Below are 144,179 nucleotides of genomic sequence, written 5' to 3'. Positions count from 1 at the left end.
CTACAACCACACAGCTGCTGCACGTGCCAAACTTCCTTCTCTGCTCCACCAGCTTTGCTTTCAGCACATGTGTTTTCAAGGTTGACCACTAATCCTCCATTTATGTGCATTATTCAGTCTCTAGAATTTACTGGAGTGACAGCTCTGGAAACTCTCACTTATGTCATTGTGTCTTCGCTGGTGTTATCCCCTCATGTCAGTTTAATTTTCAGGCTCTTTGTCTGTTTGTTTTTGTTTGTTTGTTTCGCCTTAACTGTGGAAAGCCACATTTTGGGAGTACCATTGAAGCGAGAGCTTCTGCCATCTCCCTCGGCCAAACCATAACCAGTAAGGCATAATTGTCGTTGGGGTTTCCACTTGTAAAACAATGGCTTTGGCCTGTGATAGAGGCAGTTTTTCATACCAGCCAGCTGCAGAGAAGAGTGTTTTCTGTTTAGCACTGAATTAAAACTCCGAATTGGGACTGTCATTAGAGAATTCCACAGGGACTGCTAACGATGCAAAATGCATACTTAAACCAAAGCGAGAGGAACCTCGGGGCCAAATAAATATTCTAGATACAGCCTCGTATCTGAGCAACAAACAAACAAACAAATTAAAAATATCACCGTCTGATTAAAAAGAAAGGGAAAGGATATTGATTAGCACTTGGCTTGCAGACTTTTTTTTTTAATTGTGTCTAACACGTATGGAGGGACAACTTGAAAATAAGCTCATATTTTTTGTCCTCATCCAGCAAACAGTTTTTATGTGATCTTATTGACTTCTGCAGATGCAGGCAATCTCAGTTTACTTTTTTGTTGCCAGGACTGATTTGGAGGAAAAAAAATCACCAGATGTCCCTTTAATGCTCTAAGCCACATTAATTTCCACTGGGAAATCCTTCTTTGTCCTTTTACATCAAGTGAAATGGGGATTTATTTGTACTTTTCTATCCCCTAAATGAAACTAGCCCGAAAGAATATTATCAACTGTGTATGTAGCTCTAAATTAAGCATATTGTGCTTTGTCTTATGTTGTAGTAATGTGAGAGTAGTTTACATTGCAGTGTTTCTACTAGAAGGAATAGATACCTGATAACAGTGTGAAGATTGGATGCTAGCATTTTAAACATTTTTGACATCTGCACTTAAACACAGCAAAAATATATCCTCATATATCCTAAGGACATGAGATAATCAGCTTTTGTATTCATGTTGCACAGACACTTTAAAGAAATGAACTTTTTCATATAATCCAAACATATTCATTGCAGTGGCAATGGTAAGACTGTTTATGTAACTGTGTAACGGAGAAATACTCCAATTACAACAATAGTGTACTTATTGTCACATGTAAAATGTGGAAACAATGACAATCCTCACTCGATCTGTGCCCGGCATTTTTTATCAGATGCGGATGTATGTTTTGAATAAACTACGGTTCACTGAAAAAAGCCGCTTGCTCGCATAACTGATATTCACTGTACCATTACCGAGATGCAAGCAAGGCCACGCTTTTATTTTATGATGCAGATGTTTATCAGAAATGAGTCACAGCTCCTTGGCACTAAAAAGCTGCACTGTGATGTACCGCCGTTATTGTCTGACTGCCAGATGCGGCGGTCTCAATTTAATGATTTCATGACAACTGTTAAATCTTGGTGAAGCCGCAGTGTTAGCATATCCCCGAGGTCAGACGTGGACCATCGCTCCAGAGTTTTCCGTAAAGAGTCGCATTCAAGATGTTGCAGTTTACTCTTGAAACGAGATATCTACTATTTGAATGAAATAATGCCTAACTGTGATTTACTTGCCCACAGCCCTGACAGCAGGATGTTTAGGATGGACTGTTTTGGAAAAGGACTGGTTGTGGAGAAAGTAACAGACAGTATGGTATGAATGCCATTCTTTGGATTAAAATATAAAATCAACTTCAGGTTAGACTAAGTGCCACAGCAGTATTGGCTTTTTTAAAACAATTTAATTATCTTGCCCTTACTTGTAAGAAAACCCAGTTGAGAACATATGCTCCTCACTGACTTACAGCTGATCACTTAAAGGCTTCAAAGAATAGTTCTTCAACAGTTTTGAAAAATAACTAAAAAGCAGCATGGTCACTTTTCCGGGCCATTATTGGCAAGCCGTGCTGAGCCTGCTAAATCAAATGATGTACTATAAATCTGCAGGGTGCATATATTCTAGAGCACGTATCAATTCAAATACCACAAACCTGGCTGACAGATAGTATTTAGAAAATTAATGCTGCTTGTAAAACATGGAGATGAAAAATGAGCATATGGTATGTTTTTTGTGGCGTCTTAATTAAACATTCTTGACCCAAACCCGAAGAGAGAAAAAAAGATTTAAATCTCTTGTTGCTTTAATTTAAAGACATGTAATGCAGTAATTTTAACCGTGGATTTTACATTCCCAATAAGCAGAGATATTTTGAGAGAGACTTTATTGCCCTTTTTTATGAAAATAATGTTCACATACATTGCAATATCTGGAACCACAAGCAGGCCTTCAAATACTGGATGGGTGTCAGCCCAACAAAATTCCAAACTAGTATTCTTACAGTGCTGTTTTCCATCAAAAACTCATGCAGATGTTCAGAGTGAAAAGCAACTTTTTCAAGAACTGAGGATAAGTAAGCAAAACCAGTGCTGCTGAGAATGTTAGCAGACATGAATTGTATGTGTTGTCAAATGACATACTGCTTGTGTTCCTAAGAGATGTGGCTTGTCAGCTAAGCTGTGAAAGGGTGGGAAGGGATGTACCAATAGGAACCAGAAGGTTTAGGGGTCATTTGTAAAGTAGTGACAACATGCCACTCACCAAATCAGCTTTAGTCTCTCTAATGTAAAAATTAACCATTCTCTTTATGCCGACCACAGCGGATTTGAGAGTTGCTGGGCTACACGGCTGTGCGCTGCTTCCTTCATAATTCAATAAGGATCAGTTTCACTACAGAGAGCACTGGCGTCAAGGAAGGGAAATCTTTAGAGCAAATACAAAGCAGAATGAAGTGCAAATGCTGAAGCTCGCCGAAAGGTTTCGATTTTGGTTGTCATGCGCTCCGTGTTAGGCTGGGGTTGAGAGCATTTGGTCCGTCGCCTAATGTGTTCGTGTTGGCACTCTTCTTCTCACCCGAATGAGTGCCAGATGTCTTTTTTTCTGATCTGAAGGGCTTGAATCACAGTGGCTCGGCAGGCCCTTACGCTGCTCCAGCAACCACCAGCAATGTACACGCTAACTGGCACCATTTAATGAGTCACAATTGCTTCAAAGTGAAATTACATCCATTTAAACCTGTCTTACACATCACACAAAGAAAAAAGTGTCTACCTTCAATTTATAGCCGAATGAAAACCACAAAGACAAAAGTGGGACATGTGCAAGTTATTATAGATCCATTCTATTCTCAATGATGAGAGCAGCATGTACAAAATGGGAGAGGGAGGGGTGGCATAATCTCTGCCCGACATATTTGTATGATACCAGACTTTGAAATGGAAAAATCAAAGCAAAGCTTTTTGGAACAAAAAGTGAACTCTCTTGCTGTCTCTTCACGACCAGGCATGGACTATAATCATCATTTTAGCTATTGGTTCAGGCCATCAAAGGCTGTGTGCTCCATTACTATATCATAGGTGATCACAGGAAAGTCAGAAGACATGTTCGGTGAATAAAAGCAGGCTAGGAAAAAGTACAGTCTGAGCTGCTGACAGAGTACAAAGAGGGCAGATTGTTTTGGCATGTAAAACCTAGGCTCACATATAAGTGAATATAGGGCTATAAAGACTTAATACAACACTGGGGAGTTATGGAAAAAGTCGGTGCACGGCCTATACTTTGAGGCGCAGGGCTACCATGTCCCAACAGCTGTCCACAGCTGTGTGGGTGGCTGAAACAGTGGCAATGGCACTCACACTGACATTGGATTTATCCAGCGTGCTTGTCGGAGCCAGAACACAGAAATATACAGCTATGGTACTGTCAATAGCCAACATGCTTGGGTGTGTGTGCGGTGGCAGGCCATTGAGCCAGTGTCAAAGACATTTCCCAGAGGCAGACAACAACACGCTATGAGAATTTCTATTAATAACAACACCACAGCAAACATGTGAGGAGACCAGCTGGTTCAGGGAGAACCAATGAAATAATTCATTAAACACCAAAATGCATCGTAAAAATGAAACAAAAAGACTCAACAGTGTCTATCTTTAGCCATCTAATTTTGGTGCCCCCACCAACAATGTAGGGCTTTGACACAAATAACATTTCGTGCTCTCAACAAAGCTATCTCAGTTCAGTTTGACCATGTGGCTCCTCTCTGACAAAGGAAACAGGCTAATAAATGTGCTGCTATGCCTTTGATACGACTTATGGTTTCTTAAGTCTTGCCGCACTCTCATGTCAAGCAGTTTGGCAAATGAGCTGACTCGAAGTCTGTAGCTGAACCTTAATGTCTTCCACCCCTCTAGTGTGCAGTGCGGCCTCAAACACCCTGGAAAAGAAGAGAAAGAGCAGGGGGAAGTAACACCTGGTTCCCTGGAGCCCCATTGAGGAAGTTGGATGGGAATAGTCTGTGCGGTGCCACCCTGAATGGCCCGTGTGCCGCTCGGCTGCGGCATGAGGGATGTTGAAGTGTGTTACCAGAACAACCAGCTGAGCAGATGATCTGAGGCAAGAAGCACTTAGCAATGACATTTAAACATCTAGGTGAGAGGTGGGGTAACATGGGGGAATGGGTTTGTGTGTGTCTGAAAGAATGTGTTTTGATTGTGTGTCAGGACTAGCAGGGTGAAATCAGGTAACCTGTCACTAATAAATCGTTGCGTCCCAAGCATATGCTTTACAGACAGCCCATCTTTCTCTGGCAGTTGTTGTAAAACTATCAGCCACAAGAAGAAAAGTCCAGCCAACACGTTTTCTGAAACACACGCATATGACATGCAAGTTGAAATATTTGATCATGAAGGTGGTACCATTACACACACATGGAAGCACACGCTGGACTTGGCGCATCAACTTCACAAGACGTGCTCCTCTCCCACTGCGTTAAAAGTGGAACCACACAGAGCTGCGGCCCCTATCTGCACATCTGGAGGCGCTGCTGCAGGAGGCCGCAGTCTCCTCCTCCTGCACAGTCCTCATAATCCTCAACCCTTATTATGAATCCCATCTCACTGTGTCCGTAATTATTCCACACATGCTTATGCAACAAAGCAGTAGCCAAGCCAAATGACAAACAGACCAAAGCTATAAATTAAGACCTATTTCTTATTTTAATGGCTTGCACTCTCATAATGTTTGCCACTAATTCTGTGCTGCAAAAAGTGGCAACAGTGCACTTTTCTCTGTGCATCACTCATTAACACGAAGTATCTAAGCAACACAGCAAATATAGCGTGCGGTGAGAATGGAAGAAAAAAAAAAAACATTAGTTGCCCCTTTGTAAATCAATTTCTCCAGTGCGTTTAAATAATCTGGCGGATTTAAAGTCACAGCAATATTGTTTTAATTAGTGTCGTGAATCTTCATGCACAGAATCAGTCATCTCGCTTAAGACCAGAATTTAGAATATGAGCCAAAAGAAAAACATTTCTTTGGGTAAGTGGCACTATAAATCCCTATCAAGTGTCAAGCACTTTTTCAATTATGTTCAATCACAGAACACCACATAAATCCTCCAAATCTCTCTATTATACCAGCTCAGTTCATGGTATCATGCATAGATTCTGCTGTAAAAAGGAGAATTTACCCTGTCAGGTAAGAATGTTGTGAGTCTAAACCTATCTTTCTTTTTTTTAAAAAAAAAAAAAGAAGAAGAAAGAAATCACTTGAAAATCTGTACCAGTTTATCTCTTTATAACAAAAACGTGAGAAAAGTTCTTTCCCAGCCCAAGGCTTGCCATTGAGCCATACCTTGCACTCACTTAATCAAGCAGGCATGTGGCATGATGTGGCAACTGCCTGGGTGCATAAGTACATGTCTTGTGGTTTACTCTGGTTTAAGACAGGATGGATGTGGCACTAGTGGCAGCCTGTCTCAACTTGTTCCTGGTTTGTTTGTTTTGACAGTCAGCTAAGACCCCATGGGCAGGCCCTCTCATTGCCTGGGTTGATCCAAAAACATAAAACATTGATTTTATTATTTTAGAGAAAGAAATAGAAGCCACATTATCCTCATATGGAATCCTTAATATGGAAAGATGCTGCCCAGAGAAATGTATTTCAAAAAATCTCATTTAATTTGTTTTAATTTTTTTTTTTTTATCCCCATCCTTCTGGCTTTTTAGAAAAGAACCGAGACACTTCACGGCACACCATATGTATGAGCATTAATCAAATGTTCATGGGCCTTGCCTTTAGTACCCATTTCACAATATAACAAATGTTCCTCCGAGCAGCACATCTGTAGAGGATGTCAATAAAGGACTTTGAAATGTACACCAACGCCAACACTCAGTAGACAAGAAAAGGGGGCTTTGAAACAGCTCCTACTTGAGGTGCTCACTGAAAGGAAGACCAGCGGGGTATTGAAAAGGCGTCCGTTTCCCCAACTTTTTTCTATATGTAAATCCACATTCCCCTCGGGTTCCGTTTCTCAGCGAGGTATCTATATATGGAGCCACTTTATTATGGACAAATCCTCTTTAATGTTCTTGTCGGTGGAAGAACAGCTGGAGCAGAGATAAAAATGAGGAAGCAATCTGCACCAGCTGTTGAAGTATTAATACAAAAATTAACTACTGTGTGTTGGTTAATTGCTTTCTGCTTAATGTGCTTTCAAAAGCCTTGATTCCTCTTTTCTGTTACACAATTGCAACTGCGGCGGGATATCAAGAGGCCTGTGAAATTAAAGATTCCATTTAAAGGAGCAGCCCTCCTTACCCCCATTCTTCTCACGGCTCAGCGGTCATAATGGACTCATGTGTTGAATAACCAAAATGGTCACATTAGACACCTGCTACTGTGGTCTTGGTAGATACAGATAGGGAACTCTTTCAGACTGCAGCAAACACAAGTGCCGCTCATCCGTCAAGAGCTCATGCAAACATTTCCATAAGTGAGACTGTAAGTTTATCATGCTCCACTCTGTCCCATTCCAGCAATCACACGCCCACACAGCCGGCTGAGTGACGACGAGTGATTTCAAACAGCACAGCTGGTATATTCGCTTTAACTGCCATGCGTTTTATTTGCATTATTATCTGTTGCCACCTCACTCCTCAGATCCACACTGACTGAGGCCACATGGAAGCAATTTAGAACGACGTGTCCCTTTACAGAAAACAAAGAGAATTTTTTTTTTCTCGGTTTAAGGAGTCACAGCTCTCCTCCTCTGGGGCCCATACATGCACGGGTCGTCTCTCCAGCACATTTAATTCCATGCTGTAAAAACATTAATCAGAGCCAGATGAAGTGGGGAGAAATCTAAAGTGTTACGGTTTTATGGATAATTTGAGGTTATTTATGCAGGATAAATAAGAAAATAATGAGCCCCAGTCAGATGTGCAGAGGACAGTGTTTGTTGTTTGGACATTCATTTGCTACAATTACTCCACTAATTAATTAGTCTTATAATAGATAGATAGATAGATAGATAGATAGATAGATAGATAGATAGATAGATAGATAGATAGATAGATAGATAGATAGATAGATAGATAGATAGATAGATAGATAGATAGATAGATAGATAGATAGATAGATAGAGATTTTGACAAATAGAAAAACTATCTTAACTCAATTTCTTTTCCCGTTGTTGTCCATTAGATGGCTTACTTGTACCACAAACTCCCAGCATATCTGAGGGGCTCATAGTTCATGATTAGGCTGACGTGGTCCACGTCTTCCAGGAAAACAATGTTGGATTAGAGAGCAGTGTGACATATGAGAGGTCAGAAAGAGGGCTGCCACTGCAGAGCAAGAAGCCAACAGACAATGAAGTGGCAAGCCAATTTAATACACATTATTTCACTTCCAAACCCCGATATCTAAAAAAAAATCAGAAAGCACAATTAATGAACGGCTCTTTTGCTTTGAAACATTTGTTAATACATGCGAGGATGTGCAGCAATCAATAAAAAAGTACTGTTTTTACCATTTTCACTTGGAATAAAAATTTGCAAAGAAGAAAATACAAATAAGAATTTTTAAAAGTGCATTAAGCAATATTAAAGAATGCGAGTTCAGGTATGGGACAATCCATGAGTAGTCCTGTTGGAAGGATACAGGAACATAGAAGAGGAAGGCAGGGGTAGATGGGTGCCAAATAAATAAACTGAATAAAAATCAATTTTGTATATTCATCCCAATAGGATGATTATAGAGATGATAAGAGAGCACAGAAGCATAACCTCATCATCCAGCCAAAGTTATATATGGAAAATTCCCCTCCTCCTCTCTGCTTTGATATTGCATGTGTTGTGAACATGGAGTCTGTTTCTCTGTTCAAGCAGCACCACCTCGAACTGTCATTAAAGCGCATGTCCTCAGGTGGAAAATGACTTCTGTGGGGGAGCTTCTCCAATGATAACATGGATTTGCTCTAAAATACGTTGCTTTTCTCAGAGCATCATGAATAAGTAAACGTTTACGAAAAACCTTTTGCATTTTCACCATCGTTCCTAATGCTTTTGCTTTCAAGATGCATATTGGGGCATGCATAAAACATCCTTTCCCCCCACCTCTTTGCTGCCACAATGAATGATGGAAGAAACTTGTGCACACCAAAACCTCTTCATCGCAAAAAGAAAACAGATGAACAAACACAACAAGTAAGTCTAAAAGTGTCCTAGGCGTAACGCCTAGGCCAAAAATTACATGTCTCTACCTTTCCATTTAGCCATGCATGCATGGCTACAGGGCTTCAGTAGAGTTTACTTTGGTTAAATGAACTTCATGTGATCTTTCAATTCATCCGGTTGTCACTGTTGCGTTGGAAAACAGGCTTTAATTTTGGCTCTGGCATTGATAAGTTTTTCACTTAGCATTGAGAGGATTAAATCAATTATGTTGATTCTGTATTTACTGCTTGCATGCCCACAGTCGTTTGTAATTAGCTTATTGCTTTTGATCTGATGTAATGTGATGAAATGCCTGGAAGCAGCTCTGGGAGCCTGCTTGGCTGGAGCGACTGGGGTGGGCGCCACTTCCAGGTCCCCACTGAAGCACATCCGATTGTCAAGGCAAGCAGGGAGGTGGGGACTGGGGGACCTGGGCGACTCGCGTGAGCAGCCGCAGACAGAGAGGCAGGGGGATCGGTGTCTGAGAGGAGGGAGGGACCACCCGCTGAGAAGGCAGCATCCTCCAACCCTCATTACCCTCAGAGGCCTTTCCTTCACATGCATGTGTAATTACACCCCACCCTGCCCCACCCCACTCCCACGAAACCTCTCACAACACCTGATACCCACAGGTAGAGCACCACAGGGGGGCCTTTGCAATGATAGGCCTCCAAGGCCTGAGGGCCCGCTTAGAGTGACTACCATTCAAGTCTGGCCACCCACATCAATCAAAGACCCATAACACAGAGACTGATCATCTGTTTTGGAAAGAAAGAGCTGTTTATTCATGGAAAGCTAATTGTTGTTTCTAGCCACTGTTGTGCATCCAAGACTGTGCTACAAAGCACAAAGGATGCAGGATTGGATTTTAAAAAGTCCAATATATTTGGAGTTGCCTGAAGGATTGGTTGTTGCCTGACAGTTTAGTAACAGGCAATCCTTTTTAAGATAATTCTGTCAACCTTCTGGTGAGCAGACGGATGAAGTCTTTGGCTTAAATAATACAAGAATAGGCTGGACCGCAGTTAAATGCAGTTTCAAGTGCTGCCCATCTTTCCTCAAAAGGGAACAGCTCCAACATGACTTCCATTCAAAGTACCCCGATAGAACCCCTCCTAAAGCTCCCCTTCACTTCCCCCTTTTCTTTTCTTTTTTTCAGAAACTGGTAAAATAGACCAATGGTGCTCTGCAGACTGTTCTGTTTATGAAAGAGGTCAGGGTGCCACATATGGCCAGCGTGTTAAAATACACATGGCTCCTGCCGCGGCTGCTAAAAATGTATTGCGGCTGTCTGTACATGCAGGAATAAAATAAACTCTGAATGTTTCAGCAAGCAGTGCTGAGAATTTAATGATTGAGTATTTGAAACTATGGTCAGATTTGTACATGAAAAAGCAGGAAAAAAAACACACGTCTTTAAAAGTCCAAAGATATTGGGTTAGACGTCAGCAATATACAGAGTTGTTTGACTTGGCAGGAAGGGACGCACAGATTTGCCTGGGATAAGTGTGTGTCACACGCCATCTGAGAGGATAGCAGGGCCGCAGTAAGCCGTAGGAAACTAGCGGTGAAACTAAACACATGCAATGACAGCCACAGGCAGTTAATGTGAGCCAAGGAGTCTTAACTCCCAAAAGACTGGCCTGAGGCGAGAGAGAGCAGGGCTACTGATAAGTGGAATAAAGAGCAGAAAATATGAATACCATCTCCTTCAAAGCAAACCATTATACACCACTAAATTCTGATTATTTTCAGGAGGATTCTGGTGCTTATTTCTCTTGGCTGCATGAAGCTCTTCTTTGGCTCTGCAACAGATTTGTGGCTCTATATTTCACCTCACCAGCAAATATACTCTGTGCTAAATAAGACAGAGGTTAGCGAATGCACTGCAGATTGTGTGAGCATTAAAAGCAATGCTTCTTGTGGGTTTTGGGATCATCACACCATCAATAAACCCTCCTCAGGCACCAAAGGCAAACTGTCTAAAACAGAAGTGTACAACTTCTGCATGCGCCAGCAAATGTGGAGAGAAGGTCATCAAGAGATCATGGCATGTTGCGGGGTGTTGTTCTTGTTTTTATGGCAACAACTCCTTGAGAGTGGGTGCAACATTTGAAATTTGTTAGATAGCTAGTTTGATTCCAGCAACAGGCAATTTATTTGTCACTGAAGACATGCAGTGAGCACCTACCTGCTCCAGCTGGCAGCCACTTCCAGAACACCAAATTCATATTCCTAATTAGATTATGCGATTAAAGAGTTCATTATTTTATAAAAATATTAAACCAGTAAAACTGCGCAGACAGAAAAAAACAAAGGCTCTGACAGTATTTGAGGCGCCACTAAGTGTGAGCAGAAGTTCAAGGGGGCATCGCTGGGTGCAGTGCTGGGTGTTGCTCCCTGACGCCCTGTCTTTACGAGATCAAGTCTGGTTTTGTGTAATCTGCTGTGACCTGTGGCAGGATGACTGTGTCCATCTCTCAGCGCTGTGATCCTTCCTTACACCTAGCAGTTGTGGGCAATAACCAACTATAATTCCATCTCCTGCTGGGCAATGAAAAACCTCCCCCACTGCTCTTTGTTTTTTTCCAGTTGCAAGGTCATGTGCTAAGCAAAGCATTGTGGGAAGAGAGGGGTGACCGAGGTGGTGGAGGAGGCGGAGGAGGAGGAAAAGTTTAGGGGTGTGGGGGCTTGCTCATAAAAAAAAAGAATAAAAACATGTGTAATGAGAAAACATGTGGTGTGTAACTATTGGAAGTCATCAACAACAGAAAATACTAATTAAAGTGCAGGATGGGGAAAAAAACTGAAGCTGTCTTTTCGTGGCTGGGAGACCACTGTCATCATGTCTCAGGAATTAGGCAAACATATGCTGGTCTGCTGCTGTTGAAACCGAGGCGCCTCGCTCAGGCTGCGGTTTGGGAACATGAAAGGCTTTGTGGGATGAGCAGGAGGACTGGCCCTAATTCAGGGCCTCATTGCCAGGGAAGCTGGCAGCAAACTCCGATTGTGGGACAGGGAAAAGAATTTGGTTACATATTCCAGCAAGGACCGCAGCTCCAAACAAACCGAAGCAACAGGCTGCTGAGCAAACCATTCTGTCCACATTCGAACCCCCTTTCTTGCTGCTGCTCTAGGGAGGGGGGACTCTCTCCCACCTGACTGAACCTCAGAGGAAGCTGAGGAGGTCGAACATGGAGAACAGGAATGTATTAGGTCAGGCCCAAAGCTGAACTTGAAGCTCTGCTGTCCTGCTGAGATCCAGTCCCATGCAGGGCTCAGGATGCTGGCAGCAGACTCTCTTATTTGGATTGAGTGTTTGGAAAACAAAGCTGCCTTTGTGTTGTTTTATTGCAACCAATTAACTCCTAAACTCGATAGCTATCTCTCAGAGGATGCACAGAGGTCAGCCTGACATGTGCACGGGAAGCAGTGAAGGGGCAACAGTTAACAGGTCCTAATAATCCAGCTTTCACTGGCTTGAACGCAGCATGCCTTCAGTGTAACCTGATCATTTTAGCAAATTGGATAAAACTCTTTTGCTTCTATCTTTTCACAGCCGTTGCAGTGTGTATCCACAGGGCAAGCCCATCTTGATTGCTTTCCAATAAGGAGACATTTTCTGGCATTTTCAGACAGGCAGGGATTAGATTAATCATGTCTCCGTTCAGGGTACATATGATTATGGTTGACTGTTTACAAGTTTTCTCAGATGTGCTCTCTGTGCCAGGACATGGTGGTAGAGCCTGAAACTCATTCACGCATGTGGTGGTCTTGTTTTAGACCGAGCAGCAGTGAAAAATCATTCACTTTTTGACAGTGGAAAATACAGATGTGAGGCAACATTGGATTTGCACCTCCTTGTTAGAATTTATTTAACTTCTTGGAGTTCCAGCTGGTATGTTAAAGTGATTTATTACCAAGCAGTGATTTGAAATTTTATTGGTTAAGTCCAAGCAGGTTAACGCAAATGCAAAAATAGATTGCTTTCATCGACGTCTATGTTCTTTTGCTTGCCAAGAGAGCACGCTTTAGTGACAATATCATGCCCAACCAGTGGGAGGCAGCACAGACTGGAGGATAATGCACACGCATGTGTGCACGCGCGCACGCACGCACGCACGGGCATACACACATGGGCACACATGCACCGACTTGCATGCATGTGTACAGAGAGAGTGAGTCACTGTCACTGGAGCTTTTGAAGGTGACCATATCACACATCTGGGCTGCAGCCCCAAATGGCCGGTGGCGGAGGAGAGGACCAGGATCGTGGCCAGAGCCAGAGGAGCAGTGACATGTGGCATGCAGAGGGGAGAGCAGACCGCATTCAATTTCTGCCTGTAATCTTCCGCCTGGGAGAAATGTTTGGTTATGGTTAAAGGCACTGTTGTTCCACATTTTCATCCACTTCTAATTACAACATAGCTGAGGCTCAGTGGCAGCCAGCGTAACTGTTATTGTTGTTGTTCCTGTTTGTTGACATTACATACTCCTCCTCCACAACGCGCTTGTCACACACACACATTCAGTCACATGCGATTGTGACCAAGTCATTTACACCCATGTGTAACACCACTGCATGTGCACGCACACACACGTGTGCACACACAGGAGCACCCGTGCTGTATTTACAGACTCTAAAACTCAGACACAAACACACATGCTACACATGCAGATTTCACAAACACACAGACACACACACAAAGAAACACACATCCGTCCACAAAGTTATCAACATAGCTGAGTGGTAACCATTGCTGAGCCCAATATAGAGACACAAATCTGTTTGGTGCCACTGGGAGATTAGTAGAAACCACACCAAAAACCAAAAAACACTATGTAGACATTTTGGTGGACAGGGTATCACAACTTGTACATGTGTGAGAGAAGTTCAGTGTGGTCAAAGGATGTGTGAGTCAGTTATATGCCACATACTAACTGTACAATACAAATGAGTTACCGCTAACTAATATGCGACAGATACAAAGGAAGCTGAGTGGTTTAGTGTGATAATTTAACAATATTACACACATAAAATCTTCAGTATGAAGATTTCTTAAAAACTGCTTGAACCACTTTAAAAACATTTGGTTTAACAGTAACAGAAAAAGAGTAAAAAAAAAAAATAATGTGAATATGGCCAAAAAAATTGGAAAGTGTTGCCTAAGTGTATCCATTATACACATTATACGCAACAACAAATCGATGTCTTGATGACGCTGACATGACAAAAGCTGTGAGCCTATCTAAATACACACTGCACAGTACACACCACAATTTCTCGGTCTGTAATTTAATGTTTGCAATTAAAAACTCCTGTGCTGTCTCTCATAATGCATTGCCTTTAAATCAAGAGTTTCCTTCTGCGACAGACTTGTGTCTCCCAGAGGAATTTGCCATTCCAAACCACAGTCTGCAATCCCCACGTTGTTTTCACTCCCAATCACACGCTTTATCTCCAATTGCTGACTAATTACCAAGAGCTGAGGGTTATGGGAAAGGCCCCAAGAATGACAGCCTGATGCTTTTGTGGTTCAGCATTTTGTATCGCTCTTCTTTTTCTTTTTACTGTCTGTCAATTTATCGTGTGTGAAACTAGGGTCAGACATCAGATAGGTCAAGTTGGGGTCAATTTAGTTTCATTTTAATCATAAGTAATCGTAAATGTGCAAAAAAACCCTGAAATATTAACAAAATGTACAAATGCAAAAATCTGTACAGCCTGAAAAAAAATAATTTAATGCTGCATATTAGTAGCTGGGTTTTATATGATATTATTAACTCCAAAATTTGGTCTCACTGTGTCAAGGACACGTAAGCACAGCATTAATCATTCCCATCAGTAGAGGCAATCTTAAATCAAATCATTCACAGTGGTGAAAGTTAACTCACAAAAAATTCATTGTTAATTTAAAACACTTGTAAATTTGTCTAAATGTGGGCACTGGTGGTCAGATTGTGCTTTTAGCTTGACTCATAGTGCTTTATTTTGTAAGATAGCCAATGCAATAATGTAGCAATGAGTCAAAATGTGGCATACATATGTACAGTTAAGCAGTTTTCCACAAGAACTGCATTCTTGTCAGGGTGGAGATCGCTTCCGTTTTAACTCAGAAACAAGGAATCTCGAAAATTCTCCACTGAAGTCTTAAAAATGAAACAGATGAAGTGAAGCGTCATTGATTGGCATTATAAATCATTCTTTTTTTCTCTGCAATGGCGTGGATAAAGTAATCTGATGACATGCCATGCTGACGTTGATGTGCGTGCGAAACACCTGAGGTGACTGACTCATATAGAGACACTGTGCAGTGTGACATGTACGATTCTCCGGAGAGGAAGGAGAAGAAAAAAAGAGGGGGCGCTTAATGCCTCTGTTCACTATGAAGCAGTGAATTATGGAGACAGGGTGTGTCATCTCATTCTCTGCTCCTTTCATCATAATCACCCCCACTATGTTCAGAGAAAAGCTCACTGGAGGCCATCAGCCCTGAACCGCAGCTCAGAACATCACACAAAGATCTACCTACAGTATGTGCTATTTTAGCGATTCACTATAAAGTCAGCTTAGCTAACATCTTAAAGTTGGAGGAATGTACAGTGACTAAAATGTACGGTAGAAGTGGCTGCATTAACGTACACGTGTGAGTTTCTGACCACTGAAGTAGAGACGTGCCTCCTCTGCCGTGCAGCTGTTATCTTCTGCACTAACTGACGACTGACAGGCAGTGCACAAAAACACACACTAAAATGCTAAAAACACGCATCAAAGAAAAGTGTGAGAACTACCTTACATTTTTGGAAATATATAATAATTAAAAGCATTAACGTAGATGTAAGTTAAATGTAAAAATGCTTGGTGTAAAGAATTTTTTAAAAATCTGATCAAAAGTGAAATGAAAATTAAAGTACTGCTCTTAAAGTACTGTTTTTTAAAGCATTGTGTTAAGAGGAAGTGTGCAGCTTTACATTTGAAAATAATACCATTCAAAATACAACAATAACAGAAGATTACGTTTTTAGGTTGTGTCACTATTTTTTTGAAAATATATCCAAAATACATGGATAGGTACAGTGTTTATGCATTAAAAGATATTGATAATTAGAAGCAAAAATATGGTACTCAAAATGCAGTAGAATGACTTGGGTCAAGTGGACAGTATTAAATACAACAGCGTTATTACTGGAAAAAGTGTGAATTTATTTTTCAAGTTTGCAAGGTGGAGCTAATTTCTAAATGCTATAAATGTTGTTAATTTTATAACAGAATCCAAGTGTTTGTTGTAAGACGCGCATCTTAAATGTAACTAGTAAGTTCAGACTGCAGATAAATGCAGGGTACGTATAGTCATGGATTGATGTATATAAGTAGCAGAAGGGACAAAGTAAATATTGTAAAGAGAACTGTACTGCTCCGATCCAGCCATCAAGTAAAGACTGTTTTTCCAATTTTCTGTGTGTGGCACTACCCTTATCAGCAAGTTCTGCCCAAAACTTGGCTACCGTCCCTTACAAAATTGTTGCCTGCTTTTAACATAATTATATTTCTGTTGCTTTGATTCTAGTCCGACGTAATAAAACACTTCTAACTCAAACCCCAAAATCTATCCTCAACTACAATTAAAGTTAAAAGTGCAGTTGTTTTATGATAAGAGCTGCAGGGTCTGTAGCCACCAAGCCTTATACCACCTGCTTCTGATTGGCTAGTGGCATGTTATTTTCCCCTCACACATAACCCAGCATGCACAGGGGTTTATTTATTAGGAATAAAAAAAAAGAAGTCACTAATCTGTGCTCGGTTCAGACAGCGGCCTTCCCCTACACACCAACGCACACACATCTGTGCACCAGCTGAGCAGGGAGCAGTCCCACTGTTAGGCTTTCACATATCAAAGAGCCTGGAGTACTTTGGCACTGCCGGGATAGTTGTTCTTTTTTACAAAAGACAAACAAGCAAAGAGCTTGGGATGCGGTCCAGAGCCGCCTTTGACACAGTGTTGAAATGGGGATTTGGCTCAGTGACACGTGTGATCTAAACGTGTAAAAAAGCTGCGGCCTTCTTTTTTTTAGCATTACCATTTGCTTGTCCGCAGCCTATAGCAAGGCACCGTACGTTCTTTATTAATCTGCTTTAACCATACACCACAAAACAACATAATTTGCAGAATTCTTCAATGACTTTAAACTTCAGCCTGAGGCTGATTTGTGTTAGAGGTGCATGGAAAGTATTACCTCAACTTGTTGAGCAGAGCGCGTGTGTTTCTTCTGTAATGCGTGCTAAACAGATTTTCAGAAGTCAGGACATCACCCCTAACACTGTGACATCATCAAAGCATCTGTAACTATACATGGAGTGCAAGATGATTATTTGACAGGCACTCTAAATTATTCCAGATTCATTAGAAGCGCCCCGAGATACTAATGTTCCAAAAAATACTTTTTTCTTAAAGTATTTCATCAGTGAAAACATGGTGGCAGTAATGAAAATTAGAATATAAACAGCGATGATGAAGCTGAAGGCAATCCTTTTTCCTGTTAAAATGATCTTGAAAGACATCATGTGTAACACTTAGAAACAAATCACAGACATACAATCCGTGTACCGCAGCACAAATACAGAACACTACTTTCAGCAAATGGAAATGAGGTCCATTTGGGATCAAAGCCTCTAATGGGTTTTGGATAACCAGAAGCTGCTGTCAGTTTCTGGCCAAACCAAACAGACATGCAAACACATGTGGCACTGCATCCAAAAGACTTTCAATACTGCTCAGCGTATTATAGCTACATTAGTCTAATCTGCATCTTTCCCCTCCACAAACTTACAAACCTACTGATGAACATCTCTGTCAGAACAGTTGACTTCATGGAAAAAGGACGGCTTTCAGTCTTTTAAATTGCTTTACTGAGTGTAAGCAGTATTTTAATTGGTGAATGAAAACAGTTTGTGTATTTTGTGGACATGCTAGCTTTTTTAGGACATACATACAGCTCAGTGTGTTTCTCCATGATATATAAAAATACAAGACAAAAACTAAAGGAGAAGCAATCTGCAAAAGGCAAAACATAAAATATACCAAATTCTCCATTTAACCCTTGAAGGCAGTCTCGGGAAAGAAATATAAACTGCATGTGTTCTACCATAAACCACCTTGTCATTCAATTTGATGTACAGTAATTAAACATGAAGGCGACTTAAGAAGCTCTGTATAAATAAAGTTGGGTGTGATTTAAACTTTTCAACAGTGTTAAATGTACCTGTCAGCATCAGCACGCTCCATAATTTAGAAACCAGGAGAAATGTGCGTGGATAAATAAACACGTTTCACTGTTCATATCAGTGGTCAGGCTGGCGGGGTTGGGTACCCTTTGGGCTGTCAGATGAATACTTGATTACTTGCCAAACTTGAATCAGTCTCACATTCATCAGTGTCACATTTATTAGTAACAAATGGTTGGAATAATTCAATGAAAACAGAGTACAATACAATAGATCTTTATTAACCCACAAGGAATTTTGATTTACACATGAAAAGACCCTTAGCTGCAATATGTGTGTTGAGTGTGTTTTAACGAACGCTGTCGTATGTGCACCGTATGTGCGTCCTCTACTGAATCCAGAGACCAGTCACAGAACGAGACCTAAACCTGGTAACACTGACTCAAGGGGAAAACATGCACATTAAAGACCAGAAAAGCCCTAATAAAAAGCCTCTAATATAAAACAGTCCCCATCAAAGAAAGCTCTCTCAATATTTGTTGAACTCTTACATATCATATTAATGCCATTTCAGCCATTGTTCACCCTGGCTGCGTTTGATCTGCAGGGCTGCTATAACTCTGGGCTAAGTGGAGTGCTAATGAGAGGAGTTGGCACTTTATAAACACTGTCAAGAGCAGGTGGAGCAAAGGGGTCATGCTGGGCCATTGCGTCCACCTCAGCTGGTCCTATTCAGAGCGACTTATTTTTGTAGGTCTTGGAGCATTTCGACAAATCAGCATATTTCAGGCAGATGTCTTTGTTAAAAGTTAAGTCCAGTGTGGGTCATTGTATCATCATGAACAAATGTGGGATTAATCTACAGAATGGTACTGAGCTATAGGCCAGAGGCTTCTCCAGGGGACAGGTTATGTCTCCAGCTACAAAAGAGATTCCCTCCTGGTGATACGTGAGGCAAGGACACACACAGAGGATGTATGCTTCCGTATAGGGTTTTTATAACATCTTTCAGCTTGACAATGTGCGTGAGATTTAAACAGGGGCTCTTTTGTATGTCAAAACCTCATTTTTAATGGGGCTCTTATAAAAGTGCTCAGTGATCATGGTATTCAAATCACAGCAATAGGAAAGCGCTTCCTCATTTTGGGGTCTGGAAGAGATCCCAGGCAAGGAGGTGTACCACATCTTAAACTAGAGCTGCACGCTCTTTGTGTTTGCTAACCAAAGGGCTCTTTCCTGTGGTGCTGCATGATCATTTATTGAGGCTTAATCAACATGTATTGAATGGTGTATGTACTTTTTGAACCATTTTAAAATCCCCTCTGTGCACTTTAAGCCTCGGCCACAGGGTTGCGAGGGTTTTAACGATTCCTGTCGGTCAAGAAAAGTTCCTGCACTGCTTTTCATACTGGCAACATTGCTCTATTTTCTTTGGAAAGTTAGCTATAGCATATTAACCAAACAGCAGGTGGTACTTAAGTAATTCTGTACCTTTAAGTTTTGCTTTAAACTTCACATATTTTACATCAATGGCTTGCTTCAGGCATTACAATACTTTTTAGCATTTTACTTTAATAAGTAAAGAACATAAAATCATGAAATCAAAAGTGAAAAAAATAACAAGTACAAGTAAAATAATTATATTTCAACAAATTAAAAAAAATAAGCACAGTGCAGCTTAAAATAATATTTACAATACTAACCTTATTTTTTAATCGTTTCAGACAATATGATCTTTCTACAATCAGTGGCCACCACATTACTTACATGGTGCTAGTGCAAACTTAAACTCCTTTTTGAACCCCCTACAAACCATAAGGTGCTTGGAACATTCCTCCCAGATTTTGGTCCATGCTGGCATGATAGCATCATGCAGTTGCTCCAGATTTGTCAATTATTACACCACACTCCAAAGGTACTCTATTATATTGAGATTTTGGTGGTTTCATGTTGTTTACACCAAATTCTGACAGGCAACATTTTCCAATCTTCTTTTGTCCACTTTTGCTGAGCCTGTATAAATTGTAGCCTGAGTTTCTTGTTCCTAGCTGACAGGAGTGGCCTTCTACTGCTATAGTTTCCTTTAAGGTTTTATGTGCTGTACATGCTGAGATGTCCTTATGCACAGCTTTTTTGAAGGGAATGGTTATTTGAGATACTATTGCCCTCCTATCATCTCAAAGCAGTCTAGCCATTCTTCTCTGACCTCTGATATCAACAAGGCTTTTTCTCCCAGAGAACTACCACTCACTGGATATTTTTTTAAATTTTTTTTGGACCCTTCTCTGTAAACCCTAGAGATGGTTGTCTTGAAAACATCCAGTAAATCAGCAGCTCATGAAACACTCAGACAAGCTTGTGTGGCACTAACAAATATGTTACATTTAAAGTCACTTAAATCACCTTTCTTGCCCATTCCATTGCTCAGTTTGAGCAGGTCATCTTGACCATGTCTACATGCCTAAATGCATTTACTTGCGGGCAAGTGACTGGCTAATTAGATATTTGCATTAATGAGCAGTTGACTAGATAAACCAGCTGGTGTACGTGCAAAATCCCAGTGACTTGAATGCTCTGGCTTCAGACTGCTCTAAACACTAGATTTCTGAGTGGCTTTTTTTCTTCTCTTACATCTTCAAAATGTCAAAGAAAGGGAATATCCTTAATCGGATCGCCCCTTCGCACATTTGTTGTTGAAACATTCTCTTTGCAAAGGGGTAGTCAATCAGAAAAAAGCTGTCTTAAAGAAAAGGAAGTATAAAGAGATGGGAGACTGTGCCACAGTATGTGGTTTATTTCAAATGCTGAATAATTCAAAGTCCAGGAACAAACATATACAGCTGACCCCTATTTACATACTAATCTGGCAACTATCTTAAAACTTGACAATGCCAATTGCCAACGTGGCCCTTTTTACAGTGTGAACATTTAAAGTTTTTTTTTTTTTTAATACAAGACAAATAACAGGACCATTAGTATAAGAATGAATGGTGGCTCCGGTGGAAATGTAACCACTACACATTACAGACTTTGGAAAATCTACACAGAATTTTTCCCTTGCTATTTAGAGACACGTTTTATGTCCTGTAACTAATAGGCCACCGGGTGTTAGCCACACAGGTACCCTGGTGCTACAAAGAGACTGTACAGGAGTGATGTGGGGGTGGTTCAAAGAAACCAGTCAAAAGCGGTGGAGTGTCTGGAATGGAAAAAGTCAGCAAAAAAAAGAAGAAAAAAACTTTGTTCTCCCTACTCAGAACAAGGATATAATCATTTGTAGGAATCCAGCACATAACCTAAATAATACATTTCAGGTTTTGATATAACTATTACTGCCTGTGAAAAGCTCTTTGATGTAAATTGAAACCACTGGGCAGCAATCTGCTTTACAGCACTGACAAATAACAGTTTCCTAAGGCTAAGGTTAGCAAGCAGAGAAGGCACATACTTGCTCCATATGTTCATTCGATATAAATAAAAATCAAAAATGAGCTTGTCTTCGTGGAGGCAGAACAATGCTGAGGACAGTCCCTAGTTGAAGTTGTGGTGAGTGAAAAATGTTGTTTACAATTTTTAAAAGTACCTTCAGCAGAGGTCCTGTGTGGTGCAGGACAATGCTTGACTGTGTTGTTTTCATTTTTTCCAGTAGTTTGCTTCCTCTCTTTCACACAGAAACCACAACTTGATAACGCAATAATAAAATCTAGGTGGACCATAGAATCTCCTGCAACGGAAAAATATTATTACTCAGAAAGAGGCATGTCCATTGTATTTCTGATTTTTTTTCAGGGCATACAATAGTTTGAAGTCAGGGGAAGAGATGATTGCAGGGCTGTGGGCTCTGGTTTTAATACAGGCCCACCACAATAGTCTCTGTCTTTAGTACATTCTGGCATTGCATTGTCCTCATCGTTTATTCATCCTCAGCTTTTTTAGATGTTAGTTTTATCACAAAAAGGAAAGCTTGTTGAAGGGTCATCCGGAGCTGATGCAATGCATAATAACAGAAAACATACCCCCATTGTGAGTGCAAACACATTGGCCAGATCAGTAAAGAGGGGTATATGATGATAGAAGAAGTTCAAAGTGTTTTTCCCCCCTTCATTCCACATGATACCACATCAAAGAGTGTACAGTGGTGATCTTGCCTTATGTTGAACCCCACAGGTCAGATATAAGTGGAGGGGTGTCTGCTTTAGAGCCTGAGTCTTTGTAGAACAAATGACAGGCATTGTTGAGGAAGGTAATTGGCTTGTCTTTTTGTTAAGAGTCTGTACATTATGATTGCTCACAGATCCTAAAACCTGACCACCAAACTAAAAAAGCCAGAGAAATTTCCACTCTGTCTAAATCACGATGACTGATATTGAGAACATGTGCATGATTGTAAAGACATGTCCTGGTCCAGAACAACTGAAGGTACGTCCAAATAGTGTGAATGCCCTGAGGTGGACACCAAAAAGTGATCTTCATTCAATAAAAAAATATTCATCACTTATGTTTTGAAAGTGAACAGTGCCAGTAAGAGACATTTTTTAAGTGTACGAAAATATGACATTATGTAATGTTTGCATGTCCTTTCTAGCCGTGATCTGCTATTAAACTACATGCTCAGAAATGAAAACCTCAACTATTTAGATGAGTTGAGTATTTATTGAGTTACACCTGCACATGCTCTTGTTTACAAAGGTCATATGGCACTTGTTAAACTTGCCGACCATGAGATAGCGGTTAGTCAGGAAATCAGCTAAAATTGAAACTGTAAGGCTAACTTTGGGCAGAATCCTTATAAACAGATTTGCTGCTGATAAGGTTACTGTTGTTTCCATGTTCTGCCTTGGCCTCTGTAGCTATACAGGTTATTGTGCAGCCAGTATTTGACTTTAACCCCTTCAGCCATTTTCAAATATTCTTGTAGTGATAATTGGTCACTGGTAGAGTACAGTCGCTGTTTGAGCCATCTAACAGTCAGTAATCAAAGAATTATATTATTATTTGTGTTGGGGTGACAATAAGAACCTATGAGTCTGAGGCCTGGTTCTTGGCTGGAAAGGTTTGGATTGCCAACTCCATGCTGGGGAGAGGTCACTGCCCCAAGTGGAGGCTTTCAGATATGTCAGAAAACTGTGTTTGAGTTATGGGAGAGTTGAGTGAGAGATTGGCAGCTGGATTGATGCTGAATTTGCAGATGCTATTCCACTCTATCATCGTGAGGAGAGTGATGATCAATCTACATTTTTACCCTCACCTATAGCCATAAACTGTGGGTAATGACAAAAAAATAAGATCACATAGTCAAGTGGCTTCCTGTGAATAATGTCTGGGTGATAAGTTTAGTCACTCTTCCACATGGAAAGGAGCCAGTTGAGGTTGTTTGGGCATCTGACAAGAAAGCCTCTTGGACGTCTCCTAGGCAAGTTGTTTTGTGTATATTCAATGTAGGGCAAACGTAGAACACACTGGAGAGATTATGTAACTTGGCTGGCTTGGAAATGCCTCAGTAGCCCCCTGGAAGAGCTGGATGCAGTGGCTAGGAAGAGGGAGGTCTGGGCATCTCTCCTTGGATTGCTGCCTTCACTATCCAGATCCAGATGGATGGAAAAAAACAAACAAATGTGCCTTTTATGTTCACTTGTGCAGGAGTCACCTGAAATCAGTGTGTCCAGAAGTATGTACGTTTTGAGTAGTGGAAAAATGCATACTACTTTGAATGTGTTGCAAGTTGAGTAAGTATGGTATCAAGTATTGCTAAGCATTTGCAAAGGCATGTTACTATAAAGCTAGTAGTAAAAGCCCAAAAATGCTTAATGGGACTACATGTTGCCCCCACTTAAATGGACAAAGTTTGATATTTAATGTTACAGAAACCCAGAGATGAATCGGTTCCTTGTATCTTACATAGCAAAGTTTAGATTACTTTTTTCTTTGGGCTGGTTTTTGTTAACTTTGGTGCTATCTTTGTGATATTACTTAAGTAGCAAAACAAAGATCTTCTGTATATCCTCATTAAGAACTCTGAGAAGTGTGGTAAGGACTTAAATTGCAAGTCACAAATGCATAACAACAGTAGTACAGATTGCAACTTTCAGAGTGTTACTAATGTTTACATGCACTGATGCCATCTTGGATTGTTAAGTCAGGGTTGGTGGGGAGAGTCTACCTTTCCAAGACACGATGAGCCATTCCAGGAAGTAGGAAATTCTGATTTTTGATGTCAATTTGAACAATTCCACAGGTTTGAGACTAAAAGTCATATCTGTCTTTTATATACAGTCTTTGGGCCCCCCCTCAACTACAAAACTGCAGCCTATTGTGTTCAGAAATTGGTAGAAACAAGACATAAGGTGTTTATTTGTGATTTTCACACTCACTGACAGGCAGAACTTTAAGAGCAAGCTACTCCTGACCCTAGGTGTCAACACAGTGGATCTCACCATATGATATACCTTTAATAAACAACTTGATAGGGTGCACCATACACATGGAGTATAATTCTTAAGTCACAATGAATTTGACACCAATCCACCAATAAGCCAACAGTAACAAAAAAGCTTCTCTGGGAATTATTGGGCAAGGCATGGGGGTCTGTCTGCCATTAATGGCCCTATACATTATGTTCATTCAAAGAGCCAAAAGAGCTGAAAAGTAAGCCAAAAATGTCAAGCAGAAAAACTTTACTTTTTTAAAATGTAAACCATAAAGATGACTGACAGTGGGAATTAGTGAATGATAGTTTGACACATAAAAGGGACATAGTTTAATGATGGAATGGGGTGATGGAGGTTGGATGTAGGCAGGTTTTGACATTGTAAGATCTAAAAGAAATTATTTACAGTGCCGTAAGATTTTTTTTCCATGCAAGTAGCTATAAAAAAAGACTCTAGTCTGACATATGTTTAAAAAATCGTATACATGCATGCACATGGATCTAGTTTTCGCAAAATGGTTCCAAGGATATTTTTCAGACATTTTCCCCATTACAGGACCAGGCCATAGAAGAGGAAATGTAGGTTATAAATAGGAATCAAAAGAACTCCCCCACCGATTATTAGTAAGGGATGCCAGAGAGTGTGGCATCTTTGAAAGTGGGAGAGCTTTTGAGTATTTTACAAGACAGGTGAAAGAAACATGTGTGTTAAATCATCGTACCCGGTTCACTTGGGTCAGCTCTACCATAAAAGAAAAGAGATTACAAAGGAAACTAATGAAGACACTGATCAAAGTCTGTAATGGTAATATGTAGCAGGTGTTTCAGACCTTTGCAATCCGCCCCTGCACTGCCCTCCCGCCGCCAAAGCCACTTCATCCGTGAAACTTTCTCATGTATTTCACGTGTGCTTTGATAGGAACAATGGACAGAACATATTTCAGCACTATTCAAACTATGTTACGAGCAATCTGGTTCAACTCTTGAAAGGCAACTGTGGGTGATATACAAAGGCAGCCACACAGACGCTGTGCGTTTACGGTGCACTTTCATGATTGCTGGCGAGTTGAAAAGGGCTGACGTGGTAAAGGCCCACACCGGCAGGAAAGAAAGCACCTGGATTTGAGACGCATGCAAGAGTTGAAAGAAAGTTGGCTAGACTTGAAGTGGAGCCCGTTCAAAGCATGATTGCTATTTTTACACGTATCGAAGATGAAAGTGGCACTGTGCTTGATTTCAAAAATGAGGAAAGTACATGCAATAGCCTTAATAAAGACCTTAAGATTCTGTTGAGACTTTTAAATAATGATATCAATAATAGAAAAAACTCGGTAAGCAATAAATTAATTAAAAACGACATTTCGACGCTAGTGCAAGCAATACTACTACTAAAAATAACCGAATAGGTCTGTGACTATTGCTTTCGCTTTAAATTATGTCTCTCACATTTTTCCTCTAAATGCCACAGCCATTTTAGGGGCTTAAAACACCGATTTAAAAGCCATTCTGACCGGCCTATGTGCAATATATAGATCTGTACCTGCGCCACACCTGCGTAGTGCAAAGTCTTGAGCGTGCCGAAGCTGCTTCCGCCGCGAGCTCACGCTCGAGCTGGGAATTGTAGTTCTAAATGTTACGCTTTTAAAATCTCCCCAAACAATTTCTCCACAGAAACTCATTTTAAACTGGAAAAATTGAAGCCTGGCGTCTCGTAGAAATGAAATACACGGCTTCACTTGCAGACGCGCTTCCTGACACGAAAATAGCGGGATATGCAGTTTATTCGTGCACTACAACGACCGACGTCGCCCCTAATGAAAGCGAGGCAGTGTAAACACAACTCCAGGAACATGAAAAGATCGGGTGACAGTGAGGGGGAGAAGAGAAGAAAGGTATTGATAGCGTTTTTCTCCGTTAGGTCTGGCATATTTCTAAGCCCTGTCGCTCTTTGAATATCTAATGCTCCGTATGTGATGCTGCTGGCTGCATTTTGAAGGCTACAAAGCCGGGAATGTCAGCGCATACTTCACCTTGCCTGTTTCCTTTATTGTGTTTTCCATTTTTTTCCCCCACCAGTCTACCACAATGAAGAATTACAGTTACGTTAAAATGGTGTTTTGCCACGTAGAGACACTGCCGATGAGAAAATAGAGGTTGCAGAGTAACGCCTCGACATCATCCTACATCAAGTTGAAATACGATATGAATTACAGCAGGCTACACAATTATGAAAAAATAGTGGACATTGCAACTAGTTTAATGCATAGATATCTTTTTTTTTTATTAAAACAAACAAAAGACAGAGTTGAGGCTCAATTTGGGATATTATTCTGGTGTGAAGAATAAACAATGAATCACTTGTATGGCAGCAGCAGCTGTGCAGCTCAGTGCAACAGTAAAAACAAAAGGTAAAGTTAGTGTGAAGTGTAGCCGGGATTTGGCATGCTGCCAGGCCAGCAGTCTCCAGCTGCTTCAGGCTTTACTACAGATGCAGTGGATAATGGTTTGTGCTCTGACATACAGTAGAAATGATAACCTATTGGCTAATGTTGCCACTGCTGTTGTTAAAGAACAACCTGTGCTAATGTGCCAGCTGTAGAACCTGATACTGAAAAAAACAGGATTTAAATAAGGGTCACATGATGTGAGCAGAGATGGGTACCTATGTGTTGTGTGTGCTGATGTGTTGAGCTTTGCAAAAGCTGGAACTTTGCAGTTTGTGGACATTCTAATGGAAGAGAGGAAACTGCTGTGCACTAGGCATCCAGGGCTGCTTCATCACAGTCATTTCTCTTAGCATCTGCCTATCTGCCTGTCTGTTTCTTCTCATATCTCCAGACTTGGACGCCGTCTGCTGTGGCGCATGTGTTTGGATCATGTTAGACAGCAGTGAAACTATGTAGGACGTGGTTCCTCCTGTTTATGAAAGCAGCCATGGCAGCCAGATGAGCGGCTCAGAGAGAAAACTCATTCTAGTTGGCCCTCAGGCAGTCAGGCAGTACTGCACAGACCTAATGGCTTAGCTGTCTTTCTCCTTAGATAAATAAAAGGATGAGCGAGAGAATTTGTAACTGCAAAATTTCTTTAAAACTGTACAGCAGCCAAAGCGAAAGCTGCGTGCGTTTTGAACGGTTTTCACAATATCACTGGTTGTATAAAGACACAGTTATTATGTTAACTAATACCTTGGATATGATGGTTGTCTTATCTAGTAAATGAGTGTGTCTGCAATGGTGCCCAAAGTGAGAGATGCACTGTGATGGGTGCACTGTTATTCCGAGTTGTGGAATGCAAGCCCCAACAGATTAGTGCCAAATGAATACACAGTCTCCTCAGAAAATCCCATCACAACAAGTCAGTATATCATAGACAGGTGGGGTGCCAGGGCTTCTTTCTATATATCTTTTTTTAAATGAAAGAAAACATTTGTCTGAGTCCCCGAGGGGAATTAACCCCACCTAGTCACACCAATTCACATTTATGTCATTTATTTACGTTTTTCATCATTCAGGCTAGTGAACAGACTCACTCATCAGATTTAATTTTGTTTGTATCAGAAAAAAAAAGTTTTTATAGATTTGTACTTTGTCTTAGGTTGTCAAGTAGCTACATTTTCATGAATTTTCTCGTCATACTAATGTTTAACCTCTAATACGCTAATGAATTTAAAACTTTTAAGTATGTTTTATCAGTGTTGTCATCACAGGATAAATTTCCACTCATGCCCTGGCAAGTGTGAAAACAGCACCGACCCTGTCCCTTAACCCGATGTTCTAATGTTGTCTTTGATGCAAGCTTGCCATTTGGACAGCGATGACAAGTATTAAGTGCTGTGGTGAAACAGGAAGTGTGTCTGTGTGCGTGAGCAGCAGGCTAAGTAATGTTCACACAGGGTCACCAGATGTTGTGAGGTCCTGGGCTCAAACCAGCCCATTGCTTAGATCAGCCTCATTGGTTTGTTCTGGTTGTGGCACCTAGTGCAAGCTGTTTAGGGTATTTAATTTCTAAACACCCATTAAAATGGTTTGTGTTTCCCTTGGCGATTCTGTTAAATTAACATCTACTGAAGTAAAAGCTGATTATGTGGCCACACATCCAGACATGGTTAATCAATTTTCCCCCACAAAATGTTAGCTGGTGAATTAGTGTAAAGGAAACGATTTATGGCAACTAATGCCGACGTCCTGTCATGTCAAGCCTGGTGTTTTAGCAAGAGGGGGGTGTCAGATTCAGCGCATTCAGCAGCTTTGCGCTCTGCCGGCCATCTTTTTCTCCCTCTAAACCCAAGCTACATGCTGCTTGCTCTATTAATGAGCCAATAATGGAGAAATAGTGTTAGGTACTGACATAAAACATGGGTATGGATACCTAAGGCAGGGTAGCACATAAGCTCCAGCAGAGCTAGATTTACACCTAGGTCCTGTGTAGAATGGTAGAAAGGGGAACACTCAGTATGGGGGCTCTCACTGCTTCATCAGACCCCCGCTGGTCGAGCTGTGGAAAAGCCAAGGCCCAGAAAAATACGGCTGTGGCAGATAATGATACCATTACACTAATGGAGCTGGCAAATGAAGGAGAACCCAGATGCCTGCTTTATTACCGGAGGGGGTCATTTCCTCGCTGCATTCCTAATGGCCTGAGCACACAGTATTGATCAGGCTATCATGCTGCTAATCCCCTACAGAATTACTTATCGCTGGCTAGGTGTCGATCTACCACATGCCCTGTGCTGGCCTTGCCGTTGGGCGGCTGCTGCATGTCCAGCAGGGACCCACTGGACCGTTCACCCAATCATGATTTAGGGGCAAGTAGGGATGGCGTCTGGGAGGTCTTCAACGATGGACTGGTTAATTCAATGTGTGTAAAAAAGAGGCAAATGAACCTAACAGCTTTCGTTTAATTAAGGAGCAGGCAGTGATGTGGCTCCACCCTTTTTATGGCCCCACTGGACACTGTGGAGCTGGTAAAGCTGTAAGGTTGGGTGTTGTTCTCAGTAATTTGGTTGTGCAGTAAATAAGAACAGGGCTGCAGCAGCAGCAGGATGTGTTTGCCTGGTTTGATTATAAAGATGTCTTTATAATCAAACTTCTTAAAACTTTGTTTTAAGAAGTCTGTGTGCAAATTTGTTTCATTAGGCCAAAGACTTTCCCACTTCTGATTCTGATTAGTGTGAAAAAAAAAAAGTCAATTATTAATGACATTCATTGGTCGAACATGACTGTGAATGGTGAAGCCAGGGTCCATAAACATCAGAAATAAATAGGATGGTCAGGGCTCTTTGCCCAAAGCTTGACCTGTCATATACACGGTCTCTTTATCAGGGCCCTGTGTGTGTTAACATCCTCAGGCCATTGTAAGTGTGGCATCCTAGCATTAGCAGACCCCTCTTGTCACCTCTGGCCTTGGCTAATCAAAGTGTTTACCTTAAGGGTGCGCATTTAGCATTGCTCGTTAGGACTACTCCAGTAGCCATAAAGAGGTATTTATATATTTCCATCTAGAATAACCTGTCGTAGCTAGGGAAACTAGCTATTGATCTAGGTATTTAGTCATTTCTTTCTGCGTGCCCCATCAATATTGTGCAAACATTCGTCCAGGCGTCCATTTGAGAGTTGACCTAAGCCCTGGCCTCCATATTTTGCTCCCATTGGAGTTCAGTGATATACTATTATGAAAAGTAAAATCAATGAATGAATATGAAGTTTGGTGTGTAATATAGCGCAGGCTGGCGGCCCCAGGTCTTTCATTGATCGACTGCGTGAGTGTTGGAGGGGTCTGATTAGACTGCTGCTGAGCTTTTCTTCTACATGTCTTTACACTGTTTTGCCTATTTGATCTTTGCTCATATATTTGTTTGGAGATGTTACAGATCATCATTTTTTTTGTTAAATCAGCCCACACAGAACTGTTCCAAGGATTTATGTCATTATGTGTACTAAAGTTAACCTAAGATAACACGCAAATTAAAAATATTGCTGTTGTGTTACTGATTTAGTTTAAATATTATTTCACTTTAGTCAATTTAAAAAATAATTTTTGAGTGTATTTGCTACTTTCTAATTGTTATTGATAAAGATTATGACCACAGTAATGTGTATGTGGTAGAATGTTAGATTTCACAGATTGTGCATGAATGCTTACAAGTGCAGAAATTCTAAGAATGGCTTACCAAGTTTCTGTTTATTACAAATGAAAAAGTTGGTTAGCATATCATGATCATCGTGAAAAACCCTGGTTAATTTTCCTTCATTTCACCTTTCATCCATTCTATAATAGTAGTCTTTGTTGAATAAACAGCATTTTAAGGGTGCATGATGTCTACATTTGGCTTGCATGTGGAAGGATATCAACTTTTATGGTCCACCGGCACTGTGCCAAGGTATGTGTTTAAATGACTTGATGGGGATTCCTATATATGGTAGAAATTACAGTTTGGTGTTGCTTGAAAATGCAATCCTGCAGTCATACTGAAAGAAGCATCTGCAGAGGTTTCCTCTAACCACTAGCTGCAACCTGCTCATCCAGATTAGTTAGTTGCTACTTGCTGCTAGGTGGTCATAATGTCATTGTCCTTATATATATTTTTTTAATACTGGAGAACAAAATGACTTTCAGTGTGTAAAATTATTCTCCACTGGAAGCAATGAGAGTCATATAGAGAGTGAACCTTTATGAACTGTATACTTCTTTTACATATGGTTCTAATCAAAATTAATAGAACAGTTAATAGTCCACAACTAAGTTTTCTTAGATGTATAAAAAAATCGCTCTCAAACAGCATGCTGCAGAGTGTTAGCTTGTCTTATAGCACAAGCGTCTTTAATAGCAAAAACAGACTAGACAAATGTTGAAAAGAGGCTGGCATTATAATGACTTATAGTGACCGACCAAAAGAAGAACTTTATCTGGAATTTGGAAGGTTTTTGGTTTAAAAAAATGTGACTTTCTTGCTGTCATTTCTGGGTGTGCTGCTTCTTTGCTTTTGTCTTCTCACCCTTTATGAGAAGAGTATGATAGGAATGATGTCAGGCTTAGGGGTTCTGTTTTCTGTCTTGTTAAATTAACAAAGATTTTTACACTGGCAAATACCGGGCTCAGATTTATCATTCCAGCAACTGGGAACCAAGCAGAGGGTTGATGATTGAGGATTATGCAAGGCTAATAGGTGTTTTTCCAACGACAGAATATTTTGTGCCCCAAAGTTTGGAACAATAAGTCAAAATTGAGCTTTTTTTTAAAAAGCCCAACTTCGCAGCTCTGCTGCGGGAACATTAATGGGAGTGAGCCATATGTTGACTATATTTAAATGGCCTAAAAGTATAATAGGCAGCCTATTAAGACAGGAGGACTCTTTACAGCATTGCACAAAATATTTATTTCTTCTTAACAGAACCGGAGAATATTTTATGTATTGACTTGGTTGTGTGTTTTTTTTTTTTATTTTATCCCTATTTCATGATGACATTTGGATGTTTTTATATTCTATAAAGCTTTGACTGAAGCCACTGTTTTAACTATAGTACTGTATACCTATATATTGACTCAGTCATTAGGAAAAGAAAACTGTTAGACTGTTAGAACTGAAAAAAATGTAATGGTGTATTACAGCTATTTGTCATACATATTGTTTGGAAAGTTGATGAGCTGATGCGTTACACCCATATGTATATATACCAATGCTTTGCTTGCTATGCTATCTTTAGTATTTATAACGTAGACGTTTTTTTTCTCCTATGGATGCAGTAACTAGGATTGTCCAAACAGCTCACAACAACTTTGGTGCCTGTCACCCCCTACCAATCACCTCATATTAGTGTTGAGGCATTAGCCAAAGATGTCATCATATTCGAAAACAAGGCTGAGATGTGGATCATGCAAACTGGCCGACTTGGTCAGCCGTCAGTTTCAATGAGATTACATCAACTGTGACCTGCACAAGTAGGGTTCACCTGTCAAGCATGTGGCCTGTCACAAAAGAGACATAGAATAATCAGTTCAATCAATAGATGTTGGTGGCTCATCGGGCTGATGCTGAATAAACATGGGGATGACCCTCTCAACTCATACACAGAGGCTAGAGCCTCCTGGGGGTTCATTAGCCACCCGAGGCTATGATCCAAGCGAGTTGTTATTCTTTGTTTCTGTTTGTTTGGCATTCTGGTGTGTGTGTGTTTGTGCACTTGTACGAATGTGCACTAGGTGTGGGTAGGTGGTTTGGGGTTGGGCGTATCTTTGAATAAATATTGTCTAATAATCATCTCTGTGTGTCGTGGCTGCCCTTGGTGTAACTGCTCGGAGAACATAAGACACAAAGAATCAATAAGCACCATGGAGGCTGGAAAGATTAGCAACTGCGAACGTAATAATGCCTCCTTCCGTCTGCAGTTATTCAGTCTTCAGTGAAAAACATCAGTAATAATCAATGTTACCCAGAATATGTCCTATTGGTACTGGGTGTTACTAATTTTAGCTAACCCCATTAAAAACTGTTTCCCTGTGCAACGCCACCTGCATAGGACAGAGCAGTCTTCATGCTGTTTATTTGTGAATTTATTTTCCTTTACAGTGACTCACCTTTCCAATAAAGTACAAGTACCTACTGCTGGAGTGGTTGCACCACATCTGGTTTCAATGGAAAGTCCAAAACCCTTCATTCACAAAAGCTGCAGGAGACCAGGTTCACAAGGTGCTGTAAATACTAACTGTTAATTTGTACATCATAAGTTCTTTTCCATAAACGTGAGCAATGAAAGTGTGTTAAAATACCTGGCATTTCGCTTGTTTCTTTGTAGAAGCTCAACATAGGAAGTGCCTCCTACAGCCAAAGGCAGATTTCAGCTTTATTCATGTAGTCAGCTGGAGCTGCAGTTAGTCTCCTCTGCTAACCATCTTAAATGGAATACCCTTAGTTATTTTCTGCTTGTACCCAACATAATGATATGTAGTAATTTAGTGTTACTATGGGAAGAGTTTGATGGGAACGATGTCAGGCTTAGGCGTTCTGTTTTCTGTCTTGTTAAATTATCAGACGGTGATAATTTTACGGTGGCAGTTAAAAGTTAAAACAGAAAAAAGACAAATTAATTTTTGTGAAAACACACAAATGGCTTTAAAAATAATTTTTCCATCCTTAGTACATTAGGTTTAGCGCTTCCACCAGAGGATGTTAGTAACTAGAGCAACTTGCAGTCTGGAGTAGCTGTCTGAGTTATCCTGCATTTGCTTTCATGGAGCACTTTGTATTGCTCATTCCAGCATTTACTTGGCATCAAGTCTTTGAGAAGTGTTTGCTCACTTCAGGTGGTCTGTTCATGTCTCAGTGATTCTTTCTCTGAACCCCCGTGTGTTTTTTCTTCATCAGTCTAACTTTTCCTTGCATATGCGAGGGAGCCAACGACAGCTTGACTGGCATGCTGTCAGGCAGGTGATGCCTTTCCAATGGTGGAGCATCAGCCCTTTACTGAGTGCTTGTATGCGTGAGTGTGTGTGTGTGTAGAAAAAGCGGGGGTATTGTCAGGACGTGACCGGCACACTTTGCATGTTCTTCTCGAGACAGGTGCTTCTGGGCGAGCACTGGTGCATGACAGTTGCCTTTCATCGCTGTCTTCTCTACACTTAACCCCTGACCGGCCCTCCCTTCTTCCTCTAGCTGCTCATCCTCTTCTCTTCTTTCCTCCCTCCCTCTCTCCACCACGTCTGACCTCTTCTCACGGCGCCTCCCTCGGCCGTCCTGAGTGATGGACTGCGAAGGCTAGTAGGCGGCTTGCGCTTTGCATGTGGTGGTGGTGGTGTGCTGCGGCAGGCTTGTCACAAGCCTAACACTGTCAGGCCTCGGAAATCCAGCTGTCCAGACCAAACTGCGCACACTCATTTCCACACACTTACACCCACACCGCAACTTTTTGTTCAACAGTCTGTAATTCCATCCACTGGTGCTGTCAAGCACTTGATCAAACGTGCATAAAGAAAGGAGCCCCTTGGCTGAATCCCATCCTATCTCTTCCTATCATAATGTAGGCAGATCTTCCCTCCTCTGCCTGTTTCTTCAACTCTGTTTATTCAGATGAGCCTGACTGGGGGGCAGCGGGTCACATCCACTTGGCTGGCTAAAATGGTCCTGAATTGAGGGTTGTCTCCAGTGAGATGAAGGGAGAAAAAAAAACACAAGAAGGGGTTAGGGAGGGCTGCCGAGCGGTCATGTCAGGGCTGTTTTCAGGGTTGTTTGTGTGCGTGCGTGTGCGTGCATGTGTGTGTGTGCATGTGGCATGGCAGAAGTAGGGGTTAGGGAGTTTGAGGGTTCAGTTGTCAACCCCTGTGTCATGCTTGCCCTGGCCCTGTTATGTAGAGGTCATCTACTGTCATTTGTTTCAGGACTGTTTGAAGTGGAGTGAGCCGCAGAAGCATAAAAAGTAGTCAGCAGAGCGTAAGCTCTCAGGTGCCTCGACGTACCACACTTTAATTTAAAAGTACAAACTCAAACACTGTAGGTGCTAATCCCTTATTAATTTGACATGCCAAAGTTTGTCTTATCCAGTTTGTCTTTTAGAGATTTGTTTTGGGGTTGCACTTTGAACCTCTGTTATTCCTGCATACATTGAAGATGGGGACTGATCCTGATGTTTTCCGTAGCACATAGTTACTGTTATATTTTTTTTGCCTCTTTGTTCTTTGAGCTTTATCATGTTAAGTGAAGTAGGTGGATTAAAGTCATTCTCAAAGCCAACTTTGGAGACGACATACACTAGAAAGACTTTCGTTTTTTTTTTAACAGTTATTTTGTACTTACAAGTTTTTGAAGTTCATCCCAGTGAGTGCGTGTGTGTGCTTGTGTATCTGTGTTTGCATTTTAGGTGCATGTGTGCGTTTCATCTGACATGCATCTCCCACATTCTTCCCACTATGGTAAAAAAAGCAAATGGTTAAGACTCTTTAAATTTGTTGTTTGAGTGTCAGTGAAGACATGAGCACCGCGCACGCCATGAGCTTAATCCAACAACAGCCTGCCTGCCATACTGTACACCCGCTATCTGCGAGTGAGTGGACCCCTTCCGCGCAACCATTGTCATATATAGGGGGCATTGTCACATATGAGATGGACTCATGTAAATGTGGTGACAAGCTAGTGTCTCGGCTGACTGACAGCACAGAGGGATTGGGCTAATCTGAGTGACTGATTTGAGGCATGCGGCAGCTCGGCTGTCCCCATAACTCCTGAGAAATAGACAGCTTCAGCAGAGTTATCTGTGTTTGTAAGTCCTTCTGCTGCACTGGGATGACAATAGGGATTAGTGCCAAGGTTCTTTAAACTGTTTTTTTTTTCTTTTTTCTTTTTTGTGTGTGTGGGGGGGGGGGCTCTTATCGGTGTCTCGGCAGGATGCTGCCGCAGCCAGTTTTCCTTGACTGTCAATTAAAGAGGGGATCATTAACTTCAAGGGTATAAATGTTCTAACACTGGTATTACGTTGGAAAGCTAAGTCGCTGACAGATGTTCCAACTTTAATTCTCCACTTGTTTTTTTGTCCTTTAATTAATTTATGTATCACTATTCGGGTTTTAAATATTTTTTCTCCCTGTCTGCTCTTTGTTAGCCTGTAATCTCAGTTACCATGGTAGTCGCAAAGACGATTGGGCCTTGTCACTCGCCTGTGTTTCTTATGAGGTTCAATCGGCTAATGTATTCAATATCATCCAAACTGAAAGGTAAACAGTATCTAATGGTGCATGTGTTCCTGCACTGCCTCAATACAACCTGAAGTCGCTGGGGGGGAGGAGAACGGTACGTCTGCGCCTAGTTCCCAGGCTTTTCAGGAGGACCCAACTATTTAGAATGGTGCTCGATAAAAACAAGAAGAGCACATCCTGTATCTCTGTACATGTGTGGATCTTTGGGAGGTAAAGGAAAGCAGTGTAATACTTTGGGGTTATCTTTTGGAGGCTTTTATGGCATTTTTGAAGCATGAGTACAGCTGTGGTTGAGATTTTCAGCCAATGCGCTGCAGTGGGATGTAGTGAAGGTATATTGTAGGTTGCTGCATGGAGGAAGAAAGAAAACTAGGGGATACGTTAAGGGAAATGGGAAAGAGAGAGGTGACAGAGACTGCTAATGGGCAAACTCTCTTTATCCACTGCCAGTGCCATCACCGGCACTACCCTGTTCTTTTATGACAGCTCTTTTCCTTTGTTCTCCACGTCGGCCCACTCACTGCTGGGGATTCATGACAAGTTTTCACGGGCTGATCAAACGCTGCGGTGACACCTGATTAGGATATAGCGCGTGTTTACAGTCGTGCATGGCGAGGACACCCCCAGCCCCCACCCCCGTTCTCAGACAACAACGGAGACTTCACCTTGACTAATTAAATTTGCACCTGCAATGCCAGCTGTGACAGCCACTGGAGGGCTACATTTATTTATGTCACTCCTTGCATACTTCCTGTGACGTTTAGGAGGCTGAGTTTGCACCAGCTCCTCTGTTGACTTGCACTGTGGTTTACTTCAATAGCTATCTTTATTGTGGCTGTATCTGCCCTGATGTTTGGTAAGGCAGGTTTGTCCTCCGTTTTGGAGGATAGGCGATTGTACCTGGAGCTGTGGCTAGTGGAGATGTGGGGGTGAAATGTGTAAAGTCATAAAATTTTAACGTATACAAAGGTGTGAAATCCCTCTGACATATAATAATAATAAAAAAATACTTGCACATTTTGGCAGCATTATTGTAACATTAACAACTTCCAGATATATTTCTGTAAATTTAGATACCACGTTTAATCATGTGGCAAAACAAATATATGGCAGTGTCATGTAGTGTTTGCTGGCATTCTGTGATTTTCTAATTTTAAAAAGACTGAGTGCTGCCTGGTAATTGAATCTGTTTTATCTCTTCTGTTCCTTATATCTCATTTTAAATGGTTTTTGGGTGGCTTGTTTAAAGTAATGTGATTTGTGTATTCCTGGATGAAAAAATACTTATTTAATCATGCAGCAGTGTGCATACATACCATATGTGTGCCTGTAGTGATGATCTGAGTGCGTGCGTGTTTATCTATCTAAATCAGTGTTGAGAGTGCAAAAGGCCACAGCTGAAGTGAGCAGAACATCAGTCACCCAATAGCAGGAGACAGGAGGCTGATAATTTGTGGCTTTGCCCCCTCCTCTCTCTCTTTCTCTCTGTCTCTCTTTATTTCACCCCCCACAACTCTATTCTGCCTCCCCAGCCTCAAATTGACCAGGCTCGACTGCTGGTCATGCTGTATTACATGGGTTAGATGAAGTAATTATTTCTAGGCCACTGACTACAAGCAAGATTAATAGTTTTTGAAACGGCCATAATGGAGGGCTGACCTGCCATGACATAAGCATTATTTCAAGCTCACCTCCACTCTCATCCCTCTCACCTCTGGGCACCGGCAGAGTGTGATTTATACCTGGGCTAATGAGGGGAGGGAACCTTGGAGCCCGGAGCCAACGGCCTACTAGTGTAGTGTTAAGGCATGTTCCCCCAAATGTATGGGCAGTGTGGTCATCTGAGGAAGGGTGGTACAGTGATTGGTTTTTCAACAAATTAAACCATGTGATTAAAATACACTTTTTGCATTCAATTATTTATTTTATTTTATTTTTTCATGAAACTTTAATAATTTGGGTTGTTCTCTGGAAAGCATTGGGCCTCACTGAGATCTTAATTAAAGAACAAATTATTTGCTATTGATGCTGAAGCCCTTTGACCTGTGATTAATTGGTGTGTCCCCCCCAACTCTTGATGATCAGCAGCCTGAAAGATCACAGAACCTGGAAAGTTGTCACTAGGTGGCAGTTGGACATCATATTATCAGATGCACTCTCCTCTTCCCTCTAACACCCTCTTCCTCCCTCACTTCCTCCCTCCCCTCTGGGCTAAGTACACCTCAGATGTCAGGGTGTTTTATTTTTATTGGATGAGGGCAGTGTGTAATGCATTCACCTCCGTTCCAGCCAGCTGTTAAATGCCCCGGAACATGGTCTGTTCAGGCTCCGCCCCGTTAACCCCTCTGATTGCCTGTAATAATTAGCAGAAGTGAACAGTAACTATGACACCTAGTGAGGGTTTGGAACAGCTTGTGACTCCTTGATACACACATGAAAAGGCTTCAGTGACTTGGGTCTGGCCCAGTGTGCCAACATCCCTTTCGACTTGGTGTGTGTGTCTTTTAAGCTTTAATGTTAACCCTTAACTTTAAACACATGCATGCAGTGTGGCATCAGCAATTACATTTTCAAATGGCTGGGTTTGTAAACCTCCAGGATGTTAATCTGTCACTATTCAGGCTACTGGGAAGAGTGAAAAGAGGATTAAGCTATTCAATTCCTGGTAGAATATTTTCCTTTGTTCAGAATGAGTGAAAGAAAAATAAATAAAGAAATAAGGTGGTTTCTCAAGCAAGACAAGTGCTGTCTGCTACATTTCAGGATTTGGCTAATGCCATTATAGCAAACTTATCTGTCCCAGCATTCCAGGAAGACCGACAGACTGTTGTGTAAACAGCCACAAATGATATTCAGCCCATAATTCAATATTAATCTGATAATGCCAGTTTATCTGGGTCAGAAAGTACATTAGAAAGAATTAGACCTGTCCTAGATGTTCTGGTCACATCTGTTTAGAGGCATATGTTTTTCTAGTGGCTTAGATGGTTGTCAGGATTTAAACTTGGGTCATGTGCCTAGCTTGTTAATAATACCGTAATAAAAAAATCTGTATTAACATATAGGTCACCGAATAATTGTTAAGGTTATCCTAGTTTTGCTGCATAGATATGATAGTGGAAAGATGTTTTTCAGTTATTGATGTGTTGTGTGTGAACATGGCATACAGCTAAGTTGGAATAATAATCTTGAGTTGTTTTTGTCAACCAACATACTGTATTAAAGCTTATGGTTAGCATAAGGTTATAATATACCACATCATAATTGTCACAGCTGTCAACCGATCAGGCACAGCACCCCAGTCTTAGCCCCTCGTTTACCCTTTACTTCCTGCCTCTTGGGTCTTATTGCACATCATCTTTATCCCAGATGAAGTACTAGACTCCGTAGTGTCAGGAGATGATCTAATATGGAACCAAAAGGACACAGAGCTGGGAAATCATCGTCATTTGAAGAGGTTGCTTGTCACAGGATGGGTTTGATCAGCCCGTGCTGCGGTACACAGAGCCGGGTCTTTGCACTGTCTAACAGTGGTACTGGATTAGAGACACAAGCCACTTCGACTGTGATCAGTCAGTCACACATGAAGACACGCGGCAGGACTGAAATCCTCCACGCACACTTCATCCAGATCATGTACAGGCTTCTTCGTCAAGCCTACTGTATGGAAATGAGAAGCACTGCTGTTGACAGTGATGGTACATGTCTGTTTTTGTAAAAATACATTTTTGGTGGCTTCATTTTACAACTAACATTATCTACATTAATAAAGGTACTTCCGCAGAGAGGGAGCTACAACACCAGGTTGTGTTTGTCTATACAGCTGCCTGACCTGCCTGAATCCTGCTGATCTCTGACATGTTGAGATGGTGGTAGTGTGTGTGAAGAGTCTGGCTTTACACCCTTTAGACACTGTGTATTGCTAAGTGCTATTGAATTGTTTACTGTCACAAATCACAAACCTTTCAATGACCAGGTGCGTCCACCGTACACCCACTCATCTGTCCATCAGCTGCTCCGCCCTGAGCGATGTGTTGGTCTGCTGGGCTCTGAGGACCGTAGCACTGGTCTTTGGAGCTGGGGATTTTAAACGCTCCACCTGATTATTGATTTCTTCTGCCTCGCCGAGCCAGCCAAGCTTGAGAGAAATGTAGAGAAAGAAAGAAAGCAAGCTGCAAAGGGGAAGGGCAGTCTGGTGGCCTTGGTCCTTTGGTCTTCAGGTCTGTCCTTGACACTGCCTATGGGACAGGCCTGGAGGACACCTCTTGTCCTCACTGTAAGCCCCTACCAGCCCCTCCAGCTAGCTGGCCCTCCCTGTGGGGCATGCTGCACTTTGCACAGCCATATTGACTTTTTGGAAGGGAAGGAAAAGTGTAGCTGGATGGTAAGAGTGTAAGAGGGAGGGAGGGGGAAATGGGAAAATCGAGGGAGCTTTCTAAAGCAGTGACTTCTCCTTGACTGCACCTCTAGACGCGACAACCCTGTTAGAACAACTCAGTGGCCCTGGTGCCCTGCTGAAAACTGCTAATCACAGTCTTTCAATCAATGCTCTCCTGCCTCTCTTCTCTTCCTTCCTCCATCCCTCTCCCTTCCTCATTTTCTCACTCTTTCCCCTGACTTTCCCTTGACTGAACTGGACCCAGCCTGAATACCAAGGGACTGTGTCTGCATTAAAACCGGCCATTCCACATGGAAAACAGCTGACCTCATGAAAGCATGTTGTAATTTGAAGGTGAAAACTAAAAAGCTTTCTCGATCGACATAATCTTAATGGAAACATTAAGGCCCAGCCACAAACCAACAATTAAGGCAAAAAGGCAAATGGCCCTCACGTACCGGTGGAGCTAGCCAATTCATAGACATGGCACATGGTCTCTTGACTGTAAGGCTGCTAGTTAGAATCCTGGTGAGTGTTTAAAACTGAAAATGCCCTTGAACCAGACTTTTTTTTAACCCTCAGTTACCCCAGTGGGAGAACAGAGAAACTGTTTTATTGTCTACCAGAAAACTTTAGATGTACTGAGCAGCTCCTCTGTGTAAAAATCTGTGGGTATGCGAGTGTGAAGCAGCTAGTATGTTTCTGATAAAGAGCATGCTCAGTCAATCTTTCCCGGACAAATAAAAAAAGGTTATGTAAGGCATGCATCGACAGATCTCTTAAATCCCCATCCTCTCTTTCTCTTCTTCCCTCTCCTCTCCTCTCCAGATCTGACACTTGCTAAAGGTCACAGAAACATCTTTTTTCCCCTTTGAGGTGTAGATAAGTGTGAAATAGATGTTGACACCACAGACACATTGAAAAGCACTTAAACAGAGTGGCTATGTGCCAACCTTTCTAAGTCTGGCTTTGTGCATTTGTAAATACTTTTGAATGATTGATCTCTGACACACGTGTATGCATACTCTCCACCTGACAGAATTACACGTACCTTGGGATCTTTGGAAGAGTAACTTTAGGTAAGTATGTGAGTGTGAAAGTATACACATGGCTTGCACAGTTAGCCTAGAACAGGACTTTTGATGTTAAATTTTTATACCTAGTGTGTGTTGCTGTACCTTTTCTCACACATGTGGCATTTTTCAAATGTGACTGGGTTCCAGTAGAGGTGGTCATATTGTGTGTGTGTGTGTGTGTGTGTGTGTGTAAGTGTGTACATCTAATTAATGACTGGCAGTGGTCCCCCACAGCTCTGGTAATGTGCTTAGATCAGTGTTATAAACAGGGCGTGAAAGGTCTGCCCAGCGCCAGCCTTTTAAATGACTGGCCTCTTGTTCAGGTAGATGGATGGAAATGTTCTAATATTAATGATCACGTCCCCTGCTGACCTGTCGCGAGGTGAAATGATCAACGCAGCCTTCAGCTTCCAACGGCAATTAATGGGCCAGAGCCGATCTGTCTGCCATTTGTCATCACTTACTCCACCTGTGCACCCCCGCCGAACACGTGCTAAACATGTCTGTCAATATATACAGAATGTTCACTTCACTGATTTGAAAAAATATGCAATGGTTAATGACATAGCATTTGTTCTCAGTTATTTCTGGACCATTATTTTTCTTCTCCTTAATTTGTTTCTAACCAGAAATGAGAAAACAAAACCAGAAAAAAAAAACCCCAAAAGAAGTCTGATGACTTCAGCATGTCTCAATCCTTTGTTGTGTATCACTGATTATGTTCTTAATAAGTTACTTTGAAGAGACTGTCTTGCATAAAACATGATTTGCAAACGTAAGCTAGACCCACATGTCAAACTGAATCTGTAAACGCATCTCAGGATAATACACATTACCCAGTAAAATTTACATATTAACAAGAAAGTAGCTGAAAGTCGGTTTATTTTAGATGTTTCTGGCAGCATCCTTCTTACTGACCTTTAACTCTCACAGTCCAATTCATATTCATAGGCCAGTCCTCAGCAGGAGTATGGAGACAAGGGGTTACACATTACCAATGCCCTCGCTCTGAGGTCAGCTCTCACACATTCCAGTTACCCATTTACCAGTCTGCCCAGTTAGCCATCACATTAAGTCACCAAACTTCGAGCTGGTGTTCATAAAATAAATGAATACCACAAGTGGCTGTAAACAAAATGTCAGAATGGGGGGGATTTTTTTTCCCCCTGAATTTTGTTTTTATAGCATGCATGATGAAAACAAGAGATGAAAACAAGAGAGGTCATTTTTGTTGCTGTAACTGCTGATGGAGCTTCTTTTTTCATTAATGTATTTGCAGCATGGGCTTTTTTTTTAAATAGATATTGTCTTAAAAAGGCATACAATATGCTTAAACTGAAATAATAAACTATAGCCAGAAGCACAAAAATAGAAGCTCTGTGTTTATGTGTGTGTGCGCATCACCTCGAAAATTCTTACCTGTCAGTGACTCATTTTTTTGTGATGGCACCTAGGTGGCATGTTAGATTTAGTCACTATCACATATCCAAAGATGGTGTAGTCCCTGACCTGCACAGATCTTTGTTAAACAAACTGTGCTACAATTAGCCAAAAGGTCCTTTTTGATTGTATTCAACAGTTACAATTATCTGTATATTTGTACTTAAGTTTTGCCAATTCAAAGCTTTACTAAAGACTTCTACAGCATATATATATATACATCACACATGCAAACACAAATGTCTTGGTGGAGTAGGCACTCCCTGGCCTTCTCTGTGCCCTGTGTCGCTTCACACAAGCTCCCTACATTCTTCGATCCGGTGCCAAATGGACCTGGGCGGAAACGCCTTTCATGTACATGGGTAGGCTGTCTGTTTGAGTCTGACGTTTTATAGCCGACTTGTCAAAGTTGTTGATTCACCATCACTTTTGCAGAAAGGGAACAGTTCTGAAATGGGTGTCTGACAAGTACCGGGAGAACACTGTCTAAACACAGTGCTCTATTATAGAGCTATCTCTCATCACGTCATCCTTGGGTTGCAGAAGGATTGCTTGAGATCCATGGTTTTCTGTTTTGATATTGAAATTCGTGCATTGATAGCAGTACTGCCCTCCTTTGGTTGGTATTAAAGAGTTTGCATATGTTCTTACTGTGCCTGCACCGATTCTTTGTGGTACATGTATGCTAGGTTATCTGGTGATCTATACTGGCTCTACACATGAACGTTAGCCTGAATAGTTGACTGTTACGCTGTGTTAGCCCAGTGATAAACTGGCAACCTGACCTGGGTGAACCCTTCGTCTTGTCCTTTTGTAGCTGAGATAGACACCAGTTCACTGTGACTGTAAATTTGATAAGTAGCTGAGAAAATAGATGAATGGATAAAGCCAAAAAGAATTTCTGTGAACATATCTCAAACAGGGGGACACTTACTGAAACATTTTACTAAACACTGGTGCTTTTACATATCTGTAGTTTATGATGCATCAGCCAAATCTAGACAAGCCCAGTGGAACTCATCTGCCCTCTGTCAGCATTTGTACCAGATACAGTGCTTTCCAGTGGACCTTCAGGGGCAGAAAAGAGGCTGGAGGTGTTTTTATCCTTGCAGCAGTGGAGTTATCTCACTATTTTGAGCTATTGATGCTAAGCGCTGGACATTAATCTACTCTGTGAAGATCGCTTTGAAGAAAGTGTCCGTTGAAGTGTCACAGATGGGAAATAAATTAAATTAATAAATATATGGTACACAGTTTGATATCTCTTATAGGCCAAGATCAAAGCAAACCAATTGAGTTCTATTCTACCTAATATGTTTTGCTGTGATAAACAGTCCGGCTGAGGGAATAATCCCATCAAGGAAGAGAGAGATTAAAAAAAGGAAAAAAAAAATCAGATATATCACTCAGTACAGACGGTTGGCACGGCTACCGTGAAGCATCCGTGTTATTATGGAATTGGTAATCTCGTTTCTTGGGTCTGAGTGGAAACGCAGACCTTTTTTTCCCCGTGATTTTCCTTCTTGAATCAGGTGCAGACACAGAAAAGGGAAGACAGACACAGCGGTTCTCTGATACTGTGAGAGTCCATCTGCTTCAGAGGGCTCTGGTAACTTCTTGTCTTTCGTTTTTTCTCTGGAATTTCTGAGTAGCTTGATGTATTTGACACGTGTGTGACAGACCTGGTTATGTGTGATTGGGCTTGAGGCATGGTGCTCACTACCACAGCTACATGTTTTTCAGAAAAGGCCATGCGCTGTGTGTGTATAAGAGCCACTTTTGCACTTGTGTACACAATGGTGGTTTTGCACTATGAATGAAGCAAAGTGTAATTACATGCGCACATATAAAACAGACGGATGCCACTATATGGATGTGTACAGTAGAGACTCACAGCAGCAGTCAAATAAATACACACACAGGTACACAGCGGCATCCGCACACAACAATAGCCCAGAGCCTCACCTTGATATCTTCAGTTTCTGTCATAAGTTAGAATTTGACACCAATGAATGTGTGTCAGGTTGTCAATTTCTTCCAGCAGCCTTTGAATGCAGTCTGGCCATGAATAGTGCATGTTGTTTTGTTTTTTACATTCCAACTGTCTGCAAGTCTGTTTTTGTTTGTTCCAGAATAACTTGGAAGGCCTGTACACTCATGCGCATCCTTTAAGAAAACTTTCAGCAGGTGTTGTGTTGTTTAGCCTTAGGTAAAGTTTCAGCCCTGAAGGTAAATTCACCAAACTGCGTTAGATCAGATGCCCTCCCATTTCTTCCACCTCTGTGATTGTGTTCTGTTTCCTCCCTGCTGTCTTTAATACGCATTCTTCTTCCACTTGACCTCCTTATGATCCATACCCTTTTTGAGTCTGGACATATATCTTTTTATAACTGCAGTTTATTGTTATGACTGGGACATTTTATTTAGCTCTAAAAGTCAGGGCAAGTTTTTGTTTTTTACATCAGTACCTGTGTTCCTTATGAAGTCTTTGGCATTAGTAGTGGAGAAGTAATGTGAGACTCGTGCTGTAAATGTCTCAGAAATATACACCTGGCTGGTTTTTCTTCAACAATTACAACTGCTTGGTTGTTGATGCACAAGTCATTCATGCAAAGGTTTGAAAGATGTAAAAAAGACAATAGCATGATGGGTACATTTCAGCTTCCTGCTGCAGAGAAGCCATATAGTGACTCTGTGTGTGTGTGTGTGTGTGTGCGTGTGTGCGTGTGTGTGTGTGTGTGTGTGTGTACATGGATGCACCTGTGGGGAATGAATGATGATGTACTGTGCACGCATGCAGGTACACATACCTTCAAACAAGCGCATATGGAAGCAGAAGAAGAGGCAGGTTGGGGAGACTGTTGTGAAATTTATTTGGGTATATATTTTTTATACTAGTTGCCATTGGATTTACAGGTCAGAATGGAATGTGGCCCAATGAAAGGTACTTTGATCCATCCTCCGAGCTGACTGTTTTATTGGAGGAGCTCTGTATGGTGCAGGACATCTTTTATAAGGTTGTGAGGAACCCACCGGCAGCCTTCGCAAAATCATAAAAATGTGAGAAGTCAATGAAAATAACCGGTGACCGGTCATACCTCAGCCAGTTTTGAAAGGATCATTTGTTCAAATGCATTAATTAAAATGGGCTGCATAGCTTGTGGTTCAGTTTGATATGATCATGATTAGATTTTGGTTTTTCTATTACCTTATACTGTATATCTTCATGATGGATTAGTTAGATTTGCTGATTTATAGTTTTTAGTTTTATGTGGTTATCACTTATTTTATTTGTGTAAATTTTTGTCCTCAAACGACGTGCAAACTGTCTCAGAAAAGCTGTATGCTGAGTATATTTGAAGGTTCAGGCTGCTTAGACATTAAATATAAAAATGACAGCAAAACAAAATGAGGCAACCATACTTGCAGCTACTTATCAGTCTGTTTTACTGTGTTGTTTTTTTACAGAGGCGGAGGCTACTGCAGGAGTTGGGAGACCAGAAGATCCCCTTTCTGGCACCCTCAGATCGAGGTTTTCAGCAGCTGGTAAGGCCTACTTCTAGATACTGTTAATGATATTTAGACCTTAACTTTAACAGGACTGCAAAAACATGTCTTCTAACTGCTGCTCTCAAAGTTATTTTTTTTTCTCAGACAAACATGCTTGAAATATAATTCTATTTTTATGTCGTATGTTTCTGCATGTCATGGTCAGCATGTTATGACAACACTGAATTGTGTTTCCTAGTGGGACACCAGTTACTCTGGTCTCGTGCTAAGGAAATCATGCTCACTGCCTGCTGAGCTCCATAGCCGGGTGCAGGCAGCTCTGCTCACCCTCAGAAGGAAGGGATGCCTCCTGAAGGATCTGGTTCGTGTTCGTGACCGAGATGTGTTCACCGCTGTGTCACGTGCCCTGCTGGGCGAACCGGGCCATACATATCGCTATCTGGACACACGGCTCTTTGCCATCCCCTGGCACAGTGAGGACATAGATGTCAAAGGACAAAACTGTTGTGACCCAGATCTGAGAGCTGCCTGCAAGGCATTGTGGGAACTTAACACCTTTTTCTGCACTGATGTGTCTCAGCTGAAAGAAGGAGACAGGCTAACACAATGGGCGAAGGGAGAGGCAGAAGCCAAACAAGGTGAAGAGGGGGACACAGAGTCTAAACACAGTGAAGACTCTAAAAATAGTGAAGGAGGGGACTCAGAGTCCAGGCAGAGTGAGGAGGGGGACACAGAATCCAAGCACAGCGAAGAGTGGGACATTGAGTCAAAACACAGTGAGGAAGGCTGCTCTGGGTCTAAACAGGAAGGGGAGTGGGAGACTGAGTTCAAACACAGCACCGAGGAGGGAGAGTCTTCCCAAGTAAAGCCAGGTGAAACCAGTTTTGCAGCAGCTTCAGAGCATGCTGAAGGAAAATGTCCTGACTGGGGAGTGAAGGCCAGTGGTGGCACAGAGACTGAACCTGTGGGACTAAAGGCCCAGGAGAAACCTGTGGCCGAACTAAAGCACAGCCTATCAGATTACCACATTCAGGACAAAGAGGAGCACGAGAGTGGCCAGGGCTGTTCTCAGCCTAGTCCTCCACAGGTATGCAGCGGTCCAGTAAAGTTCAATGTCACCTTACTCAATTACATGGACCCAGCCGCAATGAGCCAACTCAAAGAGGAGCCGTACTATGGCATGGGGAAAATGGCAGTAGGGTGGCACCACGATGAGAACCTGATCACTCATTCACCAGTGGCTGTTTACAGCTATAGCTGTCATGATGACAAAGGTAAGGGTCAAAGTTAAAATGGTATTTGTCATAACTGTGCTCAGTGGCTTGAACTGCAGTTCAGATTTATAAAATTAACACTTCAGAGGCTTTTACTTAATACTTCAAAACTCTTATCCAAAGTTATCATGATAATCTTTCACATTTTTGGCTTAAAATTAAGATTCCTTTTTCTCTTTCACTTCAATATCCATCTCATTACTTTATCTCAGCTGCTTTATGGTGGATCAGATGCAGCTAACCTTGTGTGTTATGGCCCTACAGCAGCACTGTAGCAGCTGTAGACATGGCCTCTGGTGAAGCAACCATCAGATCCATCTATGCGATAGTGTCAGAGCATTATCAAATGTCATCACCAGTTCACTGCTGACAGCCTTATCACCGACAGTGCGTCGGGAGATCACAGACGTTTGGATCCGAGCTCTTAAACGCGTGCTCAATAGCTTAGTCAAACAAACAAGGCTTATCACATGTGCTGCATCTCATCTAAATCATTTCCTCAAGAAATGATCGATGTGCAATTATCTGATATGGAATAATGAGCCCTGCTTTGATAAGTGATAAGTGTTTCCTAGACTGTACTGTATGAATACGATGTCTCCTAATTATGGAATGCCAACCCTTTCAAGAGCTGATAGCGTTTGCTGGTGGAGTTGAAGGCAAATCTCATTGAGAAAAGAACTTTGCTTTCTAGTGTATGAATAAAAAAACAAACAAAAAAACCCCCATGGAAGGCAATATCGAGTATTACTCCATATTTTATATTTTTATAACTACTTGTTTTCAGTTTTAAAATAGTTTTTTGTACATAATACAGTAAAATGCAAAATCCTTATTTTTTATCATATGGATCACATTAATGACTGATGAAGCTCGTCTTTTTTCATCTCACTTTTTAGAAACCCAACAAACCAGAAGAGTGCTTTTTAGCATAAATTATAAGTAGTGCAGTTAGTCATTAGATCATTACTTGCACTCTCTAAATAGTGGAATGAGAGCAAACTGTGTTTTCCTGTTGCAGATGGAGCTAAAGGTACAGCTGTAGTCCAGCAAAAAAAAAAAAAAAGTACTGTTGAAGGTGGGAGCTTTGCAGTTTTAAGAGCCTTTGTCTCTGTCTTAAAACTGTAATTTTACAGTATTACGCAGGTGCACTGCTAACTTCTCCCACCACACAGCTGGGCTTTCTTCATTGTTGTTTCTTAACCAGAAACACATGCTCAAGAGGTTGGTTTTAATGATATTTTTTTGGGCCATTTCAATTTTGACCTTGCGAACACAAGCTTGAAACACTGTGGCGCAACACCTTTCCGTGCTTGGCAGCTGTCTTTCTAGTTTCAAGTGACCCCACATCTCCAGACTAAGAACAGAAAGGCTGATCATAGCTCTACAGATGTATTTTCAAGTGGATGGCTCTGAGAACTCCCAGAACCGGTGGATTATAAAGGTACTTATTCCAGAGAAGACAGAAACGCAGCACATTAGACAGCTTAGATGTACAGATATTAAACATTTTGCATGATGCATTCATTTGAGATGTCTTTTTCTCACTTCAACTGCCATTTTTTTTTTTTGCTTGGACTAGAGAAATGTAGATTTGGTCTTTTTACACCTGCACAGATCCAAAGGAATCTGCTACAATTGAGTGTTTTCCGGCACAGTGGATGATCTTCCACCATTCCTAAGGCCTTGGGGAGAGCTGTCATTAGCTGGCTCTCAGAGCACAATGGCTGGAAATTAAGTTACTATTTATCCGTGCTGAGCAAAGGAAAAGGCAGCTGTGGGGCAGAGAGGCCCAGAAAGAGTTTAGTATTGATTTTGCTGAAGGGTGTTGGCCAGCCAAGCCAAATCTTGTTTTCTTAGTATGCCATGTAAGAATGGAAGGAGAGAGAGGGACAGGGGAGGCGCTTGCAGCGAATAGGTTCAGAAACAGGAATATCATAGGATACATACTGTCCAATAACACACTCTCACACACTCACTAAACAACATCAGGGGCTTTTATCCAACTATTTCCTCTTGCACAGCATAATGATAGCATAAAGATCCTGTGCTAACAGCCAATATGACCACAGCAACACGTATCATCTTTGCTTGGCTGCTAAGTGATTCTTACTTTCTGTAGACAAAGGCTTACATCTTACATCCATTGTTTGGGTGGTATTGATTTAATCATTGCACTCTTTTTTAATGTGTTAAGCCTTTCTTTAATTTAATTTCATTTAATTTTATTTTCTGGCTACATCATTGGTGATAGATGGCCACTGCTGTAGTATGCTATAGCAGTTTTTCACTGCATTACCCAGATATACAGGCAAAGATGTGACAAAAGTGGATAGAAGTATTATATATTTTTTAAATAGCTTCATAACAAACATGTAATTCCATAAATATTTAAGAGATTAAAATTTAAGGATGCTGCAGTTTTACAATCACTTAAGTCACACTGGGTTAAACTGTCAACCCAAAGCCCCAAATATGAATATAAATGCAAAATGCAAATGTTACAGTGTGCTGGGCTCTGTTTGACTGACAGGTGAGAGCAGTGAGGGAAGCAGCAGTGATAAGGCCTGCTGGAGGATTGGGCTCAAGGTAGCCTGGGACATCCACACACCTGGCCTGATGCTGCCGCTGGAGTCTGGAGACTGCTATTACATGAGAGGTACTGACGTTTGTACATAAACACACTCGGAGCTACACACATGCACATGTAAACATGTTGCTCGCACAGCTTAACCGCATTCGCCACTATGTCTGACTTTGGAGGGAGGAACACTTTCATTACCCCATGTTTTAGTGTTACTTGTCCCCAATGACCCATGCCAGCAGGATGCACTTCACTCTCACTTTTGTGCTCTGTCCTTTTCTTCTAATTCTCTCTGCAGGAAAAACAGAGCTGAGACATGCGTGTTCATGCGTGTGTATGTGCAGAGAGGTTACTTGGCTTGAAAAGTGAGCTTTAAGGTTCCATGAAATTGTGTGCATTAGAGAGGTTAAGAAACCCAAATGTTATTTTTTGAAGTCCTGTGACCCATTCCTGACTATGTCTCTATGGGGAGAACAGACAGCAAGCCACAGGGGTGTAAATCATAGCTTAATGCTTTTGGCTGCAGCAGACACCTCCACCCTCCTCTTTTTGGTCCCATGGGTCTTTCCAAGCTTTCTCATATTTTCTGAGCGCAAGGACATTTATCCACATCACAGCAGAGCTTGTGTTCAGCTGGACAAGAAGTTAGCGCCCCTTATAAAATGGCGGATTTATTATTTTATAGAGGCACTTTGCTTTCTTGAGTATATAAAGGTACAGTTTTAAGGTAGTCCTTATTTCATCTGCATGATGTATTACCATACTTTTTGTATTTTAAATAAGTGACTAATTCATGTAGTTTGGAACTAAGAGTAGAGAAAATAAATATTTTAACTGATATACATCAGAACATACTTAACTCCAACACTGTGCTCAACATTTACATCAAATAAATATAGGTATTTAGACACTGTCATTCCCTCTTTTCTATATATTTTTTAATGCTTCACCAAATGTCTGGAGAGACTTTTTTTTTTTTTTTAAATTGAAAGATTACCATCTCTTTACACCCACAGAACAAGGTGGTATAAATAACTTACTTATGTACTGCACATATGTCACCAATCAGATTTACAACTAGTTACAAACGAAGTAAAGATAATATACAGCAGCTCTTACGTTTATGTTTTTTCTTTTAAACAGTGTGCTTTGATAACAATATTGTTCGTAAGCCTTTAGGCCTCCAATTTCACAATTCTATAGTGGGGGGAAAAAAGAAAAAGAAAAAGCAACTGGTCAAGGCAGATGGCATTCCTCCCTGAGTCTGGTTCTGACGGAGTTTGCTTCCTATTAAAAGGGAGTTTTTTTCTTCTCACTTTCACAAATACTTGCTCTAAGGGCGATGACAACCGTTGTGGATTGCTTTTATATAAATAAAATAAAAATCCAGTTTTTACTCTATCTGCCCCTTCACATCTTTATAAAACACCTGTTTCTAAAACAGGTGTTTTATAAACTAGTTATTCATAGTGTCAGTGGTAAAGTGTAGTTACTGTTTGCCACTACCTTGATAATAGCAGGGTGTTTTCTATAGCTGCACGCACATATGTACCACATGTGTCTGATTTTCCAGTTTAAAGTTGAATCAGATTACCTGTCTACTGTATCAATGTAATTTTAGAACATCGTCAGTCTTTTCAAATGGACCACTAAAAAGTAAGCAATAGGAAGGTTTTAATGAATTCCTGACATTGACTCTTTGAAGATGCTATGTTTTCATCTGAGAGCAACGATGTCTGTACCTAATATTCAGTCTGACAGGGCTTGAAGCCGACCTCTTTTAGCTGGATAAGATTTACAATAGAACAGTCAGTTTCAGGCCAGCTATGATAATAGAGTGATGGGCTGTTGTGCAGACCATTCTAATGGGACTTGACTGTCGCGGATCAGTGGGGATTTATGCTCCACTTGGTGAGTACGCCCTTGAGAGGCCAACTGCTGCACGACGATAGCAGCTCACAGAGTCCTCGGCAGTCTGTGGCTTTGTCGGCCTACCTGATTTAAATGCTTGGCACAATGCACAAACACAGCCATATGGAGAAAAAAACCCCAAACAAACTTAAAATTATTTCGTTCTTCAATAGAAAAGATTTGTTTTATATACAGTATATAATTTTGTGTCCTAAAATACTCATAGAAGTTTTCCGGCACAACATTATTTTTACATACTAAAATCCTAAAACTAAACCAATCGCGAGACAAACAAGTCTTGTAAGACATGCAACACACACACAAACTCTATATTTTGTCACTGAATCTTAAGTTTTTCATGATTTTTTGGGTGGCAACCGACACATGTACGAATAAAAAACTGGATGTTTCACCTCGCCATGTCAAGCACACTCGTGTACACACAGGCAGAGTGGCCAGTGTTAAACCAAGTGTTAAGATATATTGTACCAGTGTTTTGGTGACATACACCGTATGATAAGTAGTTTTGTGGTATTAAAAGAAAACTACAATGGTGTATAACCACAGACACCGTAATGTATTTTCAGCACCATTTGTCGGCGGCTGGCCCTTTTGAACTGCTAATGTCTGAGCTGCTGGAGGCAAATTGAATCACCATCATTTCCACCCAAATGGAATTTCAGTGGTTAAAAAAGAACAATGCAAGTCTTGACACCGGGCCTGTTCAATAATCTGATTTCCAGCTCCCAATGCACAGGGGGACTGGAGAAAAGACTTGACCCAATATATTTAAAAGCCTGCTTCCTGGAAAAGGAGGACAAGTGGCAGCAGGCACAGGGGTTGAAAGAAAGATAAATATTTATTACAGTTATTGAGTTTGCCTCTACTCCCTCCTGATCCCACTGACGCATCAGACGCGCCAAGAAAAGAGCAGATTGATGGAGATAATTTGTTATTGGATATAAACAGTTTTAAAGACGCAGAGTAATTCTGCCCAGAGACCTAATCCTTCACAATCTCATCAGGGTGAAGAAAACACCGGCAAGTTGTTTTGTTTGTCACCATCTTTTTTTTTTCTCCCACCAAACAATAATATCTTCCTCCCAAAGCATTTGGCTGTTTGACTTTCAAATCACAGGCATTAGCCGGTGTACTCTTGCTCAAGGCGGGTGTAAATATGCACATGTGCTGTGAATGACAGCTCTGTCATGGCTAAATTAATTATTGTTATGAGGCAAATAATGGCAGAGCTGAGAAACATCTATACACACAAAGAAACACATGGAGGGATACACAAGAAACAGCAGTAAGGCCTCTTTGTAAAGCTTGTGTGATATTGGACAAATGTTTGTTGGTATGGCTCTTCCATCTTGACAGATTGAGCTCGATCTGGTTTTGTTTGGTAATTAAAATTATACTACGATGCTGCTCACTCTATTTGATTCGTCGGTACTGGACCAAGCGCAATCTGTCTGAGAGTATAAGATGATGTAGTTGTCATGTTTCTTCACTCTCCTTCTTTCCTGTGTTTTCTGTCATAATCTTTTCCTTTTATGCTCCTTTCTATTCTTTATTTTAATTATTAAAAAAACACAACATCAGTATGGGATGAACATTCAGTTCTGGTGTGAGCTCTTGTTTACTCTTCGCTGCTCTTTTGATAACTCTCATTGGTAATGTCGTTGTGTTTTGATAGTTTTCTCTTAACTGTATTTACCAGATGACCTGAACAGTACCCACCAGCACTGTGTCCTAGCTGGAGACACTGCACGCTTCAGCTCCACACACAGAGTGGCTGAGGTGAGAAGTCAGAGAACAGATTATACTCTGTTCTGAATTGCTTCGTAAAATGCTGTATGGTCTACCGACAGCCTCCTTTGGAATTAATAAGGAATGCTGCTATGCTGTTTTATTGAAAGACTCTGTAAAAAGTTAATAAGTAAATAATATTCAACATTGTATGCTGAAGAACTTTGCTGTCCTCTTACAAACCTTTTACTGAGAAATAAAACAGAAAAACGAATGGTCTCTCTCTGCAGGGTATGACGATGTAAGTAAAGCCACTGCAATATATCCAAACATACTACAAAATGTTTTAAAAAAATCATCAGACTGCTAAGGAAAAATGTGCATTCCCTGGCTGGTTAGTGAGTGGTTGCTAGTAGTCACTAGTTGAAATTGGTCTCAAAGATACGATGCTGCACCAAAAACCTTTGTGCAATTCATTGTTGTTTGCTGCAGTCCTGATTGGTGTGGAAACTTGGAAAAGTAGAAGGCAAAACAGAAAACAGAGACTGTTTACTGCAATTAAAACACTTCAAGTAGATCAAATTTACTTTGAAAGCAAATGGTCTGCGGTGCAACACCGTCTTTGAAACAGCCAGCAACCTTCTGTTACAGTCACAGTAGTGAAAACGGCGAATGTGGCGTGATAGGAATTATAGTTACAGTATTCAGTGAATTTGCAGTTTTTTTGCCATTTAAGTGGTTGCTTCAAAGACAGGGACCAGGTCTGCGATCGCTTGCAATAAGTTACCATCTTCCAGGCAACTTTTGTGTGTCATGACTGATAAATTGGCAATACTGCTGCTATCAGTCTGTCATTACTTTGTGAGTAAATGGGTTCACGTTACATGCAATCTGTTTGTGATAGCAAGGCGATTAACTGTGATTAAAACTGTGGCAAAAATAACAAATCTGTTACTGTCTGTTTCAAATCTGTCTACATGTGCAGAAATTAACATTAAAGAGAAATTCACAAGAACTACTTACAGTCCAGCCAGAGCCTTATAGTTTTTAAACAGAAATTCTTCTGCAAATAGTGATGCTGTTGTGCAGGATGAGGTGGGGTGGGGAACATACATAAAATAATGTTAATCTCTGATTCCACAGAGAAGTTAGGCTAGCATGTAGTACCACTTGCCTGACATTGTGTAGGTCCTACTCGTGCTGTCAAAGCACCTATTGCCCATTAGAGAACCAACATCTAGGAAACAGGTTTTCCTTGGCCCAGGATGCCCATAGGATATCCTTTGGGTTTTATTGGTTGGGGTCATGGAATGTGCATGTTCCAGCGAAGCTCATGGACTCACTTGTATTAGGATGTGATCAATTTTTAGGTCATACCAATGCCTTGGGTTCTTACTGATGTTTCTCAAGCTGTTCTTGAGCAATCCAGCTGGGGCAAATTGTCAAGCTGGGGGAGGCTGCTGCCATTAGAAAATGCCCTCAGCATTGGGATGTGTACTTGTTCTGCAACTCTCTGTAGGTACTTCATGTAGAAGCAGTGTCCTTATGAATTTTCCCAACAGAACATTGCACTTTAACAAATAGTTTACCTGTTCTTTCTGTGGTTTTAATATTAGCAAGTAGACAGCTTATTAGTTGGGTAGTTTGACCAGTATATGCATATTTTCTAGGCATGCACCTAGGTTAAATGTATTAAATTTCTCACAAGCACTGCAGTTACGCTCTGTTTGTAACACAGTCTGTGTTGTGCCGATCAGTGTTCCAGTGGAACCCTGACCTACATCCAGTCACGTTGCCAGGAGGCCCTGTCCAACCTGCACACTGACCCCGACACAGGATCCCATAGGCTTGTGGCTCTGCTGCCGGCAACGCTACAGGACTGTGAGGAGATTCACAATGAGGTGGGGAGATGGTGGTGTGTGTTCACATGAATGTGCATATGTATGTACACGTGTGTGTGTGATATGTGTGTTTTGCACATTGGATCATTCTTTGATTTTATTTGCGTTTTTTACATGTAGTTTTAATAGCATTGTTAAGCTAGCGTAGATGAGCTGTATGCACCACATCTGAATCAGTTTTATAAATCTGACTTCACTTTTAGGGCCTTCTGAGACTACTTAATGTGAATATGTGCCAAGAGTTTAGACAATAGAATTCCAGTCTTAAGTTTTAAATACTATTCCTTTACTTTTTTAAAGAGTTCATGGCCCTCCTAGCACAATCTGAATTGTTCCATCTGGTCAAAAAAAACAATTAAGAACCATCTGCAAATATGACAGGATTTTTCAAGACCGTATCACAGAAAGTATTGTGGAAATACAATGAAACCATTATCCGAGATTAATAACAGTTTGTTTATTTATTTATTTTGCTTTTGCATTGTATAGACTTGTGCACCTGTGGATAGAGTCTGGTGAACATACATTTAATGAAGCCCTTTGGTTGACCTTGTGTTCTTTGATGGGACAATCACCCTACGTAACTTTACGTTATCAGTGTGTTATATCTTTCCATGTCAGTCTCCTAATGAGCCAAATGATGTCCAAAACATGACAACAAAAACGGCAAAACACATTCCAACAAAAACTCTGAAAATCTGAAATGAAAAGCAAATATGACAAAGAGGAAAATCGTGTGCTTTAAACCTTTTTTTAAACTTTTTAATCCTGGTGGATTCGGGTTGATTCTATTTTATCTGCATTATGAGACGTGTGTACCATACTGGAAGTAATCTGATAGCAGGTTAAACATCTGTACATGGCAGGATGGACGCTTGCCAGCTTACCACCTTCTACGTACCTTGTTGTCTCTGCTCAGGGAAATGGCTGCAATATGAAATCCAGGTTGTTTTCATTTGTCCTGGCCTGTGATGGATCGTACAGCAATAGCCTCTCCATATGTTTTTCTAAAAGATGGAGTCAGGCCCCTCTCCACTCCTTAACCCCTTTTTATACAGAACAATGAGTGATGCTGGCTTGGGATATGGAGGGATAGAGGGAGGTCAAAAAAGTGGAACACGAGTGGCTGTCTGCAGAGCCACCAGCATACTGTGTTAACTTGCTGCAGGCCAGCAGTTAATATATCACTTCACCTCTCCCTCTTTACACCCTTTGGCCCAAAGTTCACATCCAAGCTGACACTAGCACCCAGACCCCTTAGCAGGATACCATGACAGATGAGTCTGACGTAAGGTTGTTTAAAGGTTGTAGACAATATTAATTATTCAGCAGAGCCAAACAATAGCACTGTCTGGTTTGGGAGAACTGCTGTGCTAGTTGAGTTAGCAACTGCTAGTTTCTTGCTTGTGGCACAGGATTACTAAACATTGGTTTATTCAGGAAAACAGCGCACTATTTATAAAAGAGCAGGTGTGTGTGTGAGTATTTAAGTAAGGAGGGGTACTCTCGGGGGCTCAAGCCTACCCTACCTGGCATTCTCAATGATCGATGTGGCCATTTGTTTGGAGTTGCCCACGAGAGCAGAACACCCACTTAAATGATGTATTGTTGGTGGAGTTATTTATGATCGCGGCCCAGTTTGGCTCTTGGTGGGTGCATATTGCGCAGGTCGTGTTTGACATGGGCGACTGAGGAGTGAACAAGCCTGAGACACGCAGGCAGCCTGACCTGAGCTGTGCCTTATGGGCCTTTCCTTAAAAAGTGCTAAACAGCAAGCTAGCACTGGCTGACATTCCAGGGATATTGTGCAATGTGGTGCAAGGAGGTGGAGGTTGACATTTGTCACAGGGTGTGGGCCCGGTTTGACGAAGATGAAGTAGAGCATCTGCCATTGCTGTCAGCATTTGGGGGTCAGTCGGGATAGCTAATTGAAGTAAAAATTGAATGGAGACAGAGATGGAAATAAAGAAAAATTTCCCACCTGTGTGTTTGGTCCCTCTCACTGTCTCCTTTTAATCTCACCTCCTGTTTTAGGTGGCGGAGGTAGGCTAACACAGCATCACCGCACCTTCCCCATGTGCAGGTTTGGCTTTGAAATGCTAATCCCAGACGCAAATGTCTTGTCTCATTTAAAGCCACTGTGTCACTTCCCAGGTGGGTGTGTGACAGAGTACCCTGAGGGACCCCCTCTAATGATGCTAGTCCCCCCACAGTAAATATTGATGGGGGGTGGGGAGGTTCCCACAAGCTTTGGCAGAAAGTGAACTGTACCGAAGTAGTTGTGTGTGACCTTCTGATGTTCTGTTTTCATGGCCAAAATGTCTCCACAGGCTGCTTCAGTGTTGGCTTTGCTTTGAAACACCTTTCTTAAAAGGGCTTACAATGAGAATGTCAAAGTAATCTTATTAATAAGTACTCAAATCAATTTTTTGTAACAGATCAGTTTATTGTGGTTTGTACTTTTTATCTCTGCTGTTATTTTTACTTGCGTTACCTTTACTGCTTGTTAACATTGTTTCTAATTATTCATCGTATTGGTTGATTTAATGGGTTATTTAATTTCTCTGTGCTTTGGTTTTATTAAAAAAATACTACATTAATAAAATAAATCTATCCATAAAAGGCAACATTTTTGACCATTTCTGAATTTTGCAATGACATGATTTAGGCTTTAGCTTTTGTTTTATTTTTTGAGTATATCATTTATTCGTTTAAAACCCTGCTTTCAAAAAATTTGGGACAGTGTGTAAAATGTCAATTAAAAGAATCGTTTGTTAATTTAAGCCCTGTACTTAACTGAAAAATTACAAAGGTTTCAAACAAAAGTTCTATGATCAATTGTATTACGATTTACCAGCTTGGACAAATCGTCTCTTTCAGGCCTTCAAGTTGTACAAAAATGCTGCGACCAGACGATTAACATGAACAGATTTTAGGATTCGAAGATGACTATTTCTTTTATCTTTAGTCTGAGAGGAAAGAAGTGACAAACACTATTTTGAAGATAGAATGTTATGAGAAAAAGCCTCTATAATTTATGAGTAGTCATTTTAGAAAACCTGACCATTCCTAAGTTTTTTTTTTTTTTTTTTTTTCTACCTGTAGGGTGAAAGTAAAACATATATGGCAATCTGTGCGTTATAACCTAGATTGTGTGCGACTACTCTGGCAAATGTGTGATGAGTGTAAATTGCGTTCCTAGTTGCTCACCGGTAACCAGGCTTATATGTGGGGGAGATCAGGAAAGGTAAACAGAGGACGGCAGAGTGGGATCGATCACACTCTCATCAGTTCTCACCTCAGGGCCCAGCCCAGAAATTGATTGGACCCGCTCAGGGACTACTGTGAAGGTGTGGAAAAAAAAATGTTCCTCATTAAATCGGGGGAAAAAAGGGGCTACTTGGCTTTAACTCCAGAGTTGCCATGGTGGGAGGCCGGTCAACTAATGTGCAGCTAATGTGTAGTTGGTGTGTCCATCACCTGGACAGATGACAGCGACTGCCTCAGGGGAGTCACTAACTCCCCTCTCACTCCCCCACGCCATCTCATAGAAAAACTAGGCCTAACAACCACTCTCTCTTTCGCACACACTTTCGATCTGTCTACCTGAATAGGTGGCATTTAGTCATAGTTCCCTACTTGGTTACTCTCTGCTGGGTAGCTAGCCTCCAAATGCCACATAGCCAGCACTCCTCAGTAGCTTTAGATGGCGTGCTTTGTGGCTTCCTCTGGCCTGCGCAGCGGGGGACTGGCAGCCATGTCAGCTCAAAGTGGAGACACAGGTTGGTTTCTTCTCACTAAAGGACAGGCAGACAATCAGAGGGATAGAAGGATGGACAGACTGTGTGAAAAGGACGTCCGATATCGGCTCGTGTGGCTTTGTTGTGTGTTTGAGCTGTAGTGATCGAAGGGGAGTGGATTTGGATTGTGTTGAAGGGACCATAAAGGATGACATTTCTTTGAAGGGTGGGTTGTATGGAGTGACTGAGAGGCTGCTGAGCAGTGCCACTGGCTGTGTATTCTCCCTGACATGCCCCAGTCCTTGCATGTCATCCCCACTGTGATCAGAGCCTTTTTCCAGGACAGAATCCTCTCAAGTTGTTTGTGTAAATAATTTTTGCCCTTTGTTTTTGGGCGACTGTATGGAAGATGTCTTGCCTCATTTTGCAGAGCAGTAACCACTAAAAAATGTCACCAATTGCAGGATGTTTTAAGTTCAGTGTTCAAACTTTTCAGTGGCCCTTATTAGAAGAGTTCAGGATATTGGGAACTATTAGTTTTTTTTGTTGTTGTAAAAACAAACTCAGTTTAGGGAAACATCCTTTAGACACATATAATCCATGTTAATGCTGCTACTTCTAATAAAGTTAGTTTAATGTAAGAGTCATGTGACTCTTGGTCACATGACTCTTACGAAGCTTCGTAATTTAAAGTGTTTGTTGAATTGCTGCACTCAAAGATGGGAAAATCTAAGAGTTTCAAGAGTGAAAAATTAGAACTAAAGATTGAAGATAATCAACTCTCCTTTTTCACGACAGCTGGTAAATCCTTATATAAGTTACTATAAATGTTGGATTGTGGAAGTTATATGGATTCCAACACTGTGAGGTGTGAAGACAGGACAGGAAAGTTCTTGCTGAATCTATACTTGCTTTTGCCTGTGATACACTTGCAGGTTTAACAATGCAGTACAAGTATAATTCATATTTCTTGATTCTAATTGCGAATATACTTTGAGACAAAACTTTATGCCATATTTTCTGACAGTCTTTTGCTCAGTTGCAGGCCTGTTCAAACTTTTGTGCTAGAGAGAAAGTTACAGTGGATGTCGCTCAAAATAAAACTCAAACGGAAGATGGGTCTCCGTGACTTTTTAGTCAGTGCAGCGTAGTTATATATATGAACGTAATTTGTCAAAGTTGGATGACAATTTTGGATCACCCAAATTATAGTTTTATTTCATGGGAGCGCTCAGCTGGAATAAATGTGCTTTAAACTTGTTTTCGATGACTGTTCATAGCTGTAAAAGAGCTCTGCTTGCCTAATGCTCTGTTAGAAGAACAATAAACAAACTACTTTTCAGAAAAGGAACAATGGCTCTCGTCGTGCTATTTTATATGCGTTTCCATTGTATGAAACTACGTTTTGTGTTGTACAGTTGTCTACGTCAACATGAAATGGAGCGTGCATTGTTTTCAGTGGATGATGCTTTGTAGAATGTTTTGGGGGAGGGAAGCTCAGCGTCTCACATTTACGTTGGTGGCAGTTGGGGCAATCTTTGACATTCACATTTACGTTGGCGATTGTATACGCATTAACAAAGACGCTCACGCATTTATGCAGACAGATACTTGCAAGGGCACAAATGCACTGATGCGCATACAGTTCAGGTACGAACACACAAACACGGAAAGACACACTTGGAAATAGAAAGGCTACACCTGGCTACGTGAAGCATCCGTGCGAGGATTAAATCAGCACTTCAAAAGAGCAGGAAACAAAAACACTCCCAGCGGAGGAGAGGGGAGCGGCTTGGCAGTAAAGACTGTCATCTCCAGACGGAGCAGGAGAGGAGGGGATGGAGGGAAGAGAATGAGGAAAGGAAGGAGAGGGCGGAGTTTTCAGGTGTGCTCAATGGAAGGGGTGTGTGTGTGTGAGCAGACATACAGTAGGCTTGTTTGTGTCTAAATTGTTTTGAGGGTGTGATTGTACTTAAAGACATGACCAATGTTTGTACTATTTGTGGTAGGATGTTTTTTTATTTACGTGTCAAAAATGAGTGAACGTGCTTTGAAACTATTTTGTGACAAACAGAATGTGCAACAATTCAAAGATGGAATTAGCAAGTATGATTTCAAGGGAATGTGTCATTTTCTTCCAGTACAAAATCATGTCCAATTTAATTTCTTACAAGGGACTAAGAATTTTTTTTTGTATTTGTAAAAGCATTCATATAATTTCACACTCTGACAAGTAAATGTATCTAAACAGAAAAGTCAGTGTTCTACTTAGAGATGTACTTAGTGAAAAGAACAGGGAAAGGAATGCATATATAATCTATGTAAACATCAGATGAAAGTTGTCTCTCTGAACAACGTTTTTGTTTTACGTGTATTTGTGTGTGAAGGTGGAGTTTGAGTGGCTGCGGCAGTACTGGTTTCAGGGCCAGCGTTATGCTCGGTTCTGCAGCTGGTGGACCAGACCGATGGAGCAGCTGGAGAAGGACTGGAAGCTCATGGAGACCATGGTGAGACTGCTTAGACACACTGCTAGTCACATGACAGCTTTGCTCTCTGGTTTCCCGACTTTTACTGCATTTGGCATCAACTCATTGTCACACAGATTACTTACTAAGACTTTGATGGTTAAATAAAATCTCAATTTAAGTTTGTAGGCTGTTTACCATAAAATCTTTTTGTGCGAGTTTAGCTTTCTAGGTTTTACACTCATGATATTTCTTTTCTGGGACATAGATGAAAACAGTTAGTAGGTTTAGTTTAAGTATTTTCCTTATATTAAAAATATGTTATAATGTATATTAAAACACTACTACTATTGCTTTATAGGTAATACCCTCAAAATATAGGAATACAAATAAAAATGAGAGCATTTATCCAAAATATGAGGAGTTTCTTTGCTAGTGTAGTAAGTCTGTCACACAAAAATAAGTCTTTCAACTAAATGCTCAACACGCCTCTACTTGTGCTTCTTACACAAACTACACAAGTGATCTGCTGTCCAATAATACCCCTCACTAGAGAGGGTGTGTTTAAAATTACATGGTATATTGTCTATCTTCTTACCATGCCACACTATTAAGGATGTGTCAAGTGTTTAATCGTAGCCTCACAGAATTTTTATGGGAGCGGAACGTGGGTGCGTAGCTATTAGTTAGACACCACTGTAAAGGAATCACTTAGTAATGTCAGACTCATAATTAAGTCACCTTAGTCACAGCTCTGTTCTGTAAATTCTCTGTGTGCCGCAGACATACTCACACTGTAGACACACAGCGCGCAAAGCCACACAGTCATATGCTTGGTCTCGCTTTTGGTATACCCCCACAAGTTCTATGCAGTCCCACTCTCATAGCTGGATTTCAAAGAGTGCGTGCACATGTATGTATATGTGTGTGTGTGTGTTTAACACCCAGACACCAGAAGCAGCAGGGGGCACTCTTGTATCACTGTAGCAGCATCGCAGGGAACGAGAGAGCTGTGCTCCTCTTTTCCTCTGTGCTCTCCCTCGCTCTCTGTCTCTTTATGTCTCTCACCCACTCCTGCTGTCTCTGGGAGCTCTCTGTCTCTGTCAGTGTCGAGCGCTGAGCAGTAATCACATCTAATGCTCAGGCGGGGATAAAGACTGGAGCTGGAGGAGAACAGTGCCGCTGCTGCTCAGCTCTAGTCATAGTCTCTCTTTCCTCCTCTCTCTCACACAGCTGAACAGCCTGGCAGAGGGTGGGTGGGGGTGTTAGTAGACAGGGGCTAAACTCATCTAGAGCTTTACCTCCGTGCCCAGATGAAGTGTGTGATTTGGACCTGTGTTTAGAAAAGGGCATCAGTGAAATGTGAGGTCTTTCTCCCTCTCTGTTCCTGTGTCTCCATGTCTCTCTAATGGGCAAGTGAACCATGTCCACTATGCATTTTAGAAAAAAATATGTGTGACCAAATGTGGATTTCCGCCATGTCGTTGGAACTTAATGTCAGATTTTATGCAATGTGGGGGGGAAAAAAAGTTGTTTTTAGAAAAAATATAAAAAGCTAAATCAACAAAATGCAATAATTAAAATAAGGTAATAATACATGTGTAACAATAAATGCATAGGTATTATAAATATCACAAATTACATTAACACGAGTTTATTAGAACATGAATTTTACAGATTAAATACTTTGGCACAAAATTTAATTAATCACAGTGTCACATCACACAAAAGCAAGTATGTCTTCTGCAGGAATGCATATAGAACCCTTGCAAAAAATAATACACTAGTGAATGCATAAAGGTAATGATTCACTATTGTGATGAAAGACAACATTATTGCTCTTGCCAGCAATATTTACATACATGCATCGACCTCTGATATGCTGATGAAAAGCACTTTATAGATGTGACTTATAGATTTTCCTTTCGGTGGTTTTGAAAGCTGTGGCTTTTCTGCCGTTAGATTAAAACACATTTCTCTAAATTACTTTGAGTTATTTAAATTATGTGGGTTCCCCTCACATTTCTTTATTGCATATATTTTACACTTTGAAGCTGGCAATTGACAGCATAGTATAATTTAGTGAAATACAAGTGACCTACTGTGTGCAGACGCTGTTTACCATTTATTTACTTAGATTTTTCTCTTGCCTGCAGAGTATATATTAATACAGGATTATTTTTGTCAAATTTGATATTACCATGGGTGTTTTAGAATAGCAAATATATGTCTCTTTAAATAGGGTTTATAAAATGACACTGTATTGTTTTATACACTGTGCTGAGCAATAAAGCAGCGCATTGTTTTATCCTGCTAAAACAGCAATACAAACAGCCAGCCTTCCCCTCTTTATTGTCATATTTAGCACACACTGTCGTGGGATGCGCTGGGCTATGTATGCGTTTGTTAGTCTGTATGAAGAATATTGCAATATGGGGTGACTAGCTCCTGTTTATGGATACTGTCTCTCCCTGGGGCTCCCTCTCTGCTCCTCAGCCTGTTGTCATGCAAATGCTCATCCTTCCATTTGAATGACATTCTGATAAAATACATAAATAAATAAATAAAGACCCGAAACAAAACAAGTCCACTCTTTTTGGTGCCTCATGAATTCATGTGGTTCCTTGATAGAAACAAAGAATCCGGCTCTTGAATAATCTTCAAGCATGGCTATGTGAATGAACAGCAAAACTATATTATGTGTGTATGTGGGAAGGTGTGGCTGTACGTAAGGTAAAAGGTTGTTTCGGCAGCATTAACTTAAAGGTTTTACATTCCCCTGTGATCCAGGGTGCCGAAGTCCGTTTAGACCTGGCTCGCAGCCTTGTGTTCCCCCAGGACTCTGCTATCATGGCTATCATACAATAGTGACATTTCCTTAAACTAGCAACAATGAATATCTTCCATCTGAGTGACAATAGACAGAGAGTCTTGGCTTTATGCAGAATATTTTAAATACCGGTGTGGTATTTTTTATCTTTTCTCTTTTCGCTGTGGGGGAGAAGCGACAGCGAGCCCACGAGCATATCTTTTTTCCCTGTCCTGTGTGCGTGTGTGTGTGTGTGTGTGTGTGTGTTTGCGTGTATGTGTGAGCCATTGATGTTAATGTATGCACTCGGCATGACTTTAATTGATTTAGCAGCTCTGCTTGCACAGTACAGCTTTTTCCCTAATTTGTCACTTTCCTGACTTCTGTGGCTGCTCATCTCACAACTTCAAAAGCCACCGGATGCAAAGAGATTTCAATGCACTCCGTCTTCTCTCTCTGTCTCTCTCCCTTTCTTTCTTTCTCTTGTTCTCTCTCGCTCCCGCTACCTTGCTGTATTTCTCTCTTTCTCACACTTTCTCCCTCATTTGACAGAAGAACGAGCCTTGTAGATGGAAATCTTTTCAACACATATCAAGGAAATTAATCTGCTTTCATAATAAACGGGATCCATTCAGTTGAATACATTTGTATACTTCAAGATGTACAAAACAGGAAGTGGTATCGGGGCCATGTCTTCCTCTGCACCGTTCACCCAGCCTGTCAGTCCCTGTTTTTCAATGGTTTGGTCACACACATACAGTATGTGCATATATATATATATATATATATATATACTCTCTTTTTTTTCCTCCCTGTGTCACAAAATTTGCTTTCTTTGATTTATAATGGAGGCTGGCTTTTGCATGCATGTGTATGCTTATGAGCCGAGATGCGCTTGGCGACCATTTCTTTTTCTCCCCTCACTGTAATAGCAGTCTTTGGAAACAATCTGGGCAGCCGAGGAGGGCTGCACTGCAATCATACAGAACCTGGCCTGGTCGCCATCAGTAGCTGATTAGGTTATTGAGCAAACGTGCTGAGGAGGGGTTGGAGAATGAGGGATGCGGGAGAGGGGGAGGTAGAAAAAAAAACTGCTGGTAGTGTGTGTGCGTGTGGGGGGAGCAAGAGTGGAGGGGTCAATGTAAATGTTATTGCTGTGTGAGCTCATTTGATCAAAGTCCTGGAAAGGTTAAGCGAATCCAATCTGGTTTTGTATGGCAGAGTGGAGACACAGGCGCTAGGGAAGAAACCCCCAGGACGGAGAATGGATTATCATATTGGCGCTGAAGTAGCAGGGGCCTCCGACGGACAGTTTACTCTGCCCGTAATGCGTTTAGACAGCAATTGGCCTTAATAACCTTTATTGACTTCAGCGGGTCAGTGCCAAGAATCTAATTATCAAAGTGTATCAATTTCATTGGAGTTTAGAGTTGCACCGCTCAAAATAATTATTTTAAGGTCGGCCCGGGGCAATTAATCCCCTCTCCACTTATTTGATGGCTTTGTAAAACATTATAAATGTTATGGTTTCTGTTGTGCGTTACGCCGTAAATAATTTTAGGGAGCAATTTTTTGTAATGCATTATTTGGAGAGCTTGCCGTGCTGGTCCAGGTGAGAGAAAAAGGCAGTATATTTTAAAAAGCTAGGGGCTAAAGCTGAATCACGTTGCAGATGTTTACCAGCAGTAATTTTTCTCTTTTGCTTGCCGCTTAACTTGCACAGTTAGGCAGAGTTTTATATCCACTTTATATGCACACATGGAACCCAGATTAATTATAAGTGTGAACTAAGCAGTAAACTGCTTAAAGACCATTTTTATTGCTCATTATGAAGCCATTTATTATCTCTTACATTAAATCACACTGGGTTTATGCATCATATTGTTTTGCATTTAAAGCTCCACACTACGTAAATAGGCTTATACGTTTATTATATTCAATTCTGTGCGGTTCTTACGCACAGATAGAGCGTGTGCGAAATGTGTGTCTGCGTGTATGGCTTCAGATTTATTTGTATGTTTCTGTCCGCGTGTCTGTGTGTGTGGGGGGTGCAGTGTGGCCGCAGTGTGTGCGAAGGAAGTAAATGTGCAGCTGCACAGTAGTTTATCCTTCATTGACAGTCAATATGTGCTGTTACCTGGATAGTAGCAGCTGTTTCTCCTTATCGCACAACATAGAGTAGAGGCCTAATCCACACGTTCATAATTGCTTGGCGTTGTTTACCTGCAGCTGTATATAAGCTTGCTTGCTTTGCCCTATTTAAAATGGAGCTGTATAAAAGAGAAATTACTCAGAGATTATTGTTATTATTCATTTAAAGAGGAAATATATGGCTGATAATACATTTTACATCATGCAGCAGCTTGTGTTTGGAAATATAAAATGAAAAGAAGCAGGAAGACACACATGGAGAGAGTGAGGAAAAAGAGTGGGGAGAAATGTAGTGGTGGAAAGGTATTTTGCAATTCTCTTTGAAGTCCCTATTCAACAGGGTAAGCTGAATTTTCGGCAGTGCCTGATAGTGTTTCTGCGTAAATGCTTAAACCCCTTTAGAGAATTTTCATGGGCAGATACGCGGTGGCTTGAAGGGAGCGTTTATGTTACCTGGAGCCAATGCAGCCCGCAGCTTTGTACCTAAAGATGTACAGTAGTATTGAATGGAATCCCACAGAGGTTTGTCTATGACAGAATCTCGCTGCAGCATCGCTGTAAGCCGAAGCGGGGAAAAAAAGAGCTTTGAACAGGTTTAACCTTGTCAGTCTTTTGCTAGGCTCATACACTCGCATTTATATACATGAACACAGACACTGAAGGACAAAAAACACTAGGACAGACATTGATATACACACATACTTAAAAATACGCTGGTGTCCATTTAGAAAAGTTTTTAAAAAGCTTTGTGGTGATATCCGAAATGGCGACTATTGCTACAGTTTTTCATTTTTTATTCCTGAATATATTTCAAAGTTGCTATTATGTAATGCAATATTCAGATATTTTTAATGTTATATAGAAGAATAAAAGTGGCAAACACACAGGTGTGGTAAAATGTCTGCATGGAGCTGCAATCTTGTTGTCAAAGTTCATAGTGTTTCACAACATATTAGTGTGTGACAGTGAACCAAATCTGAATGCAGCTCACTGTTTGATGAATCCCAGTTTAAACTGATTATGAGTCCTCATTTATATGCGTAATTATTTCCCAAAAATAGGATATAGGTAGCTCATTGTAGTCTTCTTGAGGTGGGAAGCTTCATAAAGCTGACCTGAGTAAACTTGCTTCAGGAATGTGGATGACTAAAATTGGAATTTATTACAAGGACTTGCGTACGTGACAATGTGGAAGCTGCAAATGAAACAATGGCGCTTTTTTTTTTTTTTGTCATTGTACCGATGACTGTCAGCAACAGTATTGTGCACGCCCCATCTTTACAATGCGGGGATGGAGAGTTTTATTGACAGCAGTTTGGATAATTTATTTTGTTTGTCTGTGAATTGTGATGTTGACAGTGTTTTTACTGTATCAGTGGGCTCTGAAGGCGGCTTGTCTCGTCTTCTTAGAAAACAAATGAGCACTTTACAGAGACTGATCTGCCTTATCCGCTTAGCAGCTCCCTCAATCCCCACATTTATTTATTTACTTATTTATTTACTTTCTTATTCATTTACTTACCTCTGTATGGATTTGGTTTGATTTCTCTCCTTCTACTCATAGCCACCCCCTCCTCTTCCTCTCTTCATCCTTGGCCCTGATCAGCAAGATAAGCCTTCAGAGGAGGGGAGATAACATCCATTAAAGTGGTAAAGAGGAATTATGGGGCAGCCCAGATTAATCACTGCTCAGCTTAATCGCATTCAGTGCGGACGCTGGGGTTGGCTGCAGGGCCCAGCTTCATGTGTCATACCAACAGAGCGAGAGAGAGGGCGAGGGAGAGATGCAGCGAGGGACTGTGTATTTGTTGAAAAGTGCCTTGATGGGAAAGAAAGTTTAAAAAGATGAAAGAGATTTCAGAGCATCTCACTGAAACCCCCAATCTGTTATAGACATCACTACTAACTAGCACCTGACATAAAATTATTCCAGCACTTTGATTCAGGTGTAATTGTTTACTCTTGCAGGCAATCATGTCAAAATGGTTTAGTAAAAGATATTGGCACAAACACAAGAAAACACTCTGATTTGTAAAAAGCAAAGAAAAAAAATTGTTCAATTTATGTAGTTTTAGGAAAATATTAATCTTTTTGAATATTGAATATATGAAGACAGCTTGTACAATCTTCGCCGCACTCAGAAATAGCAGCATGCATATTGCAATGTGGTGCTGAGCTCTGTAAGCTGCAGAGAACAAAAATAGAGTTCTCATACTCTGAACTTTGTGCACACACTTTTAATAAAATCATTTAAATCTGAATCTAGATCCTCATCAGGTCATGTGGTTGATATCCTTATTATTGTTTATCTACACGTCAGCTCAAATTCATTTCACATTTATTTGTACAGTCTCTAATCAGAGTCTCAGGGGGCTTTATATCGCCCACACATTGTGAAACAATAAATGAAACCAATTAATGAAAATGAAAATGGCCCACCCCAACTATGGATCCTCAATGTGAACAATGGAAAAAAAAAATCCCCTAAGACCCTAACTAAGAACAAAAATGGAACATGTCGTCTTTAGGTTATGACATAGCAGTCTGTTATTTGTTATTATGACACACAAGCGGGGTCAAAAACTACGGAATTAAGCTGATATACACTGTTCATGCAATAAATTAAAAAAGTTTCAGATAACAGTATTTTTTTTTTCATCTCCAAAGCAAGCTTAAATGTAAAGGATCAGAAGTGGTGGAAATTTAATCCATGATCACTTCCTTTGTTTAAGTGTGCAACTAGTACAGGAAAATAACAAGTATTTAATACCTTGGTACCTCGCTAATTCTTCAAAATCACTGGAGCAGCCATCATGTTTGGAGCAGCAATCTGGGTTTTAAAATAAACAGTCCTGTTTAAAAACAATATGTGTGGAGAGGGTGGAGAGAATGATATGATTCTGGTGGGAAGACGCTGTAAAATTGCCTGATTCGCTTGAAGAAACGCAAAGAAAAGGAGAAAATATGGGAAAAGATTGTGGATGATAATTGTATAATTTTTTGGGGGGGGAGTGAAGATGGAGGTGGTTTAGGGAAGTGGAGCAAGGGGGAAAAAATAAGACAGGGTGGTTGTGACTTTTCCTGATGTCTGAGGAAGAAAGTTATAAAGGTAAACAGTGAAGTTGGTATCAGGATCTGTGAGTTAAAGTAAATCAGACAAATGAAAAGCTGATGCTGGAAACTGGAAAAGGCCACGTAAGTCCTGGGAGCATTTTGGGAAGTGCTTTACTGTGCACCTTTCAAAACTGCCATGTTCAGTATGAAGAGGATATCCTAGTAGAGAAAACCTGAGATGTGTGTTTTTGTATTAAACAGCCTAAAAGTGTACCGGTGGTAACAGGTAGCTTTTTTGTGTGTGATTTAACTATCGATCCTGTTTTACATTCATTGGCCATCCTCTTAGGTAACACTAATCTTCCACCCTGCTACCCTTCCCTTGCAGATAGAGTGATCTGATGGGTGGTGTTAAATGGGTGAGATGTAGGACAGTGTAATTAAAGCTAGTCCTTTAGTGGGCCCTGCCTCGCTCTGCTGGGAGTGCCCGATATAGCACTCATTAATTCCTATTTGTGTGTAATGAGAGGGTCATGTTGGATGTAATAAATGGCTCTTTTATTTGGGTGAGAGCGGCAGGGTGGCATCTCCTCCCGGCTAACTGTCTCATAAACACCCTTTAGCCACTCTAATCAGCCTCCCTGGGTGAGGCGTAATCACACATACACATACACGCATAACACAATGGGAGGGAAGATATACTAAATATGTAAAAAAAGAAAATTAAGCATGTTTAGAATGTATTTTTTTAAATACATATTAGAAGTAATTTTTGCATATTCATTTTCCAAAACCCAAAATAATTTAAACATTGTAGACGTTTGGCAGTTTTAAAATGACTTCTTTAGCTATAAATGACCATAGCAATAATCAGAAAAAACACATATTAGATCCAGTCTGTATTTTTTTTTCCCTTTTCACTGCTGCCAGTTGATGGCAATGCATTTGAAAGAACAGATTGTTTTAAAAAGTCCTCTGGGGCTGTTTTCAAATGCTGATCAAAAGGTTCAACACACAACATGTGCAATAATGGTTGGCCGCTGATCAACGAGGGCCACTTTGTTGAAAGATTAAACCAAAAATACAACCAAAAAGCAAACACAAATGTCATAAAAAAGAAGTTTGAACTTGACTGCCTTTTGATATCTGAATACAATGTAAAATAGATTTGCGATTCATGGCAATAATTAGGAACACGATAGGTGCATTTTTAATTCCCTTTACTTAATTAGATGATATCAGTGTAGTCCACAGTTTTTAAGAGCATAGGTGCTTTATTGAACATAAATTGTTGAATGTAAAAGCTCCTACGGTGTCTTTGACTTTCCTGCCAGCTTGAAGTAGACAGAGTCTTATAGAGTATGCAAGTCAATAATCTACTTATATGTCGCTGCTCTATGTGTTTGCCATTTTCGATTACTGTATAGCCATGTGGTATGTATAGAATTGTTTAAGGCATGTGCAGTACCACTCTTATGTATAAGAATGAAGCAGAATACATGCAGACAGGTTATTTACAGACAGTGATGCAAAAGTGAATTTATTGATTACCCATTACATTGAAAAAAAAAACTGGCATGTGTAAAACTAACTTTCCTTCATGGCTGATACTATACAGACCTAACACTTAAATTGTATTTTATGGCAGTGACCTATAATTTTGTAGATCTTAATCTGTTCTACTTAAGATACAGTCATTGTTTCACTATACATCTACCAGTAATTCAAATTTGATGTCAGACTGGACATATAAGAAGCCCTGTTCAGTTTCAGGCAGATTCAGAAACTGAAGAATCACTAGTGTTCAGACTTCTCTTACTCAATCAAAACTTTGTTAGCAGAACATTTCAGCCCCTGCAGGCATATTCCCCCTCTCAAACAAAATTCTTCTATGTGAGCATGTTTAGATGGATGGAAATCCTTTTTATTGGTTTAGCATTTTTGAAGACTTGAAGTATGGTGCTGTGTGTAACGCTGTTACTTCAGGGCTTAGAAAGGCTGGCTTTGGCCCCAGTCAGCAAAAAGCTTTTTACTGGCAGGAGAGTGAGGTGCCGATCACAATCTGCTATCTAGCTAGAATCTAGACTCAGCTTTCATATACTGAAAGAGAGAAAGGGGGTTTCAACAGAACAGAAGGTGCTTGAGTGTCACGCTCATCGCAAATATCTCTGTCCAGCTCTGTCTTCATTGTCCTGAATTAGTCAAAGCGCCTCTCAAAGCTTTCTTGTGATGGATGGATTATGCGTTCTAGCCAGGCCGGTGTGCCGTTTTCACAAGTGCGTGTGTAGCCCCTGCCACAGTGTGCTGGAGAGCTCATTCAGACTAAGAACTATGTGGTTTAGCCATTAAGGCCAACTGGACGGACACTCCTTACCATGGGTCAAAGACAAAAGCCTTGCAAAAAAAAACCCCCAAAAACAGGCCGGTGAATTTTTATGTGATATTTGTGGGCCCATTGGGCTACAACTTGACAACAGATTTGCTTTTCTTCTTGCCACCAAAAGAGATCACCACAAAAGCCCGAGAGTTCTGCTTCATTTGACCCTGTGCAAAGCATATGTCCTTCCATCCTGCTTGTATTCTGTCCATAAGATGGACTGCCGTGGGCCCATAGAAAGCATCCCTGCCCACTTGACTGTGTTACAATGCCTTCAAACAAAACCACTTGTCAGGGGTCTTCCCTTTTTGGGACTGGCTCTATTCCCACTCACCCTTTGTCACTTCAGACATGCTACTCTGATGTTTCAGACACATTTTTCTAATGTTTTACACTCCATATAATCTGCTGTGTGTAGCAAACCCCATTTTACTGGCTGCTATAATTGATGGTAGCTGCGACCTTGCAAAGGTCAATCTGGCAGAAAGGCCTAGGTTTCTGTCACCACGGAGATTGCGAGAACACACACACAAAGCGGGAAATATCTTGTTTTATCAAAAAAATAAATCTTGTTAAGGTTTCAGTTGAATGTTTTAGAGATCTTGGCATAGAAAATAAATTGCGGTAGTCATAATGTGTACTGTATAGAAAACAAAAGGTGCAATATATCAGTCTTTTTTATTGTTATAGGTCTGCAAAAGGATTTAAAATAATTTATTAGGGGTAAATTTCAAGCCTTGAATCCGCTAGTCTGAATGTTTCAATTGTATAAACCGTTAACAGTTGCTCAGATGATTTAAAAAGACATAAATATACAAAATAAAGACTTCCTTAAATTATTCTTGAGTGAACATTTTCATAAAACATTTCTCATTTTATTCACTGGCAACCCCGATCAACAGTGTTGACACCCTTCATTCTTCTCTCTCACTCTCACAGAAGCGCGCGCGCGCGCGCACGCACGCACACACACACACACACACACACACACACACACACACACACACACACACACACCCTATCAACCGATCTTATGTAATGGAAACTGAGTAAATTTCATTTCAGGTATGCCTCAATTTTGAGCCATCTGTAATCGTGTGATGGTAGGCACAAAGCAAGAAAAAAAACCAACATACACACACATACTAACGCACACACACAGTTTTTATGACTTTGAATGTGATGTCACAGGAAAGTGAATGTGGCTTATTTCTTCCTTGGCTAATATAATTTTTCCACCGGTGGAGAGTCCCCTCCAGTGCAAAGTAACTCGCCGGTGGCATGCAGCAAACATACACAGATCCCTTGTCCAGACTGGAACAAGCCCTGCCAGGATCACAGCTCCCCAGTTGTATACATCTGAGACCAGAAACTATCCATTCCTGTGAGCAAGGTGCTCAATGCCTTTTTCCATCAGCGGTCAAAGTGATATTGGTTTCTTGTATTAGAGTAGGGAGGAAGATGAAAGTCTGTCATACTCTCATTTCTAGGGCCTATGAAATCAGGTGTCAGAGCAGCTGAACTTAAACTGTCACAAAAGTCCATGGAGTTTCTGGAGATGTGGAGAAAAGGGTTAAATCTTAAAACCTGAGATATTTGCTAATGTGTTAACCATGCAACGGGAGTGCTATGCTGGATTTGGTGTGGGAAGGGGACAGTAAAAATTAAACAGCTGAGAGAAAAGGAAGTGTGTGTGTTTGTGTGGTTTGTGTGTGTGCGTGTGTGAGCCGTTGATGTTAATGCATTTTTTAAAATAACTTGCGTCAAAGTGATGAGGCTTCCAAGAGAAACTGACAATAAAAAAAAGAAACACTTTTTTATGAACAAGGGAAGGGGACAATATCTGAAAGAAGACAAATGAGAGAGAACAGAAGAGAACACGTAACTTACATCCATGAAAAGGAGAAATGTTGGCATATAGCAAAATTTATATTATGAATTTTGACTTTAAACTGTCTTGTTGTTGTGTGTGTCTGAAAAGGTAGATCTTTGTCCTTTATACAATATTAGTATGTTTCTCAAGTATATTCCCCCGGCACTATTATCAGTTGTAAGTCAGTCATTTTCAGAATTAAAACTAGCAGACCTCTGACTCATTGTCCTGTTGAACAGAAACATTTAGCTTTGCAAGAGTTCCACCACTTTCTGTTAATTATCAACAAAAATATTTAATTTTTTCATCCAGCCATACTCTTCCTCTTATCAAATTTAGTGTTATTAATACCTATTTAGAATTACCTATTATTACCTAATACCTATTATTGTCAATTTAGAATTGACAATAACCTAACCTAATCTTGTACCCGGAGAGGACCCATACCAACAATTATTTTCCTAATTTTCATGTGGAGTATTCAAATATGAGTCACTCAATAAAAAAGCCTTTGAAATGATAGAAATACTATTTAATAGAGACCGGATCTTGTTTAAAGTCCACAGTGATGGCTTAACAGTCACAACCAGTAGGATGGATTACTAGTTATCTCCATTCTTGCCTCCATATGGGCACAGTGAGATGTTGGCAAACAGAAACACTGGGGAGTCTGCTGGCTTTTTGCTGGGCTGTTACACATGCTAGTGGCAAGGAGACCTATGGGGAGGTTGCCAGTATGACAGAGGTGCAGTTAGGCTGGGAGGCACTGTTGTGGCAAATTAACACCAGCCACCAGCCAAATTTCTGGAATGTTTAGTGTTACTTGTGAGTTTGTTTACCTCCTTCCTATTTTAGGTATCTAGTTATCATCTGGATGGTGTTCGAGGCTAGAATTCACCTCTGTCTTTTAAACAAGTTAATAAGGGAGCTCATTTTGGAAGTGAAGCATTTGTGGCCTGCAGACATGAAAGGTTCCCTAAAAGAGAGTGCCAATGAGCTTAAGAGTACTTGGAGTCCCCGGAAAGTCCTGGGATAAAGTCAGCTAAGGCATTTTCATTGGGTGTTAAGAGTTTCTCAGACACTCTGGTGGTCAGCTAGTAGGTCTGGTTTATGGAGTGCAAACTTTCAGTTCTGTATGCATCTTTTTTTTAACCTTCTTGCCTTTCAGCTTCTTAGCTCTTATGTGACCACTGACAGCTCCTCTGTTGCATTATAAAGGATCTAAATCATATTGCTCTATGTGCAGCAACAATCTTCCTATTGTATTATTCTATGTTGAATGAGTGACATGCCCTTATGTGATAGACTAGACAGATGCTTGTTGGTGTTAAGATACAGTCCTGGCTCGAGGTGTTAGTGAGCTGCCCCAGGCTGCCCTCCAGCCAGCCTTCGCTTGGAACACTATCATCACTCTAGCTCTCCACTAACCAAAATATCACCTCAGCTTGGCTGCGTGTTTGTTTATCTTCCCCACCTCTGCACAGGCCCGGAAATGTTTATGCCTAACTTTAGTAAAATAGACAGGGTTGAATATGGGGTCTGGGGACCAATGAAAAGAGTACCAAGGAACGTCTTGTCCTCTCATTCACCTTGTGATGTGGCCTGGTTCAGGGGGACATCTGTGGTCAGCGTCAGGCTGAGAGAGGTGTAGACTGAGGACAGCTACTGTCATCAAGGGGTAAATACAAGAAAAGAGGGGGCTGATTAGTCCTAACACAGACCCAGAGATAAAGGACTGTGATCTGGCTGAGTCTGACTGAGGTTGGGCTTGACCAGTAAACAACCAGCAGGGTGTCTAAATGGCCTGAGGATCAGCCTGGGGCTAAACCTGAAGGCCTCTCTCAGCACCGGGTCTTCTAAACACTAGATCATACATGCACACAGTTATCCATGCAAACAGACATTCACAGATTTTTGTGGGGAAGAGGCTTGCTAACACAGATTTAAATTATAAGAGGCACACCTCTACTCACAAAAATCTACACTGTACTCACAAAAATTTGTAGAGAACAAACAGAAGCTTTCGATACACACTCATAAATATATACACACCCCAACTAAAGCAGAGGTTGTTTAGGTAGTGTTTAGTGGAATTATTGAGTTGGGTGAAAAAAACAAAGATTCACTTGAGTAAAGAGTATGCAACATAATTTAGCATTTTGAAAATAATGTGGCTACGATAGGCTGGACTTGTCCAGGGTGTACCCTGCCTGTGGCCCTATGAAAGCTCCAACACCTGGTAGTTGGAAGCAGAAAAGGATGGATGGATGTGCAGTCTTTCCCTGTTATTCATTTTGATCCAAAGTCAGCTTTGGGAAGAGTTGAAGCAAGCTTAGAAGCACCTTAGAGCAAGTTTCAGATCAACTGTGAATCACTTCTCTTCAGCGTTGTGCTACACGGCCAGCATGGCAATGTGATGTCTACCAGCTGAGATGGTGATACAGTCTGAATACACTTTCTGGCACTTTCTTAGCCTGTCACTCATCCCAGGAGGACAGGGTTTGATCCAAACTGAAAGGCACAGTTTCCATAGGGAGTACAGCCGGCCCTGCCTCCTCCTGGTCACCTTAATCTTTGGTGTCTCCTCCGAGTCAGGTATAATCAGTCACACACCACCACATGTTTTGACACCTGTCCTGTGTGCTGTAGAGAAAGTAAGCATATTACTCCTCTCCTTTGGAAACACACACACACAGAGACAATCAAACGTATCTTCACATGAATTAAGACAGACAGGTGTATTGTCAGAAAGGGATTAAAAAACAGGGAGAGGGGAAAAAATGAAGGTTCCCTTACATAGTGGGTTTTTTGAAAAGAAGGTTGGATGACTGGGGAAGCGAGTGACTGTTAATGGGAAGAAATGAACGTGCTTGACTGGTGGATGTGACAGGAAGAGACTGTTCTTAACAAGGCGTCAGAGTCAGTCAGAGTTACAGATCCATCACTTCTCAGAGGCTTGGCAAAGGAGGGGGGAGACATTTAAGGATATTCAGAGAGGGAGAGAGTCTGTGAAGGGTAGAGAAGAAGAGGGAGACGGTGAGGGGAAAGAGGGATTTGAGTGTGGCTGACAGCACTGCATTTAATTTGGGCTGCCAGATCCTTTTTCATTTGACTCCTTCTCAACCAGCTTAGAGGCTGTGGAGGACTTGGAGGCGAAGGTTTGCAGGGATGTCTCCGATTAGCACTGATGTGCCACGTCACACTTTAAGCCAGCCTGTAATTCATGTTCAACAGGGGGATACTCACACATTACACTGTGCTGTGCAGGACGTGATTAATTGACTCACACTCTAATATTGGGTGTAATTTGCCCATCCTCTGATGTGAAACTGACTTTATACTAGACTTACTGCATGCTGTCATCCTAGGGATGGTATAATTGAGTCTTGGCTCAGAGCTGTGCAATTTCTAAACTAAGGATAGAAGCACAAGCACGCCAGGATTCACTTCAGGTCTTTCTACCCAATTTTGCAGTTTTCTGTTTAGTATTTAGGGTAGAATTTAATAGAGTAAATCACTGTAGTGGGGTTTAAACAACCACTGTTATTTAAGGCACTTTTTAATGGTGCTTCTCTACCTGTCCACTTTCTACTGAAGTGTTCACATTTCTACTGAAGTTTCACATATTTCCATTCAGTTCTATTTTGAACCACCTATTTCCACTTCTGCTGCTGTTTTTTATCCAGACTATGCTTTTCCTGGCTGCAGTGGAGGAGGAAGGCCAAGCAGAAGAAGGAAGGAGGGAGATGGCAGAGATCCTGCTGTCTGCTTTGACAGACAGACACCAGCAAAGACAGACATGGAGAGACAGGTAACACAATATACCACCAACTTTGTTACTTCCATTGATCTTCAAAAAAACAAACATCTGTTGATATGTGGTCTATCAGTTATGAGTCCCTTTTTAAAATGGAAATGCCATCACACTCCAATAATAAAGTTTACTAATTTTCTAAACTGATTTGATCAAATATAAGTAATGCATGCATGTTGCTGTGATTTCCTCAAGATTACACAAACCAAGGTAGAAACCAAACATAATATCTCATTTCACCTCATTTCACTTGCAAACCCAGAGCTATTATTATAGCTCATGTAATGTTGTTGCGGTAGTAAAATGTGTCACTATCTAGTTCTCAGTTAAGAGACTTATTAACTGTGATCACATCATCAAACAAAATAAAAACGAGTTGCAAAAGGTGACACATTAGGCCTACATTGCTTCGATGTGCATTGATCATTCATTTTCAATGAATCGGTGTGAATTCCAGAGATATGCAATGGTGTGGTTGGTGTTGGTTTGAGGTCCTTGGGCCTGGCAGTTATCACAGTTATCACAGTTATCACAATGACCCATGTGTCTTGGATAGGCCCAATCACTTCCTTCCCTCCAGATAAAGAAGGAGAGCACAGGGATTAGAACGTTGGTCATCCATTCAGATAAAGAAGGGCCTCACACATGCACCAGTGTTGTTTTAGCTGTTTGTTTTAGCCATTTACTCTCTCCGCCAGCACATACACGGACACATACAAACACTACATATACACACGACCACTACATTCACATTTGCTATACTCTTTATTGTCTCTTTCAATAGTTTTGACCTCAGAGTTGCATGCGGACAAGAACACATATGTTAGAATAGACATTTCACTAAACCTTAGAGAAAGCAAAGCAGCATTTTCTTTTGAAAACTTCATGTTAAATTCCTGTTGTGCTTACGCCCTCATATTTATAAGGCACTCTATTCTTCTATTCTATGTTTTGCATTGTCCCCTCTAGTTGACCCTTAGATTTGTCCCATCCAGATGAGTCTTGTAAACAGGCTGTTTCCACACACCTTGCTTTGCTGTGTCAACGCCCAGTGCCTTACAACTCTGATGTAGGGCCTGCTCTGATAGTGCATTCCAGCGGCATGTGCTGAAAGCTAGAAACCATCTCGCCACCCCCACCCTCAAGTGAACATCAGAACTGTCCCCTACCATTGCAGTTCTCCCGCACCACCCACAATGCGATGTTACCACCAGCTAACAATGTCTGACCCTACATTTTGCTCAGCCCACCCTAAGATGCTGACAACCAGCATCACTGGCTGGGACAGGAAATGCTCAGCCCTTGTCGGCAGAGCAGACAGACGTTTACTCTATCAGCAGTGAAAGACTGATTAGATTAGTTTTGGTGGAAGGCACATGTCCCACACAATATGTTTGAACTCCAGCTGCTCCTGATACCTCTTCTTCCCCTTACAGACATTCTATGTCTATCCCTAAACTACACCACCCTCTCTTACAAAAAAGCCAGGGGTCATCCTGTCAAGTGGCTGTCAACAGATAGCATTTTCACAAAACTAAACACATAGCTATGCACAATGTTAAGTGGGAAGCACTGGTACTGATAAGCAATTTGATGAGGGTCAGGGATTGTTAGACTTTGTTGAGCATGAAAAAGTTTTAATTTCTTTATGCATACTACTAAGAGGCAAAGTCGTTATTTTGAATTAAAGAAGCACTTTATTACAGAAGACGCAGAGTGAGGGAATTGTAGTGCACTCCAGTCAGATGTATTCAAACCATCATTTATTTTCATAAAAGCATTCACTAAAATAGGACTAAAATTAATTTGCTGATTCATTTTGTTGCTTTTTTATATTTAGCGTTCTAATTAGGTTTCCACACAATATTCAACAGGCAAGCTTTTATCATAACACTGCCTTTTGTTTCCATGGTTTCCATTCAGCACATAATACTTGCAAAAAATATAATGGAAAAAGGAACAAAAAAAAAAAAGAAGCATGATTGATGACTTTTGCTAGAGGCCCATAAACATAAACAAGCAGCGCTGATTGATTAAGTTTCTCACTGACTTTTGTTTCTAAAACACCAGTTAAAGTAGCATTCTTTGCTGTGGAACTTCGGCCTACCAGCTGCCATTGTCTGCCTGCAAGCCATTTTTAGTACAAGCAAGAAGGAAAGAAAGAGGAATTGGAGCCGGTGACCAGTGGTTCTTCACCATTGACTTATAGGCACTCAGAGTGAGTGATGCCTGCTCTCACCGTGCTAGTGGAAGCAGTCCATTCATTCACTCTGAGCCAACGAAGTTATGAGAGCTTTTTTATTCTTATGAGCTTTTCTGGTAACTGGGTTTTCCTGATGCACATGGTGAATTCTTTGATAGATGCTGCCCTCTATGTCCCTTTGGTAAATGCCCCGTGAGTACCCTGGAAATAGATGGATTATTATATGGGTGGGTGACTGTGCCGCAGCAGAGCAGTTCAGTATACCACACAGGAAGTGCAGATTGAAGAGCAAGACGCAACCTCTAGGGAGCACCTCCATTAGGATAGAAAATGGCACATCCCAGTGGCACCAGGAAGGTTTTTGGTTTAACAAAGGTAATGAAGGATCCACACTGGAAGTACATACACAGAAAATTCTTCAGCCTGCAGTCTTCTGCAGTATATTTAGAGAATTGTTTTGTTTTATCTTGCTGTCAATGCTCATTATGCATTTTTAGACGCTGTCTTCAGTCTGTGTGCTTACAGTGTGGCTACTGTTGAGTATCCTGGATGAGGTGACCTCATGCTGACCTTGCAAAACCTAGAGGTCACTGCTCTGGGCATTAGAAAAAATAACAACAACAACAACAACAAAAAGCTTTGTCACAGCCAGCAAGCAAATACTGAAGGGAACAGCTGCGAGTTTTGTACTGACCATGCAAACTGCTGTAGGCTTTGTAAGGTCATTATATGATAATGAAAATCATTACAGAATTACATGGGGGTTTAGGACATGAGAGCAGTAGGGAGGGGAGGGGAGGGCCACATTGGGTTTGATAAATGGACTGTGAAGGTGCCCATCTGGCCCTCTCTATGGCTTTTTCTTCCTGCTCTTTTATCCATTCTTATCCTTTACTACCCCTCTTTCATTCCCCTTCTATGTTCTCCAGTGGGCCAATGTAAAAGCGAGAAGGCCTGAAGTGAAAGATTAACAGAGTGAAAACCTAACTCACCTCTGTGGAGTAGAAAAGAGGAGGGTAGACAGACGGAGGTGTTTATGATCCAAAGCAGGGTTTGTGCCTGACTTGGCAACCCTGTCTTCCCATCTCTGAGTGTGGGCCAGTAGGAGAGTAGGCAGTCATTGACCTTTGGCACTGGAAACAGTTGGACAGCTCAGGATGTGTGAACAGGGTGTAGTTTGGAGGCACTGGGGTGGTAATACATTACAAGGTTTAAAATAGGCCTCTTTATTTATGCTACAGTTGCTGTTCTCCTCGGATTATAGAATGGAGGACAACAAAGACTGAACAAATTTGTTACTGAATCCTTGAAACTGCTGCAAATTAGCAGCATTTTGGATTCATACCAAATGAGAATCTGCAATGATGGACATACACTATATTACACTGCAAAGATTGCTGTGATAATGGACTACATAAATAAATGTGTACAACTAGGTTTTCTCTCTTTTAAACAATTTTTTATGCTTACTATTGTTAAAGTTATACAAGAAACTAGATATTCTCTATTTAGTAGCATTCTTTATATTTAGTTTCTACCTTAGTTCAAAAATAAACTAATTCAAAGTTTAAAAGTAATTTTTGACAAGTGTCCTGTTGTAATTGTGTTCTAGTGACCTCTTGAAAAGGAGCTCATAACACTGTACAGGTTGGGATGGATGTCATTATCATAGCTGTACAATCAGAATTTGTGGCGTAATACATCTGTTGTCCGTGTTTACTACTTTTCTCCAGTGTGCTGAAAGTTAGTGAGGTCTTTATCCTAAGACAAAGGAAACATCAGCTGACATGGCAAGCAGAGTTAAAAGGGCAGAGAAGGAGGTCCACGTGTTCACAGCTGCACTCATCACTCAGCTGTCCAGTTTGACCCATGACCCCGTAGGGTTGTCTCCCAGCCTCTATCGGCTTTATGTTTCCTGCCATTGTCATCCACTGTTGTCCTCACCTGGACAGGCCGCTTCTACACAAAAGGTCCAGTCTGTCATCAAACCCACGGGTCACTCAGGGCCAGCAGGGGCTAGAGAGCTGAAGTTGAAGCTGTGCCCAGCCAGGGATGACCCCAACAGTCTTGTCAGCTACCAGTTGCACCCCTGTAGAGATGCATAGTGACACAGAGAAAGGAGAGAGACCTTCCTCGGCTGGCACTTCATTCTCAGAGTGGTGACATTTCTTTTGTGTTGTCTCTGACAGACCCCGCCCTGATTCCCGTGCTGGGGCGAGAGAGGGAGCTCGGAGACAATGGAGGTCCCTCTGTACCAGATGGGAGTTGGAAAGATTGTCAGTATCGTGTCCATGATAAAGACGAACAGGTCTACTAAAAGTTTTAGAAGTGGTGGCACCACACTGGGGTTGCTCATGACATAGATAACTCACTCAAGTGTTTACAGACACAAGTTCCCATCCATCGATCAAGTCTGCCATGTGTCCATGTGTTATTGTTCTAAAAAATTTGTCATTACATGACTTTTTCATTTGACTTCACAGCCACATGTCTATGATGTGCATGATTTTGGAAAACAGAGATTGTAGGGTGCAGTGCAGAGAAGGTGGCATCAGATCTTAAATAAATAGGTTTAATTAGCGGTGCGGTGGTGATGTTTGTACTGGCATTAAACCAGTGGTCTGGTTTGGGGCAGGTCGGTCCGGGCATGTTGTCAACTGTGCCTGCGTGATGTAAGTTGCAACTCGAGGTGACAGGTTAATCAGATCTCCCAGACAACAGCCCCACATTTACATCTTCATCACTCTCACAACAGTGGTCCTGTTTTGCAAACAGAACAGACAGGGCTGGCCCAGTTTGTTTTCCTTGGCACGTGTTACAAGCCAGTAGTTTTGCTGGGTGCATACTTGTATCTCCTTACCCTAAGGGTTTCTCTCCTGCAGTGGTGGGTAAACACCTGTGTGTGGTGGGCTGAACTCCCAACCCGCAACCGTGTTCTGTACCTTTGTCTGTGTGCCTTTTTCTTTGTACCACCTACTTTTGCCGTCATCTACATCGCTGTGTTTACTTTATTCTGGGCACTGAGGGAGAAAACAAATAAGGACATGTCATCTGCCTCTTTTATCGCCGGCCGGCCTGTAATTAGCGCAAGCGCAGTGGTTTGCCTAAGACTCTGTCATCTAATTTGTCTGTCTTTATCTAAAACATGTCTGTGTGGTCCCTTAGACCAGTTACGTTCGTGCAGCGAGATTGTCTGCGGCCTGGGTGTTTGTGAGGTGTGTGTTTGTGTGCGCTTGATTGTAAATTATGAGTTCTTCTCTCATGCACCCACCCCTGTTAAGCAATCAGTCAGTTATGCATGACATGTCCTGACCTCAGCAGAACCTCACAGCTGCTGTTTCCGTAGTAATCGTCCTCCCATCTTAGTTTGCTCCCAGGCTAGAAAGTACATCAGAGTATGCCTTATTCTTGCATTAATTTGTTTTGAACGAGATGACAGGTGATTGTATTTATTTACCTTCTACTTACGGCATAAACAAATTTTACCCATGTAAATATGCACTTATCTCTATGCTGCGTGTTTCTCATGCGAGTTAGTAATTAGTTGTTAAGGTACATGCTTTCACTCGTTCTGTGGTTTGCTGTGGGAACAGAAGGCTCACATCAGCAGCAGTCAGTATCGCACTCATACTCTCTTTTGTTAAATTCCTCTGCTTATCCTTGACTTGATTCACAAGTACATTAAATTATTTACAGGTTTTAATGAAAACAGTATTTTCATAATTATGCCTTTCACAGTAAGAACTTGGCAAAGAAATGCGGCTTAGAAAGCGGGAAAGAGAGAGTTGAAAATGTCATTAAAAGTCCCACAGCCATTTAAACACACTTGTTGCACAGACAGCTGCCCATTAAAAGCTGCCTTTTTAATATGGAAACAAGATTTGTGTTTGGAATAGACAGTGTGGTAAGGGGTGGGGTAGTTTTGGACCTGTTTTACTGGTAGTCAGGAAAACCAGGACATTCTTTCTGGTCAAACCCAACATCCCATAGAGCTGATAGAGCATGATTGGGTGAGGATGTGTGGCATGCATGTGAAACAAACATTGAGAACATAACATTATGGGAAGATGGAAGTTGTGCTCACAGAAATCACAGTTTTTACTGTGTATCTGCTCTAAATCGAGTTTGTTTTTGAGTACTGTGAAGGTGCTTATTTGGCCCTCTGTACGAACCAGTTTTATTTAAATCAATACGTTAGTTGAAACTGTACCACTGGGAACCATGATAAAGAATAATGGGATGTGGAGGCCTCATTTAACACACAGACAATCTGTTTAACAGATGCTTCTAAGATTTCATTGTGTTTTGGATTTTGTTTATTACAGGCACTTTTTTTGGAGGTTAATTACTTTTGTGCTGCTGTTTAATGCTGGAGTCACAGAGCTAACTGCAGCAATGTATGCAGTATTTAAATAAACACATACATAGATTTTACATGTGTGCACGCCACATGCTCCATCCTTTCCCTTTTTCCCTGATCCCATCTACCATAACCACCCCACCTGGGGAGCCCTCCAGCCCTCCCACTCCTTATACACACATCTTTCTCCCCTTCTCTGTTAATTATAACCTACACTGCTGGAACACTTCATTTCATAGCAAGCATATTGTCTCTTCAAGGCTGGCAGGCAGGTCATAAATTATCCTGAAGGTGAGGATGGAAGTTGGAGGAGATAGTTATGAAAATTTCATCTGTCTGCCGTAGCGGCCGCAGCTGCTCCTGTCACTAGCCGTGTGCTGGAGGAATTACACCGGGTCAGCTTGTGTGTGTATGTGTGTTGGTGTGTTCTTCAGTTTGTGCATATGCATAGGAACATTACCACGTGTGAGCAGTTACAACGTGCACATATATATATGGCACTAATGCATGCACGTCTTTGTCCCTGTGTTTGTGTGTGTGTTGCGTGGCAAATGTGTACAGCAGGTTGGCCAGGTAGGACCTGCCTGTCAGTGAGTGGAACATCTCTGGCGTTCCTGTCACCCCAGGGCCCCCAGCTTTGCCCCGAAGCAGGGAGGCTAGAAGGGGGGACAAGCTAGGAGGGCCGTCCCCAAGCTGTCTGTGTTCATTACTGCTACAAAGACGGGACGTGGCCGGCAGGTGGCCAGACCTTTAGTCCTTACCTACTGTGATCATCTGCTGCTCCACTTTTTTGCATGTCTAGGTGGGTGGGTGTGCAAGCCACTATGCATGCTTGAATGAAAAGATTCAGAAGAAACCTGTAACTTATGAATTCGATTAGAGATGTGCATTTTGTGTTTGACCTATGAAATTGTGTTTGTGTATCTGTGAAAGCACATGGCTAAATGCATGTGCTTACATATCTACAAGTGTACATAAATCGTGCTTACATATCTACAAGTGTACATAAATCATGCTTCTGGAAAATGGGAAGCTGTGCTGCTTTGACACTTTCTTTACGCAGCATAGAGCGCCTCTCTCTCGACAGACAGCGTCTCAAAGTGGCAATTAGTAAGAAAAGAAAAGAAAAACACTGTACAATCCCCTCCATCCCCGCCTATGTCAATCTGCAGTTTCCTGCAAAAATTCTATTAGGGCCAAAGTCCATAGCTGTTAATTACAATTCTAACTAGCTTGCCTCCTGACGAATGGAAGGCTTCAGCAGTGATGTTGGATAAAAGGGATATCAGCGATTTCACTTCCCTGTACAAAGGCAGCTTCTGAAATGGGTCATCAATCCCATAGTGATAAATGTCTTGTGGAGTAATGGCTCTCTTATCAGCTGCGGATTACTGGAGATATTTGTAATTAGTGTAGCCACACAAGTCCCCAACAGATGTTTTTGAGGCGGCACAATATTAAAGCCTTGGTTTAGTGCTAAATGGGAACTTTCTGAAAATAATAGGGATAGTTAGAGCTATTGTATTGTGGCAGGCATAGGTGATTCTCAAGAACTGAGTCAGTGGGAATCTGTGTATGTGCTCTGCTGCACAAAGACATACATTACACACAAATGTGTGAAGCCACGTGTATACACATTCACGCACACACTCATGAGCTGTTAAATACACAGCCTGGGGTCCATCCTTCAGATACTGTGCTCAGTAGTCACATGACTGTGGGAGCCACAGGGCTCCTCTTCTCCTCCTGTTCCTCCTCCTCCTCCTCCAGCCCTAGAGGTAGCCACTGCTACGCCAGGGGGAGTGAACGATTCACTTTTAACTTCCATTTCTCCTGTTTTGGGTCGAGATTCACTCGCTGCCCTGAAGTTTTTTTCTTCTTCCTCCTCTTCCAGCTCTCATGAAATCACAATGTGATGTATTCAGCCTGAGGTGTAGCTCTATTCACAATGCAGTTTGACACTACCAAGCCTTGCTCCCTTCTGTTTTCACAATGTATGTGTACAGATGGCCTACTGACAAGTCTGTACCACTAATAAAATTGTCCTCGCTGTAGTTGACAGATACTCTAGAAAGCCTTTTAATATACACTTGAAAGAAAGGACTCCTGTATTTTGTAGTTATCTGTCTCCTCCTTATGTCTGTATATTAAAATATAGACATTATAGAGAGCCCGTACAAGTACAGCAACCATTCAGGCCTGTTTTCTGTTGCCAAAATATATCCTTATGAACCCAGCCACAGACCTATACACACACATACAGCCTGCACGCCACTGACAGACGTGTAAGCAGATGCAGCCAGAACTGGTAATGGCAGGTGATTATAAGTGGCACACGTGCCAAACTAATTAAACCCCTGGGTTGACAGCAGCATTTGGTAGCACTAGCATTCTGGCATGCTGGCATTAGAATAATTGTAGCAGCAGCACATTTCACCTGCGAGACTGCAGCTAACAGCATCATTTATTTTACAGCAGCCTGCACCGGATGTTTCAACAGAGGCTTGAGTTTCCCTGCTTTACGTTTGACATGTATGGCAACCCCTGCTGCAGATGGGACAGCTTTTCTTAATGCTAGTTGGAGCATATTTGCTCGAGGGTATATGGTATTTATATTTTACACAGTCTTTAAGTGCAAAACAGAAATGAATGAGATGCAAGTACGTCAACACATATTAGAGATGGTATGAATGAAATCAAACTTGGCCCTTAACTACAGCATCTATGGCCTGTCACATATTTTTTACTTCTTTTTTTTTTACCATATGCATTTATTTGGAATAGGCAGCGCACATTTATTTCTGTTCAAACAACCTAACTGTATAACTGTGCACAGATGAGGCCTACACTTACTTGTTTTTTAGGTTTCAAACAGAGAACAGAGTGAAATATAGGCATATATAGGCAAGCTATATCTGTGGATCAAAACTGTTAATGGCACTTCTCGTGCTAAACACACCCTTATGTACCACAATGTTGAACTGACGTCACACCATTTACCCATAAGGCCATCCTTCTTATAGGGAAACGCAAGGTCCATAACAGAAAAATTACTTCTCCTCAGTTTTCAGTTTCTCTTATGAGTTAAGCAAGAGCCCAGCACATGTTTTTACATGGAAGAAAAAATACTCAATTCAAAAAATCTGTGTTAAATTATGGGAATCTTTATTAAATGCTTCAGAGCCATGACTCTCAGGGGTACCTGAAACAAAAAGATGTCAGACATACATATATTAATTTGATTATCAAAGGAGTTGTAAGGGGTAAAAGATGTAAAATGAAAAAGTTTTAAAATATCAAGCTAAGAAATATAGAAGTGATTTGAAAGATGGCAAATTTGTCCAGTCAGGCAGGCTGACCTACCTCTGCATGTCTCCCATTCAAGACACACTACAGCAGGCAGGCAGGAAGGAGACAAGGACAGGAGGATGAATGTCTTAGATTGTTGGGTTCTCAGGTCATCACTTCTCCAGCTGGAGGGCTGGAGCTGTAAGTCTTTCTCACAGAGGTCAGAGCTGTGTCAGGAGGCCAGAAACCGCAACAGGAGGCACACCTGCACACGCTCTGTGCATCTCTGTGTGTACATTTCTGTCTCGCAGGCACATACCTGAATAGTTGAGTAAGAATTTAAGAATACTTTCAGTTCTGTGGAAACTGCGCTGTGTGTTAATGAATTGACTGATTCATCTGATCGCCTTGTTGAGCAGGTGTGGCTAGGCCAGGTGTATACTGCATCACCAGGTGTCTGTGTGTGTTTATGCTCAAGGTGAGAGGTAAACTGATATTGTAACTGTTAGCGTACTTTAGCGAGTTGGGTTATGCAAGGTATTTAAGCATGTATTGTTAGATTTATGGTTTGCAGAGTTGCATATCACAGACTTTCATCTCTACCAAGCCCACATCCAGCTATGCTCTAATATTTGCATGTTGTAAATCACAATGGTGACAAATAGGGTGCATTCCGCTCCTACGCATTTTCCCCAGAGGTTTTGCTGTCGTGTCCACTTGCACGTAATTGCTTCTTTGCCTTACTGCACATATATCACTTGCTGAAACATCACTTACTTTTTTCAGGTTTTATTGCAGCGCCCAGACTGTGTTCACTCTCGAAAGCTACTGTGTTAAGCTTGTTGTAGAAGAAGTGAAAAATCAGCTCTTTGAAGGCACAACGAAGTGGCCGATGGCAGCTGATAGCTGGAGCTTAGTGGATCCTCATTATGTGCTGTAGCAAGCTGATTAAAACATTTGATTTGTTCTTAGTGTGTGTGTAAGTGTGAACTCAGATGCCTGTGTGCATCTCGTGCACGTGCAAGTGTGTTTGTGCGTGTGCGTGCATGGAAGTGTAGCCCTTCAGGCTGCTGCGGTGTGTTATCTGTTTTTTCAACCTTGTCATACTAATTACAGTCCATATTTACTTACATTCTCTTTTTGTTTTCTGCCCTTGATAGGCATCTGTGAGTGCCTCTTTCTAGGCTGTTCTCATTAACAAACTGATGATGTGTGAAAGGTCTATCTTGTGATGATAGTGGGAGCTTTTCCCAAAAAAAGGTCATGATACAAATGTTGTCAGCTTTTCGCAATCACAATGAATAATTTCCTATTATCAGCGATGTTGTGTGGTTTTGCCAGTGAATTTTGGTTGGGGAATACATTGCAAAGTCTATTTTTAAAAATAATTTTAATACAAGGTTCCTGATCTGGAGATTACTATCTAAAGTCCTGTATATGTTTTTATTTTTTATTTAATTATTTATTTATTTTTTCGTCTTGGGCTGTTGAGAGATTCAAAATGACGCACTCAGAGAATTTGAACATTGCTCTCAGCTTATATGGCTTCTGCTGCTCTGTCTAAACACATTTTCTGAGCTGCAATATTTGTACTGGCTTTCAATAAACTATGGCATTAGCAGAGTAGCAGAATGCGTTACTTAAATTAAAGAAGTATTTCTGCTCTTTTGTTTCTTACCTGTGTCGACCCCTGTCAACTTACTGATCACATTCACTGCATGGGTCGCTCACTGCACATCACTCTAAACCTGTCTTCTTAGAAACACTGTTTCTGATTAACCAGACCCTTTAGTTAACTAAACTGGCTACAACAAAATAAAGAACATCATTATGCAAGTGTGCAGTGAGTGTGTTAGAGCGACACAGACAAACTTACAATAGGATTTGTAAATGGTTAAACGGGACAGGATGCTGTGTGAGTATGCATGATGGGGTAAGCAGGGTAAATGGCCGACATCTGAGTTTTATATGGCAGAGGTGGGTGGTATGTTTTTGTGTGAGTGCATGTGGGGGTGCGGGATGAATGGTTTTATATAAGTGTGAGTGACTGATTTCCAGACACAGAGCACAGTGCATCCTGAATGGTTAAATGGCATTTATTCAGCCGGTTAGTCTGGGAAAACATATGGTGCCATTTGGAGGCCCAGACTGGTGCACGCTGTTCTCCTGTAATTAGACTGGCCCAGCAGAGCAGCTACATAACTGCTTCATGATAACCACCCTACTGTAGCCTACAGTGCTGCTGCCACCCAGCCCTGGCTGCAGCACAGGAGCAGCACACCACATTACACATCCTGTTAACACAGTGTTCAACACCAGTGACACCACAGCTTTGGCAGCTGGACATTTATGCTGAGGGCCAGATTTACTGTACATATGTTGGCAAACAAAAATGTGCACTGCACCTTTCATTATGTTTGTGTTTGCAATATGCATGAAATTTGATTGTGTTCTGCTCTTTGGTTGCATTCTTGATACATTTAGGATTTCAGTAAATACATCATATGTAGCAATGTCTATTACTAATAGTTTTAGTTATATTGAAAGATTGAAATAGGGTTAAATAAATGAACTTATAAATAAAAAAGATGTATTCACATGAAAACTATTGCTTATAAAACCTTAAGTCACTGTATATATAAATATCAAATCTATTTGCATGGTCAAACATTTGTATGAGCTCCAATTGAACATTACTCTCCTAGTCAAGTAAATATAGTAGAATCTGCAGTACTGTGCAAAGGTATTGAATCTACCTTTGACCTACACTTTGTTTGTCATTGTCATTTTGTGGCATACCTGAGTAGAGGATTCCCTCTTTCTATATTGTCTTCTTCTTCATCTTTTTTTTTTTTAATTATTCCCCATCCTACAAGGTCTTGGGAGCAGATTGTGGGTTGAATGTGTGGGGTGTGTTGGCAGAGCTGTTGGGTGTCAGCTGGACTGTTGTCACGTTAGGGGGGACAGCCTGGCAGCCCAGTGGGAAGGCTCTTTTAAAGATACACTGCTGGGAATCGAACTGAGCCAGTGCCTGGTCCAAAACATGAACACACACACACCAACACACACTGAGGAGGTTAGTAAGAAAAATGAACGCGTGTGGAGGGGGGTGTCCAAACCTGGGATAATGACGTTTCTTCCCTCATTTATAATATCTGACACCACCAGTCTGTCCTTTCGTCTGCTCACATCAGCATCCTTTCATAAAGACCAGACACATGGATAATTACACATGCAGGGAAAAGGAGCAGTCGATCTGCAGTTTATCTGATGACTACTAGAAACTCCCAAAAAAGTTCATATTAAAGAAGGAATATTTTACAATGTGTGTTTGTTTCATCTCGGCTATAATCAAGTCTCTTTGGCTAAAAGTAGCATTTTTGACATGACACATCTTTAGAAATTGGGGTGCAGCTTCACAGAAACTACTAGTTATTCACATCAGTATTTACATGATACTTGGTGGCATTATAGGACATTTGAGAAGTACGTCAAGAATTACCAATACCCTACTTTACACATTTAAAATCCGCTGTCAAATATGAAACTAGCTCCCATGCAACAAGAACACATATTCCAATTACATACTGTACTGCGTAATGTCTGTGTCCAGATTGGGCTGTCTGTGGCATGCTATTCCCTTGCTCTCTGTTTAGCAAGTACCGCATGTGAGAGGACTGTCGAATTTGCATATGCCGCCATGTATATTTCAGTAGCGTTTAACACACACATCACCGCCAGTGAATTATGCATAGGGCCGGTACAGTGAAGATGCTTGTTTTATGCACTTGTGAAGGAAAATTGAACTGTGTTTTCTTCTGCTCATGACACTCAAGGCCCAGGGCCCATTAAAGTACACAGAGAAGGCAGCATGTAAATGGACTGGTGGTGTACATCCTATTCCCTCAAACAAAAGGGGCCTGGCATCGGGAAAGGCATCCGACAGGTTCTGACGGCTAGTTAATAGGATTCCCACCTCTCCAATGGGACTGACTGAGGTACTGTTGTAGTATTCTTGTAGACCAATGCTTTTCTTTTTATATATGAATGTGCATATGTGTTTGTTAAATGCGGTGCTGTGGTAGAGATGAGTGACTGAATAATTCAAAACTGGCATGTCTCACAAAATGATGCAAACCTGTGCATGGATTGTCAGTGGGTGGAATAGAGTGTTGCAGTAAACACAGCCTAAAAGGGTCTTATGCATTATAGACAAGCCTTTTGAAACTGTTTTCTCATATGCAAATGGAACACAAACAGCTGCAAAGGCTTAATATGAATCTCTCACATCAAATCCAAATGAGGCATAGGGCTGTTTATGTTTATATTGTGTATGCTACTACTAGAAAAGGATGGAGGATGTTTGTCGAAGCACATGAAAGATATAATAAAAGACTCGATGCCACTGCTATCAGTGTTTACTTTAAAGAATGGGTGGTTAGAGCTGTATCTTTTCTACCACACAATAGTTGTTTTCTCATAAGCCTTTTCTGGACTGGTGAATAGACTGCAGAGGATGAGCTTCATTAGATATGTCATTTAAGACACCTATGCTCTCCCACTGCTCTATATTTATCCACTTGCAGGTCTGTAACAGGCCCTCAGGTCAACACATTGTGTCCCTACCTGTCAGCTCAGCAGTGGACGGGACATATGTGGTGGATCGAGACAATATGAAGCCACCTGCTAGTCACCCTTCCTTCTTCTCTCCTTTCCTCTCTGGTTTTCCCCCTCTGTTCTACTTCTTTTTGTCATACCTTGCCACTGCATGCAGTCGTGGCTTTCGTATTACTCTATTTAGCTAAACAAGGGTCTGATAGTAGCCTTGGCTGAGTACCAATGAATCAACTGTTTATTTTTAGTTAGTTCAATTTTACCCACTGCTGTGTGGTAAATGATAGGCCTAGCCTGTAATAAACAATCTCGTAAACAGCTCTGCAGCTCAGCCCCTAATCGCCTTAGGGGCTTGTAAGAGCTTTATAACACATTTATTACCCCTTATAACATGTAGGAGCATCAGGCCTTAACTTAAGCTACATTAGTTGCATTTCTTGACATATATTGACTTTATCTTTAAATTTGTGTTTTGGTCATTCTCATGAAATATCTTGAAAAGCCAAACTGTATATCATTCACCTCTCATATTTTATTTTCTGATTTGTGGCTACCAAAAGACAATAATAACCTGATGTTGTAACATTAAAACCAGAAGAGAAGGGAATAACATTGATTATCTAATTAGCTTGCACTGGTCTGCCTGGAAACCTTAGGTCCTCACATTCATGTGTATTTTACGTTGATGAGCAGTAATCATTATTGCAGACCAACAGATTCTTCCAATGGCAAAGCACCTGATCGCACCAGCCTCCTTAAGCATGACAGTGTACCCTGCCACACAAACTGCTCTAGGAACACAATAAAGAACCCTCCACATTGATTTGGCCTCCACACTGCCTAGGTCCTAAGAAGAACCAAAGATAATTAGCTTAATTATTGTTGTTATTATTGCTGAAAAAAATAGATAAAAATCTTATTAAATGCCATCTAGTTATGGGAGTATGGAATGGGCATAAGGACTTTAAAAAATAAATTTGTATATTTGAAAACTTTGCTTATAATATCAAAAAGTAGATAAATAAGAAATATTGTATTATATATGTAGTATTATTATTATTATTTTAATGTTGTTTTTTTTATTATCTGAGACCAATTTGTCCTTATTCAATAGAAGAGTCCCTTTAGGGTTCTGCTTGATGCATTGTGAAACCAGAGAAAACTGTATTCAATACATTCCTCAATTATATTGCCACTTGGTATTCCGAGTCTGGTAAGAGAAAAGGAGAAACCATTACTTTGTTAGCCAAAAGCACACATCCACTCAGAACAGACGAAAGGGCCAGCATGGGGAATAGAGATATTTGATGTTGAATCTCCCCCTATTTACAGTAGGATGCCTGAATAAACGTGTTCAGAAGCTGGAAAGCAGCATTATGACCCATAACCCCAAGGTATTTGAAATGGAACAGCAGGACTTACTTTGAAAAAGAATAGGAGATGTGCTCTGGGCTCACTGTTTATACCTTGATGTGATTTGGACTGAAATATAAAAAAAAGCCTGTTTATCTGTTCTTTCCCTTTCGTCCATTGCTGAAAATTGCGGGGTTTTGGAAGGGGAGGCTATTCAGATGCGGCACACTACTGGCAGTGGTTTAAGCTGGTAAAATTTATTCAATAAGTATAATTTTAAAATGTTCATGTTGCTTTTCCTGTCATCCATAATCACTATTTAAACCAGACGTGTCAGTGCTGTCCACGTAATCATTTATTTTATTTGAAGGATGTATTAGATAGACCTGGGCCTTGTTACAAGGTCCACATTTTCCATCACATGTGTTCTTTGTGCAGCATTTTCCCATTACAGTTCATAAAACTAATTCTGGGGCTTGGGTATCTACTTTTGGTTTTAGTGTTTTTTTTCTACAAATACCAGTTTCAGCCATTCTTCATTTATACTTTTGTCTGAAAAAGGGTATCAGTCTTTCATGTTTTGGAAAGTCTGATGAGTGTTATTTGCATGGACCTCCTGCATGACGGAGATTTTGGAGATGGCGTGGGGAGAGAAATACAAAATTGCAGAGTAAACCAATACCAGGCTAGTAATGTTGGGAGGATCCCCTTTCAAAGAGTAGAGTTGAATGTGTGCGCCTTATGTTTTTGATCTCTTACTGTACTCATTCCATTCCAGGCACAGTTGTTATCATAGTTGCTGTTGTTTGTATGTTATTTTAGCTTCTTTCCCAAGTAGCTATTTTGCAATTTGGGCAAAAATACAATTAAAGGTCCATCTGTTTTCAATGGTGCTAACGTCACACAGATGGGGTTGTCTATTGAAGCCATACCAGGATCCTGGCAGGTCAGATACTTCAGTAATGAACATGCTAAATATGCGACCAGTCTGATTTCATCATAACAATCCTGCATGGTGCTTGAATGTATAAATATAGTTTTACATTAAGTTAAGCTGTTGCACTTTAGCCTTGGCAGTGGTCTAAAAGAATAACAGGACTTATCCCCTAGTGGTTTAAGTTTCACTTGCAGTTGGGACTTGTCTCATTCATGCTATGCCTATATTTCATGAGAGTGGTGCAGTTACGGTGTTATTGTTGACAAACCAAGATTTATATATGGCCAGAGAAAAATGTCTAGTATTCCTTGTGACAATTTGTCATGCTGAAGCAAAGCAAAAAAGGCCTTGAGCATGCATGAATATGCAATAACATAGTATTTCTGCTAATATTCCTTTAGCTCATCCAAGCAAATTATATCATTTTCATATATTTTGTTTGTTTAGTCTAACACCTCAATCAAATGACAAGGGACGTGTTTTCAATAAAAAAATACCCCTTTTCAGATTGAGTCACTAATATTGCATCACTGAAAAGGCCACAGTACTTTAGAGGCCACTGCAGCTTTGAGAAACTGTGGGATTTATCACATGCTTTCATGTTCACACTCCCCGCATTAGACTAGGATAGAAGGAAAAAAAACAACAAAAACAACAACAAAAATGCTGACACTGTGCTTGCTCAGTTATAAACGTCAACTTCACATTGATCCCTTAAGCTGTTATAGGACTATATCCTTTAGTTAGAGAGTTATATACTGCTTCTTTGAGCTTGTTTCTTGTTGAGCTCTTACAATTAACAGTAATGAGAAGGAACAAAGGAGATCGTTTTTTGTAGTTGTTAGATCCCACGTTCCTACTAAACATTCAGAACAGTAAACAGTGTAATAGATAAGTGTGAGACACTATGGACAGCTTTTGGAAACTATACCACAGCACTCTGTTCTGTCTGTAGGAGAAAGTTATGCATCTGGTCAGATTTTCTAGGTGTAACTGATCACCCACGCTGATGGACTTAATCTTAACTGCAAGTACCTATCTACTTCTCGTTCCTTCCAAGTATGCAAGCACTAACATTTCTAACACAGTTCTTTTACCCTGAAAGAAGCCTGAGGGCTCTGACCAAAACTTGTCTAATATAGGAAAATTGAGCAGCTTTGAACCTTTCTGTTTTTGATAACTACTTGGTATGCTTCCTGGAGGACAACCTGTGGGTTTGGTTTCCCAAGGTTTAATTCCTTTGATTAAATGCCAGGGCAAGATAGCTTGGCACTCAATAGGCCCTTTACCTTCCTCATATCCTCAGTTTCTTGGGCTTTAAAGTACCAATGCTCTCAGCCCCCCCCCTTAGTCCAAAGACTCCTATGCTGATTGTTGTTTTCCAAGTTTACACCAATAACCTCTTTCCTGTACTTTCCCTCGTCCCTCATCCTGTTTTAGGTCAAGATGTCCTCTGTTCCTTTGCTCTGTGTATGCATTATGATTCATAACACAAGCGTGTACGTGGTACAGTACTGCGCCTCCCTCCCTTTCAGTGACCGAATGAAACTGACGGCAGGATCACAGCCTCCACAGATTAGCAATGCTCAGAGGAGGAACACAGTTGCTAGGGTAATTATGATGAGTGTTGGGCTGCCAAATACAGGATAATGCTTGGTCCTTATTATTATACTAGTGGATCAGCTCTACAAAATTGCAGCTAATTAAGGACAGGGTTCTTAGGCTGGCTCATTCAAAACACTTAAATGACCACCATCTACAGTTAAGGTCATGATTGTCTTAGAGCTTTAGGCATTTAGACATCTAAGGAGATGATTTAAAAACTGGACACTGAACTTAGTGATATGTTGTTAGAGCATTTTACTACTTTTTATTAACTTAAGGCTATTTGAACGTGTTTATCTTGCTCAAAACTGGAACATCGCATAATGGCTTATTGTGTCAGGCCCTTTTGTACTGAACTGAATTTGAGAACATTGAATTTCGTGCAGCGATGGCAATGGATAGTTGCTAAATATGTTGTCTTAATTTATATGACCCTGATTGGTGTCAGTCTCAGTCAGACCCCACAGGTTTAGTTCTTGCATAGCTAAAGCATAACTGTGCTGTATCTGTTTAGGTCTTCTGTGTGTTTTCCTTAAATATTTGAAATGTATCATGATCTGGGTTCAAAAAACCCTCAATTTTCAAATAACTGTCTCATGCTTTGATTGGCTCTGTGTTTCTCAAAAGCTTTTGTTATGTATTTCAATTCAGCTGCCCAAAGACAACCGCTGGATTTTGATGGAGATAGAAAACAAGACACCCTCTAAAATTGGCTGACCCCTCCCAGGACTCTGTACCCTCTCTGCCCTCAGCACAGAGATATGAGGGCACTCTGACATACTTCTGAGGCATCTCTTGTTGTTGTTTCTCATGGGTAAAATCTGCCCACTGCTATTCCATGGGAACCCTCCCTGTGCTCACACATGCACACATACACATACACGGAGCCAAAATCAGTCCACTGCGAAATATAGAGCGTTGCAGTTTTCTTTCACACAAATCAAATCCTGTTTACTACTGTCTGAATATCACAGCTCGGATCAGATTAGGATCTTTGCTTACAATTACAAATTTATCACAGTACCTTCATGTTTTGTTTTCAAACGGTTGACCTTACTAACTTTCATGTTGCTTTTCAGGTTAAATATATTGATTCCCACTTCATACTGTAGGTAAGAGTCAGAGAGGAAATAAGAATTATTGTAGAGCTGCTGTTTACAGCAACATATGTTAGTGAGAAAATAATTCTGTGCAAGTACCATATGACAGAAATAGATTTGGCCTTGGGTTGGGTTTTTTTTTTCAGTTGCATTTTAAGTTGCAACACTCAATTTACTCATGATATAGGTTAAGTTCTAGCAAAATATTATTGAAACACTACTGTACCTTATGTCCATTTTAACTTTGGCAAACTATCTAGCCAATGACATGTGAGTAGTGGTAACAAAAAGTCCCTTTTCACTATGTTCATATGCATTTAAGGATAAATGGATTAAGCAGCAGTTCAGAAATACCCACGATTGTAAGTTTCCAACCACACTAGCTCATAAATGCAAATATGGCAAAAATAGGTGTTGTTGGTCACATGTAAGTTTTCCTGTTTGGTTAATCAGTAACTTAACTAGAAGAGTGACCAGCCCACCTTTGAGAATCCTAAAAAGAACTTTCTGCTGGACATTTCAGTTTTTTTCAAATGCTTATCGACAACCAGATTATTTAAAAACCTTAAGTCACACGTAGCCTCACAGTAGTTTCCTCTATATGGCAGTTATCCTGTGCCATGCCATGACTCCCTAACACCAAAGCAATGTCCTATGGCATTTGAATAATGTAGAGGGTTGAGTCATCCATCATGGTAGATAGCTGCGTGACTGCATTCATGTGCTCGTTTGCATATACGCCTGTGTACATAAATATGTGCAGTACTCAAGATGGGCTCCATTACTTTTGCAGCAGGGTATCTCTTAACTCCTATCTTTTTAATTATTTATTTCATGAACAGTATATATATTTTGTTAGGGGTTATTGGGGCATGAATAAGCGTGTGTCACGGCCTTTTCACAATCCCTTATGAGCAAATCCCACCCCCATCCCTGACTTGCCTCCAGCAGGCCCAGCTCAGAGTTCTTCTGATAGCCATGAAGGGATTTGGGCTGGATGGGCAGACCCTGACTGGGCTGATTGCTTTGAATGGCACTGGCTAAGGCTGCCTTTGAAAGCAGGGGTGTTGATGAGCGCCTTCTCAGAAGAGCCTGTGTAGTCACTGCCTCTGGGAGGGACCCTCACTAATACCCCAGCATAAGATATACAGGAAGAGGCAAGGATCACCAGTCACCCCCAGCCATACGCACACACACACTCACACGTAGAATTGCACATACCCACTTGCTTAGACAACAACAGAAAAGTACTTTCAGTGAACTTTTTGACTTTTACTTATGTTGCCCTACTAGTTGATGGATCTGTAAGTCATTCAAACTAGACGATTCAGTAACTAATTTCATACACCCAAGATACAGCAGAGTGAAGTTCTTGATATTATTTAAGTCCTTACTCAGTTTGATGGGCAGCATGCTTGACATCTTTGTATACATGTTGAATTTTGAAACCATACTCCAAGCCGCTTGAAGTGTTGGCAAGAAAGGATTTCCGGAAGGTGTATGTGGGCTCACTTGTTTTGTTCGCTGTTTCACCTTGTCCTTTGGCTCTCATAAAACACCTTGAACATGAGAGAAGACAAATTACAGCTTCAAATGCAGGTGTCCAAGTGCATTTTTATCTCTTAGCAGACCCTGAGGGAACATTACCTATGTTCCACAGGGCTGGCTGTGACATGGGAGCTGTCACCTGTGAGGCCCAGGCTATTGCTCTGAACAGGGTGGCCTTCTTTCTTTGATTGCCCTGTCCCTTCGAGCAAAGAGCTCTGAACTTTGGTTTGGTCTGGACCCAACACCCCTAACCCCAGTTACCCCTTGACTTTCACCTTATTAGTAACAAGAATGTCTAGAATAAGCATACTGATAATTAACATGAAAATGCAGTATAAAGAGAGTCGCGCTCATTAGGATGATTGGTGCAGGCTAGGGCATGAAGACGTATGTGCTTTTGACTACTCCTCTTTACTGAGCTCATATATATATGGAAAAATTCCTAGGTAACGCTTGTTGATGTCAGTAAACCGTGTGTCAGAGTCAGAGTTCAGGATACGTGCTTGTCTTTCACGGCAGTTGAATGGCTTCAGGCGAAACAAGCTCATTTTGTGTGAAAGAGAGAGAGAGAAAGAAGGGGAAAAAGAAGTAGCAGTAAATTACTGATAAGTGACAGAGAGCAGAGCTTATCTTGTGACAGCATCAGAGTGGAATGAAGGTCTGGTGTGTGTAAGTTAACCCTTTGACACATCTTATGGTGAGGCTGAAGGTGAGTGAAACACAGACTTAAAGATGAATAACCATGAAAAAGCATAGAGGGAAATGGGAAAGATGGCAAGAGGGGAGTGGGTGGTGCCCGCAGCACGCCTGGTTTTATTTTCAATTGCAGTTTACGATTTTTCATGGTCATGTCTCCCCTGCCTTTTCAAAATAATCGGCTGTTGGTTTTTGCAAGTCTGGCCGCCTTTCATTTTAGAGGTTTGTTTTTGAAAAGGTTGCTATTATAGCTAAATGGTTTCTCTGCTTCTCTAAACACGGCAAGGCATTAGGCTGGGCTCCGGTTTCAGGGCCTGGCTCTTAATGAGAGACCCAATCACACAGAGGGAAAACACGGATCAGCCCTGCTACACCAGACCGAACCTGTGGTTTACCTCTTGAAACATAACCACACTCCTCTGCTCTGTTTTTCCCCCTTTCTTTTTTCTTCCACCGTCGTTCCCTTCACCTCCTGTCATGATTCTTCTCTTTTACAACCGAACATGATCAAAGTTGATTGCGCAGCTGCAAAAGTCAACACAGATGTGAAAATAAATAGATTAACACAATGGCCCAAACTTGGCCCGACAGTTAGCGTGATGCTAGAATTTAGCCTTCCCTCATATGGAAAGAGAGATTTGTGCAACTTCCAAAGAAGGCCTGAAATGTCATGTAAATATTGGTATAATATTTAGCTACAAATAGAACATGTCTGTCTGTCTGATGCTAATTTGCTCTGAATTTTTCACAAGTATCAGGTGCAGTTCCCTTCACGCTTCAGGGAGAAATACTGGTCTCTTGTTCTCACTGTCTGTGTTTATATTCACCTATTATATAAGTTTAGGTTGTGATTTCTATTACACATTCCATCCTGATGTCACAAAAATGTGCTGGAAAATTATTTCTTAAAAAGTAGCAATGCTACTTCTGAGCACTGCTTTAGAGCTTGTTTGATGCAGGTTTCCTGTGCTAAACTTAGAAACTGCAAGCAATCTGCTAGATTTGGGTGTGCAGATGCTTCTTAGGACAGCAGGGTTAGGTGCAAAGGTAAGGATGCTACTCTGTGGTCTATATGTTGTCTTTTGCTAGCCACATAAATTGTTTGAATGTAAATGCATTTTGTGGAATCTTATACTTTGTTATTTGCATAATTTAACAAATATTGAGAACCCTATGGCTCGCCTCAACTCTTACTTGAGTATACACAGAACTCTGCTGTATTTGCTGTTGAAGTTGTGTGTTCTGCGCTATCGACTCAGAAGACCCTGTCACTTTTCTACTGTAGCTGTGACTCCTGTAAAGCTATAGTGGAAAAGACGATGGAGAAGAAGAAGAAGAGGCAGTCAGCAGTATGCATAGTCTTCTGTCACTCTGACACTCTTCAGTCTCCTTGCAGTGGGGGCTATGATTTATGGACGAGTCTCCATGTTGTAAGAACCTGAGCAGGATCACTCACTTCTCCAAGAAGAGAGATGGGAGAGAGCAGTCTCCTCTGTCCCTGGTGCTCCTTTTACACACCTATCTTAGCTCTTCTTATTTCAGTTTCTGTTTATAGTTTTGATGGATTATAAAAAAGCAATGCCAATACCTCTTCTTTTTTTCTTCTTCTTCTGTTCTCTTCCCTTTTTTCAAAGTGAGTGATTGTTAAACAGTTTATGTATTCTCTTTCTGCCTGTATGTTTATTGGAGGTAGTGAATTAGGTTTGAAACCATCACCGGAGGTTGTTTGAGAAACTTGAAAGGAAGCCCCCATAGCACAGTCCCCCTCCCTCTTTTCTCATCCCCCACCTTCACTCGCTCTCTTTCTCTTTCTTTTTCTGCCTCTCACTCTCTAGCACACAACCTCACACTCTCAGCACAGTTGTCACACAGTGGCGCCGCTATCTGCACATTATTAGTTATTACTTTATCGGCTCCCAAAGCTGTCAGAAGACACCCTCCTGGAATATACAGCAGGCATAAGCCATCAGTCCTCATTACGCTAGACCCGTGTGCAATTTACACCCAGCTGCCTCTCACACACCCATGTCAACATGCTAATGTGTATGTGTTTTGTGTGTGTGTGTGCACTTCTATGCAGATGACAGGGCTGCACACATATGATATGAGCACACCTTTGAGGGAATGCACTCACATGTACGAATGGAGCAAAGCTAATGTGCAACATGATAAAAGCATCCGCCGAGGCCTTTAAGTACGCGTTTGAAGAGAGCTCGGGCTTATGTTTTTTCAAGTTTAGTGCTGCTTCTTTAAACCACAAGGAGGCAGGGACAACATTGAAAAGTGCCGCTCAGGACAGCTCAAGCCCTGTTGAACACGCAGGTGTGCGGTAAAACCCCTGGAGGCACCAGGTACAGAACAGGGCCCAGCAAGTCAGACTGGGTGAGTTACTGCATACCCAAGCAATACGCTGGAAACCAACACAAACGTCATATCACCTGAATAAAGAATCACTTGTGTGTGTGTGTGTAGAAGGTCGAGTTGGGGGGTTGTTAAGATAAAAACGCATCATATCAACATAATGAATTATGTTCTGATTCAGCCCTTGCATATTTTGCCTGAGGTGGCTGTCATGAACAGATGTACAAGTCAGTTTCTCATCATTACTGTTAGTGCTTGAGTATGAAGATTGTGCAAATCAGACCTCCTGCGCCGACATGCCATTGGATGCTTATTACACAGTCCTGTTGCCAGTGAATAATCTCTCTATCGTTTGATCTAGCAAAGTGCCCACATTAGCACTCACTAATTCCCTTGGCTGTGGGTTTGGAGACAGCACACGTTCCTGAGGCTTGCCGTCTCTCTGTAATTGTAAAGGTTGGGCCTCTGGATCCTTTTTTATTCCCACATTGTTTTCCAAAGAGGCATCATTTGGGCACACATACCTATCAGTATTTCAGTAGTCACTTTTATTCTGTTAAGATATGTGGTGGGAGTAATGGAGTTGATAGATATTGTGTAGTGACTGCTTAGGCAGTACTTTCTATAGCTGTCATCAAAACGTGGTAGCCTAGCATCTTATTGAGACATTTTATGTTGGTTGTTCCTTAAACTTTATGTGCAAAAGAAAATTGATCTTATATCCTATATCTCTGTTATGATTGTTTGTTTTAGCTTTTGGAAAGTATATATGATGATTTAATTAATAAATAGTGAATAGTTTTTTTTGTATTAAGCTAGGCAATTAGGAGCGTGTTGACTTGTATTTGGTTATTTGTGGATATACATATTTTGTATAGCCAGAGAATCTGTGTAGCATATTTATGTAGGAAACTTTTTGTACATTTGTTATAAAAAATTATAGAGGACACACTTTTAAGAAGGTCATGAATAGTAATATTGCAGCATGCAAGCCTTTGAAGCAACACTTTCTCCAAATTGGATATTGTGAGAGAGAGACATGTCCCTATTTGTCTACTACTGCATTATCAAGAGAATACAGGAGTATGGATGGCCAGCAGCAACAGGAAGGATTTGCTAAGTTGCTTTTGGATAGCCGAGTCTCCATCCCACATAATGCTAAACACAATTATGCAAACAGTTTTTTCATTGAGAACAACGGAAAATAATGGCTTTAATATATGCCCTTACCTCCAGCGAGTGTTTTGTATGCAAATTAGGTGTGATTTCAGGGATGGAGAGGCGGAGTGTCTCTTGCATCCATCTTTTGTTGCCGGGTGGATTAAGGGAGATCTGTTATGGTTTGTTAACATGAGAGCTTTTGATTCGGATTGAAACGAAACCATGTGTAGAATTAGATTAAAGACAATGTGTGGTGAGTGGCGGCTCAGGCATGTACTGGACCTCACCCACCCGTACGCCAGCGCTCACCACTGTGGTCCCATTGTTTGGCCCGGCTTCTGTTGTGAAGTGGGTTTTTGTCCTGTTTTTGTTCTGTAATGGGCTATAATAACTTATATAAATCACAGTGACTGAGCCGGAGCTCCTCGTTTTGGGCTTGGCATTGATGGAAGGTCTGGTTCTCCAGAGGACTAGTGAGCAGTAAGTCTTGTGCATGGTAAGGGAAAGTTTGAAAGTCAGCAGGCTTTAGGTTTGACAGTGTTGTTTTGTTGTGAAGGGAATCAACCTGAGGTTTTCTTCTGAGAAGGAAGGTCAAATAAAGAAAGAGGAAAGCTTTGATAGTGATCTACAAACAGTGTGTTAGACCAGGACAGGTGAAGATAAAAAAAAATATATATATATATATATATAATAAAAGGAGTCGAATTTGTGTGAAATTCTTCCCTGTCTTTTGCCTCGCCTGAAGGGCTTTATTTTGACACCAAAAAGAAAGCGAGGAAAATATTGCTGCATTACAAAATCAGGCTGTTCTTATTAAAAAGAGTTCAGTAACATTAACAAAAGGAAAGAACATAAATAATGTCGTCTTAAGAACTGTTCTCAAGTGGAAATGAGTGTGTTTTTTGTTGTTAACTGACCTTGGCGATGGTGTGTGTTTGTGATAATGTGTAGAGATGATAAATGAAGGAATGGAGAATTTGTTAGATCCCTCAGTGTGTTCATTGCTAGTCAGTGATGTTTTGTCAATAGGAGGACGCACATCGTCTTGTAAGCTTTGGGCGGTGCATTTACTTGCACTGCTGGGAATTGTCTGTAACCCTGTTTTACATTGAAAATAGCCCAGAGGAAAAGGGGTAAGAGGAGAGAGAGGGGGGGTGCAAAGAGTAACCACTGATTAATTATGCACATCCCTGATTGTGACATGCTATCTGCTGCTATTAATGGCCAAGGATAATCACTCTGGATTGTAATTGCAGCCTTTGACTTCAGAACTGTACTGTGTCCAACATCAATCTTCATGTGAAACCCCACAATTTGGTGAAGAACTTCATTTGAGACTGTTGTTGGGTCTCCAACTTATTTTCAGGAAGAGAAGTGAAGTGTTAAGGAGGAGAGGGGGCAAAAGGGTGGAGGTTGCTTTAAACGGTGTCAGCCATAGACAGGCAAGTTAGAACAGGGCGCTGTGATATTACTGTACACTGCTTGAGGTTATGAAAAATAATTAGAGATCTGTGTGGTAGAAAAAAATGTGTTTTGAGGTATATGAAAGTTTTCACAGCCTTCATTGTTTGAACTTTTAATTCAGCTCTAAATGAGTGTCATTATTCTCTCTCACACATGGTATTATTGTGGAGGAAACTATATGAGAACTTGGGGGAAAAATATCACATTAAAATGTTAAATATGAGTTAATGAGAAAATACTACTCACCAAAGGATTTCGAGGCATCATCAGAACTGCCACAGAAGCGTTTTAGGTACAGTATTTGCTTTGAAATGTATTTCTTTAAATGTAAATGACTGTTGTAAGTCATATTCGTAATAACTCTGCCTATTAGAGGGAAAATATAAATAAGATAAATGGAGAGTTTATTCCCCATTTTATAGAATTTCAGCAGGTTTTTTTCATTACAGACTTAAATCTTGTAAAAAAAAAAAAATAACAAAGTGAAGTTGAGGCTATTTTTTTTTTTTGCCTTGTCCAAAAGCTTCTTTGGCAGTTTGTCTAAAAGCTGAAATGAAACATAGAATGTAATTAGAGGGAAGGGAAACTTTTAAGGGGAATTTCAGGATGCCGAGCAATCAGAGCCATAAAAGCAGATTTTGCTCCCCCATCATAGAGCCTCCTGTCCAGCCAGACAGTATCGGTACACAGTGTGTAATGGGCCTCTTTTCCACCGAAATACACAATGTTTTAGTTTATGTGTGTGTGTGTGCTTTGCTACTGTCACACCTCTGTTATATTAACCTCCTAGTGTGTGTTCCAGATCCAAGGAGAAACCACAATATACAGGCTTTCTTCTTCCAGAAAGACAGAAAAGAGAGCTTGGTGGTGAAGATTTTGCATGGTTTGTGTGCACAAAAATAACAGGTAGAAAAACAGATGGGGGGGAAGACCAGGTATAAGGATGAGGGAGAGTGGACGAGCGAAATGCATGAAAAATAGCATGAAAAAGTCTGTCCTTTGGTTCTTTCAGGCCCACTGGCGAGGCTAAACAAACAGCGAATGCTTTGGAGAGACACATTAACTGTAACTGCCCTTGATCTGGCAGTGTTTAGAGTGCTGTCGGCACGGCTAATAAACACTTCATTTAGTTTTAATGGTGCCGGCGCCTCTACGCAGCCTTCAAAAGTACCCTTTATTTGGGTCATTTACGGCTCTTCCTCGAGGAGCACCCAAGGGACGGCAGATCCAGTCCACATCACTGTCTACTGGAGCACTCCAGGCCTGGGGAAAATTAATAGGGCTATCTGGGAAAAATAAATAAGTGATGGGCTTTACCACTGCCAAACAGCCCAGAGAGCTTATTAAGGCAAAGTGAAGTGAGATTGGGCAGTAGAAAAAGAAATTTTAATATGAATTTTTCACCTTTTTATGTAGGGCAGAGCTAGTTGTTTTCTCAGTTTCATCCTTTTCCCCCTCTTTTATTCCTTTTCCTTGTGCACTCTCTCCTGTCTTCTTCATGTCTCTGTGTTCTTCTTCGACAGTAATTGTAAACACAGCAATTATGGATTGTGCGAGACTTAATTATAGCTTGTGCAGAGCCCTGGGGGGGCTCTGGCGGAATGTTGCAGCTGATAAAAACGCCAGCTCATCAGCACCCCTCCAATGGTGGCAAGCCCCAGTGAGAGTGGACCAAAGGGAGCCGTTCCCCCAGGGCCCTCCCAGTCGAAGGACCAATTAGTATTAGGCGGGAATTAATCTTAACGGGACACAACCACTCAAACAGGTCCTCCCAAGGTGAGGAGGAATTAATGTGGTTGCCTTATTGGTTATTACTGCTGTTGTCGTTTAAGTCGTTCCCCACTCAGCGTATGAGCTTAGAAGTCTCGATAGACCAGATCGCCCTGTAGCAGACATGTGTTCTTCTTCATGTGCCATACCAGGACACGAGTTGGAGGAAGCAGCTAGATTCAAAAACAAAGCAAATCAAATCAGAGGAGAAAATGTGTCATCTAATTTTTTGCTTTTCATCTTTGCTGCAGTTCCATTTATCTTTTTCTGGAAAGTCTTTTTGAGGATGGAAAATTTGACACATCAAAATTCTAATAACTGCATCTAGTAACTGACATCCAAAACTCAGCCCTGTTGTCAGAATTCATCAGGAGGGGGGCACGTATTGTGATCTATGCCCTGTTTCAGTATTGATTTCTGGGGAGCATGGCTCCATTAAGGTCCTGCCCGGGGGTGTGGAAGGGTCAGCAGGGGAAGTTGTGGGCTGCCGTGACCTCAGCTGCAGTTTACAATCGATTAACTCTGACTGGGAAGGGAGAAGGTCCTAGGGAAGTAAGCACAGGGCCCCACACGCGATTAGGCTACATTAGCCCTCTGGTCAGAGCTGTTCCAGAGGTTGCAGTAAGTTAATTAGCACTTTCTTATGATATCAATGATGACAGGGGTAGAGCAGCTAGCATTGATTTAGCTTTACTCTGTTTCAACCTTGGAGACTAAGCACCAAGGTACCGGATACTCCAGTCCTTCCTTTTTTTAATCCAACACAACTGGCCATGTCACTACCAGGAAGCCGTTTGTAAACAACAATCTCTTATAACCACTAATATACTACTAGTAAGGGATTTTGATAGTTTGATACTTATATATGCTAACTAAGAGGACTAGTAGGTGTTTCACCATAACACATTATAATTAATGCATGGAATTACATTTATGGTTTTTGACAGTTTGCCAGGTTTTGCCGAGCAAGCAGGGAGTTACATTTTTTTTACAATAGCCATACAATGACTGGACTGCATGTGGGAAATAAATCTTGAGAAAGAGGTTTTCCACTTTCCACCCCCACACATCTTCCTCATAATGTGTGTGTTTTCATCTGTGACTGTTTATTGTCTGCCCCATCTTTGTCAAAAGAGAGCAAAAAGAGCCATCACTAATTTCTTGTTTTGTCAATTAAAGTGTAAAGGTGTCAGAAGATGATCGTCTTTGTCTCTCTCACTTACCACATAACAAACATCTTCCTGTCTCATCATGTCTCTCCAGTAATCCCTTTGTTGTTTGCCAGCCATTTTCTTTATTTGGCCTCCTACGTTGTTCTTGTCATTCTTCTTTACCGCTCCATCATTCCTTCTTTCTTGCACTGCGTCTTTCACTCTCAGCTGCTGGTCTCACAGTACTCCCTTTGTTAAATGAAAGGTTTGCCAATAGATCAATCAAACTCTTTGTTCTTCCTCCTTTACAGTACACTGCTCTCAATATTGTTTGTTTTACCAGCAGCTAAACTGCGTTACACCTTCTTTTTCTCTTTGTCTGTAATGCTCCATCTCCGCCTGTCTGTTTTTGCTCGAGGCCCAGCCAGGCAAGTGAACAGCGACAGATGAAGAACCTTTTCTGTCAGCAGTGTTGGAGGGAATTAATCATGATTCAGTAAGTGCTCTGATGAGGATTCAAAGATCCTTGTTAGAGATAGAGCCATCAGGTGTGCCTGATCCGTCATATACTGACAGCAGCCTCAGGGGGGACAACGAGCCAAGTATTAAACCCTATTTAGGACCCAGTCCTGCATTCAAGTGCTAGCGGTCATGAGAACATGACTTAGAATGCACCCAAAGCCAACCCACCAAACATGGAAAATGTACATTTGGAATCTAGTTGCAATTTTCAGCATTAACCAGCACAGAGTACCAACCGTGCTCAGGCCGCTGTTGTTTTATTTTTTTTATATGTGACTTTTCTAAAGCCTATGTTGGAAGATTGGCATTGCACAAAAATGCAGCCACGTGATTTGACTTTGACAGCTCAATTTATTGCTTAGTACACTTTGGGAATTTGCTCAACACGTTGTCTAAGCGTAATTAGAATAAGAAGGATTCCTCTATCTGCGGTAACAGCCTCTCCTTTGTTGATTTTACAGTATGTACTTTGCTACAGTCAGAAAAACTTGTCTGATAAATTTAAAAACCTTAAAGTGGCACTGTAATGCGCACACACCTAAAAATGCACATTTACGTACATAAACCATTATTAAAGTTAATGTACAATGTCACTGAGAGACTGACAGACACTAAACAGTGGAATTCCCCTGCAGATTAGCGACTGTACTATTTGTTCATGTCTTCATGTGTCAAGGAAGTGGTTCTTCTTCTTTGTGAATACATAGCGATGTTACAGCTTTGTGAAAAATCTCTGACATGACACACTAATTAGATAGGTGCTTAACCCTGAGGCCACAAAAGGCCAATGGGACAATAGAACGTGCTGATATAAATAATAAATATGTTTGAAATATTGCAAATTATAAGTGGTCTGTTATTGAGGGAGTGTAAGTGAGGTGCTCTTTTTGTATGCACTCAGTTGAAAATTCCTCAGGATGATTTACAACACAGCTGCAAACAGCTTGTTTAATTTGGAAGTCCAAATGAAAGCGTTTGCGGCATATTGGCATATTTTTCTTGTTAAGCAATGTTTAAGGTAGAGATAGACATGGCAGTAATTGCAGGTTTGACTGAGGGTAGGAGTAGAGTTAGCAGACATCAACACTCCCCCTGCTCTGGGAAGAAAATGAGAATAAAAAGATAATGCTGCAGATAAAGCATGAGACTGGTATGTCATTCGGTTAACTATTTCACTGTTGGGGGATTCACATGGATCCGGCTGAAGATACAAAGTAGACTCAAAGTACAATGGGAAACATTTGAGCAGAAGATAAACAAGAACGCGAAAGAAAAAAAAGTAACTGGGACAGAAATTAAGAATGAGGACACATCAGCTCGTAATAGCGGTAGCATAACAAACACAAGCCAAAATTAGTCTCCCACAATAAACTGACAGGGATATAAAAACAAGCCTGCGTACATGTTGTGAGATTATAATGAGGCATTGATTGTTTGTCCTCAATTTCCATTTCAGTTCCCTCTCAAATTGAAGGCAGACACTTGTAAACATCCATACCTATGTCTTTGTTGTTCTCATTATCCTTTCTTTTTACTTTTCCCAAACATGATTGAACTAGAAGATCTAGATTAGAGGGCCAGTGTGACTTCCTGTTTGCAAAAGTACTTCCTGTTTTTTTTGACCATGTTCTAGTCGTCTTTGCTCAGGCTGCTGTTTATCGCCTGTGTGTATGCAACCATCTGAATGTTGGAGCTGAGGTCTTCTGGGATGTTTGTTTGTGCTGTCTTTTATTATGCCATTTTTTTAACTGCCATTGTGGCAAGACAGGAATGTGCCATTGCTTGTTGTAGGCTGCTAGAGGGAGAAGGCCCAATTACCTGGGGTCCCAGTGCCTGGCTGCAGTTGTAGTCGGGCTGTGTGCGTGTTGGGTTTGTTCTGGTGAGCAGCTGTCCCGGGCCCCACTGGCAGTGATGGCAGGGGATGGTTACGGCTACAGCAGTGACAGCGAGAAAAAGGAAAAAGCAGACAGGCTTGTGCGCTGCCTCCTTGGTACTGCTCAGCGGCAAGCACTCCCTGTCTGGCTCCTCACCACTTTTAACGGCTGTCTGATGTTGTAAAATCTTGAATGTGATGCTGCGATTGAAGTAGTATGCATTTCTCCCAGTTTACACAGTATGTGTGGCCAATTAGAGCTGGGGTTATGAGGCTGATGTATGGATTATAGTCTATTATTTCTTCTTCCCTAATGTTGACCATTAACTGCTGTGTCATTAGTTACTTTACCAACTGTGGTGGCAGTCCAGGAAGGCACACAGTCTGTCACACATATTATAATGTGGGTACATGGAATGGGATACAGGAATGTGCTTGCAAAATGGTGACAGTATTCTGAGGGATTTTGGAAAAACCAGAAACCACATTAAATGACTGAAAAGCATAATAGCTAGTGCATCGATTATGTGATTAAACTAACTACGTGTCTCTTAAAACCGTGCTTTGAATTTGTTGAGGATTGCACAGACGCTCAGTTTAACCATGAAACAAATGTATGAATTGTGAGGTTTTCTTAGAGCAGCTGCAGCGTATACAATAGCATCTTGTGTTGTTTCACTGTGACCAGTATTGTGTGTGACGCAGCACTGACTTGCTGTCTGTCTGTCTCATATCCAGTGTGGCGGGCATAGTGAACAGTGTCTAATGGAGCCTCTGATGAATAATGAGTCCATACACTGGTAATGTTCTGTGCCGAGTAACGGCTGCATTGGTTTCTGTCCTGTTAACTCCACTGGTGTAAGATTGATTGTGCTGTGCTCTGCAGTCATACAAAGACACTTCATTGCTTGGCAATGAAAATAAAGCTTCTCCCACTGAAATGAAGAGCAATGGGACTAGGGCCACAGAGGCAGACCAGCACGAGGCCTAGAAACAACTACAGCCCCATGTCACTAGCATGAGTGAGTGACACACCATGAAATAGGCATCGCTCCAATAAGACTAATTTGTTTACACATTGCTTTCTGCTAATTGAGGTGTGGCAGAATTTATTTTTGCCTCAGTTGAAATGAACCTAAGTCACCCTGATTAGGCCACTCACTGTACTTAGAGATCCTCCACCAAGACTCTCCTTCAAATTACACTTGACACTGTGAAGAAACATCTAATAGAAGTGTGTAATGGGCTCTGATGACAAACTACACGGTTGGAAGACCATGTAATCTCCCCGCAATTAATTAAAGTGCGTCCTGTGTATGTGTGTGTTAGCAGTTTTCTTTTTTTAATGCTCCCTTTCTCTCACACCCAACCTAACCAGATGCCACCAAATAACTAAAATAACACTGCCTGTCAACAGTAAAAAATGAAGACCCATACCCTAACAAAGAAAGGTACTTAGAGCTGGCAGGGAGAGGCAGATGCAGGGTTATTTGTGCTCCAGTGCTTCTCAGTGTCCCGGTAAGGGTCCTCCACAGCTCAACATCTGTACCTCCACCCGCCTAATTACCCACAGCACCCCTGCCCAACCGCTTTCTAGTCTGTCACTAACGCAAAGCTCACTGGAGAGAAGGAGGAAAAGCAGAAGGTGAAAATAGCTAGTCTTGCTGGTCTCCAGTGTACATTTACATTGTACAATATTTTGTTTATTCTATTTTTTTAGCATTAAAGACAGTTGGCTATTATTTTTCACTTTGCTACTTTTTTTCCTTTAACAGCTGTATCCATTCTCTTACCTTTAACTGAGCTGTTATCTCATGCTAGTGACCGGAAAAGATTTTTCTCTCAAAGAAGAAATTTGTTCACTCATTCTTTGCTCTCACGTTTTACTTTTCTAATTTATCTTTTTCTTTATTTATTTCCCGCCACAGTATTGATTTAAAGGCAGAGAACAATTAGGTCCATTTTGGGGATAATTCCTCAGTCTTCACTTATTTTTATCAGTAAATGAGAAATTTGCCATGCTTTTTGTAAGTTTTGATGGGAGCTATCAGTTTGGAGTTACTTGTGCCATTGATTTGATTAAAGGCATTACGCATTGTCTAATGAGTTTTACACATGGCTGAGTGGTGAATAATCACCCAGTGATTTCTGACCCAGAACTCCTCTTCACACCTCCTCCTTCCCTCATTTTTCTCACTTTCTCTCTTTCTCACTCCCTTGGAGCAGAGGACCAGACACTTGGTAGTTCACAGAAGAGGTAACGGAAATCAATTGAGACCGTGATTTGAAGAGTTTTCTTTCTTTTTTTTTCTCTTTCCCCCTCCTCTCAAGTCAAATTGATTCCTTTGCTTGCTTGCTTTAATATTCATTTTAGCTAAGTGTTCAGTAAATGTGCAGAGAATATGAATATTAGGTGTCAAGACTTTTTGCATGAGATCAGTTTTGAAAACTATAAATTTCACCCAGCTGAAAATTGTCTGGCAATTAAAGTGTATTGTGTGTAATAAGCAGTGTCTCTATTGGGTGTTTAGCTTTATCGAGCCTGTCTAGAGATGGAACTCATACCTGCTGCTCTGTGAATTGCAGCACATAAAAGATGGACTGAATATGTTCCTGGGGAATATTGCCCTCTCCAAAAGACCAATCCGTCTTGCTTAGGGAGGCAATCTTAGGTGCGGTAGATAAACTAATATTTGTGTATAACCTCAGTCAGACAATACAAATGATCGGATGATTTTTCATCTCCTTATGCATACAGGGAAATATGAAAAATTGAGGTTTAGGAATATTTGCAGGGTCTGTGAGGCGGCTGACTGGGCCGCTGAGTGCCCTGGGCCACGCTCCTCACCAACAACTGCAGAGTGAAGAGTGATGAGAATATTATGCCCGTCTGTTTCCCGTCACTCCCCATCCTCCCCTCCCACCTTCTTCATTCTCTCCTCTCACCACACTAATTCACATGGCCACAAGATGGAGAGAGAGGGAGCGAGCAAAGCAAAATGAGAGATAAGGCAATAGGCTGGCCGCCCCTCTGGCTTGCCGTCTTCAACTTTTGCTGTCTGTCCATCATTCATGATTGACAGTCATACTGACATAGCTCTCTTGGTCCTCTTGCTCTTCTTTATTGTCCCCCCACCCTAAACCAACCTCCCAGCACCACTGCCAGCTCAACCATCGAAACCGTTTCTTCATTTTCTGGGCCTCAGCTCTCCTGCTGCTACAAACACTTCTTATTGGGTTAATTTGCGGATGTTACTGGGCCAAGAGTTCATTATTTTGGGGAGCTGGTGGGCAGATAGGGGCAGAGAAGCATTCCTGGTGTTGACGTTTTGTCGTAAAAAAAGGTCATGTTTGAGGTTGAGGGAAGATGCAGGGTCTTTATCTGTGGGAGAGATGTTCTTAAGCCATTAACCATTCAAAAATCCTCCAAACTAAACTTTGATTTATATTAGATTTATTAAATCCATACGTTGAACAAGTACATGCACCAACCAGCTTCCTTTTATACAAGTTTGTTTTTATAATGAGCAGCCGTTGAGAGCAGAGCAAAAGATGTTTTACCAGTGTCAGTCAAGAAAAGGGCATGTTTTGCTAAGAGACAGAGTGCATTTGGATCCCTTCAAATATAACATCCCAGTGTCTCTCTCTGTACTTTCCCTGCCTTGAAAAATATGCTGAATCCCTAAGAATCCACATGTCAAGTGCAATTCCCCTCACCACCACTCCCTGACATGGAGATGGTGACATTTACCCCAACGCTTCCCTCTCCTCCTCTTCAGGTTTTGAGAGTTTTTATTTTTAGTTTATTGCGTTGCCTCACGCCAAAGCCTCCATGTTTTCCCTTGAAAACCTTTCTGTTTGCTCTCTATATTTCTGCATTATTTGCCTGTGCCCTCTGCTTTTCAATATGTCTTTTTTTTCTCCCCCTTTTTATTTCATTTTCTCCCACCCTCCCACTTTATCCTCTTCCATCCTCCTTCCCTCTACTTTAGCTTTACTGCGGTGAGGAACTTATACCCTCCCCTGTTCATGATAAATCAGGGGTGTGAGCGGCGGTACTCAGTCGGAGGCATCAGTCGCGAGGCTGATGAGATAAGCGGTGCTCATCTCGTGGCCCTGTATGGAGATTTATTGGGTTGGGATAAGCAACAAGCTAGCCATCACTCTCAGCCAAATAGACTCCCCGCCTGCATGTGTTTATTCTTATTGCACTGCCACGACCACTGCCACTGTCAGGGGTGGAGTAGCCCCCGGAGGCCTGCTCTGTGGTAAAGGAAGCCTAGCTCTGCTCTCTGGATCATTACCTTCTATTAGATCACAAAAACAAGGCTCCACACTGGGACTCTGAGTGACACTGATGGCCCAATTTTTCTCTATCGCCAAAGACCACATACAGTAGGCATATATAAAATAAGGTTATAGTTTATATTGGCTCATCATATCTGAGTGCTAATGGTGTTGTCATCCTTTTCTTTTGGATTTCTAAGCTCTTCTTTTGATGCACTTAAGAATTCCTAATGAGGCAATTCCATCTGCCTCAGACAAAAATATATATTAGGTGCTGGGGCAGTTGTCAAGGGGTAGTCAAAGCTTGATGGATGCACACATTCTCTTTTCACTAACAATTGTGTTATCTTTACATTTTTTGGACAGTTTACTAAATTGACTGGCTTTACATGGGCCACTTGTCCACTTTATGCTAAGTCTAATGCATACCTGTGTACGTATAACCAAACTATTTGACCTTTGCACAGAAGAAACCATATAATATTCCTTTTCCCAACAAGATGTTCAGTTTATAACCAAACAAATCCATCCATATGGGAATAACACTATTAGCATTCTTGTCGTTAGAACCTTACTTGACTGTCATGGTATTAGTGTTGCTCATGGTAACAAATGCTATCTAACATTAATAAAAATTGGCTGGATGCCTCCTTATTCCTACATTTTTGCTATTTTCACACACAGCATTTTCTACACATTATCTGTATTTAAGAGCCAAAGAAACCTAGTGCAGTTGGGTTAGATGTTAAACAGTAGTCTTTAACAGTGACACCCACTGAAAGTCTGTGTGATGTGCCATTTCTCCTGAAAACAACATCTCATATTACAAATCACAACTTAGATGGAAAAACAAACAGTAAAAAGGCCCGCTGTGACACTGTACTGACTTCAGAGCAGTGGATTCAAGAGAATACTGAAAGTCATTAATCTGTAATTGCCACATGTGGCCACAGTACCACTGTGTAGCTTAATCACCATCATCTCACTTTAACTCCAGCTGCTGATGACAGCATTAATTTCAGTGGGCGAGAAATCTAACACAACCATTGCCTAGCTGGTGTCAGGGAGCTTCAGGCCAGAAGGTGCACATCAAGCATCTTCTTCCTCTGTCTACTTCCCCCTCCCTGCCACAAAAACATACACTCCACTCACCCAACAAGTTCTCCACAAATTGCTTTTACCCTCCTCACCCCACAAGTGTACACATGAACACACAAATACACGCACAAACTTAGGCCTGGGCAGGGTAGTGGGGGTTAGTTTTTCAGCACTCAGGTTATATTTAATCATGGCTGGCGGATGATGAGGCTTTTCTCTTTATGAAAGGTATTAGAGCAGCACTGTGTTTTCACTCAGCTTTACACTCTGCCCCCATGCTTTTCTTCCCCTGACCTGTGTTACCATGTGCCAGGGAAGAATTTGATAAAGTGACACCAGGCTCCCACTATCTCTACCTTTCTCTCCATCTCCCATCTCTGTCTCACATTCTAATAGTTCGTCTGGCAGCTCTGGACTGTCTCTCATCTCATCAGTGGGGTCACACCTCTGGGCTGCCCTTTTCCCTCTTCACCAGCACTCGCCTTGTCATTTATTTTACTGCTGAAATGGCCAGCAAACCGGCAGGCCTGATTCAATCTCTTACATCCTCAGGCTGATGTACCGGACAGAGTGCGATAGTGCTCGCAGAAATGAAGAGGGGCAGGGTTTAACTGTAGGAACATCAGGCTGTGGTGTCCTGCAACTTTCTGCACTCTGCTCATCCTTTGCTCTTTCCTCACTAACAACAACCTTCAGGGAGGGTTTTCTTGCACTATTCATTGTTAAAACACACACTCCTTGGCCAAGGAATTGCACTCTGACAGAATACTCTAGTATTCAACTTTCCCTTCGCATCCTTATGTGACTTTCCTCAACCCTAGTTGATCTGTACTACTTCTATTTAAGGGCCCTATTCTCTTTGATCGAACTAAAGTTACAGAGAAAAGTGAGAAGCATTGGGGAAGCTCCAGCAGGAGGGTTTACATACCCTTTCAACACTTTGAGAAGAGGGGATGCTCTACATTCTGCTTCATGTTGCACCCAGAGACTCTCCCCACTTCACTAGCATGCATCAGCAGACACTTGGTCATTAGGTAGATTGACAGTGATTGTCTGGCCTGCAGAGCTGAGGCAGCCTCTGCTCGGCTCAGATGCCTTCTTTGAAATGCACACATATAGATTTTGTGTGGGTGAACAGAATTAACAGAAAATGTTACAAGCTCAGGTAATCGATAAAGTGTGAAAGATGTGGCGGACAGTGTGGAAATCACATTTTGGACAGGTTACTACTTCATAATTGATTTGGCTTTAAGCAGCTACCTTTTTTACTTTAAAGCTGGTGGTTAGTGTCTCAGTGCTCCTTTTTCCCTGCACTAAAACGGCAAAAGGTGAAAGGTATGCTGTAGGATGTGATTTTATGCCCAAAGAGAGGAGTGATCAGAGTGTGGTGTTCTGTCTTACAGAACTTTGCCAATTGCTCTTTTCTTTTCAGTTTCTTAGATATTGCCTTATTTTGAGAGGGTGCCGAGACTAGTTTCCTCCTTTGTGTTCTGTGAGAGTTGGGCATGTCAAACTAAACGCTCTAGTATCTTATATCTTTCCTGTTGGATTAAGCTGTTTAGTAGCTGTTTTGACAACTGAGATTGAACTCAGATTGATTTCTATTTTTCCATTAGTTTATCCCTTTTCCATATCAGTTTTCATGTGAGTTTCTTTCTGTTTGCACATTCAGAAACAAATCTTCAGGAGGTTGGGACTGTCCTCTATTATTCATCGGTGGTAATGATGGAGAGGAGCTGGCAGGATCTGTGGACTTATTGATCCTGTCCTCTGGTTTCGTGCCTTACCTCCTGTGGGGGTGGAGGAAAGGAGGTGAGCTTAGCCCCGATGCATATCTCTTCTCAGGAGCTGAGATCTGGCCAACCCTATGTTTCTCTTCCCAGGCACTGAGACCTTGGTGCGTCATTTTTGTCTTGAGAGCCCTGTGTTGCTGTGATTTAGAGATACTAAAGTTTTGTCATGTTATCTGTTATTTCGAAAGGTCTGCTTTCTGTTGCTGTTGTTAATGGATTATTAAACATAAAGCGATTCCCTTTTTTCTATTTGTAAAATATTACACTTTGATTATGAATTAAAGCCCATAACCCCACAGATAGCAGTCATTCAGAAACTGTACAGTTTTAATGATCTCATGAATTGTGTGAGTTTTGGGTATTTTACTGTCTTAATGTGAATTCTTGAATGCATTATATTGGAGCCTTGCAGAGATTTTTGTGTCCTTGTGTTCCGCTGTCCATGTCTATGTATTTCTTCACTAAACCCACTGCCCCAGTATACAATGCAAGCAAGCTAAATTAGGCCAACCTCCTTTTAATACCGTGGAGAGGGGAGAAGCAGCCATTATGAATTATCCTTAATTACAGCCATTTCCTAAACTAATAAAGCCGCTGAATCTTTACTGCAAAGGTTAGTTTACCCAGCATGCATAAAAACCACTGCGTGTGTGTGGGTTCATGTCTGTGTGTGCGCGTATGGGTGCGGGAGAGCTGGATGGCTGGCTGGCAGCACCCATAGTCCCATTAATTTCACGTGGGTTCCCTATCACCAGCCACAGATGCCTATAGACACGTAAATGAGTCTCCAGCGAGTGGCGGGCTGCCTCCGCCAGCCAGCTCGGGCCTAATGGTCTGGAAAGCCAGCGTATGTGACGGAAGGAGATGAGGGCCTTATTTACACTGGCACACATTAGTGGATGGATGCTGATTCACTGATTAACACGTCAGCCTTTCCCACATCCCCCCCTCTCATGCCTCCCTCAGTTCACCTCTTTCCTCTGTACCTTCAAACCTTTATGCTCATAGTTACACACAATAATCTGACTATACAAAAAAATTACTTGCATAGCCTTTTTTTCTTTTTGTTTTTCTTCTTGAAATTTACTACACCATTCACAAGCTCATACCGGTAGGCATCTAGTACATACGCTAAAATACACACACACACACACAACATTGCCACTCTTGGAAATGCATGGTGGCAGGCTGCTGAGAACAGGGAAGCCATCTGTGAATGATGGCTCCTATGGAAAGATAATGTTTCCCATGCAGCACCGAGTGAGGCGCTGATGGAAGAAGATGACTTTTTGAATGGTTAAGTGGGTAAACGTTAGATCATGGCCACAGTGCTCCCATTTGCCTCACTCACCATCAATCCCTCCCTCTCCCCCTTGCTCTGCCTTTCTCTTTTTTCCCGTCTACTAGATTGTTTATTGAAAAAGCATGAGGAGGCCGCCGATAAGAGAGGCAAGGCTAATGCCGTGATTTGTGTCAGTCACGCCGTACAATTTGTTACAATCGCAACACTTATCACAATATAATATGTTTATTCTGGTCAATTAAGTGGCACAGGAAGGCTCCTGCATTTGAAGTGTCACATGCAAGATGGGACGGGGTGAGGGCGATCAAAGGAAATGGAACTAATCTAATTGTACAGCATCTCAAGCTGCTGCCACCTCCGTAGCCCTTGCCATCGCTATTCGGCTTATAAACTGATGCATTTTGAAGAAAAGAAGGAGACACAACTACAGGTTTACAGAAACAGAGGTGGCTAGGTGCTGATCTGTATCTAACGTGTTTGTTGAACAGATAAAGGCAGGTGCTGCACATGTATACAGTCAAACAAAGCAATCTGTTTTGTTTTGGGGGGTTTTTATATCAATTTTTGGCTTCACATATATGCACTTGCTTAGGTGTCATCAAACGTATTTAGACATTCAGTTCAGCACATACAGAGAGACGATGCTTGAAAAGCTAGATTGTAGTGCTTACCATACATATGCTCCGTAAACACAAGAAAGTGCTTGAACTTAGAGCATTTGCATTTAAACACAATCGTACACATCCCTCAGCAAAGAATAGGACATAGATGACATAAATGCAAAGCGTAAAAGTGCAATAAATATATATATATACAAGCACTGTTAATTTAAAATGCAAATACACTCAAAGAATAAATGGTTTATCAGCAGACTTTTTTTCCAGTTATACAACATCATGCACGCACGGTCACACACACAAACACACACACACTCACACACACACCTGGACATGTTTTGGCCTAGTCCAACATGGATCCCAAAAGAGTCACAGTATACATAAAAACAGGCCAGGCAGTGAAGGTGGACTGTGTAGCAAACCAGTGCTTCCATCGATCTGAGAGGGTTCATTAGGTAAGTGCTGACATCACAGATTGATGTCTCTTTAAACCAGTGCCTGCTGAGGAGCTGACAAGGAAAATCACCACTATTGACTCCCTTAGTGGTATTTGTGTGTGTGTCTGTGTATGCGTGTGCCTTCAACGTATTGTGTGATATGTACACGTGCCAGTAAAATGACCATGTGCGTACTAACATTTGGCACACAGCTGTATCTGTTTGTGCCTGTGTGTGAGTGCACAAGTGTGTTTTCCTAGAAGCCACATTACATATCCTTGTCTTTGATGGGCTCCTTGGGTGTAGGTGTTCACCAGTGTTGCCAGTTATACAACCAGCCATGCAGCTAAGGAGCCTGTCAGCCTGTTTCTGCTTTTACGCCACCATGCATCCATTTGCTATCACAGAGTAGGAAAGAGATGGAGTGGAAAATGGAGATAAAGAGGAAAGGAAAGAACGTTGCGTGGAGGAGTCATAGAGGGACTGAACAGAATCTCTCCCCATCTATATTTCATCAGCACAATTAGAAACTCTGTTTGTAATTATGTTGTGCAAGTTTCTGACTAATTTGCAATCCAGTGAAAACCCTGACATGGGGCAGCTTACATTCCATATGAGAGCTAAATGCTGTTTAGTTCAAATTTAGGATTTTGGTTTTTAAATTCTTGTCGAGGAACCAAAAAGTTATCTCTATATATGAACCCAGTTCCCCGAGCCTCTACTTGTCGATTGATTTGAGATGTCGTTTGTATCTGATGCTTTTCTCTAATTAAGATCAGGCTAGAATCAGTGGCATTGAGCGTCTCCACAAACCTATTGATTGGAATGGGGAAAGAGTCGGTGTTTGTGAGGACACAAGTGACAGGAGTGAAACTGCTGGAAACAGCCAAAGCATTAGACACACCAGATTGAGGAGACTGATGGTCCACAGTTTCCCCACTGCTGGTCTTTTTTAGATCACCTCTAGTTCAACTTAAAGTTAAAGTTTTCAAGAAATGTCTGGTGACATGCTGAAGAAGCACAGACAGTAGAATTTTGGTTATGCAACCACAACAGTGAACCTCTACTAATGGAATCATTTTTGACAGCATCAGGCTGATCATCATTTTCAAATTTAATGTTGCATTTGCAACACAGAATGATCTGTTAAGTGATCTGCATCTGTTGTGATACATCAATACTTTGTGGTGAAATGTTAAAGTGGCATTGATGCTTGGATCTCAGTGTCACCTACTCAGCAGTCTTAAGCTCTGATGACGATACAATAAGCATTGCCTCCAATAAACACCACGGTACCACATCTTGTAGCTTTAAATGAGCAATTGATTAGTTCCTTTGAAGAATGATGTAATCTCAGTGTTCTCGTGTCCATTTAAAATGTCTTTAAGTGATATATAGTTAAGGAGAAACAAAAGAAAATCACTTTATCTGGCATTAATAGTATCAATACACAACACGGTGTCTTGAAGGAAGCAAGAAAAAGTGAAACAACTAGAAAAGTTTTCTTGTACTTTATTTTATCATGAGCTGAGCATAATGCAAAGTGTTAGGATTGAAAAATGTGCAGAACTGAAGGCAAGATTCCCTTCTAGGCCATCACCACCAGAGGCACATCGCTATTGGCTGCCTCCAGGAGATTAAAGAGAATAATTGCCAGCTGATTGGCTGTTTAATATTTCATGGACCTTTGATGCACTGGGTGTTTGTATTACCTTTATCAGCAGGCATAATAATAGGATAGGCTTTGACTCACTTAAGTAAAACAGGCTTTTTCACAGTACAGGAATTGCTACTCTTCTTTTGAGCAAAAATGAACACAATAGACTGTCAGTATATTTTTATGGGCTATACAATATGATATATGATCATTTGAACTGATCAATACTATTGGTATCACAGAAAGATATATATATATATATGTATATCTGTCGGCGCATAGGTGTGTGTTTCATATAATTTGTTGATTACGCTTTCTAATAAGTACTGAAGATGCAATGATGGATTTCATCTTACATTGTAACTGCGTATAATATTTATATTTTTCAGTGCTGAATACATAATAAACTGAATACAAAATAAACCTCCAGTGTAATTTATGCACAATATATAACGTCTATAACTACTACAACTATAGCAGTTGTGGTACTGCAGTTGAGAGCACACAAGCTGCAACAACAGTAGAACATTTATAGTACTACTACTGTTTATTTCAGGACTGTTCATATTTTCAGCAATTTAAAATTTGGGAAATCCTTCTGTCTTAACTCTAGACAGTAAAACTACTGTGTTTTACCGGCACTTGCATGAGTATGAGCGTATATGAGAGAGTATATGAGCTAGCTGTGCTAGCTCCTCCCAGATCAGGGACAGCTGCCATTGACGGTCCCATGTTCGTACCTCTGCCTGATGACACTAATCTCTTTCTGTAGGTGACCTACCTCCTCTTTCCAAATCTGTCGGCGCATAGGTGTGTGTGTGTGTGTGTGTTTGTGTTGTGTGATGGTTGCCGCGGATGTCTCCTCTGTGGTTCCGCTTCGGAGGTCCAGGAATGGTGAGCTTCTCATGGTTGTCACTTTGAGGTGTGAGAGCAATCATTTCCTTGGACAACAGTCCCATCCTCATCCCTGCTTCCCGCCTGCTCGGATTAGTTCCTCTTGCTAAGAAAATTTGCATCCAGAATATTTTCTCCTAATTTATTTTTTCACTATATTTCTAGTTTTCTTTTCTTTCTTTTTTTTTCTTCCATCTGTGTCTCTTTCACTGCCCTTCTCTGTTTCCTTTCTCCTTGTTTTCCCCTGGACGCTGTAGAGCATTTTATTACAGTTGTCAGAAGGAGTAACAATTCTATTGTGGGGTGATTACAACAGGGTGTTTTACCCACAGATCACCAGAGCAATTAAAATCTGTAAATAAGGCTACCCATGATGCCTCAGTCCAAACAATGGGGTCCCATAGGAAGTGTTTGTTTGAAGGAGAACAGTGGAAGTGAGTTTCTCTTCCTTTTACTCTCACTCTCTCTCTCTCTGGTTCTTTCCCTCATTAATTAGGATATGCTCCTTCAACCCAACATGACTGTGTCGATGGGCAGCTCTGCACAATCAGTGTGACACATATTTCAGACACAAGATGAAGTTGTTTACTTTTGTGTCAGACCATGCATTGCGCCACTACACTTTTGTTTTGCAGAATGGAAGAGACAATGCAGGCCTAATTGTGCCAGTTACAGCTGTTAGGGAGAGGAAAGAGAAAGACTTGTGCCAGCTACCGTGAAAAGGAAAGTAGGGACTCTCTTGTGCATCTGTGTCTGACACCCGTGCAAACAACACTTACGATAAGGATGTTTTAATGATAACTCTCACAAACTTTTGTTGGATGTCGGTTTTGAGCACTATTTAAGTAATTTGAGAAAATACCAATTGGCAAAAAAAGAATCAGTCTGACTATGACTCTTAAGTTGAAAGTCCCTTAACTCCTGTCATGTCATTTGGCCTGTATTTCTTCCAATCACTTGGCAGTGTATCACAATTGTGCCCTGCCATAGTCAAAGGACAGTTCTGCCAGGTAATGTCATATTATTTCAGTGAACAACTGCATTAGGAATCAAGCTATCCATCAGCACAGAGGGATACTATAATTCCAGTTTAGCCTTTAAACCTGGGTTGCTGTTAACTACCTGGTTCACAGCAGTGCATAAAGTGATGCAAGCACTCTAAATTACTTCTTAATGTTTCTTTTCTTTGTAGAGACAAAAGAGCTCTTTGTAGTTTTGTGGGAAGACATGTGGAACATGTCATGTATTTCGTGTCAGGATGTGTGTGTATCGCTTCCGCAACCACCCCCACCCCACTTCATAAATTACTCACGATTGGAGTTTGGGCAGGTTGGTAAAGGAACCAGATAGATAGAAAGAGGACGACCGTGGGAGTATTGCAGCTCAACACAGCACCATGATGATGCCAGACTCCAGGGGCCTAACCAGAGGCTATATGCCTTATCAAGATCCTGTTTACAGCCAGCCAAAGAAGCTGCCAGCCACCCATTTCCATAATGCTGCCTGCGGTCCTCCGCGGAAACTAATTTATCTGTGCCGGAGATGCACCATGATGTTGCCTGTTCTGTACCCCTCTCACTTTGTATTCTGTATGTTGTGTTTCTTTCTTTTGTTTCTATCTGTTTTTTTCCCTTTCTCATCTTATCCTCACTCCTTATTTACTGTTTCTTTTTCTTCTAACTCTTGATGAACTAATTTTTTCTTGCCCTTCTTCCAGCCACAACCCCTTAATTCTGTCTTTTTCTATCTGTTTGAATCACTTATTGCTACCCAACACAGTATATATAACACATCAGCTTAATTTTTGGTAAGGATAGGCGAAGAATTAAAAGCAAAATCAATAAATAAAAAGAGAATTGCTGCTTAGAGAGATCCAAGAGTCAGTAATTAAACCCATACAAAATTTAACTGAATGGAACTAAATATATGGCACTGCCCGCTTGTGTATTTGTGATCTTCTTTTTACACTCTTGTTATACCCATCTCTGTGTGAGTCTGCCATCTTCAGCTTTCCTCCTTGTACTTTTTTATCATATGTTTGTGCCGATTTTTTTCAGCTTGAGCCACTTGTGTAGTTGCCATGTTCCTGTGCCTGTACATCAGTGAGCATCTGCTCTTTCAACAAGGTCCCTATGGCCTCAAATGTCAGACCAAGCAGCTGCCAGACAAGTGCATTGTGCAGCAGGCTTGTGTTTTGCCTCCTCCTATCCCTCCACTTCATGTTCTGTGATGTTAACTGTGATTGAAAGTAAGTAGGCAGCAGCAACTGGAGGAGGAATGATGAGAAAGGTCTCTGTTTTTAAAGAATTCTGTCCTTGCAGTACTGCACGGCTGTTCTCCGGGGCTTTTGGCCAGGTGGGAGTAGGCGTTATGTTGTGCATTAGGAACAGCTTCCTCTGCCCCCTTGTGTGAAAGACCACTGCAATGGAAAGCCATTTGTAGTTCATCAATGCTGAGGTCCATGTACTATGGATTATCAGGGGACAAACAGCATGTGCACTTGAATCTCATGTGTGCACATGTTTGAATATGGTTCTGTATGCTCTTGTACACGGATTGTTGATTCCCTGCTGTTTATCATAGTATGGATAGTGCAATAATATGTCACTGGATGCCCGTTTCAGAGTATACATTGTTTTGCGTATTTCTTTGTGTGATCAAGTAGTCACAGGATGTGAGCACTGATGCGGAAGAGATGGAGGGTGAAGAGACAAGCAGGTACCCCCCTGGAGGGACCTTGGGGGCAGCAGGCCAGGGGTAGCCCCTCTAGCTCCCTCACAGCACACACTGGTTTGCTCTCAGACACTGCTATTGATTTGTCCACTAGATAAGACCACAGGTTAGCTGCTCTACTAAGTATTGCTCTTTTCACCTCCCTTTGGCTGCAAACAAATCCTGGAGACTGGTTCCATTTGATGTTAGCTGATGTTCCTTTAGACTTATTTTTTCTACCAACACTACTTAACCATGGCATAAAGCAGGTATAAGCCATCACAGCGCACTGTGAGACTCACTCTTGCCCCATAAATGACCCAACCCTAAACTAGCATACTTCTCTATTGTCTTATCCTGAAGCTGTAGGAAGCCATGAGTTCAATTCTGTGGCAGGTCTACAAGCTGTGAGAAAAGGGACTTTAGCTGTCAATCAATCCGCCTTCATTTCAAGATGCCAGAAAGTACAAATTCTGTGTTAATTCAAGCCTAAAGTAGATTAGTCCAAACCGTAAGTTGAAATTGTGCCTGTACTTTGGTATATGTGATCAACATGTGCAGCAAAGTGTAAGGTTTGAACCTGACAGATTTAGATGGGAGCCAAGGCAACTCTTGATCAGCCTAAGACAGTTCATCTCATTGCCAAGTTCTTATGTGATCGGAAGTCAGTCGGCAGCACCTCAGTGCTCACTGACAGATGGATGAATCAAGTCTTCAAAAGGCTTCATCGGTGACACATTAACATGAGCCGAGCTTCCTAGAGGACTCTGAATTCTGAGCTGTCACAGGTGGCAGATGAGATAAAGCTACTATGCCGCTCTGCTTGTTTCGTAACATAACCTAACTCATGTTGAGAAAAAAAAGTTGGCACCTGCTTGACATCAATTAAAAAGCAGTTTGAGATGTGAGGGATGGCTGTTGTAGCATGTCTTGTATTTTTAATTAAAACAACCTCCTCTGAGTCATCATCAGCTTTTCATGTGTCCGAAGTCAGAACAGGTGTGAAGGTAAAACAAAGAACAGTGAAGAAAAGGAACACCACAAGGGTGTGGGTGTAACATAACTTCCCACGCATCGTAAGCTAGTATGTCCTTACAAGACATTGCAACATGCTTTATCATTGTTAATCAGAAAACTGCAGTGTAGGACAACAAAATACCAGCTTGTCATATTGTTTGTTTTTCTTTTGCGCATAGTTACGTGTCATTTATCATGGCAGAGAGCCAGACCTGTTAGTGTGTGGTAAACTGGTTCTCTCTTGGATGAGAAATTGAGGCTGTTACCAGCAGTGTCAGTAGCTGAGGGTTGCATGCAAAATTTAACTGAATGGAACAGGCATCATGAAGGATATCAATAATTTTGAATGGTAAATTTTCAGACTACAAGATATTTTCTGGTGCAGTGGCATAGTTAGAAATGTACTGCCTTTTTCACTCCGATGCATTGCAGCAATTTGTCAAGACATAACAAAAGCTGCCAAAAGTAACAGCTCAGATGCGGTAGTTTGAACACAATTAAAATAATAAAATAATAATGTGACCAGTAGAACCATAAAGCATTTTACTAACCTTTGATCCAATTTTTACTGGACTCTTATTAAATCAGAATCAGAATACTTTATTAATCCCTGAGGAAATTATGTAACAACTGAAACAGAATGCATGCCGATTGACTCATGCGCACAACAAAACTGTTGCACAAAAAATAAGGGAGAAGCACCGAAACTCATAATAGTTTGAATCAAAACTAGAAGCATTTTATACATGACAACCCAAAGTGTCCAAAATTCCAGTACGTCTTAAAAAGCAGCAAAAACAAAACAGAAAACATGGAAGGTACTAAAAAGAAAGAGTTACATCAGTCACTGATACTAACACTACCTAAAATGTGTAATTAATATGATAATTAAATGCAGTCGAAGGATCATGGCAAGTACTGCTGCTAAAAATCATGCCACCCTGCTCGACCCTTTTGTTTAAGGTGTTATCGTATCTACCATCTGCATAGAAATTTATTGATATATTAATCTAATGTAAAACTGTAGAGATGCTACTTATTGAAATATGGAGAATGCTTTTGACCTGCACTCAAAAAACTCTGTTTTAACCTTCCACTTTATATGAGGCTCTTAGCTACTCATAGCTGCAACTTTTTATCTACTTATCAATAGCACTTACCTACAACATGAACGGGGAGGACAGGGACTAATTGTAGGGACAAATGTTCCTGACTGTGGGGTTTGTAGTTGTCTGGGCCTAGTCCAGGCCCTGTTTATCTCAACCTCTGTTGGCAGTCATACACACACCACACGCACTATGCTCTGATTTAACCAGAGGCAAAGCCCTCGCAAACCCTCACTCTTTCTCATCAAAGATTCATAAAGGCAAGGTTCTCAATGATTTTCTGTCTCTTCCCGTATTCACAGCTTGTTGTCCTCACCCTCCCTGTCTCCTGCCAGTCAGACAGCGGAAGTCAGGCGGAATTACAGCTGAAGTGGCCGCTGGCTCCGTGTGTGTGTGCGTGTGTATGTGTGTATACGTGAATGTTGGTGTCTGTGGGTTTATGGCATGTGTGCTTGCACTGGTAGGCGTTAGGTGGAGAAACGGGGTAGCACATGGTCACAAAGGCAAGGACACGGATGGACAGTGGCATGTTGATGTTGTACTAAAAATGTTAGGAGCCCCCATGTTGGGAAAAGAGTTAGTCCCCACCCTCTCTTCTCTTCCCCTCATTCACTCCTTCCGCTGTTCTTTGTCTTCCTTTCCAACCCCTGAGCCCTGTGTGCTGTGGCAGCTTCCACACTGGATCTAAAACTAGCTCAATCAGAGCCCCACTCACCATGCCCAGGGCACACCATCTGTAGCCCTCTGAGTCCTTCCGTGTGTGTGTGTGTGACTATGTCAGTGTGTGTTTACCTCCCTATTTATGTGTGTGTCCATTTGTGCGCAAGCTTAGAAGCATGAGTGTGAGTATGTGTGTCTGCAAACCCAAAGCACCGTGCCTCAGCCTGTTAGTCTTGGTACTTACCAGGCTTAGCCAGATGAGGGCCACTCAGCCTGGATCTAATTCCTTCGACTCTGGCAGCACTTCACTCCTGGCTCTTTTTGCCTCTCAAGTGTGCATCTGCGACCTTGGCTGACATCAGAGAGGGTTAAACTGTGGACTTGGAGATGTGGCCACAGTGATTGAGCTGTAAGCTAGTTTCTGGATCAGAGCTTCCGAACAGCCATCTGGGTGTCTGTGGGGCTCAGAAAGAGGTTATCCCTCTCTTAGACCCCACAGCTGACCCTGGATCAGCTGTGACAGCAGAGAATTTAGTATGAAGCATCCTCGCTGGGATAGGTGGTACACAGTGGGGACGTTTGTGGAGTGAAAAAAATCATTAAGAGGGGAAACTAATAAAGTTGATCTCTGTTACCATGTTAGCCGTAATCCCTGTGCTTTTATTATGAAGAAGTCTGCTCATCACCTTTGATGTCTTTGTGGCAGATAGCCCAACCTGTATTAGCTTCAGCTCTTTTTTTTTCTTTGTAACTGCTTGAACAATGAACATCACATACATATTTCTTTTTTCACACACCAATAAAAGTATGACTAAGGGTTGGGTTCTATGAAACACAGTCCTCAGTTTTGCCGGTGTGGTAGTTATTACACTGTGTACCGATATTGTCAATACAAACAGAATATAATTAAGTACCTGTTAGACCACAAAGCGCTTCTTTTTCAACACCCAGAACACATTTCAATGAGTGATTCACACCATCATGCATCAACTTATCTACATAGACAGGTACTTGAATAGTGCCACCCAGACACATGCACACCATTGTATTGCACTGTGTGAACCTTTTGCATCCTGTTCTGTGCAGTGCCTCAGGGCCTAGCCTGGCTGGTCTTCCAAACAAATTGCTGGCTGTTCACAACGTTTTAAATGCTGAGTCCCTCTAATTACACTATTTACTTAATAGGGTGAAACAAAACTCGTGTTCACGCAGCAGGAGTACCAGGTGATGCAGAAGTTCAAACACCTGGCGAAAAGCACTCCTCTGGCACGGATGCACAGTATACACATGTGCATGCATGAATGCACACACACACTCACATACTGTGATGCAAATACTAGAGGTTTCTTTCATGGTTGGATTAGACACTTTACCAACTTTTGGAATTTTTTTTTTTTGTTCATACTTTCTTGTTTACTGTGGGAAAAAGGCATCTGGAAAAGTGTAGCTCATTAGTTACTGTATACCCAGTCTGACATTTTCGGAATTAGTTCTTCCTCTACTGTAAACAGAGTGAGTAATGCCCATATGGGAATGTGTGCATCATCTCCTACTTTGTGCTACTCCTTTGTTTGTTCATTTTAAAGGTTACACAAAAATGGCATTCTACCTGTTAGATATGTTTACCCAATATAAAAAATCCTGCTTTTAATGCTGTATGCATACAGCATTAAAAACAAGCATTTTGCTGTTTGTTTTTGCAAGAACTTTTCAATGATTGTCACATTATAGCCTATTCCTGGACTAGACCAGTTTATGAGTTTGAAGATTTATGACTGTTTCAGTGGGGCGTGTTTACGATCACTGGTTTGCTGTGCCTATTATGTGATCTCATTATGACAAGCTGTGTCAACATTGATGTGACAGTTTGCATGCAGTTTTAACAAAATGTGATATTTATCCAAATATGTTTCCTGCGCTTGAAAAGTTGCTTGTTTGTTCCCATGCTTTGTTTAAAGAGGATAGCAAAGTCACTTTCTTTTTTTAAAGAACTGGAATATACCCATTTATGAAACCAAATATCTGTTGTGCAACTGTTTGAAAACTTCTATCTCACGGTTGTGCTTTAAACAAAGACTCCAAAACTTAAAAACACATCCCCTAGAGAAAGAAGGATGACTTGTATCTAGGCAATTTAGGTTACAATACACTATAATTAGCTTTGCTAAGTTGACCCTGCCATTGTCACCTGAAAACAGGTGGGAATTGTGCCTAGGCTGAAACAAACTTATCATATGACTGGGGTCAGGTATTGTCCAGTGGCTCAGTTGTATTGCTTTTGAGGCAAGCCTCATTCATCATCAGCTTTATTGCACCATTCAGATGATGCCCACAAGGCACTAACACTTGGCCAAGAGGGAGGGAGCATACAGTGCAGGGTAGGGAGGGATAAGGGTTAAAAATGATTGTTTTACAAGATCACTTTCCGCACAACAAGTTTTCACAGCAATGGTATGCCATTTCTCTGAAAAGCTAAGAGTTACCGCTCCCAATGCCACATTAACCATCTTCCGTATTCCATGACAGCAGATTTATAGCCTTCCAACGGCGAGCTGCGAAAAAGTGCAATTGCTCACAGGCTTGTAACCTCTTTACCCTCGTCATCAAGTCCCCTTGTTGCTCCATTTTCTCTCCTGGGCTTTATAAATAAACAGCATCATCAAGAAAAACTTTTAGTGTCTTTTCACAACCATCTCTAATTGGTTTTGCATGTATACATAGAAATGTTTCAACCTGGTATTTAGCCACGTGTAACTGATTTTGGTCCATGTGTTCAGCTAGGCCAGCATCCCTGCATAGTGTTAGCTTTGTGGTATTACTAAAACTGATCAGAATGAACTTTTTTTCTTTGATTTGCTTTGTATTTTTTACTTTTCTTCCTGTTGAACAATTTTATATCCTGGTACAAGTATGCCACAGCTCCTCTCATTCCTCTCTAGACAACCAGTCAACGTGGAGCATGCAAAACAGATATATAACCTTTATTTCCCTGTTGCTGTCTCTCTAGCTCTCTCTCTCTCTCTCTCACACACACACACACACACACACACACACACACACACACACACACACACACACACACACACACACACACACACACACACATTTTCTCTCTGTGAGGTTCTCTCACAGACATTGACACACAAATGCACACAGCCTTAAGCGGTGATCTGTCTCTTCAACCCTTGCCGGAAAAGAAACGGCCAGGAGGATCCTCTCTGTTTGTCCTAAAACTCCCTTTTTATTGGAACCTGTTTGCATTTGAACAATAGTTGTCTCCTCATAAATTTTGCGCCTGTGTTGACATTAGACCACATTCTATCCCATTGCCTGAGGAGGAGAAAGAGCAGGCCAGGGTGTTTGGTAATTTGTTACACAGTTAAGCACCTAATGGACATCCACCTGGTTTTTGAGAGTAGTAGCTGTAGTTCAGGGGCTTGCCTCTGTTGCACGTCAAGACTGCAATAGTATTTTATTGCTGCCAATTATGAAGTCTGTTTAGAGGCTACCTAACTCTGTGTGTGTTTTTCTGTTACATCTGGTTCTCCCTGCTCTAAATGGGGCAGCCAGCCAAACCACATCAAACAATTAGGGTGTGAAGCAGGTAGAGACTGTGCAGGTATAACAAAACTTCCCTGTTTCTGTTGTTGACTTCAAGTAACTCTACTAAAAGTACATGGGCCGATGAAAGCTCATGGTCCTGTGTTTCCAACTGGCTGGGGATACCAGTAATGAGCCTTATTTGTTTCATGTGGTTTAATGAACAGTCCAGACTGCAGCTGGCAAGAGGGAGACCTCACAGAGTTTGAGGAAGGTACCCATGTTCCCTGGCAGAATCATTGTTCCCAGCACCAGCAGAGCCATTGTGGCACGTGAGTGGGTGGGTGTGTTGAAAGGGCCACGCGGCACCCACTTTATCTCTTGCCCCTCCTTCTTGCTCATGCAATTTTGCGTGGTTTCTGCAACCATTAATTAAAGGGAAAAAGAGTGCATCAGATGTTAGTTTTATTAGCCTAGGCTCCTTAGAGGGAATCAGAATGAAAGGAACATATGTCATGCATTTGATGATGCCCCTCCCTCTCCGTTTCTCTCCCCACAATTGCCCACCTCACACATTCACAAAGTGTACAGTCAGCAGCTGTCTGCAGACACAATAGCATTTGATTGATCCTGAGGAAACGGTTAAGACGCTGCCCTACCCACGCTTTCTTTCTGGCTGGCTGGCTGGCTCACATTTTGCACCACTTTACATTTAACGCTGAATGTGGCAGTGATTGGGATAATAGGATGGTGGTTAGGGATCTAAGGCACTGTTCAGGCTCTAATGAGGACAGCCCTCAGAGCACCCAGGACCTTGGAGTCCTGGGTGGTGTATGTTGAGATCTAAAGCCTGACACTTAACAGGTTGGACGTTGTTCTGAAAATTATGTCCCTGTTATACTGGCCTCTACACAACATCATTAACAGAAAATTTCCAAGAAAAAGTTTGTGCACCCTTTGCATTTTCCAGTTAATTACTTGTAACCTTTATCTGATCTTAATCTAAGCAGTCTTAATGTAATATGTAAACCACTGTGCCAGTAACTTTTAAAAAAGCTGCTTTGAGCCACTTGTTACAATTAAAGAGATGTGATTGATAATATTAGTTGCAGACATGTCCTTCTCTATACAACACATATGGAAAGTTTTCCACATTTTGTTATATTTCAGGATTTAAGAATCATTTTGACGTGGATTAGTTTCTTCTTTTATTCATTAATTTACTAACAGTGTTCCACAATTACATCACAAAAATAAAAATAAGGTTTTTGGAATCTTTTACTAATTTGCTAAAATGAAAGGCTGAAATATCTCATTTCCATTATTAGTACTTGGATAAAGTACTTTTGGTGGTAGCAGCCTCGAGTCTCCTTGCGCATTAAGCTGCAAGCTTAGCAAACCTTTTGTTGGAGGTTTCCACCAATTTTTCTTGAAAGAATTTCTCTAACCAAATTTGATAACATGTTGATTCACAGCCATTCTCAGGTCTCCTCAGAAATATTCCTTTGAGTTCAAGTCCAGTGTTTGGCTTAGACGCCCCAAGACTACTGCAAAGCTTTGTTTATGGAAGACAGTCTTTAGATTTCAACAAGGTTATTCCTGGGGAATAATCTTGTTGTTCATTTTTTCATCCTTGTCTCATTAATAGGTTTACTTAAATCTTTATTCAGGATAAGATTCATACCAAAAAAAGATTGATGTCAGTGGAAAGACAGCAGTGGAAGAAACCACAAAAGAAAGAAACCATAAAAAAGGTTAGAACCACTGCATCACAGCTCAGGTTTGTACAAGACTGCCTTGCTCTTCTAGGGAAATGTGCTGACTGCAGATAAAAAAAAATGTTGGATTTTCTTTTCTTTTTTGTTAGAAAAATGCAGGTACATTCAGATGTTCATTTACCTTTAACAGCCTGTTCCATAACCGATTGCTCAATATGTTTAATAGAGACATGAAAGGTACAACAGCGTATTATTAGTTTAGTCAGATCTTCTGTAATTAGGATTTGGAAGATCACATCACTGTTGATGAGAAATTCTCGTAATTCCAAAGATTTCACAAACTGTCTGTTGCCCTTGCAGCTTGCAAAACACAGCATGTGAATAAATACTGTCTGTCCATATCTCTTAGCCATTATACCGTATCAAATCACATACAAAGACAGATGTGCTTAATCACTCATTTCTTACACAATATTGTATATATAGAATGTAGATGGATAATATACTTCTTTCTTCTCACTCCTTGGGACTTGATTGCATGCCTTACCTTCAGGGGCAGGCTGATTTATGAGACACATGCCTGTTTTTTCATGACTTGTTTGATTGCATTCTCAGCTATCGGGCACATAGGCTGCCAAAACTATAAAAATTCACACCTGCACAGAACTCCTAGTCAGATGAACATCAGGCAAAGCATGGGGAAGCAGGTGATCTGAGGTATGCTGTTTCCCTTGATCATAATCACAATGACATGATTGATTAATGTTCATTGTATCTTTACAAAAGTCTTATTTTTAGGTCCAGTTTGAACATTGCGTAGGGCTTGGCACATACTTTGGTCGTGAATCTCGGTACACCACCCATTCTAATATTGTTCTCTAAGCTTGTGTTTTTCTTTTAGTTGCTAATGATACAAATATGAAAAGTAGGGAAAATATAACTTCACGTTCTCACAAGTTTTAAAAAGATATCTGCCATTGCCTAATCATTTCCTGAATACCCCAAATCAAACATCCCAAGCTGTCTATTCCCATGTCATTACAAATGACCTTCTGTAGAAATAATGCAATAAGTGTTGTCTCCTATCTACATTCTCTGGGTACTTTTTCACTTGGCCTGACACAATTGTGCATTTATCAGTGTAATTGCATGAGTCGGAAGCAGTGATGTTGTCTATTAGGCGGATTTCCATCCTGTTAAGAGCAGAGGGCCTTTTAATGTATGGCCCTGGTTGAGTGTACTGCTACACAATTACACACTGGCCAGAGATTGAGTGGGCTGATGATGCTGTTGATTGGGATGGTGCTGATGGCAGTGATGATATTGGACCACCCTGCACTCTTCTAACAAGCCTTTCAGAGAGCATCTAAGAGGGAAACAACAAAGTGAAACCGAGGTTAATCATTTTATTTACTCCCTTTTTCTCTCCCTCTCGTTCCCCTACCTCTCCTTCTGCCTTTCCTTTCTTTAACCAAGTGATGGAGCTCGGACCATGGAGCGGGGGGGAGGAAATCGATGGGGAGCGCATTACAGTAAAACGTATTGATTAGGAGACCTGCGAGCAGTGTGTTGGTCGCAGAGATGGTGGAATGATGCAATGCTTAAAGGAATTTATCCTTTGACTTTTACATTAACCTTTTATTGACTGCTTTGCCTGTCCATAATTAACACTCACTTTAGCTAAAGTGGTTAGTTTGAGCGCAAAGGGGGCTCCAGCCCTTATTGCAGCAAGGGCCGTGGCGCTCCCACCCCAGCCGCAGTTCAAGTGCACTGTGCTGCATGGAGGGAAAGGCCTCTGTGGAATTGAGGCGATAGAATGCTAGATACCTTTCACATTAGCATACCATTTTAGCGGGGGCCTGCTAGGCTATAAGGTTTCAGGGCAAATTGAAATGAGTGATTGTATTGCCAATCTCTCTTGACCGAGCGCCAGATGGGATAGTTAGGCCCATATCTGTCTGGGGTTAATCCATTGGAACAGCCTGGACTCACAAACACAACCTCTCCCTCCTCCACCCACACCCTCACATGCACATGCACACCTCTTTGTCTTTGACCTTAACTTTAAGGTGGACTGTTCTGCCATGGGAAAGTCTTTTGGTGAGCCTTGTTTGTACGCCACTGCGGCTTAGACAGAATTTCTAGCAAGAGCCCATGAGAGCTTAAAGCACCTCGCTTGATATTGACTTTTTGTTTGGTTCCATTTTAGCAGTCAGGGGACGGTACTCTGTGAACAGTGATAGACTGTGTAAAAGTGCGTGCTGAATTACCTACACTATATTATCTTTGATAGTCTTCCAGTCTCGATATCTTTTATATCTCTGGTAAACCTGGCACCTTCTATTTGCAAGCTAATGTTGCAAGATCTGTTGTCAAATAAATGCAGTATCTCTGTTGAAGTGAGCTACTCAGTTTTTTTTTATGGTATGTAGCCTTTCATTATGAGTCAGGGCAGTAGAGAAGAAGCAAGTGTTTTCTCTCATAGCTCTGGAGCATGAATACTTAATCACACCAAATCAAAAGCCTGGGTTCCCTTGGTCTATGGTGTCCTCAAGCTGATGTCAGCAGAACCACAGTTTGTGTGTGTGTGCGCGTGTGTGCATGCTGTCTGGGTCAGTTTGCACTTGCACACTCTGTAGATACGTATGCCAGCCATGTCCCCCTCCTCCTCCTCCTCCTCCTCCTCCTCCTTCTCTGAAGTGGTGCTTCCTTTAATTCGCACCCTAAATAAATGATGAGAACATTTAAACACACGGCTCGTCGCAAAGCCCCAAGGTCGCCTAATCGTATTATTTATGAAGTGATGTGCTACATAATGGTACTTAGTGCATGTTAACAGATGCTATTATCAGGCCCTGATCCAGAGCACAGAAGATATATTGGACAGTGGATGTTAATGCTGCTCCTCACCACCATAATGCAGGAGATCCTTAAAGGGCTAACCGCACCAAAATGCAGCACTTAGGCAGAGGGCCAGTTAAACATTAAGTGGCTCATGTGAATATATATAACCACAAATTGTGGCAGCCCTCGGTTGTCCCCTAACACTTGAACATTCCCTCATCCCATCCACAACCGATCCTCATATCCTGCTGTTCAGCTCTCTGTGGCCCCTCCTTCAGTCACTAGCCACAAGGTGGTGGTGACTGTGTGCATTTGTCTGTGTTATGGGTTTGTTCGGGGGGTTTTTAGGGTGTGCATAGGGTAAAGAGATATGACAAGACAGACCCTGGCATAATGATTGAATGGAAAAAAGAACTGGCCCCGTTTCTGTAGATAGGAAATCTTAGGTCACTATTCACAAGCACACAAGGACACACTACACACACGCAACATACAAATGCCATCCTCCATCTCTCCCTCTTGCACCTCCAGGTCAGAGGTCACCCTCATCTGTCAAGAAGCAGAGGGAGGGTAGATTTACAATGACAGCAGAGAGCAACACAGAGTCACAGCAGTAAATATTTACACAGGTCTAACAAAAGATGCGGCTAAGGTCTGTAGGGGTTCCAAGCACTGTAGAAATTACAACTAACCTCAGATTATTAATCATACAAAAATCACGCAGTGACATGAAGAGGCAGGATTTCTCACTGCTCTGTCATTATTGCAACAAGAGAGAGTGATGTTCTTGTGAAAGCATCCTGCAGTGTGTGCCTGTATGTTTGTAAGATGAATGGGGCATTAATCATGATACATGATATCATGGTTTCCCATCACCTTAATGCTGTTGCAACACTTCACTGATGTGTCACATCTCTGTTTTTCTCATCTCCATTCAGTTCAAGTTTTACTGGCTTGGGAGTTTCCAAGTATTTCAGTAGTTTCAAACCAAATTGCATACAGATACATCATTTAAATGCCCTCAACAATATCTAGTGAAGAGAAAAACATTTCTTTGTTTATTTGTAATAAAACTGCATGCTGTTTCTTTTGTGGATCATACAGAGACAAACTTACTCTCTCCTGTCCTGGTGGTTCTGCCTGGACAAAGTATTACTGTGAGTCATAAAAACAAAAGGAGGCAGAATACTGTTAAAAAACTTGCCTCCTGGTCAAACTCACAATAGAGATTTTGGCTTTTAAAACAAGTTTAAACAAACACATACATCATTGCCTAAACAACTTGACTTTTTTTTGGAAATTATGCCCTTAAATTGCTCTTCATTGACTAGATAAAAACACGATAGAAAGATCTCTGTTTATCTTTATCTACTAGAGTTCCACCATCATTGACAAGTATTAGTTAGTGTTAGTATTTACTTGTAAACATATATCATAAAACTTTCAGATGAAAGCTTGGTTTTAATGTAGGGTTTTGGCAAGCTGTAGTAGGATTCAATTTAAGTATAAAAAATAAAAACATGAAGAAAGTTTTGTGAGTGGGGTGAGACGTGGCCTTTTGGTGAGGAGTCTCTACCTACTGGCTTTAACGGGAGGGAGGAGTAAATGGGATTTTTTTGTTTCCTGTGTTCTGTCGCCTCAGGTGCCACTCAAGTCTGGCCCAGACATTGCCCCCTGAGGAGGCCCCAGTGGACCGGCCCTTCTGGGGTGTGGATGACCCCAGCATGCCTCTGCCCTTTGATCTGGCTGACATCATTAACAGAGTGGAGTCACTGCTCTGGAGGTGAGTCTAAGATTTGACACGTTGAAATGTGTTTATGTACACACTGAATACATGTATCTGTCTCATGCAGCATAGATCTAGTCGCAGAGGATTCACTTATTCATTCATTACCCAGCTGTGGTCATCTGTGAACAATGCTGTTGTTGTTATTTAATATTAGTTAAATTGTCCAAATGATTAAGTAAACCAAATGACAACGTTAAAATAAATAAATAATTCTAATTGGCGTTGACAGACACTGGTATTTTGGTTTCAGTTTTAAGCTTTGGAATCTCATGCTTTTAAAATGGTATGGATTTGTCACTTCATGCACAACTAGACACCTTACATGTTGTCATACTTTAAATATGTGCACCTGCTCCGCAAGTCGTGTCATAGACCCTTGTAAAAATTGTGAGGAATTCCTTGGAGTTGCTATTTGCAATGGCAAATACATGACATTGGGTGTAATTGGTCTTCCTGTTGGCATGAATCCTAGGTCCTGCTGATTTTGCATGGAGACATCTATAGTCTTTTGTTGACCTGCATCTAAAACACAAGTTAACTTCACATGAGATCTTATGTTCAGTCACAATATCTGATCAAATTTGACCTCTGTCCATTTCTTCTCTTTCTCTGACAGGATGTAAAGATGGATAGAGGAAACAAGGAAGCAAGAAAAAAAAAGACCCACCAGCTTTTCTGAATGATCCCCACATTAGCTGAGGGGACAGACCAGATTGATTTCCTTTTGATTAGGCCATCTACATCACCCCCGACTCCACCCTCCACTACCCCAGCTGACCCCAGCATCTCAGTCACCCCAACTTGGATTGGCTGGAAGGAAACCAACACAGTAGATCAAGAATAGTGCTTCAGTAACATGCTAACAAACGCAATGCTTAGCACCAAGCCACTAGTGTCACAACGGTCTAACAAAACATATATGGAACCCGCATTTCAGTGTTAACATACAACATTGTGTTACTATTTATTATTTCAGTGTACTTTGTTACCTAATCTCATGTAACCCAGACATGCTTTTATCAGTGGATTGTTCTCATTCTCAGTAGTCATAGTACAGTACATACATATATGCTTTCTACTTGTCACACAGTGTTATAATACAGTATAGAATGGTAAGAAAACTCACTTTGCTCACAGGCTATTGCATTCTTCACTTGTGTATAGTGTAACCCTTTTATTGTGTTAAGAAGTGAAATGAGCCAGAAAAGACCAAAGAACGATTATGAGAAGATTGTTATGAATGTCATCCAATGGAGTACATGAAGAATGTGTTGTTAAGTGTTTATGGTGCAGTGGTGTGCTTGTGCCATATTAATGTGTAACTGTGTGCGTGCGTGTGTGTGTGTGTGTGTGCGTGCATAAGAGCGTTCACTCTCCCAAATGTCTACATGAAGGCGTGTGTGTACGAATGTGATAGTGTGTGAGCCTGTAGGCAGCCTGCCAGTTGTTTGTTCTTGAAGATGTGCATATGGAGAAACAGAGACTAGCAGCAGGGCCCCTCTGCTACTGCTCTGATGAAAGGCAGCATTGATAGAATGACCCGGAACACAACCGCCGTTTCTCATAATTACAGCTGTTCAATCGCTTTTAATTACTCTTAAAGTGTGTAGAGCACCACATTCCCCTGTAATGCTGCAGGCCATCTAGAGAGTGAGAGAAAGATCCGGCACTTCTGACAAAATCCACTTTCAAAAAAGCTAAAAAGGGTGGAAAAGGGGGCCGACGTCAAAGCAGTGTAGCAGCCCTCCTCGTTTGATTTCTTTCTCTATCTAGTTCATGATGAAGTAGAGATGCTGTTTACTATTAAAAATGCAGAATGCACTCCTTTTTTTACTTCTGAAGTTTTTTCCAAGATGTTAATGGTTGCCAAACGCTGTTCTTCTTGCTTCTTCTTTTGCTGCGCCTTTGTTGTTTGTTGTTGTCAGAGAGATTTGTTTGTAGATTGGCAGTAGCTTTGACTTGTTTGAATCACTCTGTGCTCCCTGCGCCACAGCTTGTCTGTCTGAAGCAATAGGAATGGCAGTAAATAAAAAAAACAGTGTTTTATCCAATGATCTCCATTCTTCTCATTTTTTTTACATTGCAAATGGACAACAAATATGGTGCACATGTTTCTTCATTCGTGTGTGTGTGAGGTTCAAATGTCGATCGACTGTAGTTTTACTAATATTTTTGACCTTTAAACCTAGCCAATCCATGCAGGCATGTGTGTCACTACCTTCCCACTGGGTTGAAGGTGAGTTACTGAGCTTTGAAGCAGCCACTTTCTAAATACCCAGGATTCCACAGGACAAATAAGGCAGCAATGAGAAAGATCCATAGTGTAATGGTGAAGCTCACTGACAGGAGCATGCACGTTATATGCACAGTTGTCCTACCAGTATTTCCTGATAAGTAAGAAGTTAAAAAATCATATTGAAGATGCTTAGAGTGTGAAAAAGTCCCATTTAGTTTCAGCACAGCACTGTATCCAGAACCTTAAATATAATAAAAACATTTGAATAACAATATAATAAGCCCAATAATTCTCTATAGACAAAAAAAGGAAGCATTTGTGTCAGGTATTTTTATCTGTTTTCCTCTGACTCAAACCTCAAAGGAAATGGTTTGAGTAGCAGTGCAAACATCTTCTACAACAGATTGATTGATGGATTAATTGATTGATTGAGTGATGTCATTCCCTGCAACGAAGTGATGGCTAATATTCTGTATTCCACTCTGAAACCTCAACTCCACACCTTTTACAAGCCGCCATCCCAAAGGTCGCTTATGTTAACTACTTCCTGTAGTGGCTGAGTGACTGAGTGATGGATGAGTGTGGAGCGTTCTCCCCTCAGGGGTCGACTGAAAAAGGTCACCACTTGAAGAGACAATTACACAGCACTGGTAAGAGCCACAGGTATGCATTGTTCTGACCGGGGTCAGCCGCCAGCCAAGCAGCCAAGCCACCGTCAATTAGGCCAACAATAGGCACAGGGAAAGATTAAATAACCAGGTGTGTGGTTGGGAAAGGTATCAGTTTGGGGTCATATCTCAGTCAAATGTTTCAGTGTGTGGCTTGAATAGCTGGGACTGATTGTGGTGTAGTTGAATGATATAAGGGAATGGGTTTGAATTCAAATTTAAAGATGTCTCTATATCCAATTATATAGACACACACACATATATTTATATATGTGTATAAGTGAGAAATCATTCTACCAATGTCTGCGAAGGACTGTTTCTATTAAGAACTAAGGAAATCTGACCTTAACCATGATCTGTTTAGATTACCCTCCGAACAAGTCACAGTCTGTTTGGATGAGGCTTTGTGCATTATCAGTACATGTGCAATGCATGCTAAAAATGTATGTTCAAGAATGAATACATGCGTAAAAATGACTGAACATGAGCCTGTACAAAGAAATAGATGTGTGTAATGTATCTGACCCAGTGTGTTTGTGTGTGTGTCCAAGGTTCCAGGGTGCTGGCTGTCGTTGGAAGCCCTGGGGCCAGAGAAGCAGTAGTAATTGTAGAAGCAGGCTGAAGAGCTGAAGATAGTATCGCAGCTCTGGGGCGGCTGTCAGCAGTGGGAAGGGCCATGCTCATTTGTCACCAACACAGACAAACACCACTCAACACCGACAAAACACTGACTTGATTGACTACATGTGAAGCAACACAAGCCCTAATGTTTTGCAACTGTTAATTGCACTAAAGGTCATAAAAAAGGCAGCCTGGAGAAGATTCACATCAGCATAAATACAAGGCAGCACATGAAAAGACTGTCACTGTAAATTATGACTTTGACTTTATCACCCTCTATTATTTTCCTGATATCCATCTTATTTAGATTTATCAATGAGCATTTCTTGATGGAATTTATATGTTACATGTTACAAAATAAGGTCAAGATAAAATACTAGTGTAAAGTCCCTACTGATGTTCAATTTATATAGCTGGGTCTGTGAAAGAGTGAAAGTACTAAAGTGTAAATATATTAATTTTTAAAGTCTCCTTTCCTTTCTTCTCTCTCCTTTCAGGTCGTGACCAGACCAAACCCAGGCAAAGTGAAGCTGCTAAAATCCGAAGCATCTGATCGTGCAAAGCACCTGTCCTCTCTTTTAGAAGTCTCATCACCACTGACGTGTTCCCAGGCCACAGTTCACTTAGTATTAGAATGAGAGTGAAGTGATGGGTATGCCATGATGCTGATGTTGATGTAGTCTGGGGCCTGGCAGCTGAGCAGCTCTGATGAACAGAGGGTATGTCATGATGAATGTGTGTGTATTTATCTGTGTGTAGATGAAAAGTGCAGAGGCAGTCTTGAGGGAGAGAGAGAGGCCTCGCAGATCAAACAGCAGTCTGATCTAATGTAGAGCATGTTTGTGGGTCGTTGCTGTGGCCCTGGCTCTAGTGACCAGCAGCCCCCCAAATCATCTGTCCTGCAGGACCACAATCTCTTTAGTTCTTCCACTCTCATTTCCAATCTGAAGTGGATGACCCATTTTTTCCTTTCATGCCTCATCTTTACCCGAGTCTTCCTGTACACCTCTGGTTAAGATTTTCACTCACTGTTCAAAGTTATAGTATCACTCAAGAAGCAAGAAGATCAAAAGTATTTATAGACTAAAGTGCCTGTTCCACTATGCGATGCATTTATTTGAAATCACCTGGATTCTTTTAGGGCACCAGTCCAGAGTTGCTTTGGTTGTCAGTGCTCAGCTTTATCTCCTGAATGGTAGTATCATTTCAGCTTCACCTTTAGCTAACTTAAGTTCTTGTTAGTGGTTATTGCGGACAGAACCTAGTGACAAATATTATGTTTGGTATAAATGAAAATATTGCACGTAGCATCATTGCAGACACATCATCCCCCTCCTCACTGTCTCACCGTAGCATGCACTGAGGCCTGTTTCTCCAGAGTGGTACCAAAGCGTCTCCACTCATACCTGTCTCCCTCTCTTGTCGTTGTGAGCCCTGTTAGCACCATGCCATTCATATCAGTGGGATTAAATAGATCGTTTTCCAGCGTTAGCAGCTTCTCCGCCAAGTGGTCTTGATGTCAGGCCAAGTATAATTGAGTCATCTGCATCTCATCTAAAATGGATGAAAGGACTTTTTGATATCGCACTCCCTCTCCCACTCACACACACACATGCAAACACACACACTTTTTTTTTTCTTTCTTTTTTTTCGGGGGTTTAGAGCAAGCAGCAAGCCGCTCCTGTGTACCATCATTTTATAACTATTAATTTTCTCAACGTCCTCTGAGTCACTGTACTCTGTATTACAAAGAACCTTGTAATACACAGCTTTGGCCCGAACTACTAATATAGATTGTTTGAAGCTGTTTGCGCAAATGACCAGTGATATTGTTTTTCTAGAGAGGGTAGTTTCATTTACATGAAAACACAAGATGAAAAGAACCACAACTGGCAATAAATACCTTACAAGAGATGCATTATACTTCGAGGCAGTTGAGGACAAATATGTCATATTGACAATTTTTAAGTTAATTCAGTCTATTTTCAAATACTGCCATGTAGTGCAGCTTTTGTCATATTTAAGATATTGACCATAACAAAACAACAAGCAAATGTCAGACAAATATGTAGATTTTAAAAAAAGATGAAAGAAAAGTCTTGATGATGATGAAGAAGAGAATATTCAAAGTCAATAATAGCAGGCAGAACTATTTGGATTAAAAAAAAATAGAAGTAGGAGCACACTGGCCTTCAAACTTAATTTTTCTATTTCAATTCTGTCATTCTGACTAATGTTTCTCGAGGAGGCAGACAAGACAAAACTGCAAATATTAGGTCATTAGATGTACAAGAGGTGAGAGATTGGAATAAGGAGGGACGAGGAATAGTTAAAAAGGGTAGTAAAGGAAGCAGGAAGGTGTGATGTATTTGACAGGAGAGATGCTCACCTTATCTGTTCCAACCTTGAGAATGAATTGCTGGCCAGCTTCCTTAAACACACACTCAAACACTCAGTGGCACACACACATACACACATATCCCCAACGCCAACACTGCTGCCCCTTGATTGACAGCCCTTCAAATGAGTGTCTGAGTAGCACTATGCTCTGGCCTTCCAAGTAAGTGGGCCGTCAAATTACATCCAGGGGACTGGCTGGCCCCCTCTCCCGTGGCAGAGGAGATCTATTTATTTGTGTGTTTATTTGCTTGGTTTAAATATTTGGTGGGGGAAAAATATTGAATTTTTGTCCCCCGGTCAAAGTCCCCTCATATTTAGTTAATAAAGAGCAGAGGAGGTTGTTTGCCCAGAAAAGTGCAGGATGGGGGACTTTATTTAAGGGAGTCCTCAGAGAGAGCTGGTGACCTTCTTCTCTTGGAGGAGAGGGCTGTGTACACTGTGCTGAGATTCACTCTCTCTGCCTCCACCAGCCATTCTCCAGTCTAGCTGTGTACTCAGACATGTTTTCTTCCCTTACTTTTACCTGCTCTCTGTCAATTTCCATCCATTCCTTCCCTTC

At 41.2% G+C, this 144,179-nt stretch overlaps 1 protein-coding gene across 2 annotated transcripts; it reads left to right on the top strand.

The window, feature by feature from the left end:
* The first annotated feature begins 26,160 nt into the window (after positions 1-26,160).
* On the top strand, positions 26,161-139,735 carry fto (FTO alpha-ketoglutarate dependent dioxygenase). Of its 2 annotated transcripts, XM_063478933.1 has the most exons (11): positions 26,161-26,321; positions 46,474-46,551; positions 46,754-47,789; positions 50,323-50,448; positions 54,005-54,084; positions 55,791-55,934; positions 62,062-62,181; positions 78,090-78,214; positions 117,281-117,420; positions 137,549-137,689; positions 138,312-139,735. In XM_063478933.1, the coding sequence occupies exons 1-11, from the start codon at positions 26,202-26,204 to the stop codon at positions 138,326-138,328; spliced, it is 2,127 nt and encodes a 708-aa protein (XP_063335003.1). In that variant the 5' UTR covers positions 26,161-26,201; the 3' UTR covers positions 138,329-139,735. The 2 variants fall into 2 exon arrangements, with proteins under 2 accessions (XP_063335003.1, XP_063335011.1); XM_063478941.1 differs by lacking the exon at positions 117,281-117,420 and having other exon boundaries at positions 26,175-26,321.
* The last annotated feature ends 4,444 nt before the right edge of the window (positions 139,736-144,179 follow it).

Source organism: Pelmatolapia mariae, linkage group LG1, assembly GCF_036321145.2.
Source record: "Pelmatolapia mariae isolate MD_Pm_ZW linkage group LG1, Pm_UMD_F_2, whole genome shotgun sequence".
NCBI lineage: Eukaryota > Metazoa > Chordata > Actinopteri > Cichliformes > Cichlidae > Pelmatolapia > Pelmatolapia mariae.
Note: the sequence above shows the minus strand (reverse complement) of the source record. Positions and strands in the feature narration are given on the sequence as shown.

Excerpts from the sequence above, each read along its gene's own strand:
- fto (XM_063478933.1), top strand. The coding sequence starts at position 26,202 with ATGCAGTTTATTCGTGCACTACAACGACCGACGTCGCCCCTAATGAAA. Across the intron at positions 47,790-50,322 it reads TAGCTGTCATGATGACAAAG|GTGAGAGCAGTGAGGGAAGC; the intron begins GTAAGGGTCAAA and ends TTTGACTGACAG. Across the intron at positions 50,449-54,004 it reads AGACTGCTATTACATGAGAG|ATGACCTGAACAGTACCCAC; the intron begins GTACTGACGTTT and ends TGTATTTACCAG.